Raw genomic sequence first — 139,119 nt, forward strand, 5'->3', positions numbered from 1 at the left:
AGGGCTCAGTTGACAGGGCGCTGGCCACATGCACCGAGGGTGACAGGTTCGAACCTGGCCCAGGCCAGCTAAAACAACAATGACAACTGCAACAACAACAACAAAAATAGCTGGGAATTGTGGTGGGTACCTGTAGTCCTAGCTACTTGAGAGGCTGGGCAAGAGAACCGCTTGAGCCCAAGAGTTTAAGGTTGTTGTGAGCTATGACACCACAGCACTCTACCCAGGGTGACAGCTTGAGATTCTGTCTCAAAAAACAATAATAAACAAAAAGAATTAAAAATAATAAAAAATTATTGGGCAGCACCTGTGGCTCAGTGAGTAGGGCGCTGGCCCCCCTATACCAAGGGTGGCGGGTTCAAACCCAGTCCTGGCCGAACTGCAACAAAAAATATAGCCAGGCATTGTGGCGGGCACCTGTAGTCTCAGCTACTTGGGAGGCTGAGGCAAGAGAATCACCCAAACCCAGGAGCAGGAGGTTGCTGTGAGCTGTGTGATGCCATGGTACTCTACCGAGGGTGATAAAGTGAGACTCTGTCTCTACAAAATAAAAAAAAAATAATAAAAATAAATAAAAAATTATCTATGTGTGGTGGTACACACCTGTAGTCCCACTTACTTGGGAGGCTGAGGCAGGAGGATCACTTGAGCCCAGGAATTTGAGGTTGCAGTGAGCTATGATGATGCCACTAAACTCTGGCCTGGGTGACAGAGTAAGACTCTGTCTCCATGGGCGGCACCTGTGGCTCCCTGAGTAGGGTGCCAGCCCCATTACTGATGGTGGTGGGTTCAAACCCGGCCCCGGCCAAACTGCAACAAAAAAATAGCTGGGTGTGTGTGTGGGGGGTGCCTGTAGTCCCAGCTGCTCAGGAGGCTGAGGCAAGAGAATCATCTATGCCCAAGAGCTGGAGGTTGTTGTGAGCTGTAATGCCTCGGCACTTTACAGAAGGTGACAAAGTGAGACTCTGTCTCTAAAAAAAAAAAAAGACTCTGTCTCCAAATTGTTACCATACCTGTATCCCCACTGTCTGGCACAGTGCCTGGTATGCGGGAAATGCTTATCAAATGTATATGTTTGATTAATGAACTCTTTTATTTATTCAATATATGTACAGAGGATTTTATTCTAGGCCAGGCCCACTGCTGGGTACAGGAGTGACCAAGACGACCCAACCCTACCCTCATGGGAATCATGGGTTTTTGGGGGAGGCAGACTTATTTTCAGATAGTGATGACCTTGAGTGGACAGAGACCAAGGAACCATCAGGGAGGGCTTCCTGGAGGGGATGACAGATCTCAACACTGAAGGCTGAATAATAAATGAACCAGGTAGGCTTGGCGCCTGTGGCTCAAGCGGCTAAGGCGCCAGCCATATACACCTGTGCTGGGGGTCTCAAATCCAGCCCGGGCCTGCCAAACAACAATGATGACTGCAACCAGGCATTGTGGTGGGTGCCTGTAGTCCCAGCTACTTGGGAGGTGGAGGCAGGAGAATCGCTTGAGCCCAGGAGTTGGAGGTTGCTGTGTGCTGTGGTGCCACGGCACTCTACCAGGGCAACAGCTTGAGTCTCAAAAGCAAAGAACCAGGTAAAGTGTGGGGAGTGTTCCAGGTGGAAATTTTGATAGTTATCTGCTCCCTCCCTACTCTTATTCCTCCCCAAATTGTGACAAGGTGTCCTCTGGGCTCTAGCAGCCTCCTGGACCTTGTCCCATTTTTGACTGCTCTGGAGTGTCACTGTTGGAGATCATAGGCGTGAGCCACAGTGCTGGTTTCTTCTTCTTCTTTTTTTGGCCGGGGCTGGTTTTGAACCTGTCACCTCTGGTATATGGGGCTGGTGCCCTACTCCTTTGAGCCACAGGTGCTGCCCCTAGCCTGCATCTTATACAGTCACGTTCTGCTATGCTCCAGCTATTTGAACTATTAGTACTACCCCTTCCCTGTGACATTGCATGCCTCTGAGACTTGCCTGTGCTGTCTCCTCTGCCCTCTCCCACACACCCACCCTCTCTGAACTTGTCCACCTGCGGAGCTCCACTTCAGGCAGCACTCAACAGCAATCCTATCACTCCAGCCTCACCCCCTAGGTTCCAGAGGTAAGTTTTCTGCTACTTTTGGGTCAAAACCGCCTTTCTCTCCTCCATCTTTAACTTTTTCCTCTTGTCCAAATTCTGGGGAGGTCGCCCAGCGCTGTTGAAGCATCCCTTTCACTGGGGCTCTCGGTGCTTTTTCGCCCCCTTGTGACCAGACTCGGATTTGCATGGAAAATGTGCCCAGAAAGTTACACTGGAAAAGTGCCGTTGATTCTCCACGTGCCCCTTCAGGGTCACTCTCAGCCTTCCCCACCCCCGCTTCTGGATCCTGGGAGATTGCCCTGTGTGGGCTCCATCCACAGGGTCAGCGGAGATAGCTCAGGGAATAATTTATTTCCTGGGCCCCTCCCTGCATCCTGCCGTCTGCCAGAGGCAGCGGTCCCTTATTCAGAACTAGGGCTCCTCTCCCAACTCAATGTGTCACTGGAAAGTGGTAACAAGTTTCCCCCCTGTGTCTTCTGCCCCAGGGGTGGTACTGCTGGGCTAATCCCTGGTGCTGACCCATACTTTGAGGGTTCCTCTACACTGCCCGCTCCTCTACAAACTATCCCTTCATAAATGCTTCCAGTTACACACTTTCAGTGTTTCTGCCAGGACCCTAACAGAATCGCAGCATAAACTTAGGTAGGGAGAGAAGGGAATCCTAACTAATGGTACCAATGGGCACTCGGAATTTCTCATTAGGAGGAATTTGGGATGACCAAGAGGTTGATAGGAGAGGTGTAGGCATCTTGTCTTGAAGCTGTTGGATTTATACTGGTTATTTAGGGGAGAGGCTAAAGCCTCATGACCCCCCCCCCATTCTTGGAACTGTCCTTGACAGCTTGAGAGACTAGAAAGCAAAAAGTCCTTTATTTCTGTATGTGTAGTATGGGTCCTTGGTTAACCTCACTTTCTTTCTCTCAAGATTCCGTAGAGGAAGGTGGTAATATGACCCAGAAAGGTGAAGTCATCAGTCCAAGGCCCCACAGCAAATGATCATAATAATAGCTATCTAGCGCCTAATATAGCATAACAGCGCCTATGGCTCAAGCGGCTAAGATGCCAGCCACACACACCTAAGCTGGCAGGTTCAAATCCAGCCCAGGCCTGCCAAACAACAATGATGGCTACAGCCAAAAAATAGCCAGGCATTGTGGTGGGCACCTGTAGTCCCAGCTATCTGGGAGGCAGAGGCAGGAGAATTGCTTGAGCCCAGGAGTTGGAGGTTGCTGTGAGCTGTGATGCCATGGCGACAGCTTGAGGCCCTGTCTAAAAATAATAATAATAATAATATCTATGTTATCTTGTTTATTTTAAACTTTATTTATATGAAATTCTAGAACAGAAATAATCATGGGTGAAAAAATAAAGAGCAGAGTTGCTTCTGGGGGTAAAGCGGGGTGTATTGAAAAGGGGCACAGCATAGTATCCTGTGGTGATAGGAATGGCCTATGTTTTCATTTAGGTGTTTATTTACATATGTATCCATTTGTCACCATTCATTGTACTGTTCCTTAAGACCTGGCATCTTATTTTATTTTATCTATTTATTTTTAGATCTGGGCATTTTAATTTTAACTAATAATAAGCAAAAAAGAATTTGTGAACACAATAGCTGTCATTTTTTTTTGTAGAGACAGAATCTCACTGTACCGCCCTCGGGTAGAGTGCCATGGCGTCACACGGCTCACAGCAACCTCTAACTCTCGGGTTTACGTGATTCTCTTGCCTCAGCCTCCCGAGCAGCTGGGACTACAGGCGCCCGCCACAACGCCCGGCTATTTTCTTTGTTGCAGTTTGGCCAGGGCTGGGTTTGAACCCGCCACCCTTGGCATATGGGGCCGGCACCCTACTCACTGAGCCACAGGCACCGCCCAATACCTGTCATTTTTGAGTGCTATATGCTAGATTAATAATGAACTCTCACATCCAATTTATGAAGGATGATTATTATAATAATAGTTAAAAATTAAGCCAACATTAAAAAAAAAACCTAACGTTTTTTGGATTACTTACTATTCATTTATTCTCTCCCTGAAAACTATGTGTATTTCACACGTAGCATGTGCCACGCTGTCTTCCAGGCAACAGACACACAGCTGTGGACAAACCAGACATACAAAAAAATCATGCTCCTCCTAGTGGAAAGGCAGATAATTAGGAAAAAAGTGAAACAGAATGTTAGATGATGACAAGTTCTATGGGGCAAAGTGAAGCAGGGAGAAGAATGGGGAGTGTCGGTGGCATGTTCTACAGATTTGCTTGTATGGAGTCCAGTGAAATGGATCTTGAGTGTCTGCTTTGACCCAATGAGGAAACTGAGGCACCGAGTGAGTCCCTACCCTAAGGTCTGATCAAGAGGCAGGCTGAAACTACAAGCACCTTTCAGGGTGGCCCTGACCTTAGAGGTAGGGATATAACAGACCCATCCCCCACTCCAAGCATACAGTAGGTTGATGACCAGAAAGTTAGTGACTTAGGCTTGGGATCTCTAAGGGAGGAAATGGTTCAGCCCAGGGCGGGTCAGTGGGGGAGCTCCCTTAACCCCTAGAACTGAGGCTTGATAAAGTTGGAAGTGTGTGGTTACAGGGAGGGTAAGCATATGGGTTAATGAGGGGACCTTGCAGCTGGGGACTTCGAAGGATTTAGGGGTGTTCCAGCAGCTGGTGAGCTTTATCCAGGGCTGGAAGTCTTTAGAGGAAGCCTTAGAGGGGTTAAGGGGGAGCGGCAGAGGAGGGGTTAATGGGGGCGGGCCTGGCCAGGGCGGAGCGTTGGTTGGTCGCTCTGGCCGGGGGCGGGAGGAGTCGCCTCCGTCCTGCCCCGCAGGGGCGCCCGCTGGGTCCCCACACCGCCGCCGTCGAGCAGAGACTGGGTCGCGAGAGAGGCGCCGCCGCCCGCCCCGTCCAGCCGCCGTGTGCAGGTAGGCGCCGGTCCCGCCCCGCTCGTCCCCCTCGTCCCGCTCGCCGCTCGCTCTGCCACTCTCGGTCCGTGCCTGCGCATCGTGGGGCTGCTCCTCTCGGCCCCCTCAGGGGGTGTTGGTCCCTTCGTCGGCTACCTCAGTCTCCTATGTCGCCCCGGTGCCCACTTCCTCTCCCTGTGCCGGCTCTCCTTGTGTCTCTCTCTGGGTCTGTCTCCTTTCCTCTGCCTGGTGTCTGCGATGTCTCCGTATTGGGGGTCCCTCTGCCTCTGGACATGTCTCTCCTATGTCTCGGGATGCCCTTGTGTCTATTTCCTTCTCTCTAGGAAGGTCTCAGCCTGGTCTGTCTCTGCCTCTCTGTTTCCAAGTCCCTTCTCTCCCTGTGTGCCTCTCCCCAGTCTCCTGTGGGACCTCCAGTCTCTATGGATTTCTCTGTCTCTGTCTTGGTCTCTCCTGATCTCTGGGCATCTCTTTGCCCTTTCCCTTTCTGTCTCTCTGTCTCTGTCATTTTTCTATTGCTGTCTCTGCCTCTGCGTACCTTATGCCCTATTTTGGCACCTTCAGCCCCATAGTATCTCCTTCCCAATCCCCAGGCACCTCCCGTAACTTTCCTCTGGGGTGGGAAACTGTTTGGGAGTGGGGTAAGGGGCAGTAGAATTGTGACCTGGGAAAGCTATTCTAAGTGACACTATGACCCCTGTGCTCCCTTCACAGAATCACCCTACTGCTCCTGAGGTTGAGCCCACCCCACCCTCAATTTCAGGAATTCCTGGCTAGGGGGGTGAACTTCCTCCCCCACTTCCTCCCTTCCAGGATTTGGCTGGGTCACCATTAACTCTTATGTACTTAGTCCTCACTCCCCTCTTCCTTGAACTGGACACTTCCACCTCCCCTCAACCTGAGTGAGGGACAGCTCTCTGTGAAGCATGGTTGCAGGGAGTGTGTGTACACTAAGGCCAGATGTGCATTGGGGAATTTGTTTGGGGACACAGGTGGAGAGGATGGGGCTACACACCCCAAAACCCTCCCAGGGCCCACCACCAGCCCCACTTCTCCTGAACCCACAAAAAGTTCCCCCAGCTCTGTCTCTATGGATGACTCGACTTCAATTTGGGGTGAAAATAGGGAGAGTCTCCTTTGGGGGTGGAGGAGGATCCCACCAAGAGAGAGTGAGAGAATGATGGATTCTTGGAACTCTGAGAATCACATAATCAAGAACTCTCAGATGGAAGGACCCAGATGTAAGAATGATGAGAAGAGCAAACTGGGTATTTGAGATCCTTCAGATCAAAGGTTCTTGGAATATTCAAATCCTTCAATCCAAAAAGATTCGTGCTGAAATCTTGGCATTTTCCCGTGTTCAGTCCTCAGAGCTCCAAAGTGCTTGCAGAGTCATCTAGGCCAAGCTCCCTTGCCCCATTTTACAGATGGGGAAACTGAGGCCCAAGTCCCAGCAGTGAGTCAGCTCTAGGCTGTGGGGGTTGGGACTCCAGATCAACTGAAGCCCAAATCCAGAGAGCTGGCTTCTTTTGCTACCACTAAGTCGGATTAATTTGGGGAAGGAGGTCTGAGGTCTTCACATTGAGGAGGGAGAGGTGCCAGGATGATTATGAATGGCTGGAATCCAGAAGGGAGGGTTTAGAAGCAGAGAAGAGAAAATATTTCTAAAACCCTGGTGGTGGGGAGAGGGGGGGCAAGCATTGGTTTGGGTGGAAGGGGTGGAGTTTCAGAGAAGGAGGGAAGAGAGGAAGAGAGGTGGGGGGAGCCATGGATTAACTCCCGCCTGTGTCTCTAGACCCTCCCCATGAAGCCCACTGTTCCCTCAGGACAGGGCCTATAATTTGGTTTGTGTCTAGACAAATAATAACTCAGCTGGTGCGAGCAGGCAGAGATGAGGCAGGGCCCACTGGGCGCAGGGTAGGGGGGCAGCCTGGGCTCTGGCTCCCCCCCCCACAGTGAGAATTTAGGAGGCAGGTAGTGGTGGTGACTAACACCATTTCCCCATCCCTCATACCCACCCTGTCCCCATGAATCCATAGTATCTTAGAATTTTACACAATCTTAGAACACAGGCTGCTGGAATGTTAAAAAACAGAATAGATAGGGAGAAAAAAAAAGGAAGTGGGGCTCACTGTATTTAAACTATGTTCCCATTTCTGTGAAAAAGAAAAGGGAAATACGTATTCGTGTTTGCTGGGGAAAGATAAAAATCACCGCAAGTTTAATAATAGATTATGAAAGTCATACAATGTTAAAAAAAATCATAGAGCGTTCTAACAATAGAACTTTCAAATCTTGGAATGTGAGGCTCCTAGAATATTGGAACCTTAGAAGGGTAAACGCTAACAGAGCCACAATGATAATAATAATAGAACGGGAGAAGAGTAAAGCTCTAGAATGTTATAATAGAACATTAAACTGTGAACTGAACCAACAGAACTTGCGGATTTGAGAACCCTAGGAATCTAGAACGTCAGAGAGGAAGACTCTGGGGACTCTAGTGTCCCTTCTGGGCAGTGTGGGCGTGGGGGTCAGAGATCCCTTGGTAGAAATGGAGAAACTGAGACCCAGTGAGGCGGTCAGGGTGGCCTGACTGCCCCCTGGTTTCCTCCCAGCTGCCAGGGCACCAGGTGGGGAGCGAGGCATGGTGATCACATTTCGTCCCTAATGAGCAGACCGGAGCTGGCCAGTCCCTTGGGGCTGACAGGGGAGGGGGAAAGCTGAAGCCCACAGAGGAACAGGGAGGCAGCCTGGTGGCTTAGGGACAAGACTGGTGAGTGAATCAAGAGGTGGCAAGGGGCTGTGGGGGCTGTATCACCTCTCCCTCTTGTCCTCTCAACCCTCCAAGTCCTTCGGCCTTGCTGGATTTGGTGGGTGGCTGGTGAGGCCCAGGGACTTATCTGACCAGAGCAGCTGAGGCCCGAAGTGGGGGCTGGGTCTGATTAATCTTTCCTGTCCCCTACTGTCCCTCCACCCTTGGTCTTATTTCTCTTCCCTGACCTATCCTGACCCTCTGGAAAGGGCCAGCAGGGACCCAAGAGGGGGGCCTAAGAGGGTGGACAGAGAGCTTACAAGTGGGTTGTGAGATTTGGGAGTTTAGTCCCGTAACCCAGCACAAGTAAGGATGACAACTTTGCTTCCAACCAGAGAGGGTCTTGATGTAGATAGGGTGGAGAGCTGAGCAAGAGAACTAGGTGATGGAAGGTCACTTCCTTTTTTTGTGTTGAAAAGTATCTTCTAGCAGATTCTCAAGGAGATCTGAGACCCCTTCTTCCCCCAGAGGTACATGAAAAAAATTACAGAGTGCAGGAAGAGAGGAGAAAAAACATTCAGGCAGGGGGAGCTATTCAGCTAAGGGTGACAGAAGGGTCTGCCCAGTCTTGACACATCATGTAGCTTAGACAACTGCTTCGCTGCTCTGGGCCTCAGTTTTCCCATCTGTACCTGGAAGAGGTCAGGAATTGCCTCCTGCCCCCAACTGTCACACACAGGCCCATTGCATTGTGATATTCCAAGAGACTAAGGTTCTCTGCTGACTTTTGGGGGTTTGATGGCCAGCAGATTTTAGGTAGGGGAGAAGAGGTGTGGTCTGAGAACCCCTCTCCCAGGACCAGCATCCCCAAGACAGAGGAGGGTTGAGTAGGAGGGAGGGGTGAGCGCCTGGCTGGTTCCCCTGCAGGAAATTAGCAATGAGAAGTGTATTTCCTCTGGCTGCAGGAAATGTCTCCTGCCTCTGTACCAGCTCCTGCCTCAGCCAAGCCCTAGGGGTCAACAGAAGGGACTCCCAGCATTCTCAGTAGGTGCCTCCCCCCATTAAGAACAGATTCATTTTGGGCGGCACCTGTGGCTCAGTGGGTAGGGCGCTGATCCCCTATACCGAGGGTGGTGGGCTCAAACCCGGCCCCAGCCGAATTGCAACAAAAAATATAGCCAGGCATTGTGGTGGGCGCCTGTGGTCCCAGTTACTCGGGAGGCTGAGGCAAGAGAGTCGCTTAGGTCCAGGAGCTGGAGGTTGCTGTGAGCTGTGTGATGCAACGGCACTCTATGGAGGGCGACAAAGTGAGACTCTGTCTCTAAAAAAAAAGAACTGGTTCATTTCTTGTCTCAGCCCTTGAAATAATAATTATTCGGGCGGCACCTGTGGCTCAGTCGGTAAGGCGCCGGCCCCATATACCGAGGGTGGTGGGTTCAAACCCGGCCCCGGCTGAACTGCAACCAAAAAAAATAGCCGAGCATTGTGGCGGGCGCCTGTAGTCCCAGCTACTTGGGAGGCTGAGGCAAGAGAATCGCTTAAGCCCAGGAGTTGGAGGTTGCTGTGAGCTGTGTGATGCCATGGCACTCTACCGAGGGCCATAAAGTGAGACTCTGTCTCTACAAAAAAAAAAAAAAAAAACCCAAAAAACAAACAAACAAAAAAAGTATTCAAAAATACTGCAATTTTAGGGATGATATCACATTCTACCAAAGATTTTCATATCTTTGATGTGATTAGTATAAAGGTTATGTTCCCCTGTATAGAAGGAGAAACTGAGGCTCCTGAAGGAGAAATAGTTCCCTTAGTGTCACAGGAAGAAGGGGGTAGAAATACTGAGGGGCAGAGAGAGAAGAAGAAAGAGAAAGGAGGACAGGGGAGAGGCATTTCAGTGACTCTGGGTGGGACATTGCAATTTGGAGGGATCAAATCTCACTGTTTTAGCCAAGAGTAAACCCCTACTCTTTGCATCTCCACAGCCTAGAAGCCTCTGTCCAGGAGCCTCAGGCCTGAGCTCTGCCTCTGAGGCCCCCAGAGGGGGTAGGACTTACTGAGCAGGACTCAGCCCTGACCTTTCAGAGTCAATTATAAAGCACAGATTCTATGCTTTTCATCTCTGCCCTGCCCGCCTCGTCCCCTGGGTCCTTCTCACCCTGTCTGAGCCTGAGCTGGAGGTGGTGCTGCCTCATGCAGAGAGGCTTCTGCAAAGCTTCTGGACTGACTTCTGTGTGCAGTCATTTATCGAGCACCTACTGTATTCTGGACCTGTCAGGGTGCTGAGCCTACAGCAGAGAGAAGATACACAGAGTCCTTGCCATCCTAGAAAAAAATCCATTCTAGACAGAGAGACAGACAGATAAGATTCAAGGTGATTCGAGGAGAGGGTCCTGGAAGGGAGTTGGGCAGGACTTTGGGTGGAGAATGACTCCCTGAGGAAGTGAGAGAGGTGAGTGGGCTGGTCTTAAAATGTGAAGGAAGAATGTTCCAGGGAGGAAGGGGGGAGGTGGGCGGAGGGAGGGTGATTGGTGGGATTACACCTGCGGTGCATCTTACAAGGGTATATGAGAACCTTAGTAAATGTGGAATGTAAATGTCTTAACACAATAACTAAGAAAATGCCAGGAAGGCTATGTTAACCAGTGTGATGAAAATATGTCAAATGGTCTATAAAACCAGTGTATGGTGCCCCATGATCGCATTAATGTACACAGCTATCATTTAATAAAAAAAAAAAAAGAAGAATGTTCCAGACAGAAGGAATAAGTGCAAAGATTTTGAGGCTGGAAAGGTCATTTGTTGAGCTTGCTGGGGCACAGAGGACACGTGGGCAGGGTCCACGTGCTGCCCTGGATGGTCAGGCAGAACCTTTTCACCTGGACAAGGAGTTTGGTTTTTACTGCAGGTCCATTTGGAAGCCACTGGAGCATTTCAAGCAGAGAAGCAACAAGAGCTGATTTCCATGTTAGAAAGATCTTTCTGGCTGCCATGCGGGAAGTGAGTTGGAGGAAGCCAGAGTGGCAGCCAGGAAAAGCAGTGTCTATGCTACTACAAAGGTCAAAACAAGCCGTGATGGTGGTGCAGAGGGGACAGTGGCAGGGGGTTTAGAGACACACACAGATACAAGATTCAGTTTTCTCATCTGTTCAATAGACTCAAATAGTAGTTTTCTTTTTCTTTCTTTCTTTTTTTTTTTTTTTTTTTTTTGTAGGGACAGAGTCTCACTTTATCACCCTAGGTAGAGTGTGGTGGTGTCACACAGCTCACAGCAACCTCCAACTCCTGGGCTTAGGTGATTCTTTTGCCTCAGCCTCTCAAGTAGCTGGGACTACAGGCACCTGCCACAGTGACCGGCTATTTTTCTGTTGCAGTTTGGCCGGGGCCAGGCTTGAACCCGCCACCCTCGGTATATGGGGCCAGCGCCCTCAACTGAGCCGCAGGCGCCACTTTTCTTTTTCTTTCTTTCTTTTTTTTTTTTTTGATATAGCGTCTCACTTTGTCACTGCCCCCGTTAGAGTGCTATGGCATCATAACTCACAGTAACCTCAGACTTCTGGGCTCAAGAGATTCTCTTGCCTCAGCCTCCCAAGTACCTAGGACTACAGACACCTGCCACAACGCCCGGCTATTTTTAGAGGCAGAGTCTCATTCTTGCTCAGGCCTGTCTCAAACCTGTGAACTCAGGTGATCTGCCCACCTTGGCCTTCCAGAGTGCTGGGATTACAGGCATGAGCCACTGTGCCCAGAACTTTTTTGTTTTGTTTTCTTTATTTCTTTATTTTTATTTTTTATTTTATTTTATTATTTTATTATTTTTTTTTTTTGAGACAGAGCCTCAAGCTGTCGCCCTGGGTTGAGTACCGTGGCATCACAGCTCACAGCAACCTCCAACTCCTGGGCTCAGGCGATTCTCCTGCCTCTGCCTCCCAAGTAGCTGGGACCACAGGCACCTGCCACAACGCCCGGTTATTTTTTGGTTGCAGTCGTCATTGTTGTTTGGCGGGCCCTGGCTGGATTCGAACCCACCAGCTCAGGTGTATGTGGCTGGCGCCTTAGCTGCTTGAGCCACAGGCGTCGAGCCTATTTTTAATTTTTTTTTTGAGACAGAGTCTCACTTTGTCATCCTGGGTAGAGAGTCATGGCATCATAGCTCACAGCAACCTCAAGCTAGTGGGCTTGAGCAGTCCTCTTGCCTCAGCTTCCTGCGTACCTGAGACTATAGTCATACACCACGATCACTGGCTAATTTTTTCTATTTTTAGCAGAGATGAGGTCTCACTCTTGCTTAGGCTGATCTCAAGGTCCTGAGCTCAAGCAATCCACCTGCCTCAGACTCCCAGAGTGGTAGGATTACAGGTGTGAGCCACACCACCCAGCAATAACTAGTGGTTTTCAAAGTTCATCTTAGGGATTCCCACTTCATTTCACCCAGAGCACAGGGCAGCTTATCTTTTTCACTTAGATTGGGTTTCCAATTAAGTGAAATAACCCAGCAATAACTAGTGGTTTTCAAAGTTCATCTTAGGGATTCCCACTTCATTTCACTCAGAGCACAGAGCATCTTATCTTTTTCACTTAGATTGGGTTTCCAATTAAGATTCTGTATTTTTTTTTTTGAGACAGAGTTTCACTTATTAACCCTCGGTAGAGTGCTGTGCTGTCATAGCTCATAGCAACCTCCAAATCCTTGGGCTTAGGCGATTCTCTTGCCTCAGCCTCCCGAGTAGCTGGGATTACAGGTGCCCGCCACAACACCTGGCTGCTTTTTTTGTTGTTGCAGTTTGTCCAGGGCTGGGTTTGAACCCACCACCCTCGGTATATGGGGCCAGCGCGTTATTCACTGAGCCACAGGTGCTGTCCAAGATTCTGTTTTTTTAAAAAAGGTTTTACATCCAAAAAAAACTAAACATGTGCTGACACCTTGCTGTAATGGCTCCCAAAGGTACCTGTGAGTCAGGACTTCACTCTCCTCTCTGGGGCTTCTTTATCCTATGCTTATGGATATTTTGAGAGGGGCAACAGGCCCAAGGCTCTCACTCAGGAAAATTGGAGGGGAAAGGGAAGAGGGAGTAAAGGGAGGGTCCCCCCAGGGGAGGAGACTGCTGGCTCTGACCCTAGGGCTTCCCCTTGCTCCCCAGCTTTGAACTTGACCGAATCCAGCATCTCCTCCTCTCTCCCCTTTCTCTCTGCAGCTATGGCTCCCAGTCCCAGCTGTCAGCCCATGGCCCTTTTCTAACTGGTTATTCTCGAGCGAGAATTGAGCCCAAGCTGGAGAAAAAGGCTAAGGGTGAAGATTTTCCCTCTTCAGTTATCAGGACCTTGGACAGGTCTCAGAAATGCTCTGTGCCTCAGTTTGCCAAATAAGGACAATACCTTCTTCACAGGGTTATTGAAACTTTCAGTGAAACAATACACATAAACGTGCTTAGAATTGGGTCTGCTATGTGGTAGGGCTCAATAAACTTTAGCTGTCATCACCATTGTCAAGAATGGGATGTCCTGGGTTAGGAGTAGAAGGCTGGCTGGTCCCAGCCCTGGTCCCACCTCTGCCCTGCTGTTCATCCTTAAGGAGGTGTCCCTGCCTCTGTGGGCCCTTCTCCTTCTTTGTGACTTGGTAGGGTTGCATTACTCTGAAATTTCCAGAAGCATATTTATACTTGTGGCAGTTTTACAGTTTCTGGAAGAAAGTTCTAAAATCTGAGCTGGGTCTTTATTTTAACATGTATCAGGAAAAAAATATGCCTGGGACCTCAAATCTGTGTTCCCAGAGATCTGCTACTTAGGATAGGACTCAAGTAGGCATTATTAGGGTGTCCACCCTTGTGGTTCACAGAAACATGGGGTGAGGGATATAGGGAGAGGAGGGCAGGGATGTCCATGACTCCCCTCACTGCTGTCTTCTCTCCCCACAGGCACTGCAGAGTCAGCTGTGAACGGGGGCTGTGAGGTGAGGCCACTTCATCCAGCCCTTCTGACCAGACCAGGACCAAGCCAAGTTGCTCCCCTACCACCTTCAAATTCCCCCTTATGCCCCAAACCCTCCTCTGATCTAGCCCTTACTCACCTCCTTTCTGTTTCCTAAAAACCCTTCCCACGGTCCCCTAACTGAGCCTTTTCTCCATCCACATCTTCTCCCTCACCCACCCAGGACACTTCCTTTTCTGCAATCACCTCATTGGGTACCTTACTTATTTCCTCTTATCATGCTGGTGTCCTAGGAGATGCCAGCACTCTCACCTGCATCCCCAGCTGTAGTTTGTCTTCTCTCAACACTGTCTTGTATATTTACTGTGTCATGTAGAACATTCCCCACTATCACTGTTACTTCAACCCCACCACATTCTCCATGAACGTATCTGTGCCATAACACACCTGGGTCAATTGTGTGTCACTCCCATATTCCCTCATTTATATCCTGATTAGGTCTCTAAACACCCCCTTGACAGAGCTCTTTATTAATCCACCGTTTAAACATCCCTCCTGTTGTCTGTCACTCTATCCCGCCCCTAGCCTTTCCAGCTCAAGCTCTACCCTTCTCTGCTCAGCCTGCCCCTTGATTCACAATCATCTTCCTCTCTTCCCTGTGGACTGCCTCCTACCATGTTCCCTTGAGCCTCTAAGGAAGGGGCTCACGGGGCCCCATGGCCTCCCGCTCCCCGTGGCCCCATAGCCCCCGTGGGCCAGGGGAAGCACCTCGAAAGCCCCAATGCCGAGGATGGGCAACCGCACGTGGGAGGGCTGCCATGTGGACTCGCGTGTGGACCACCTCTTCCCACCGTCCCTCTACATCTTCGTCATCGGCGTGGGGCTGCCTACAAATTGCCTGGCTCTGTGGGCAGCTTACCGCCAGGTGCGTCAGCGCAACGAGCTGGGGGTCTACCTGATGAACCTCAGCATCGCCGACCTGCTGTACATCTGCACGCTGCCGCTGTGGGTCGACTACTTCCTGCACCACGACAACTGGATCCACGGTCCCGGCTCCTGCAAGCTCTTCGGGTTCATCTTCTATACCAACATCTACATCAGTATCGCCTTCCTCTGCTGCATCTCAGTGGACCGTTACCTGGCTGTGGCCCACCCACTGCGCTTTGCCCGCCTGCGCCGTGTCAAGACGGCAGTGGCTGTGAGCTCCGTGGTCTGGGCCACGGAGCTGGGCGCCAACTCTGCACCTCTGTTCCATGACGAGCTCTTCCGGGACCGCTACAACCACACCTTCTGCTTTGAGAAGTTCCCAATGGAAGGCTGGGTGGCCTGGATGAACCTCTACCGGGTCTTTGTGGGGTTCCTCTTCCCATGGGCTCTCATGCTGCTGTCCTACAGAGGCATCCTACGGGCTGTGAGGGGCAGCGTATCCACCGAGCGCCAGGAGAAGGTCAAGATCAAGCGGTTGGCCCTCAGCCTCATCGCCATCGTGCTGGTCTGCTTCGCGCCCTACCACGTGCTCCTGCTCTCACGCAGCGCTGTCTACCTGGGCCGCCCCTGGGACTGTGGCTTTGAGGAGCGCGTGTTCTCGGCCTACCACAGCTCTCTGGCATTCACCAGCCTCAACTGTGTGGCTGACCCCATCCTCTACTGCCTGGTTAACGAGGGCGCCCGCAGCGATGTGGCCAAGGCCCTGCACAACCTGCTCCACTTCCTGGCCAGTGACAAGCCCCAAGAGATGGCCAATGCCTCCCTCACCCTTGAGACCCCCCTCACTTCCAAGAGGAACAGCTCAGCCAAAGCCTTGGCTGCCAGCTGGGCAGCCTCTCCACCCTGCCAGGGGGACCAGGTGCAGCTAAAGATGCTGCAGTCAGCACAGTGAACCCAAATGGTGCAGAGCTCCCAATCCTCCAATCTCATCCTACAGTCCCTCTTTCCTGGTCTGGTGTATACAAATTGTATGTAAATAAGGTTGTTTTAATATTCTTAAGAATACAAGAAAGTAGGAAAAGAGTGAGGTTAGTGTGTTAGGTCAGCCATCATCCTCCACCATGACCCTCCTAACAATTCCTTATAACTGTGCCCAGTCCTCTGGTGCTAGTGACACAGCAGTGACAGCGACAAATGACAGCCCTGGCTCTTCCCTCCTGGGCTCCCAGACCCCATCACAGTCTGATGGTCATAGAAGGTTTCCTGGAGGAAGGGACAAATAAATTAAGTTAAATATGTGGTTTCCAGAAGGTAAAGATAAAAAAACAGAAAAACAAATTTTTCCAATGAAAGTGTAGAAGTCTGTGATTTGAGGGAAAAGTGGAAGGATAAATTCACTGTTATGTTTACCTTTGGAAAGCCCCCTGATCCAGGTCATACCAGGGAGAGAGTATGAGACAGAACAATTTTAAGTTTCTAGATAAACACTGTTCTCCAAGTCAGGACTGAGGATGAAGAGGGAGAATGTTGGAATCCAAGTGAAGGGCAATCAAGGAAGACTGCCTGGAGGAGGAATAAGTAAGGCAGGCTTGGGAAAGAGGCTTAGTACAAGAACAGTATCTATTCATTCACTCAACAGAGATTTATGCCTGGCACTGTGTTGGATTTGGGATGGGAATACAGTAATGACTAAGACATCCCTGGCCTTGCCCTCACAGGGCTAATGATAAACAGTAAATAAAAATAAATATAATGTTTGGAATTGCTAAATGTAAAGGGGAAAAATAAAGCCAGTTGAGGGGACAAAGAGTGACTCAGCCTGATCTAAATAAGGACAGAAGAGGGCTCATTGAGGTGGCTTTCAAGCAAAGATCTGAAGGAGGTGAGATGGTCAGCCCTGTGGCTGTCACAGGAAGAGCAGAGGGAACAGCAGGTTAAAGGCCCTAGGATAAGAGTGTGTCTGATTTTTGAGGGACAATAGGTAAAGCACTGTGGCAAGGGCAGAGGTGGGGAGGATGAGAGGGATGGGAGATGAGAATGGAGAGCGCAGTGTGGGGCCACTGAGAACTTTGCCTTTTTCTGTGATATAAATGGGAGTTTAGCAGAGGACAGATGCAATTTCACTTAAATATTAACAGGACCCTGCTAGCTGCTGAGTGGGGAACAGAATATGGAAGATAAAGGCAGCCAGGAGCCCAGTTAGGTGATGATTACAATAGTCCAGGCAGGAGGTGCTGGTGGCTGGACGGGATGGTGGTGGTGGATTGATCATGTACCAGTGGTCAGTTTTAGGGTATATTTTGTAGGACTACTTTGATTAGAGGAAGCACAGGGACCTATGGGATTATGTAATATAAGCCCCTTGCCCATTCTGGGAAAAGGGTGACCAAGGAGCCTGCGGAAAGAGCCTCTGGGAAGAATCCCAGGACCTAGGCCAAGATGGTCAACAGAGAAGCTGAGAGACTAGTCCAAGGTTAAATGGTTGGTGAGTCAGCGCTGGGCCAATCCTGGGCTCCCTCTTCTCTCCCCATCTCTGCCTCTCTTCCCACGCCCTGGAGTGACCAAGGCTGCCTGCTCTAGCTGATGGTTTCCCCTCCCAACCCTGGCCTCAGGGGTCACCAGGAATGGACATCATTCCTTACCAGGCTGAAGAGCAGGGGAAAGCACCCGCTTTGGACAGGCTTCATTCTTCCAGGAAAGTCTCCTCCTCCCTTCTTCCTCCCTATGTGTAAACAGGCTCCTGAAATGTGCAGATCCTCTTACACACACACACACACACACACACACACACACACTTGCTCCAGAAGTTTCCAGAAAGGTTCCTGGAAAGGCTTCTCCGACAAAGGAAGAGGAGAGAGGAGAGAAATGGGAAAAAAATGCACTTAATGTGGAAAACGATTGGTGGGGGTAGGAAGCAGAGGGGTTGCAGAGATGCAGGAATTCTGAGCTTTGGTATTAGGAGCTGGAGAAGAGAGGGAGCCCTGGGATCTGGGAGGCCTAAGTGCTATAAAGCTGCTGGGACAGAGATGGACAGGCCAGAAACTTTTTGAACATGTCCCCTTGCAAAATCAGATGAAAGCCTGGACAGCACCCTATCCCACCAAATGCTCATTCCCATTCATTCAACACATATTTATTGAGCACCTACTGTGTGTCAAGCATCGTCTAAAAGCTGAGGAAATAGCAGTGGATTATACTGAAAAATGTCATATACAAGTTTGGAAGTTTCCTCAATCCCTCATGCAGGTCTTCAGCCCCACAGTAGGTCTTTGGGCCCCAGGCTAAGATCCTTAGGGATCAGGAGAAAGCCCTGGTCTGCAACTCAAGAAATCCCAATCTCTGAAATTTTAGGCAAATCCCTTTCATCCTCTGGCCTCATTCAGCCTGTCTGTAAAATAAGAGGGTTGGTCCCAAGTGGATTATGAACCTTAAATAGGGCCTGTTCTTTCACACTTTCAATCCAGAAGGGATCCCAGGAAGAGGTTGTTTTTACACAATCTTGACATTCTTAGAAATTTAGAGTATCTGGGTACACACACACATCAGCACCATCATTACAGGTGAAGAAACTTGGGTCCCTTGGTGACAGACATTTGACAAAGGACATTCAGAGAGTCAGAGTGGATGCCAAGGAAAACCCAGGGTCTCCTGACTTGTGTGTGTCTCCTGTGTATGTTTCCTCCTACACACCATTTCTCTGTCCCTCCATCTTCTGTTCTTCCCTTCTCCTAGAATCTCTCAATTACCCACTAGCACTCTCTCATCCAGGAATTTCTCTTAACCTCTTCCTAACATTGTTTATATGATTTTGTTCTCTGCTGGGTAAGGGAAGACAGTCTGGGACATGTCCTTAAACTCCTTCCTGAGCCAGCTCCCTGGGGATCCTACCCGCTAATGGAGGAAGTGGGGCTGCTTGAGAACGGGTATAGTCTTATTACCCAAGACGTTGGACAAGCAATCTTTGCAGGCTGAGGAACCTGTTTGCCAGCGCCCTGCCCCTCTCTGGGCCTCAGTCTCCTCATCTGGGGAAAGGGTTGGATTAGATGCTCCCAGTGGTGAAATGCACCCTTTCGCTGGAGTTAGCAACAACAATGCCGATACCCGTACAGCAAGCAGGGCTGTTTTACTGAGTGCTTACTACGCGACTGCACCATTCTAAGCACTTAACAGAGTTCACTCATTATACTTTACACTCAAGATTCGCGTGCAGGCCTCACAACAATCCAGTAAGGCAAATGTTATTACGATTCTCCTTTTGTAAGGTAGTCATGCTGAAGTCCAGAAAGGTTAAGTCACTCGTCTAATATTACCCAGCGAGTAAATGGCGGAGCTGGATTCCAGCCACGGTCGGAAATAACTACGTAGCCAGTTTCGTCTTATTCCCAGTGAGGGCGCTAACCTGCGAAGGAAGGTGTACCTGGGATTTATTAGACCTAATGAGGACTAAAAGCCTCCTCTGGCTAGGGAAGCCGAGTCGGTACGTGACATCACGAAGGAACAATGACATCAAACAACGCGGGCGTGGGAATCCATCCACACTCTCGCAAGCAGCCGTTTAACGGCACCGCCTCCTGACTGTCTCACTTCCGCGAATATTTGCATATTCGGCAACGGACATAGGGACGCCAGCTTCGACGCGGTGACGTCAGGGAATACCTCTGAAATCCCTCCCCCGAGCGCGCGTCCATCCGTACGCACGCACGGCCACGTGAGGCGGGGGAGGAGTGGCGAGATCAGAGGCGCCCCGCCCAGTTAGCAAGGTTGCGCGTGCCCCGTGCGACCGCCAAAATGGTGGTGGGCGCTTTCCCTATGGCGAAGCTGTTCTACTTGGGCATCAGGCAAGTCAGCAAGCCGCTTGCCAACCGCATTAAGGAGGCCGCCCGCCGAAGCGAGTTCTTCAAGACCTATATCTGCCTTCCGCCGGCTCAGCGTGAGTCTGACCCCAACCTTTCCTTTCTCCAACCCCTCTCAAGTGGTTGCTCAGGGGATGGACGTTTTGTACACGACCAATCACAGCCCGAACCGGCGAAGTCCTGTAGCCAATAAGGGAAGGTTCTTGGGAAAGTGGCATGCGGATAGACCAATGGGACGGAGCGTGGGTTCAGGGGCAGGGCAGGGCGCCTACGAGTGGATTTGGAATACCATCCAATAGAGGAAGAAAGCGCCTGGAGACTGACGTTCCGGCAAGCCAATAGTATAGCGGACGGGAGAAATTTAGGCGGTCTTTCCAGGAAAGTGAAGAACTGAGGGCAGGGCTGAGAGGCCAGGCAGGATCCTTTCCAGGCGGTTTTGTGGCAACTTCGCTTCCAAACTACACTATGCTTCAATTTCCCTCCTACCCTGGGCAGTGGCAGGTGCTTGTATATGTGCTTAAGTTTGCCTCAGTTTTACCCTGGGTAATAGACCTGAGTCAGGGGCATTGCTTGGGGATGAAGACTGGCTTCTGGGGGCGTGGCCTGGGAATCTATCAAAAAGGGAATTTTGACCGGAGTGCACATTTATCTGGATATTCATGAATGTACTCATAAACCGTTCATTCGCTAGATCAAGTGTTCAGGATTTTTGCTGGGCACTAGGAGAGATACATCAACCCAGAGTGGTCAGGGCGATGGGAGCTCTGGAGTTAAGAGGAGGTAGCTGACACAGTTGGCCCCCAGCAGTGGAGCTGCCCGAGCTGAGATCTGAAGGGCATACTGAATGCTCAAGATATCAGCTACTTTTTTTTTTTTTTTTTTTTTTTTTGGCCGGGGCTGGGTTTGAACCCACTACCTCCAGCATATGGGACCAGCGCCCTACTCCTTGAGCCACAGGCGCCGCCCTGATATCAGCTACTTTTAAAAGGTGATGTATGTTTTATACGCTTGTGGGAACATAAAATAAAGGAATTTAGTGTAATTTGCTGGATCAGGGAACCATCCATCCATCCATTACTTCATTTAGCTAGTATTTTGTGAACATCACTCTGTGCCAGGCTTGTGCTGGCAGTGCTGGTGAAACAGCTAACCACAATACCTCACAGTATTCATAGTCCAGGGGGACACACCGTTCCCCCAACAGTGACAACCCACAGTGGACAGAGTTAGGATGGGAGACCACTCTGGAGATTTGATCTGGTTGGGGTTCAAAGAGCATTTCGTGGTAGAGGAGACATCTAAACCGAGGGGCCTCTGGCTTGGTGTCTGCGGCTCAAACGGCTAAGGCGCCAGCCACATATACCTGAGCTGGCAGGTTCGAATCCAGCCCCAGCCCGCCAAACAATGAGGGCTGCAACCGAAAAATAGCCGGGCGTTGTGGCAGGCTCCTGTGGTCCCAGCTACTTGGGAGGCGGAGGCAAGAAAATCGCCTGAGCCCAGGAGTTGAAGGTTGCTGTGAGCTGTGATGCCACTGCACTCTACCCAGGGCTACAGCTCGAGGCTCTGTCTCCAAAAAATAAAATAAAAATAATAAAAAAAAATAAACTGGGGCCTCAAGTATGAGGAGAATCTCATCAGACAACGTGGGGTACCAGGAAGGTATAGAGGCAAAGGGAGGAACATGTACATCTTTTTACTTACCTCCTGTGACTTTCCATGCTTAAAGTTTGCTCTCCAGGGTTTATAATTCTTGGTCCTTTACTGTTTGATGGGGCCCAGGGTTGCAGATCTTAGACTGGAAAAATAGTAGATTTCAGTTACCAATGTGCTTTTGTGTGTGTGTTTGTGTGTTTGTGTGTGTGTGTGTGTGTGTGTGTGTGTGTGTGTGTGTGTAGACAGAGTCTCACTTTATGGACCTCAATAGAGTGCCGTGGCGTCAACAAAGCTCACAGCAACCTCCAGCTCCTGAGCTTAGGCAATTCTCTTGCCTCAGCCTCCTGAGTAGGCGCCCACCACAACACCCAACTATTTTTTTGTTGCAGTTTGGCTGGGGCCGGGTTTCAACCCGCCACCCTTGGTATATGGAGCCAGCTCCCTACCCACTAAGTCACAGGTGCCTCCCAGTTTATGGAAGGGAAAACTGCAGGCTTGAGGGCAGAAGTGAATTGCCCAGGTCACATACGGGGTTTGTGCCAGAGGCAGGACTTAGACTCTGGACTCCTAAACATAGTCTGTTTCCTGCCACTGCTGTTCTTCCAAACAAAGTGACATGTCTTAGCATTGTGCTTTAGAAAATAGCTTCTGGAGTCTGACTTACAGGGCTTTGAATCTTGGCCCCACCCCTTCCCAGGCTGATGATTTGGGGCAGGTCAAAATTTAACCCCTTTGAGCCTCAATTGCCTCTTCTGTACAATGGGTATTATATGTGTATAATAACAGCATGAATTGGGCTCTTACTCTGTGCCAGGCCATGTGTTCAGTACTTCCCATCCCTATGACATTAAATCCTCACAAATTATTGTGACATTGATACTGTCATTCCCATTTTGTGTTTAGACTATATATGAATTTAGACTGTAAATAATACTTATTTCGTTAAGATTAAATGGATATAAAATGATAAGTCAGTGCTTGGCAGTAAGCCATGGCTTTTGTGTAGACATTATGGATTCAAGAGAGGAAAAAGCAAAAACATTTTGCCCTCAGTTCTCATGGGGAAGCCAGATAAATAAATAGTTAAAATATAAAGTGTGTTAGATAACAGTAATTGCTCTGAAAAAATCAGGGATGCAGAGTAGGGAGTATTTGGAAGATGATTGTAAGTTAGTTAGTTTATTTATGTATTATTTATTTACTTATTTTGAGACAGAGACTCAAGCTGTTGCCCTGGGTAGAGTGCTGTAGTGTTACAGCTCATAGGAACCTCAAACTCTTGGGCTTAAGCGATTCTCTTGCCTCAGCCTCCCAAGTAGCTGGGGCTACAGGCACCTGCCACAAAGCCCAGCCATTTATTTATTTATTTACTTTTTGAGACAGTCTCACTTTATCACCCTCGGTACAGTGCCATGGCATCACAGCTCACAGCAACCACTTTTGCCTTAGCCTTCCAAGTAGCTGGGACTACAGGCGCCCGCCACAACGCCCAGCTATTTTTTGGTTGCAGTTTGGCCAGGGTTGGGTTTGAACCCGCCACCCTCGGCATATGGGGCGGGCACCCTACCCGCTGAGCCACAGGCGCCGCCCCCAAAGTAGCCACTTTGGAGCAGATTAGAGTGAGTGTGGGAAGGGACTGCACAGGGGGTAATACAGAGGGGTCACTGATGGCACAATCAGCCACAGAGTAGACACTCTTAGGTTTGGATCTTGGCACCACCACTTATTAGCTGTGTGACTTTGGGCAAGCAGCTTGACCTGAGTCTCCATTTCCATACCTAACCAAATGAGGGTAAAGGTAAAACTCATTTCCCAGGATTCTTATGAGGATACAGCAGGACAGTGGGTATCAGGGACATGTACCCGGTTGTTAGTATGTAGTACTGGCTGGGATTATACATACTCTCTTCTTATCATAGGTGGACATTACTGCCCAGTGGCTAAAAACTTTGCTTCTGGGTAAAGGCTTCCTGCACTCAGATACCTATTTTGCCATTTACTTGGTGTGTGTCCAGATCATTCTGCCTTTCTGTACTGCCTAACACTCACCTCACAGGTCTGAGGCACAGATACTTCTAGCACAGGGTCTGGCACATTCAAAGTTCAGTAAGTAGTGTGATCAGAAGCCCAGCCTCTGGAACTGGGTTGCCTGGGTATCTGTCCTAGCTCTGCTGCTTTCTGTGTGACGTGGGCAAGTTATTTAACCTCTTTGGGTCTCAGTTCTGTGATCTGTAGATTGGGTTATTACATGGACTCTGTGAGTCAATATCCATAAAAGAACAGATCCTGGGGCGGCGCCTGGGGCTCAAAGGAGTAGGGCGCAGGCCCCATATGCCAGAGGTGGCAGGTTCAAACCCAGCCCCGGCCAAAAACTGCAAAAAAAAAAAAAAAAAAATACAGAGCCTGGCCCTTAAGTGCAGTGTAAATGTTTGTATATAAAAATGTCAAGCACGGGCAGTGCCTGTGGCTCAGTGAGTAGGGCGCCGGCCCCATATACCTAGGGTGGCAGGTTCAAACCCAGCTCCGGCCAAACTGAGACAAAAAAACAGCCGGGCCTGTAGTCCCAGCTGCTCGGGAGGCTGAGGCAGGAGAATTGCGTAAGTCCAAGAGCTGGAGGTTGCTGTGAGTCCTGTGACGTCATGGCACTCTACGGAGGGCGGTAAAGTGAGACTCTGTCTCTACAAAAAAAAAAAAATGTCAAGCAGGCTGGGTGAGGTGGCTTAGACTTGTAATCCCAGCACTCTGGGAGGCCAAGGCGGGCAGATCACCTGAGCTCACAAGTTTAAGACCAGCCTGAGCAAGAGCAAGACCCCATCCCTAAAAATAACTGGGTGTTAGGTGACACCTGTGGCTCAAAGGAGTGGGGCACTGGCCCCATATACTGGAGGTGCTGGGTTCAAACCCAGCCCCGGCCAAAAAAACTGGGAAAACAAAACAAAACAAAACTGGGTGTTGTGGCCGGTGCCTGTAGTCCCAGCTACTCAGGAGACTGAGGCAAGAGAATTGCTTGAGCCCAAGAGTTTGAGGTTGTTGTGAGTTATGACACCTCAGCACTCTACTGGGACATCAAAGAGAATTCAAGCAATTCTCTTGCCTCAGCCTCCCGAATAGCTGGGACTATAGGCGCCCACCACAATCCCTGGTTATTTTTTGTTGTAGTTGTCATTGTTGTTTTAGCAGGCCTGGGCTGGGTTTGAACCTGCTAGCCTTGGTGTATGTGGCCGGCGCTGTAACCACTGAGTTACAGGCGCCGAGTTATTATCATCATCTTAATGCTAAGTCTTCTGGTGCTGTCCTTATTGTACACTTTTGGATTGCCTGTTGCAGCCGTAGCCAGTACTTCAAACCTCTCCACGGCCTGGGTCCATCATCCTCAGTCAGTCTTCATAGGCTTACCACAGGCAGAAGGGTCTTAGTTTTGGACTGAGTCATTCCTCACTAGCAATGGTGGCAGTGATTCTGTTGGTGTGATCAGGAGCTGGGATGGGAGCTATATCCCTAAGTCAAGAAAAGTGAGAAAGGTGGGGAGCAGGGCTCATGCCTGTAATCCTAGCACTCTGGGAGGCGGAGGCAAGTGGATTGTTTGAGCTTACAGGTTCCAGACCAACCTGAGCAAGAGTGAGACCCCAGCTCTAAAAATAGCTGGGTGTTGTGGAGGCTGGCTGTAGTCCCAGGTACTCAGGAGGCTGAGGCAAGAGAATTGCTTGAGCCCAAGAGTTTGAGGTTGCTGTGAGTTATGACGCTATGGCACTCTACTGAGGGCCACAAAGTGAGACTCTGTCTCAAAAAAAAAAAAAAAAGAAAAGCGAGAAAGTCAAACAGGGCAACATGGCTGAATTGAGTGCCTTCTACTACATAACATCTAATGCTTCATAAAATATTTAAAGCATCCTTTGAAATGAATGGTTATAGATTGCAAGGAAGAACCCTCCCAGAGCAAGGAGAAAGCAGGAGCAAAAAGCGAAGTAGAGAACTGAGCATTAAAGCTGCCCCATACTCAGGAGACATTTACAGATTCACCTGGCCTGGGGCTGGGGACTGTGCTGTGGGAAACTAAACTGGGTAGAAGTCCATCTTGTATAAAGCCAGGTCTCGGGCAAGATACCAGAGAACTAGAAAAAACCCACCCTGTGAAGGAGGGTTGATAAATCTTTCTCTGAGAATCTGCAGCTGCTGACAGTCCCTCATGTGGGTTTGGGTCCCAAATTAGACTTTTTGAAAGATTCTGGAAGTAAGAGGCTGGGAATGAACCCCTGGGGGTGTTTAGTTGTACCCCTGTGTGGCTAGCAAGGACAGGCATAAAACCTCCCTGGGGGAGTGCTCTCTGCCAAGGCCTTGGAGGGTTCCAGTACTTAGGGGCTCCCAGTAAAATTGTACTATACAAAGAAGCTGGCACCATGAACGAGAGTCAGCAGAAACAAAACATGGCAGGTTAAGACCGACAAATGTTGATTATAATAATTATCAGATGTGTTTTTGGCCAAAAACCACAAAAAATAAAATAAATAAATAAAAAGATAGCTAGGTGTTTTGGCGGGTGCCTGTAGTCTCAGCTATTGGGGAGGCTGAAGCAACAGAATGTCTTGAGCCCAAGAGTTTGAAGTTGCTGTGAGCTATGACGCCAAGGTGCTCAACCCCAGGGCGACTGAGTGAGACTCTGTCTCAAAAAAAAAAAAAAAATACATATATCCAGAGTGCATTTTCACGTGCACCAGTGTTTAAAAAAATCACTTTAGGGGTGGCGCCTGTGGCTCAGCAGGTAGGGCGCCTGACCCATATGCTGAGGGTGGCGGTTTCAAACCCAGCCCCGGCCAAACTGCAACAAAAAAATAGCCAAGCGTTGTGGCAGGCACCTGTAGTCCCAGCTACTTGGGAGGCTAAGTCAAGAGAATTGCCTAAGCCCAAGGATTTGGAGGTTTCTGTGAGCTGTGTGACGCCACGGCACTCTACCGAGGGCGATAAGGTAAGACTCTGTCTCTACAAAAAAAAAAAAAAAATCACTTTAGGCTCGGCACCTGTGGCTCAAGCGGCTAAGGCACCAGCCACATATACCTGAGTTGGTGGGTTCGAATCCAGCTTGGGCCTGCCAAACAATGATGGCTGCAACCAAAAAATAGCCAGGTGTTGTGGCAGGCGCCTGTAGTCCCAGCTACTTGGGAGGCAGAGGCAGGAGAATCACTTGAGCCCAGGAGGTGGAGGTTGTTGCGACCTGTGATGCCACAGCAGTCTACCCAGGATGACAGCTTGAGGCTCTGTCTCAAAAAAAATCACTTCACTGGAGTCTGTTTATAACCAGTGCCTTATCAGTTCTGTTATATGACAGCTAAGCTGCTGCTGCTGACCTCCAAGCTTTTTTATTATGTTCTTTTTTTATGTTTTTATTTTATTTTATTTTTAAGCAAACGTTTCTCTTGCCTGAGCCTCCCAAGTAGCTGGGACTACAGGTGCCTGCCACAACACCCAGCTATTTTTGTTGTTGTTGCAGTTGTCATTGTTGTTTTAGCTGGCCTGGGCTGGGTTTGAAACTGCCACCCTTGGTGCATGTAGCTGGCACCATAACCATTGTGCTATGATGGGTGCCAAGCCAAAAAGAAAACATTTTTGAGCATTCTCCCTTAGTGTGTGTCTATGTATATACATATATAAAATGATATAGTGGTTATATATCATGCTAACATATAATACTATGGGTGTATCATATGCATTTAAAAACATAAAAATTAAAATAAAAACAAAAATTAGAGAGATCCAATTAACATCTTTTTATTTTTGAAGTAAATTTTTAATTTTCTTTATTCACGTGCCTCCCGGGTATCTTCACTTTCACTAAAAATATTTTCTTGTATAGACATTCTTTTTTTTTGTAGAGACTGAGTCTCACTTTATCGCCCTTGGTAGTGTGCCGTGGTGTCACACAGCTCACAGCAACCTCCAACTCCTGGAGCTCAGGCGAGTCTCTTGCCTCAGCCTCCCAAATAGCTGGGACTACAGTCGTTCGCTACAACGCCCCACTATCTTTTTGTTGGAGTAAGGCTGGGGCCGGGTTTGAACCCGCCGTTCTCGGTATATGGGGCTGGCGCCCTACTCACTGAGCCACAGGCACTGCCCTATACAGACATTCTTTTTTTTTTTTTTTGTAGAGACAGAGTCTCACTTTATAGCCCTCGGTAGAGTGCCATGGCCTCACACAGCTCACAGCAACCTCCAACTCCTGGGCTTAAGCGATTCTCTTGCCTCAGTCTCCCGAGTAGCTGGGACTACAGGCGCCCGCCACAACGCCCGGCTATTTTTTGGTTGCAGTTTGGCTGGGGCTGGGTTTGAACCCGCCCCCCTCGGTATATGGGGCCGGTGCCTTACTGACTGAGCCACAGGCGCCGCCTTATACAGACATTCTTAAACAAACTTGGAAAGTGTTGGTGTAAATCTCTGTTGAGAGTCTAGTGTTCACATTCTTCCCCACCAAATTCCCAGGCTGAATCTCCGTGGGCCCAGCTTGGGTCACATCCCGATCTCTGCACCAGGGATGTAAGGTGCTCTAACTGGCTGGCTGACTGGTGGGACTAACTCTTCCAGAATCCCTTGGCGGTAACCATACCTAAAATATGAAGAGCTATGGAAGAAATGTGTTCTTGCCTGGGTGCTCATAGTCCCACCCTTCATTATGCAAAGGTAATTGTTGCAAATTTGCTCACTGTTAAATCTTCGGTCTCTGATTTCTGTGGAGTCTTTGGAAGAAACCCCTATTAAGAGAACTGGTTGATTTGCAACCTGAGAATATCCCAGGGAACCTGCTTGCCCAGCCGGCAAGCAGTATGCTGCATGGACAGGAGAGGGCGCCTGTGCCAGCCTTTTATTTTTTATTTATTTATTTATTTATTTATTTGTAGAGACAGAGTTTCACTTTATTGCCCTCGGTAGAGTGCCATGGCATCACACAGCTCACAGCAACCTCCAACTCCTGGGCTTAGGTGATTCTCCTGCCTCAGCCTCCCGAGTAGCTGGGACTATAGGCGCCCGCCACAATGCCCGGCTATTTTTTTGTTGTTGTTGCAGTTTGGCCGGGGCTGGGTTTGAACCCGCCATCCTCGGCATATGGGGCCGGCGCCGCCCGTGCCAGCCTTTTAGTGACTGGGTCCAGCTCCCTGGCGGTGGCACTTGCCTGCTGAAAGAGCTCCATAGGCCGTTTATAGTTGCCCTGGTATATTTCTGGATCAGTTTGTGCTCATCTGAAATTAATTGAAAACACAGCCAGTAAAATCTTAAACCTTAAATCGAAACGGTGTTTATTGTCAGCTTTGCAGTAAGCCCTGAGGAAGGAAGCTTTGCAGTTGGTGTGATGTGTCAGTGGTGTAATTAAGAACCTAAGGACTTTTTGGGTCTTTGCTATCTTTGTGTTTAGGTAGTTCTCCTCAAGACCTCCAAAAGGTTCGGCGGCACCTGTGGCTCAGTGAGTAGGGCGCCGGCCCCATATACCCTGGGTGGTGGGTTCGAACCCAGGCCAAACTGCAACAAAAAACTAGCCAGGCGTTGTGGCAAGAGAATCGCTTAAGCCCAAGAGCTGGAGGTTGCTATGAGCTGTGACACCATGGCACTCTACCAAGGGCGACAAAATAAGATTCTGTCTCTTAAAAAAAAAAAAAAAAAAAAAAAACCTCCAAAAGACTGCTGGAGCTCTAAGCACTGTGTCTTTATACTTCCAAAAGGAGGAGGTTTGTGTGTGTGGCCAGGTGCAGTGGCTCACGATTGTAATCCCAGCACTTGGGAGGCCGAGGCAGGTGTATTGCCTGAGCTCACAAGTTTGAGACCCCATTTAAAAAATAGCCAGGCATGGTGGTGGGTGCCTGTACTCCCAGCTACTTGGGAGGCTGAGGCAAGAGGATGGCTTGAACCCAAGAGTTTGAGGTTGCTGTGAGCTAAGACAGCGGGCACTCTACTCAGGGTAACCAAAAAAAAAAAAAACACAAAGGGGCGGCACCTGTAGCTCAGTGGGTAGGGCGCCAGCCACATACACCAAGGCTGGCAGGTTCAAACCCGGCCCGGGCTTGCTAAAACAACAGTGACAACTGCAACAAAAAATAGCCGGGCATTGTAGCGGGCACCTGTAGTCTCAGCTACTTGGGAGGCTGAGGCAAGAGAATCGCTCAAGCCCAAGAGTTTGAGGTTGCTGTGAGCTGTGATGCCACCGCACTCTACCACGGGCAACATAGTGAGACGGTGTCTCAAAAAAAACCCTCCAAAACAAAAAACTAACACCTCCAGGGACTGGCAAACAGGGCAGGGACTGACTTTAAGCTTTGTTTATCTTGAATAGCATTTTATTAACTGATAATACCAGCCTTTCATTTAATGTGCTTTCTACTATCTCAACACATGATCTTTTCATTTATTAAACAGAATTTTTTTTTTGTAGAGACGGAGTCTCACTTTATGGCCCTCGGTAGAGTGCCATGGCATCACACAGCTTCACAGCAACCTCCATGGCCTCACACAGCTCACAGCAACCTCCAACTCCTGGGCTTAAGCGATTCTCTTGCCTCAGCCTCCCGAGTAGCTGGGACTACAGGCGCCCGCCACAACGCCCAGCTATTTTTTGGTTGCAGATCAGCCGGGGCCGGGTTTGAAGCCGCCACCCTCAGTATATGGGGCTGGCGCCTTACCGACTGAGCCACAGGCGCGGCCCTAAACAGAATTTTTTTTTTTTTTGTTAGAGCAGTGTCTCTCCATGTTTTTCAGGCTAGTCTCATCCTCCCAGCCTCAGGTGATCCTCTCACCTCAGCCTCCCAAAGTGCTATGATTATGGGTGTGAGCCCTCAACAGATGATCTTTTTTTTTTTTTTTTGTAGAGACAGAGTTTCACTTTATTGCCCTGGGTAGAGTGCCGTGGCATCACACAGCTCACAGCAACCTCCAACTCTTGGGCTTAGGTGATTCTCCTGCCTCAGCCTCCCGAGCAGCTGGGACTACAGGCGCCCGCCACAACGCCCGGCTATTTTTTGTTGCAGTTTGCCCGGGGCTGGGTCAGAACCCGCTCCCCTCGGTATATGGGGCCAGCGCCCTGCTCACTGAGTCACAGGCGCCGCCCCTCAACAGATGATCTTAACCACCTCATTAGGGAGTTTATGACTGTCCTGGTTTTATGAGTGAGTAAATACCTCAGAGAGAGAAGCAAGTTCCCTGAGGCAACAGAGGATAAGAAATCAAATCCCACTGGCTCTCAAACTCTTTTTCTTATGTTTAAATACTACAATTTGATTTTTTTTTTTTTTTTAAGACAAGAGCCTCAAACTGTTGCCCTGGATAGAGTGCTGTGGCATCATAGCTCACAGCAATCTCCAACTCCTGGGCTCAAGAGATTCTCCTGCCTCCGCCTCCTCAGCAGCTGGGACTACAGGCACCCACCACAATGCCTGGCTATTTTTTGGTTGTAGCTGTCATTGTTTGGCGGGACCGGGCTGGATTCGAAAACGCCAGCTCCTATGTACGTGGCTGGTGCCTTAGCCACTTGAGCCACAGGTGCCAAGCCTATTTGATTTTTTTTTTTTTTTTTGTAGAGACAGAGTCTCACTTTACCACCCTCAGTAGAGGGCCATGATATCACAGGACTCACAGCAACCTCTAGCTCTTGGGCTTGCGCGATTCTCTTGCCTCAGCCTCCCGAGTAGCTGGGACTACAGATGCCCGCCACAACACCCAGCTAGTTTTTGGTTGCAGTTTGGCTGGGTCTGGGTTTGAACCCGCCACCCTCAGTATATGGGGCTGGCGCCCTACTCACTGAGCCGCAGGCACCGCCCTGATTTTTTTTTTTTAATACTCTTTACTGAGATCAATATCTAAATGATACAATGTACAGTTCTTTTTTTTTTTTTTTAAGAGTCAGAGTCTCACTTTGTCGCCCTTGGTAGAGTGATATGGCATCACAGCTCACAGCAACTTGGACTTAGGCGATTCTCTTGCCTCAGCCTTCCGAGTAGCTGGGACAGGCGCCGCCACAACGCCTGGGTATTTTTTGTTGCAGTTTGGCTGGGGCTGGGTTTGAACCCACCACCCTTGGTATATGGGGCCAGCACCCTACTCACTGAGCCACAGGCACCACCCACAATGTACAGTTCTAAAGTATACAGTTCAGGGCGGCACCTGTGGCTCAAAGGGGTAGGGCACCGGCCCTATATGCCAGAGGTGGTGGGTTCAAACCCAGCCCCGGCCAAAAAAAACCTGCAAAAATAAATAAATAAATAAAGTGTACAGTTCAACAAGGATTTGAGCCTGCCACCTCCAGGATATGGGGCCAGCACCCTACTCCTTTGAGCCACAGGCACCGCCCTCAATGAGGATTATTAAATGCATGTACTCGTGAACAAGTGTCCAAGGTATAAAACATTATCATCACGGGGGGGAGGAAAAGGAGAAAGAGGGACGGAGGGAGGGGGGTGGGGCCTTGGTGTGTGTCACACTCTATGGGGGCAAGACATGATTGCAAAAGGGACTTTACCTAACAATTGCAATCAGTGTAACCTGGCTTATTGTACCCTCAATGAATCCCCAACAATAAAAAAAAAAAAAAAAACATTATCATCACTCCAGAAAGTTCCCTCCTCCCCTACTCTGTCCAGCCCCTACCTTACCTGGCTTTTCTCACTATTGATTAATTCTGCCTGTTGTTAAATTTCACATAAATTGACTCACACAGTCTGACTTTTACGTCTAGCTTTTGTTCACATGGTGTTTTTGAGATATTTGTTGTTGCATATGTCAGTAGTCACTTCCTAATGATGGACATTTGGGTTGTTTGCAGATTTGGGGTTATTACAAGTAAAGCTACTGTGAAAGTTTGTCTATAGGCCTTTATATAGACATTTTCATTTTTCTTGGGAGATCTAAGAGTGAAAGTGGGCTTGGCCACCCGTAGGTCAGTAATCAAATACATCAGGGCTGGCGGGTTTGAACCCAGCCCTGCCCTGCTATATAACAATGACAACTACAACAATAACAACTACAAAATAGCGGGATGTTGTGGTGGGCACCTGTAGTCCCAGCTACTTGGGAAGCTGAGGCAAGAGAATCACTTAAATCTAAGACTTTGAAGTTGCTGTGAGCTGTGATGCTACAGCACTCTACCGAGGGCGACATAGCGAGACTCTGTCTCAAAATAAAACAAAAACAGTGAAACCAACTATGCATTTCCACCTAACAGGATAGCTATTGCCTCCCTATTTTTTCCAGGAATGGTAGCAAACAATATGTGCTTTCTAGTCCTTACTTATTTCACTTGATAGTGTCACCCTAGAGAGAATTATCTAGCGGCTTATTAAAAAAAAAAAAATCTTCCTGCTGGTCGCCGTGGCTCACGCCTGTAATCCCAGCACTTGGAGGCTCAGGTGGGTGGATTGCCTGAGCTCACGAGTTGGAGATCAACCTAATCAAGAGCGAGACCCCGTGTCTAAAAAAATAGCCTGATGCTGTGGCAGGCACCTGTAGTCCCAGATTCCTGGGAGGCTGAGGCAAGAGAGTTGCTTGAACCCAAGAGTTTGAGGTTCCTGTGATCTAAGATGCCATGGCACTCTACCAAGGGTGACCAAGTGAGACTCTGTCTCAAAAAAAACTTCCTTATTCTTTATTTTAGCTGACAGAAATACCAGAATTTTTGAAATTGTGGATAATCTTGTAAGGCTTTCCTTGTTCTTTATTCTTGTAAACTATGCTGCAGGGTTGATGGGCTTAGCAAGGCCTTTTACACGTGTGTGAATCTGGCATAAATTCCCTGAAGCAGAATCGCTGACTCGATAGTGTGCCAGTGTGCCGTTGGCCCATCCAGTGTGTGCAAAGATCCATTTCCGCAAGTCTAGCCACCTGGGGCCATTTCTTTTTTTGTCTTTTTACTTTAATCTAATTTTAGACCCACAGCAAAGTTACAATAATAGTACAGAGAGTTCCCACATACCTTTCTCCCAGCTTCCCTAATGATGACTCTTATCTAGCCACAATACAAAGAGCAGACCTAGGAAATTAACATTGCTGCTAAACTGAAGACCTCACTCACCTTTCACCAGCTTCTCCACCAGTGTTCTATTCTTTCTTTCCAGGATCTTTTCCAATGTTTACGTTGCATTTAGTTGCCATGTCTCTTCACCCTCTTTTTTTTTTTTTTTTTTGTAGAGCCAGAGTCTCACTTATGGCCCTGGGTAGAGTGCCGTGGTATCACACTGCTCACAGCAACCTCCAACTCCTGGGCTTAAGTGATTATCTTGCCTCAGTCTCCCGAGTAGCTGGGACTACAGGCGCCCGCCACAACGCCCGGCTATTTTTTTGGTTGCAATTCAGCCGGGGCCGGGTTTGAACCCGCCACCCTCAGTATATGGGGCCAGCGCCTTACTGACTGAGCCACAGGCGCCGCCCTCTTCACTCTCTTTTAATCGACAACAACTTCTCCCTCTTTTGTTTTGTTCTTTTATTACCGTGCCCCTTTTGAAGAGTACTAGTCAGTTATTTTGTAAAATGTCCTTTAGTTTGACTTTGTCTGATGTTTGCTTATGCTTAGAAAGGGGTTGTTTTGTGTGTGTGTGTGTGTGTGTGTGTGTTTGAGCGCGTGTGTGTGAGTGTGCTTGAGCACGTGTGTGTGAGCATGTATGTGTGTGAGTGATCGAATGTGTGTGTGTGAGCAAACATGTATGTGTAGCGTGTGCGCGTTTTCTTCTCTTGAACTGACAAGCCATCTTGCGTGGTCTTGGGCCACTGCTTTTCCCCTTTGTGAGTCATTACATAGTGCTGCTTTTTGTGTGTGTGTGTGTTTATTTGCTAATTTTTATTCTAGTTTTTCATTAAATAAATTTGACTTTCTTTTCTGTAATTCAGGTTTTTCCTCGCCCTTTTTTGTACCATTTTAAAGTTAAAGCATCCTTTGACATGCATAATTGTTTATGGTAAAGTTCATACTGTGTTCCGTACATATTTTCTGTCCCACATTAATCAGTTCATTAGAATTATTTTAAATTCAGTTATTTGGTGAAGTTCCAGAAGAGAAAGGTGACATCAGAAAAATTATCAAAAGCTTATTTAAAGCAACTCTAAGATGGTCTCCCTCTTTCTCTTTTTCTCCCTTTCTGTTTTACAGTTGAGTCATATCTTCAAACAATCTTTGAAAAGTTAAGAAATAAATTGATTTTTAAATATTGAAAAAAAAAAAAAAAGAAAGAGGTTATACATTTTTGGCCATAGGAATGATGTGTCCTTCTCAGTGCACCTTGGTCATAATGCCAATATGTCCTGTTACTGGTGATGTTGGCCTTGATCACTTGGTTAAGGTGGTGTCTGTTGGGTTTGTCCACTTTAAAGTTATTGTTCTTCTGGCACGGCGCCTGTGGCTCAAGCGGCTAAGGCACCAGCACATACACCTGAGCTGGCGGGTTCGAATCCAGCCCTGGCCCGCCAAACAACAATGACAGCTGCCACCAAAAAATAGCTGGGCATTGTGGTGGGCGCCTGTAGTCCCAGCTACTTGGGAGGCGGAGGCAGGAGAATTGCTTGAGCCCAGGAGTTGCTGTGAGCTGTGATGCTACGGCACTCTACCCAGGGCAACAGCTTGAGGCTCTGTCTCAAAAAAAAAAAAAAAAAAGATATTGTTGTTCCTGGTAACTGTCACTGCCTCCTTAATGCAGGAACACCTAGCATGGTGTCTAGTGAGTGGCAAGGGGAGAGAGCACAGCTTCTGCTGACATTCCTGGGTGAGCATCCCAATGTACATTTGCAAGTGTCTCAGTGTAGGCAGAGCATGAGAATCTGGGCCAGCAGCTAAGTCTGGGTGTGCAAATGGGAGTGAACACAAGGCAAGGGAGCACATATCCAGGGCACAGGATTTAAATCTTAGGGAGTGTGTGTGTGGTATATAGGATGGATGAAAGCCACTGAGCCTAGGGACAGAGAAACCAGTGGAGGCAGTCTCTGCATGAAGAAGGCATTGACAGTTACAGGCCCAGCTCTGGGCCCACCACCAGGGCTGCTTGTCATCAGGAGTGAGGAGGTGGCTCAAGGTAGCTGTATTTGCCCAGGCAGCAGGTGGCAGAGCCCCAGGCAGACCCCATTTGGGCTTAAGGATAAGACTTCAATGTGGAAGAGATCTCCATAGCCTGGACCCCAGGAGCTCCACAACCCAGGGCAGGGCCTAAGCAACAATCAGCTGTAGCAATGACTGACTGTAGCACCTGACAGTGACTGCCAAGGCCCTGGGCACTCCTCTGAGGCTCCAGCAGAGTCCCCCAAATGGTCCTGCTGTCCCACCACTTTAAAGACATTGAAAAGTTGCATACTCTATAGTGCATTTTCAAGTTGACAACTAAACCTTCTCTTCATAAGGTTAAATAATTTGTAAAGGTTATAATTTCTGGTGCGTTAGGAATAGTGACATTTTCAAACTGCTGGGGCATCCTTCCTTGGACCACATTTGTTGCAATCCACATATTCTAGTAATTTGGTGCATACCAATGTCCAGTTTAAAAATAAAAATAAAAAGACCAGCTCTTCTTTTATAGTCGGAAGTTTCACATCATTCCTTTTTGGACTTTTGTATTTACAGTCCTCAGATATATATATGTGTGTGTATATATATATATATATTTGGTTACAGATATAGATCTATATATATCTTATATCTATATATATATCTATATCTGTAACCAAAGTATGTACAGAAATTTACATTTGGCTCAGCGCCTGTAGCACAGTGGTTATGGTGACAGCCACATGCACCAAGGCTGGCGGGTTTGAGCCCAGCCCAGGCCAGCTAAACAACAATGACAACTGCACAACTGGGCGTTGTGGCAGGCACCTGTAGTTCCAGCTACTTGGGAGGCTGAGGCAAGAGAATCGCTTAAGCCCAAGAGTTTGAGGTTGCTGTGAGCTGTGACCCCACGGCACTCTACCAAGGGTGACACAGTGAGACTCTGTCTCAAAAAAAAGGAAAGAAATTTACATTTAAGTTTCTAGTGACCATAAGGTTCTAAATGCTAAAATGTTTTCTCTGGATTGAGTTAATTTTGAAATACTTAATGTACAATTAATTTTAAACCCTCATATTAATATACATTTTCTTTTTTTTATACATTTTCATGAATAATTATTAAACATTAGGAGTAAAATGATACGTTGGAAATTAATTTCCAAAGGAGCTAGACAGGGCTACCCCTCTCTAATTTCATGTTCCCTCAGATGAATGTTAATTACTGTGGGAGAGAGTCAGGGTTCAGTGTCAATTCTACATTGGTTTTAAAGATTCAAATGATGAGGATTTTCGGGCGGTGCCTGTGGCTCACTGGGTTAAGGTGCCAGCCCCGTATACCGAGGGTGGTGGGTTCAAACCCAGCCCCGGCCAATCTGCAACAAAAAAAAGGTGGGTGTTGTGGCAGGCGCCTGTAGTCCCAGCTACTCAGGAGGCTGAGGCAAGAGAATTGCCTAAGCCCAAGGATTTGGAGGTTGCTGTGAGCTGTGACCACCACGGTACTCTACCAAGGGTTAATAAATAGGACTCTGTATCAAAAAAAAAAAAAAAAAATACTTAAAAAAAAATGTTGAGGATTTTCCTTCGCAAAGAAGCAGCTAGGCAAGAAAGAAGTTTTTGTTCCAGCAGCACGACTCAACCCTTGAGCTCCTTCTAAGGTATGTGCCAAAATCTCACCATGAAGAGCTCTCAGTTCTTGCACCTTCAAGTTTAGTGAAAATCTAGGATTGGGGCCACCAGACTTGGATAAAGGGTGGGTTACCCTGCATTCACAGGCAATTAGCATTGACTCTAGCACATGAAGCTGCCCTTTATTTGAAGCCAGGAGATTCCTCCCCCTCCTCACAAGCCTGGACTCTGCATTTTGGGGAAAGAGGGTTGGTCTTTCAACTGGAAAGCAGGTACGGTGACAGGGGAGGATAGCCTGGCTGGCAGGCAGTGACCACAGGGGGAAAGAGGGAGCTAATAAGCATCTGCTAGTTGAACTTTTACATCTCCCATGAACTTTGGGCCATCATTGCACCCTGGGAGCTCCTAATGACCCTCTAGGGGCATGCCCCGGTCTGATGAACTCCCCTCCAGGACAGTGTTTTTCATCCCCAACTGCCTGCCAAAATCTTCCAGTGCCTTTAAAAGATGCCTTCAGGCCGCGGTGCCTGTGCTCAGTGGGTAGGGTGCTGGCCCCATATACCAAGGATGACAGGTTCAAGCCCGGCCAAGCAGCAACAAAAAAATAGCCCGGTGTTGTGGCGGGCGCCTGTAGTCCCAGCTACTTGGGAGGCTGAGGCAAGAGAATCACCTAAGCCCAGGACTTGGAGGTTGCTGTGAGCTGTGATGCTATGGCACTCTACTGAGGGCGACAAAATGAGACTCTGTCTCTACACCCCCACCCCCCAAAAAAATGCCTTCAGGTCACCCAGGCCAGTGACTTTGCATTCCCTGGGTGAGTGCAGGCACATATTTTATTTTAATTAATTTATTATTATTTATTTGTTTATTTTTTGAGATAGAATCTTACTCTGTCACTCTTGGTAGAGTACTATAGCATCATAGCTCACAGCAACCTCAAACTCCTGGGCTTAAGTGATCATCTTGCCTTAGCATCCCAAGTAGCTGGGACTACAGGTGCTGGCCACATACCGGCTAGTTTTTCTGTTTTTTTTTTTTTTTGTAGAGACAGAGTCTCACTTTATGGCCCTCGGTAGAGTGCCGTGGCATCACACAGCTCACAGCAACCTCCAACTCCTGGGCTTAAGCGATTCTCTTGCCTCAGCCTCCCGAGTAGCTGGGACTACAGGCGCCCGCCACAACGCCCAGCTATTTTTTGGTTGCAGTTAAGCCGGGGCCGGGTTTGAACCCGCCACCCTCGGTATATGGGGCCAGTGCCTTACCGACTGAGCCACAGGCGCCGCCCTAGTTTTTCTGTTTTTAGTGGCGATGGGATCTCACTACCCGCCTAGGCTTCCCAGAGTGCTAGGATTACAGGCGTGAGCCACCGCGCCCTACCCGCAGATCTTATTAAAAGCGTCAACCCTCTTGCTCCGTGGGGACTTCCAAGCCCGGAGGGGTGGAGTTTGCAAAGGGCTCCCAGAGCACAGCCTGACCCCTGTCTTCCCCCGCAGTGTACCACTGGGTGGAGATGCGGACCAAGATGCGTATCATGGGCTTCCGAGGCACAGTCATCAAACCGCTGAACGAGGAGGCGGCTGCTGAGCTGGGTGCGGAGCTGCTGGGTGAGGCCACCATCTTCGTCGTAGGCGGCGGCTGCCTGGTGCTGGAGTACTGGCGCCACCAGGCGCAGCAGCGCCGCAAGGAGGAGGAACAGCGCGCTGCCTGGGACACGATGCGGGACGAGGTGGGCCACCTGGCCCTGGCACTCGAGGCACTGCAAGCACAGGTGCAGGCAGCACCGCAGCAGGGTGCCCTTGAAGAGCTACGCGCGCAGGTGCAGGAGGTGCGCGCCCAGCTCTGCACCCCAGACCAGCAGCTCACATCCCAGGTTGCATCTGCGACCCAGGCAATGTCTGCATCATTCAAGAAATAGGAAACTGCTGAAGCCTGAACTTGGACGTTGTGGTGTGTGCCGGTGGCCTTCCCCCAGTATCACCCTTCCTGCACTGGCCCAGCAGAAACCACCAGGATCATTCGGTTACCCTCCACTAGTAGATCAGTGGTACCTGCCACTGGGAGGGCTGATGAAGTGTTACAACATGGCTCACTCCACCAGCCCCCACCCTCACCCCCACCTCAAACCAGGAAGACCTGCACGGTCAGAGCCAGCAAGACATCAGAGGTACTCTAAAAGAAGAAAAAATGGAACCTGGACTTGAGCCAAATCTATTTGTATTCTAGCAACTCCTCCCTACCCCCACTCCCTTGCCTTTTTTGTTACCTTTACTTGATTTGTGTTACCTTTTTCTGGAATACTCATCCCTTGCACTGGAACACCCCCTTCCTTTCATCAGTTGATGCAGAGCATTATGGGGAAATTCAGTATCTTTCAAAGACCTTTTCTCCCTCTCATCTTGTAAGGTCAACTCTAGCTGGGCATCACTTCTCTCTTTAGAGGGGAAAATGAAAGATCCTGGCCTGCAGTTGATCCACTGAATCATATCTTCCCCTTCAACGTTTTGTGGTACCTTCCTCTAAGATCCCAAATGGAATATTACAGCAGAAGCCCCTTGTCCTTTAGTCTGTGGCACAACTCACTGGCATGACTGTGCAAAGGCCCCCAGACCCTCTTCCAAAGTAGATTTGATCCTAACTAGGGCTACGCTTACCTGTCTTTCAGCTTCAGCCCCTGTTTGCTTGTCCTCAAAGTCCCTGGGCCTTGCACTGTGTGGTATGTCCTTTCCTACCTGCTGGCCCATGGACTAGATTGTCACATCCATTATCTTACATCCTCTGTCTTCCATTCTAGTTACTTGAGCTGTGTGCTCTTACTTTCTTCCCCTTGGGGCTCATGGTCTGTTCCAAGAGCCTCCTTCATGTACCCTTCATGTAGTGATGGGTACATGCCTCCACAGCCCCAAGTCCCACATCCATCCCACTGGACTGGGCCACCAGTTGGTCCTAACTCATTCCTGGGGCCACCATAACAAATTATCATAAACTTGATGCTTAAAAACAACAGAATGTATTCTCACAGTTCTGGAGCCCTGAAATCTGCAAAGTGTGATCAGGGCTATGCTCCTGTCAGCTTCTGGTGACTCTAGGCCTTCCTTGGCTCTGCCTCCATCTTCAAATGGGCTTCTTCATCTCTTTTGTTTTTTATAGGGACACCTCTCATTGAATTTAGGGCCCATCCTAAATCCAGGATGATCTCACTTCAAGATCCTTAATTGTATCCTCAAAAACACTTTTTCCAAATAAGCTCACCTTCACAGGTTCTGATATCAGTAGACATACCTTTGGAGGACATATCTCCCCAACCCCAAGGGTATGCTGGGCCTCCTGCCAACCCTGTGGGTCATTCAGCATCCACCACTGGCTGGAGAGGAACAGGATTCATCACAGAAATGGGGAGGGGTATGGGCCCCGCCAGTCTGCGTCCTGTGCTTTAAACTAAAGCTGTTTCCTAATTAAAGGAGCCCCAAGGAGAGGGTAGTACCTTGAAGATGTACCTGAGGACATAATGTGGATCTCCAAAATGGGTACAAAGCTTATAAAATGAGGACAGAAGCTGGGATTTGGTGAGGAGGGGGCCAAGAGTCATCCTATGAGCTGGGAAAACTGATGCAAAGGGACTTGCCTGAGTTGCCACAGCCGGGGAGGGGTCTTTGTATTCATTAAACAGGCATATTCATGGAGCCACAGGTGAAGATGGGAGGAGCAGGGGTTTCTCCTCTCACCTTATTTCACAGGGGAAAAAATTGCCTGAACACAGAGCCTACCCCAAAAGAAGACCAAGAATGTGTTCTGAAACAGCATCTCAATTCCTTCTAGAAGAGAGAAGCTGGAGTAGAGGGAGCTGAGAAAGTAGGTCCTAATAAGGGAAAGAAGACAATGGGCAGATACCACTGTATGAAGGAGTGATGAGGGACTGATTGATGGGCCATCACCAGCAGAAATGAGTTTGGAACCTGGTCTCCATGGTTACCCCTTGGGAGGTCCACTGTGGCAGGCCAAGTTCTGTGAGTGCCCCACCCAGCATATCGATAAATGACAAATGGCAGTCATCAGAACAGATAAAGATGATTGAGCTCTGATGTTAAGTGCCAGTGCTGTTCTAACTGCTTTGCATAATCTCCATCATGTTATTTTCTCCATGTATTGGTGAGGAAACTGAGGCACAGAGAGGGAAGGTCACCTGCTTTTGGTCACACAGGCAGAGGTGGGATGTAAAGATGGACCAGAGCCCCTGTCCTTGACCCTGGAAATGCCCTGACCCTGATGGAACACTGCTTACACATCCTGGAGACCTCAGACTAAGCTCTGACATATCCTTATAAGTGGCCAGTCCTTGTCATCAGCTTCACCCACTGTGGTGGGGGTAGGCAGGGGTAGGTCAGGTTGTGGGGAAATGGAAAGAACCCCTCTTAAAGTGCACGAGGCCAGCAGACAATTCATCACTTGGGTTTCCTATTGGCTCAAATTTTGTATACTTTGCGGTTTGAGGAGGGGGGTTAGAATAAATTTGTAAATGAACCTGGTTGTCTTCAAGTTGATGTATTCTTTTTCATATTTAAAAAAATTCCCATTCAGGGCGGCGCCTGTGGCTCAGTCGGTAAGGCACCGGCCCCATATACCGAGGGTGGCGGGTTCAAACCCGGCCCCTGCCAAACCAACAAAAAAATAGCTGGGCATTGTGGCGGGTGCCTGTAGTCCCAGCTACTCGGGAGGCTGAGGCAAGAGAATCGCCTAAGCCCAGAAGTTGGAGGTTGCTGTGAGCTGTGTGAGGCCACGGCACTCTACCGAGGGCCATAAAGTGAGACTCTGTCTCTAAAAAAAAAAAAAATCCCCATTCATGCTCAGCAGGTAGGGCAGAGCCACATACACCAGAGCTGGCTGGTTCGAATCCAGCCCAGGCCTGCCAAACAATGACAACTACAACCAAAAATAGCCAGGCATTGTGGCAGGCGCTTGTAGTCCCAGCTACTTAGGAGGCTGAGGCAAGACAATTGCTTAAGCCCAAGAGTTTGAGGTTGCTGTGAGCTGTGACATCACGGCACTCTACCCAGGGAGACATAGTAAGACTGTCTCCAAAAAAAAAAAAAAAAAAAAAAATCCATGGGCGGCAGCTGTGGCTCAAAGGAGTAGGGCGCTGGCACCATATGCTGGAGGTGGTGGGTTCAAACCCAGCCCTGGCCAAAAACTGCAAAAAAAAAAAAAAGAAAGAAAAATCCTCATTCACCTTAGAAAAAATATCCTTTGTTTATCCTTTCATTCAACAAACTCACTGAGTGGCCAACTGTGTTCCCTGCTCTGTGCTGTCCCATGTTGGGGTCATAACAGTGACAGAAAAAGCCCCAACCCTAACCTCACAGGTGTCACAGTCCACTGAAGGGACAGATGCACATATAGACGTTTCTTTCCTAGCGTTAACTGGAGTTATTTAGGAAGAAGGGACTGGACTCAATCCAGACTCCTCCCTCCTGCTGACTCAGGACTTAGGGTATAAAGAACAGGCTTCATACTAGGTCACAAAACCCTCAGTGTCCTGAGGGCTATGCCTCTCCTATCTCTTGGCAGGACCTGTTGTCTCTTGTGTTGGTTTCCCTGTCGGGAAGGGCTTGCATAGAGAGGGCCAAGATGTCTGAGAGTCACCATGGGAGAAAATATGTTGACATAGGCTGCAGCCTGATAGATGAGCCCACAAGGCAATCCCTGTGCTGGTCACTGTGACCCTGAGTGGCCTGGCTTGGGTTCCCCGATGACAGTGACTTGGGGCTAGAGTTGGCATGGACAGATGAGAAGTGTATCCAAAGGAGGATTGTGGGGGATGTCACCCACCTGCTCATTAGACACATTGGCTGAGCACTGACTGTGCACAGGACCCCATTCTAGTGCCAGAAATTAGCCAGGAACAAGCACTGGTCCCTGATGTCATGCAGCTGACATTCTAATGTGGGAGAGCATCAGTGAAGAAGTAAGAGCTAACCAGTGTCAAGTGATGAGGTGCTGAGAAGGGGCAGCAGAAAGGAGTCCATGATTCATGGGGACAGCTGGTCTGGATCAGGTGGGCAGGCTTGAGGGAGGCGTTGCAAGTATGTATGAGAGCCATGAGGCAGGTGTGAGCCACGTTAGGCGGTCTGTACTGCCTGTCTATGTAAATAAAGAATTATTGGGCTCAGCGCCTGTGGCTCAAGTGGCTAAGGCACCAGCCACATGCACCTGAGCTGACGGGTTTGAATCCAGCCCGGGCCCACCAAACAATAATGATGGCTGCAACCAAAAAATAGCCAGGCATTGTGGCAGGCACCTGTAGTCCCAGCTACTTGGGAGGCGGAGGCAGGAGAATCGCTTGAGCCCAGGAGTTGGAGGTTGCCTGTTGATGCCACAGCATTCTACCCAGGGCGACAGCTTGAGGCTCTGTCTCAAAAAAAAAAAAAAATTATTGGAACGCAACCATGCTCCTTTGTTTATATATTTCCGTGGCTGCTTTTCCACTGAAATTGTAGAGCTGAGTATTTGTAACAGAGATTGTAGGGCCTTCAAAGCTGAAAACAATTAGTCCCACATTAGGCGCACACAGGCCCACTCCCTGGCCTCAATGGGTACAACTCAAGGGTCATACCAGCTTTTGGAGCCCCCAGGAGATTGCCAAGGCCTCCATTGCTGCCTCATCTCACTTTAGCTTCTCCCCCTGCCAAGTCCCCCTTCCTTTATTCCCACAAAATCTGCCCTGGGGCACTTGGGAGGAACTCCTGCGTGCAGAGATGATTCTCTACTGGAATCTACATATAATTTAACATACACGTATTTATGTAGTAATTCATAATTCTATGTATGTAAGACCAAAGTGTATATATAATTCATATATCGTGTGACATAGTATATGATGGAATATACAGTATGTATTTTATGTAATATATAACATAACATTGTATGTTATATGTTTTGTGTATACTGTGTGTGTGTGTATATACATCTCATTGGCATGAAAGTTTCACTAAATACCCTTAATATGTACAGGATAGTCTCTGATATTTCCTATTTTATTGTAATTCATTCCATAAAGAAAACACTACAGGTGGAGTGCAGTGGCACTGTAGGAGGCTAAGGCAGGAGGATTGCTTAAGCTCAGGAGTTCGTGACTTGCCTGAGTGAGAGTGAGACCTCGACTCCTAAAAAAATAGAAAAAACCCAGCCGGACACCTCAGCAAGTGCCTTTAATCCCAGTGGCTTCTGGAGGCTGAGGCAGCAGGATGCCCACAGCCTGAGTCTGAGGTTGCAGCGAGCTATGACTCCATTGCACTCTGCTCAGGGCATAGGGTGGGACTCTGTCTCAACAACAACAACAAAAAGAAATACTGCAGATATATATGTATTCTATATACTTAACATACATTATAAAACCCATTATGTAGGGCGGCGCCTGTGGCTCAGTCGGTAGGGCGCCGGCCCCATATACCGAGGGTGGCCAGGTTCAAACCCGGCCCCGGCCAAACTGCAACAAAAAAATAGCTGGGCGTTGTGGCGGGCGCCTGTAGTCCCAGCTATTTGGGAGGCTGAGGCAAGAGAATCGCTTAAGCCCAGGAGTTGGAGGTTGCTGTGAGCTGTGTGAGGCCACAGCACTCTACCGAGGGCCATAAAGTGAGACTCTGTCTCTACAAAAAAAAAAAAAAAACCCATTATGTATATCATATAACACATGGATTATATATTATGTCATGATATTTTCATCATGCATTATATATCACATGTCTTGTTAGAAGTTTTCCTGAGCAATAATTGCCCTTACCATATGCAATGCGCCATGTTACTTTCTATTCTCTGTATTTATTTATTTATTTTTAGAATGGTATTAATTCTCTTTTATTTTGTTTCATAAAGAAAAGCAGGGTGTGATGGCTCATGCCTGTAATCCTAGCACTCTGGGAGGCCGAGGCTAGTGGATTGACTGAGTTCACAGGTTCCAGACCACCCTGAGTGAGAGCAAGACCCTGTCTCTAAAAGTAGCAGGGCATTGTGGTGGACGCCTGTAGTCCCAGCTACTCAGGAAGCTGAGGCAAGAGAATCGCTTTAGCTCAAGAATTTGAGGTTGCTGTAAGCTATGATATCACATCACTCTACAGAGGTGACAAAGTGAGACTGTCTCAAAAAAAAAAAAATAAAAGCATGTTCATAGCATGAATTACACAAACCTACATGATTTGGGCTGCCTTGGCCCATGGTGAAGACTGATTTTTATTCTGGGTGAGACAGGAGCCACAGGAGGGCTCTGAGCAGGATCTGACTTAGTTTTAACAGGATCTCTCTAACAGCAAGTGGGGAGCAGGCTATGTGTGGTGACATTGGCAGCCAGAAGCAGTGCAAGAGATGACAATATCTAGCACAGAGATACTAGAGTAGGCAGAAGTAGGATTCTAGGCATATTGATATTCAAAGTGGAGCAAACAGAGCTTTACAGAGCGATGGGATGTGGGCAGTGCCATCCCATGTAATTTTAAGGATTTTGGTCTGTGCGTCTAGTAAGGGACATGGCCACATCCTGAGACGGTGAAAGGATATAGGGATAGCTTCTGCCTCTCTCTGTCCCCATGGCACCACAGATTTGGGAACTGGGCAACTTGTGGGCTGATGTTGTTTCTTCTGAATTGTGGACAACAGGAACCTGGATGGTTGTCCTCATTATCCTCATGCCATGTCATTGACACTCTTCATTTCATTGGCTTGATGCCTCTGCTGGGGTCCCATTTGGATGCCCTAGAGGAAGCAGGAAGATTGAGGTGGCAGCCCTGGACCTGGGACCCTGGTGTTCGGGCTCCTTTCACCCCAGGCATGGCCAGGGGTGAACTGTGGGGTTTATTTCTGGGGGGTATCATGGGCTCCAGCACATCTCTTCAATGCCCGCCTTGCTTAGGGCGCACCTCTGTGCCTTAATAGTTACTTTTTCTTTCTTTCTTTCCTCCCTCCCTCCCTTCTTCCCTTCCTTCCCCTCCCTCCCTCCCTTCCTTCCCTCCCTCCCTCCCTTCCTTCCCTCCTTCCTTCCTTCCCTCCCTTCCTTCTCTCTTTCCTTTTCCTTCCCTCTCCTTCCCTTCCCTTCTCTTCCCTCCCCTCCCCTCCCCTCCCCTCCCCTCCCCTCCCCTCCCCTCCCCTCCCCTCCCCTTCCCTCCCCTTCCCTTCCCTTCCCTTCCCTTCCCTTCCCTTCCCTCCCCTCCCCTCCCCTCCCCTTCCCTTCCCCCTGGGTAGAGTGCTGTAGCATCACAGCTCACAGCAATCTCCAGCTCTTGGGCTTAGGCGATTCTCTTGCCTCAGTCCCCTGAGTAGCTGGGACTGCAGGCACCTGCCATAACACCCACCTATTTTTTTGTTGCAGTTTGGCTGGGTCGGGTTTAAACCCACCACCCTCGTATATGGGGCCAGTGCCCTCCTCACTGAGCCACAGTTGCCATCCAGTAGTTACTTTTTCTAAGCTCATTCAAATTCAGCCATTTCAGAGAACCAGAGTCCCCTTCCTGGAAGGAACCCTGTCTCCAATTTGGGAGATTTTTGCAGACCCTGCTCGGCAGTGGTCTGGTCACATGGGGTTTATTTCTGCATCCCTGCTTCATGGACTTGAACGCTATCAACTTCTTTCCTCTTGCAAACATCAGCGATTTGCACGAGCCCTCTCTGTGGCTGGTGTGAGCATTCCTCAAGGAAATAACAGAAGCTGAAAATGGAATACATTAAAAACATTAAGGGTGGTGCCTGTGGCTCAATGAGTAGGGCTCCAGCCCCATATGCTGGAGGTGGTGGGTTCAAACCCAGCCCCGGCCAAAAACTGCAAAAGAAAAAACATTAAAAATGTTCCTGATGGGGGCAGCGCCTGTGGCTCAAGGAGTAGGGCGCAGGTCCCATATGCCTGAGGTGGCGGGTTCAAACCCAGGCCCCGGCCAAAAAACACAACACACACACACAAAAAGTTCCTGATGTTGTGCAACAGGTACAAAGTAGTGCTTAAAGAGGATGAGTCGATGTGGATATCTTTTTTTTTTTTTTTGTAGAGACAAGAGTCTCACTGTACCACCCTTGGGTAGAATGCCATGGCGTCACACAGCTCACAGCAACCTCTAACTCTTGGGCTTACGCGATTCTCTTGCCTCAGCCTCCCGAGCAGCTGGGACTACAGGCGCCTGCCACAACGCCCAGCTATTTTTTTTGTTGTTGTTGTTGCAGTTTGGCCGGGGCTGGGTTTTGAACCCGCCACCCTCGGCATATGGGGCCGGCGCCCTACTCACTGAGCCACAGGCACCGCCCCAGTGTGGATATCTTATGTACAGTGTGAGGGTTGATCATGTTACTTGTATACTGAAAACTTGCCCAGAGTATAGATTTCTTGCCTATAGTATAGTATAGTATAGTATAGTATACATACACACACATACACAAAGTAATTATGTGAGGGATAAATATGAATATAACACATTATAGTTAGTTTTTTCTTTTTATGAAACAAGAGTCTCAAACTGTTGCCCTGGGTAGAGTGCTATGGTGTCACAGCTCACAGCAACCTCAAACTCTTGGGCTTAAGTGATTCTCTTGCCTCAGCCTCCCAAGTAGCTGGGACTGTAGGTGCCCGCCATAACACCAGGCTATTTTTTTTATTGCAGTTTTCATTATTTTTTTTTTTTTTTGTAGAGACAGAGTCTCACCTTATCGCCTCGGTAGAGTGCCGTGGCATCACACAGCTCACAGCAACCTCCAAATCCTTGGGCTTATGGCAATTCTCTTGACTCAGCCTCCCAAGTAGCTGGGACTACAGGTGCCCGCCACAACGCCCGACTATTTTTTTGTTGCAGTTTGGCCGGGGCTGGGTTTGAACCCGCCACCCTACCCGCTGAGCCACAGGTGCCCCCCTGCAGTTTTCATTATTGTTTAGCTGGCCCTGGCCGGGTTCAAACCCCCAACCTCAGTGTATGTGGCCAGCACCTTACCCACTGAGCTACAGGCACTGCCTTCTTTTTTGGGCAAGGCGGGGAGGGGGGGTCTCACTCAAAAAAAAGGCCTTCCCAGGTGTGGTGGTTCACAACTGTAATCCTAGCACTCTGGGAGGTTGAGGCGCATGGTTTGCCTGAGCTCACAGGTTCAAGACCAGCTGAGCAAGAGCGAAACCCCATCTCTAAAAATAGCTGGGTGAGGTTGCTGTGAGCTGTGATGCCATGGCTCTCTACCGAGGTCGACAAGTGAGACTATCTCCAAAAATAAATAAATAAATAAAAATAGAAATCCCCTGTGTTCTACCTATTTGTTGCTCCTGCTTTGCTGACTCAGTGAGTTAATCAGAGTCATGGTGGCCAAATCCAAGCCAGGAGGCCCTTTTGCCCTGTAGTGAGTAGAATGGTGGTCCTCAAAGAGATCAGGTCCTAATCCTTGGAACTTGTGAATGTTCCCTTACCTGAAAACATTTTTACCGATATGATTAAGTGAAAGTCTTTTATTTATTTATTTAGCTTTTTTTTTTTTTTGAGACAAAGTCTCACTTTATTGCCCTTGGTAGAGTGCAGTGGCATCCAGCTCACAGCAACCTCCAGCTCCTGGATTTAGGAGATTCTCTTGCCTCAGCCTCCCGAGTAGCTGGGACTACAGGCACCCACCAGAACGCCCAGCTATTTTTTTGTTGCAGTTTAGCCGGGGCTGTGTTCGAACCCGCCACCCTCAGTATATGGGGCCCGTGTCCTACACACTGAGCCATAGGCACCGCCCTGCTTGTTTGTTTTGAGACAGAGTCTCACTCTGTCACCCTGGGTAGGGTGCTGTGGCGTCATAGCTCACAGCATCCTCAAACTCTTGGGCTCAAGCAATCCTCCTGTCTCAACCTCCCAGGTAGTTAGGACTACCAGCATCGACCACGATGCCAGGCTATTTTTTTTAAATTCTATTTTGGTGGAGATGGGGGTCAGACACTGTAGCTCAAGCTGGTCTTGACCTCCTGAGCCCAAGCAATCCACCTGCCTAGGCCTCCTGGAGTGCTAGGATTACAAGTGTGAGCCACCATACCTGGCCTAAAGTTCTTTTTTTTTTTTTGGCCAGAGCCGGGTTTAAACACCTCCGGCATATGGGGCTGGTGCCCTACTCCTTGAGCCACAGGCACCATCTGTTGGCCTAAAGTTCTTGAGATGAAACAGTTCTGGATTATCTCTCTGGGCCCTAAATGCCATCTCAGTGTGCTTGTAAGACACAGTCAGAAGGAAATACTATTAGGTTAGGCAGTTAGTTAGACATGAGCAGGGTAGATGGTGGATGGTATTTTGGACTGCCTTGAGTCAGGATGGCCTGAGTTGTCACAGGAATGGAAGTAATCGAGACCTGCAGGTGCCAGACCTTACAGGTTGGTTGCCTTGGGACAGAAACTAATCAATATCCCAGGAATTTTCTGATATGGACAGACAGATGTGGTCATACTGACTTGGGTTTGGGAATAGGCTGATTTGCATCCTAAGGAGGGGGCTTCCAAGAAATAACAGATGACATGTCAAGGGTGTCCCTAACGACTAATCAAATATCTGATCTACAGGGCGGCGCCTGTGGCTTAGTCAGTAAGGCGCCGGCCCCATATACCGAGGGTGGCGGGTTCAAACCCGGCCCCAGCTGAACTGCAACCAAAAAATAGCTGGGCGTTGTGGCGGGCGCCTGTAGTCTCAGCTACTCGGGAGGCTGAGGCAAGAGAATCGCTTAAGCCCAGGAGTTGGAGGTTGCTGTGAGCTGTGTGATACCATGGCACTTTATCGAGGGCAATAAAGTGAGACTCTGTCTCACTTTAAAAAAAAAAAAAAAAATCTGATCTACAATAGAGAGTCTCCACAGACTGACCCATCAGAAAGAGGTAGAAAAACCACAAAGTAGCGATATCGTCAAGGCCTCAATAAAGTGTCTTTGGAGAATGCACACATTTGAGGTAACAGTGTCCCTAAATGAACTACCCTCTTGAACATAGTAAAAATCTTATCCACCAGTGCCATGATAGTTTACAAATACCATGGCAACCCTGGGAAATTGCCTTATAAGGATAGAAAAGGGGACAGTTCCCAATTCCAGGAATTATCTACTTTTTCCAAGAAAAATCAGGAATATTCCACCCCCTATTTATCATACAATTAGGGAGTCAGCATAAAAGGAGGAATCATCAAACTCATCATCTCTGTCCATTTACAAGGGCTGACCTGTACCTTCTTTTATTAATCTTTAATAAATTTTGGCACTTTGCTTGCTTGCACTTTCTTTTTCTGCTCATTCATTTTGTCCACTCAGTACCAGTAATCATTCCTCAGTACTGGGAACTAAGAACCTGGGAACATAGGGAGCTGACACCTGGTTCCTCCACACCTACCAGTAACTCACACAGAAAAGGCTATGTGAAGATGGAGGCAGAGATTGGAGTGAGGTAGCCACAAGCCAAGGAATGTCAGCAGCCTCCAGAAGCTGGAAGATGTAAGGAATAGATTCTCTGGTCAGGCCTTTGGAAACAGCATGGCCCTGCTGACACCTTTGTTTCAGCCCATTGATTCTGACATTGGACTTCTGTCTTCCAGAACTGTGAGATAATAAATTTCTGTTGCTTTATACTGTCAAATTTATGGGAGTATGTCACAGCAGCCTGAGGTAACTTACACACTCCTACAGTCTCCCTCTGATGGCTCATCCTGGGTAACCTGAACCCTCAGTTAAAGAAGGAAAAAGCCTACTGTGCTTTAGGAGAGTGGAGGGCCTGCATTTTCCAGATTTATAGCTTTCTGTCATGCTGTTACGATAAAAAACAATTTCACAATTTCATGGTTCTGTGAATGGTTTTGTTTGTTTGTTTGTTTAGAGCTGGAGTCTCCCTCTGTCATCCAGGCTGGAGTACAGTGGAGCAAACATAGCTCACTATAACCTAGAACTCCCGGGCCAGGGGTAGAGAACCTGCAGCCTTAAGGCAACATGTGGCCTTCTAGATACTTAAATGTAGCCTTTGGCTTGAATCCAAATTTTATAGAAGAGATCCTTTTACTTTTATTAATACATCTTTGTCTTTTACAGTTTTTTGTTTTTTTTTTTAGAGACAGAGTCTCACTTTTTCACCTTTGGTAGAATGCCGTGGCATCAGAGATCATATCAAGCTCAAATTCTTAGGCTCAAGTGATTCTCTTGCCTCAGCCTCCCAAGTAGCTAGGACTACCTGTACCCACCACAATGCCCGGCTATTTTTAGAGATAGGGTCTCACTCTTGCTCAGGCTGGTCTTGAACCAGTAAGCTCAGATAATTCCACTCTCCTCAGCCTCCCAGAGTGCTAGGATTACAAGTGTGAGCCACCATACCTGTCCTATAATTTTATTTTTAAAATGAATGTCTGGCTGGACCTGGTGGCTCATGCCTGTAATCCTGACACTCTGGGAGGCTGAGGCAGGTGGATTGCTTGAGTTTAGGAGTTCAAGACCAGTCTGACCAAGAGCTAGACCCCATCTCTACTAAAAATAGGAAATTTAGCCTGGCATGGTGGTGCATGCCTATGGTGCCAGCTAGTGGGGAGGCTGAGGCAAGAGAATTGCTCAAGTCAAAGAATTCAAGATTGTTGTGAGCTATAACACCACAGCACTCTATCCAGGGTGACAGAGTGAGACTCTGCCTCAAAAAATAAAATATAAATGTAAATGTAAAATAAAATAAAAAATGAATGTTTTTAAAATATCAGAGAATAAAATAAGTTTCAACCAAATAATCCTCCCACATTGACCAGCACAATTAGAACCTTAGTAAGCCATAAAGGCTAAATTGACAGGTGCTATACTCAAGATTTAGTTCTAACTTCCCTACCTGAGTGGCATCACTACCGCACAAGGCTGGTTGGTGAGAGTTTATGAGGGTTGAGTATGCCCGTCTGTTATCCACTTTTGACAGCAGCATGTTTCTGTTTGAAGTGGTGTTTGTGAATAGTTGCACAGCTCGATAGTATTTTTTAATTCTGTATGCTTAACAGCCTATCATGTCAAAGAAGACCGAGAGAACACTGAAGAAAGAAAATAAATACTTTAACAAGTATTGGAAATAGCAATATTATCTAGTTTCTGCTAAAGATAAGCTGATTTTTTTCTTTGTGATACGCAATATCAATATTAAAGAAATGCAGTGCTCATCAGCATTATAACATTCATAAGGACTACAAACATTTTAAGTTAGCTTGGCGCCTGTGGCTCAAGTGGCTAAGGCGCCAGCCACATACACCTGAGCTGGTGGGTTCAAATCCAGCCCCAGGCCTGCCAAACAACAATGATGGCTGCGACCAAAAAACAGCCAGGTGTTGTGGCAGGTGCCTGTAGTCCCAGCTACTTGGGAGGCAGAGGCAGGAGGATCGCTTGAGCCCAGGAGTTGGAGGTTGCTGTGAGCTGTAATGCCATGGCACTCTACCCAGGGTGACAACTTGAGGCTCTGTCTCAAAAAAAAAAAAAAAAGTCATGAAGTTGACTGAACTTGCTAAATTTAATGAGTAAATGTACAGACAGTGCACCTTCCATGACAGGAAACCATGAAGGGTTTATTGCACAGATAAAAGAAGTATTAGCAGATCCAGAGGCTCTCATTTCTTTTCATTGTACATTTATCTTGCATCAGGAAAATTATTGTGCTTAAAGTCACTATCTTAAACGACACTTTGCACAAGTTTTAGGTATTGTTAACTATATTCATGCAAACGCAACACAGCATTTTCAGTTTCATGACATGCTAAAATTGAACAATGAGGTATTCAGTATGGATTTGCCTTATCATTCTAAAGTGTGTTGGCTATCAGGACAGGTGTTAACCAAACTCCTTTTTTTTTTATTTTTAATTTCAGCTTCCTTGTTCATTCTTCTTCGTTTGAAGTACTCTTTTTTGCTGTTCATTTTCTTCTTCCTCTGGTGATGTTTTTGATGTTAGTAGAGACGGGTCTTACTCTGGCTCACTGCTGTTCATACTGGTCTTGAACCTCTGAGCTCAGGTAATCCACCCACCTCGGCCTCGAACATCGTTGGGACTACAGGCATGAGTCACCACGCCAGGCCTTTTTTTTTTTTTTTTAAGCAGAGTCTCACTTTGTGGCCCTGGGTTGAGGGCAATGGCATCATAGCTCACAGCAACCTCAAACTCTTGGGCTCAAGTGATTATCTTGCCTCAGCATCCCAAGGGACTAAGACTACAGGTGCCTGCCACAATGCCTGTCTGTTTTTTTGTTGTTGTTTGATTGTTGTTGTAGAGTCAGGGTCTCACTCTTGCTCAGGCTAGTCTTGAACTCCTGAGCTCAGGCAGTCTACCTGCTTCAGCCTTCCAGAGTGCTAGGATTACAGGTATCAGCCACTTTACCCAGCCATTAACCAGGCTTTTATCTCTGCAATAACAAATAGTTAAATTTTATGAAGAACAGAATCAGCAATGTAAATTATTGAAAGAAGATTTCTGTAAGAATGCAGCATTTCAGGTGGCGCCTGTGGCTCAGTGAGTAGGGCGCCGGCCCCATATACTGAGGGTGGCGGGTTCAAACCCAGTCCCGGCCAAACTGCAACAAAAAAATAGCCGGGCGTTGTGGCGGGCACCTGTAGTCCCAGCTACTCGGGAGGCTGAGGCAGGAGAATCACCTAAGCCCAGGAGTTGGAGGTTGCTGTGAGCTGTGTGATGCCATGGCACTCTACCGAGGGCAATAAAGTGAAACTCTGTCTCTACAAAAAAAAAAAAAAAAAGAATGCAGCATTTCTAGGCGCCTGTGGCTCAAGCGGCTAAGGTGCCAGCCATATACACCTAAGCTGGCGGGTTCGAATCCAGCCGTGCCCGCCAAACAGCAATGACAGCTGCAACCAAAAAATAGCTGGGCATTGTGGCGGGCGCCTGTAGTCCCAGCTACTTGGGAAGTGGAAGCAGGAGAATCATTTGAGCCCAGGAGTTGGAAGTTACTGTGAGCTGTGATGCCACAGCATCTACTCTGGGGTGACAGCTTGAGGCTCTGTCTCAAAAAAAAAAAAAAAAGAATGCAGCATTTCTGTGTGGTATCATGTCAAATCATCTTGATTATTTGCAAGGTAAAACTAAGTCTATATATGATATGTGGCCAAAAATTTAAACATTTTTTAAAAAGCTATCACTTCTCCAAAAGGTAATTTCCATGAACATTTTCCCAGTTAGCAAAAGTCATTGGTAAGTAGCATATGTATATGCAAATCATTTGAAGAATACATAGCTGTTATAGACCTGTTAATTTGAAAATACAATGAAAAGATTCACTGAGTTTGAGAATTATGAAATCACACTCAAATTAGCATTTCAGCCTCACCGACTTGATTTCACCAAGGCACCTATAAGAACTTCATATGGAATTGCTTGAGATCTCAGTAGATGACATTTTAAAGTCATTGTTAGATGCTATGAAAGATCCAATTACCTGTGAAATAAATGCAGTACCAATACCCACACCTTCAACAACATGCTGAAAAGTGCTTTCTTGCTTTTCAATCACTTATTACTGCAAATCTATATTCCTCTACCTAACCCAAATCAAGACACCCTTAAGGTCACAAATGACTGACACCCATCAACTGAAACCGCAGGCCTCCATGCTGTAACCAAATATTTGAATGCTTTCCAACAAAAAGCAGATACAACGTGCCACACCTTCTGGGGGCAAGACATGATTGCAAGAAGGACTTTACCTAACAAATGCAATCAGTGTAACCTGGCTTATTGTACCCTCAATGAATCCCCAACAATAAAAAAAAAAAAATAATTAAAAAAAAAAGCAGATGCAACAAAATCATTAAAAGGCTAGTTGACTTTTTTATTTTTTTATTTTATTTTATTTTTTTGTAGAGACAGAGTTTCACTTTATTGCCCTCGGTAGAGTGCCGTGGCGTCAAACAGCTCACGGCAACCTCCAACTCCTGGGCTGAGGCGATTCTCTTGCCTCAGCCTCCCGAGTAGCTGGGACTACAGGCGCCCGCCACAATGCCCAGCTATTTTTTTTTTGTTGCAGTTTGGCTGGGGCTGGGTTTGAACCTGCCACCCTCGGCATATGCGGCCGGCGCCACCCGGCTAGTTGACTTTTAAATTAACAAATAAGGCCGTGCAGTGGCTCATGCCCATAATCCTAGCACTCTGGGAGGCTGAGGTGGGTGGATTGCCTGAGCTCACAGGTTCAAGAGCAGCCTGAGCAAGAGCGAGACCACATCTCTAAGAATAGCTGGGTATTGTGGTGGGTGCCTGTACTCCCAGCTACTTGGGAGGCTGAGGCAAGAGAATTGCTTGAGCCCAAGAGTTTGAGGTTGCTGTGAGCTGTGACTCCACAGCACTCTACAAAGGTGACCAAGTAAGATTCTGTCCCCAAAAAATTAAAAATAAAAAAATAAAATTAACAAATAGTTTTCATTGTTTGAAATTATTAATTATATAGTAGTTAGATTTTTACAAAATAATGTACATTTTTCAGTATATCTCATTGAAGTTTCTTAAATGTGTCCTTATTTGAGTATAGCTAAATTAACCTGGCCTACCAACATGAAAAGATTCCTCACCCCTGTCCTAGGCTTAAGTGATCCTCCTGCCTCAGCCTCCTAAGTCTGTTGTACTAAAGAAGCCAGATACCAAAGAGAACATTCCATATGAGTCCACGCATATGAAGTTCAGGAACAGATGAATCTAATATGATAGATTTCAGAATAGTGGTTACAGCTAGGGAGGGGGGTGTCTGGGGAGAGGCCTAGGACTACATGTATATGCTATCTTGCCCCACTAATTTTTAAATTTTTTGTAGAGGTGGGGGTCTCACTGTGTTGCCCAGGCTGGTCTTGAACTCCTGGCCTCAAGTGGTCCTCCTGCCTGGCCCAGGCAAAGTGCTGGAATTATAGGCATGAACCACCTCTCCCAGGCTGGGCATGGGTATTTTGACAGCATAGGTGTCAATGGTAATCATACTTTACGAGCAGTTTATTTTTTCTAGATTGTCAAAGCTGTGGTTCTGTACTCTAATTTTTTTAGTTAGAAGAAAACAAATGTAAAGTGTGAAAACAGAACTTGTATACAGCTCAATGAATTCTTACAAATGGGTATGTCTGTGTAATCACAGATCAGACACAGCACATTTCTGGGGCTCCAGCAGTCTCCCTCTTGCTTCTTCCCAAGCAGTTTTGGAACCGAACCCTGGCTTCTGTGCCCCTTTCGCACAGAAGCGAAAGGGGCACAGATTCACACCCTTCTCTGGTTCCAGGAGCCCTTAGCCCGGTTTTGGAGCTGGGCACATCACTGATGACTAGTCAGGTCCTCACTTGGTTGTTCACTCAGCACATGCCTTTCACCCCTTGCTCCTTCCCACATCTTCCGGGCCCTTGTAGTCCTGCTGGCTTGAAAGTAATAATGTCTTCCTGAGGCAGGAGTTTTCTTAGAAAAGTAGAAGAGAGGGCGGCGCCTGTGGCTCAGTCGGTAAGGCGCCGGCCCCATATACCGAGGGTGGTGGGTTCAAACCCGGCCCCAGCCAAAATACAACAAAAAAATAGCTGGGCGTTGTTGCGGGCGCCTGTAGTCCCAGCTACTCGGGAGGCTGAGGCAAGAGAATCGCTTAAGCCCAGGAGTTGGAGGTTGCTGTGAGCTGTGTGAGGCCACGGCACTCTACCAAGGGCCATAAAGTGAGACTCTGTCTCTACAAAAAAAAAAAAAAAAGAAAAGTAGAAGAGAGAGGAAGCTAGAAGAGCCTGAGGATTCAAACTTATTCTCCCCATCACCTGCTTTGTGGCCGCAGGCAATTAACTTCTCCCCTCCAAGCCATACTTTTCCCATCTCTAAAATGAAATTTTCTGCCTCATAGTGGTGTTGATCCAAGTAAATGATTGAGGCCAAAATCTCAATCAGTGCAGGTTTATTAAGCCAAGCTTTTGAGGATGCGTCAGGAAAGACATGAACCGCAGACAAGCTGTGAGTGTTTTTCTGAAGGGGAAGTTGGAAACGTCAGCATTTTAAAGGCAACTGAGAGAAGAAAAAGTGTGGCGTGAGTGGAGGGGGTATTGGTGAAGCAAAGGGTTAAAGTGGTTAGTTCTTGTGAGGCCCAGGAAATCTACATTTAACATAAAATAGGGGGAATGTTAGGACAAGAGAGAAGGAAGCATCAGTTATGTAGCTGTCCCTGGGTAGGTGGAACAATGACTCTTGTCAGTTCTGTTACTTATAAAGATAAACTTGTAATTCATTAGCAGTGTGCTACACACAGGTGCAATTTGTATGTCTTTGATGTGGGAGGGTAGTGAGGAAGAAGGATCTGGTGCTGCCAGTCACTGCTTGACGCCTGTGCATTAAGTCCCTGCCTTAGGATCTGTGCTATGATAAAGAATATAGCTTGTCTTTGTTCCAGAGCTTCAAAATCCCTGTGATAGGGGAGCCTTTACTATGCTAATGTGGTAACTTTTGGTCACCAGAAAGACCAAGCCCAAGATTAGAGACTTTGAGCCAGCCTGAACTCCAGATTTAGGGGGACAGGGCATGGTGGTGGCTGGGGATTAATCTCAGTGACATCACTGATGATTTAATCAATCTTGCTGGACACTGAATCTCAGTGTAGCTTTCTGGCTGGCAAACACATTGATGTGCCAGTGGAGTGATGAATTCCAAATGCACAGGGAGAGGGTGTGGATGCCCAGCCAGGCTCATCTGCCCACTGCCTAAGAGAGAGCCAGTATCCACAGATAGCAGGTTTACAGCAGAGAAAGAATTTATTCTGCATAGCTCTTAAGTGGGAAGATGGAAGGAATTTTCAGATTGCCTCCTGAGAATTGGGGGGCGACAGGGTTTTTCAAGACAGTTTGTGGGCAGAGGGTTAGACAATCAGTCTCCTAATTGGTTTCCGGCAGAACCATCAGTTCTTTCATATGGCCGCTGCTGGGTAGGTCAGCCAATCCTGAATGCAGTTGGAATACAGTTGGAGGGGGGCGGTCTGAGACCAGTTGAGTCAGTTTTTTGGTCCTAGTATGTCAGTCCAATGGAATGTAGGACCTGGAGGATATCTTACAAACTACCCCTACGTTTTGAACTGGTGATATTATCTAAGGCAGGCGTCCTCAAACTTTTTAAACTGGGGGCCAATTCACTGACCCTCAGACCGTTGGAGGGCCAGACTATAGTTTAAAAAAAAAACAACTATGAACAAATTCCTGTGCACACTGCACATATCTTATTTTGAAGTAAAAAACAAAACGGGAACAAATACAATTCACACCACTTCATGTGGCCCGTGGGCTGCAGTTTGAGGATGTCTGATCTAAAGGGGAAAAGTTAAGAATCTTTATGTCTACCAGCTGTGCCCTGTAGAGTAGCAATTATAGAGAAGCAAGTGGACAATGGCTGATAGTTATTGCTTTATCTGAGCCTGCTCCTTCTAGGCTTTGGGGCCCTGACCATCGTTCTTTTTTTTTTTTTTTTCTTTTGGTAGAGACAGAGTCTCACTTTGAATGCCATGGCATCACAGCTCACAGCAACCTCCAACTCCTGGCCTTAGGCGATTCTCTTGCCTCAGCCTCCTAAGTAGCTGGGACTACTGGCGCCCGCAACAACGCCTGGCTATTTTTTTTTGTTGCAATTTGGCCAGGGCCAGGTTTGAACCTGCCACCATCGGTATATGGGGCCGGCGCCCTACCCACTGAGCCACAGGCACCTCCCTGACCCTAGTTCTTGCCTTGTACCCCTTCACCAATTGTAAAGGCAGTTTCAGAAACTCAGCATTGCCCCCTAGACCTCACCCTATGTGTGTCTTTTGTATTAAAACTGTAAGTTTAACTATAAGGCATTCAGGACATCCTGTGAGTCTTCCTGGTGAATTATTGAACTGAGAGAGTTGTGGAACCCATAAATTTATAGTCAGTCCATCAGAAGTATAGGTGGCCTGGGATCCCCAGTCTGGGCGGACAATGGGAATAGGGACAATCTTTTTTTTTTTTTTTTTGAGTCTCACTCTATTGCCCAGGGTAGAGTGCTGTGGCACCATAGCTCACAGCAACCTCAAACTCTTGGGCTTAAGCAATCCTCCTGCCTCAGTCTCCATAGTAGCTGGGACTACAGGCACCCACCCCAACTCCCCAGGTTATTATTTTCCTATTTTTAGTATAGACGAGTCTCACTCTTGCTCAGGCTGGTCTCAAGATCCTGAACTCAAGCAATCCATCTGCCTCAGCCTCAGTGTGCTAGGATTACAGGCATGAGCCACCTCACTTGGCTTGGAATGGGGACAATCTTGTAGAAACTGAGCCCTTCCTTTGTGGGGTCTACTCTACCTCTGGGTGCTTAGCATCAGAATTATGTTGTACTACATCCAATGGAGGGTGAAACAGATGTGAGTGCGAAGGGAAACTTGCCTTTTCCTCTGAAAGTTCCTTTAAAGATCAACTCACAATTAAGGCAAGTTAATAAGAAAAAAGGTTTTCTTGGGCAGCGCCTGTGGCTCAGTTGGTAGGGCGCCGGCCCCATATACCGAGGGTGACGGGTTCAAACCCGGCCCTGGCCAAACTGCAACCAAAAAATAGCCGGGCGTTGTGGCGGGTGCCTGTAGTCCCAGCTACTTGGGAGGCTGAGGCAAGAGGATTGCTTAAGCCCCAGGAGTTGGAGGTTGCTGTGAGCTGTGTGAGGCCACGGTACTCTACCTAGGGCCATAAAGTGAGACTCTGTCTCTACAAAAAAAAAAAAAAGAAAAGAAAAAAGGTTTTCTTACCATAAACATGGAAGAATCACAGAGTGATTACTTAATATCCCAGTGAAACTGAGATCTTTTATCCAGGCCTTTGTGGGATGGGGGTGTGAACAGTATGGGTCATTCTGCTTTGGGGCTATAAATGATTGCTAGGGAGGACGAATGGATGGGGAAACAGATTGCCTTGTAAGTTAACTTGAGCGATAGGTGGTATTATGTTTTAACTGATTTGGGCCAAGTCTGGTTGGATTCTTGATCTTCTTTCCCACAATATACTCTATTGAGATAACAGGGAGAGGAAGGGAAGTCAATTGTTATTTTTGATGGGTCAGTTCAGTTTATGAAGATAGAGGGCAAGCATCTTCTGACGGCCTACTAATCTCTAAGAGCCTTTAGTTCAAAATATTCTTTATCCCGTGGAGTCATATATTGGGGTGAAATTTCCTGAGCTTCTTGACAGGATAGTACCTAATGTAATTTCTCTTTGCTACCCAGTTACCTTTTTTTTTTTTTTTTGAGACAGAGTCTCTCTATGTTGCCCTCAGTGGAGTGCCAGGGCATTACAGCTCACAGCAACCCCAAAGTCTTGGGTTTAAGTGATTCTCTTGCCTCAGTCTCCCGAGTAGCTGGGACTACAGGGGCCAGCCAGAATACCTGGCTATTTTTAGAGATGAGGTCTTGCTCTGGCTCAGGCTGGTCTCAAACCTGTGAACTCAGGCAATCCACCTGCCTCAGCCTCCCAAGTGCTGGGATTACAGATGTGAGCCACCAAGCCCGGCCTTCTTTTCTTTTTTTGAGACAGAGTCTCGCTCTGTTACCTGAGCTAGAGTGCTGTGGCATCATAGCTCATGGCAATCTCAAAGTCTTGGGCTCAAGTGACCCTCCTGCCTCACTCAGCCTCCCAAGTAGCTGGGACTATAGGGGTCCGCCACAACACCCAGCAAGTTTTTCTTTTTTTCTTTTTTTTGTAGAGACAGAGTCTCACTTTATGGCCCTCGGTAGAGTGCTGTGGTCTCACACAGCTGACAGCAACCTCCAACTCCTGGGCTTAAGCGATTCTCTTGCCTCAGCCTCCCGAGTAGCTGGGACTACAGGTGCCCGCCACAACGCCCGGCTATTTTTGGTTGCAGTTTGGCCGGGGCCGGGTTTGAACCTGCCACCCTCGGTATATGGGGCCAGCACCCTACGGACGAAGCCACAGGTGCTGCCCCCAGCAAGTTTTTCTATGTTTAGTAGAGACAAGGTCTCACTCTTGCTCAGTCTGGTTTCAAACTCTTGAGCACAAGCAATCCACCTGCCTAGGCTTCCCAGAGTGCTGTGATTATAGGTATGAGCCACCGTGCCTGACCTTTTCTTTAGTCTCTTAATCTAGTACAGTTCCATCTAGCTTTTTAGATTTTGGTTTTTTTCTTTTTTTTGCAGTTTTGGCCAGGGCCGGGTTTGAACACACCACCTCTGGTATATGGGGCCGGCGCCCTACTCCTTTGAACCAGAGGGCTGCCCTGAATTTTTTTTTTTTTTTTTTTTTTTTGAGACAGAGTCTCACTATGTTGCCCTGGGTACAGTGCTGTGGCATCACAGCCACAGCAACCTCAAACTCTCAGGCTTAGTCAATTCTCTTGCCTCAGCCTCCCAAGTAGCTGGGACTACAAGGTGCCTGCCACAACGCCTGGCTATTTTTTGTTATAGTTTTCTTTGTTGTTTAGCAGGCCTGGGCCGGGTTCGAATCTGCCAGCCCTAGTGTATGTGGCTGGCACCCTAACCAGTGAACATGCACATCAAGCCATAGCTTTTTTGATTTTTATGACTTAAGTGAAAACTTCCAGCTCAGGTGCCATATAGAATGCACCATACCCTGGACTTATGATTAGCTTCAGAGCAAATGTTTTCAGCAGAAAATTATGAGTGTGATGTTATGTTTTCTTCAATGCCACCTCCATCAGGGACCTCATGATGTCAGTTTGTCCCATTATAGGTGATGCTGGGTTTGATCCCTTGGTTTAGGTGGTGGCTACCAAGTCTGTCTACTGTAAAGGTGCCTTTTGCCCTTGTAGTCAGTATGTTATTTATTCGTTTAGCTTGGGGAAAAGTTATTGCTGAGCACGTGCTCTGTGCTAGACCCTGTGCTAGGCAATACTGGTCACACAACAGTGGCAAAAAACCCTGGCCCTGTCTTTTTGGGACACTCAATCCATGGGGAAGACATACCCATCCCAAGATAATGACAACTGAACTTGATTGGGACTGGGATTGGGGAGAGTGATAGAACCAGACTGGGTGGCCAGGGAGGGTATCTTGGAGGAGACACCCAAACCTGGACCTGAAAATTCAGAATGAGGGTAGAGAAGAGTGAGTTTTGTAGGCAAAGGGAATGTCACCCTCTACCCTACCCACAAAGGCCCAGAGGCAAGATAAAACACAAGGATCTGAGCACTGAATGAGGTTCAACTGGAAACTTCCAGAGAATGAGTGATGGGGTAGATCTCATCTGGCCTTGGGGCTATTTGAAGGTATCTGGACTTTCTTCTGAGTGCTAGCAAAAGGCCACTGTAAAGTTTTATGCAGGAGAGGGCCTAGGCTTTGGTCCATATTTATTCTTTTGAATATTGAATTACTGAATTATTCCTCAGTACAGAACATGCACTAAGGGGACTGCACAAAAAGAGCATGGTCGGGGCTGGGGCAGGGACCTGGGCTGGGGCAGCTTGGGGAGCTGCCTGTGGGGGGATGGGCCTAAGCAGGTAGGAATGCTCAGGTTCCCACAGGTACTGTGTCTGTGCTTGTATGTGTGTGTAATTAAATTGCATATTTAAAAAAAATAAATTGCATATTTATTTTTATTCTCATTCTATAAGGTTTATAATAATAAGCAGTTCCCAGCACTACGCTACCCTTTCTCTTTCAGTCCTCTTTTCTCTGTTTAAAAGTAGATGCCTGGGCCTCAAAGAAGTAGGGTGCTGGCCCCATATGCCAGAGGTGGTGGGTTCAAAAAAAAAAGTAGATGCTGGGTGGCGCCTGTGGCTCAGTCCGTAAGACACTGGCCCCATATACGGAGGGTGGTGGGTTCAAACCCGGCCCCGGCCGAACTGCAACAAAAAAATAGCCGGGCATTGTGGCGGGCACCTGTAGTCCCAGCTGCTCGGGAGGCTGAGACAAGAGAATCGCTTAAGCCCAGGAGTTGGAGGTTGCTGTGAGCGGCGTGATGCCATGGCACTCTACCGAGGGCCATAAAGTGAGACTCTGTCTCTACAAAAAAAAAAAAAAAAAAAGTAGATGCTTATATTGCCCTGTGCCCTGTCTTGACTTTTTTGCAAAGGTGGTTTCTTTTCTTTTCTTTTTTTTTTTTTTGTGTGGTTTTTGGCTGGGGCTGGGTTTGAACCTGCCACCTCCTGCATATGGGACCGGTGCCCTACTCACTGAGCCACAGGCGCCGCCCCTTTTTTTTTTTTTTTTTGTAGAGACAGAGTCTCACTTTATGGCCCTCGGTAGAGTGCCATGGCATCACACCGCTCACAGCAACCTTCAACTTCTGGGCTTAAACGATTCTCTTGCCTCTGCCTCCCGAATAGCTGGGACTGCAGGTGCCTGCCACAACGCCCAGCTATTTTTTGGTTGCAGTTCGGCCGGGGCTGTGTTTGAACCTACCACCCTCGGTGTATGGGGCCGGCGCCTTACTGACTGAGCCACAGGCGCCGACCAGGAGGTTTCTTTTTTTGAGACAGAATCTCACTTTGTTGCCCTTCATAGAGTGCCATGGCATCATAGCTCCCAGCAACCTCAAACTCTTGGACTCAGACAATTCTCTTGCCTGAGCCTCCCAAATTGCTGGGACTACAGGCACCCACCACAATACCCAGCTTTTTTTTTTTTTTTTGAGACAGAGTCTCACTATGTTGCCCTTGGTAGAGTGGCATGGTGTCACAGCTCACAGCAACCTCAAACTCTTGGGCTTAAGCGATTCTCTTGCCTCAGCCTCCCAAGTAGCTGAGACTACAGGTGCCTGCCACAACGCACGGCTAATTTTTTTTTTTTCTTGTCGTTGTCATTGTTGTTTGGCAGGCCCAGGCTGGGTTCAAACCCACCAGTCCCAGTGTATGTGGCTGGCACCCTAGCTGTTGAGCTATGGGTGCCAAGCCAACCTAGCTATTTTTAAAGATGGGATCTCGGCGGCGCCTGTGGCTCGGCAGGTAGGGCGCCGGTCCCATATGCCGGAGGTGGCGGGTTCAAACCCAGCCCCGGCCAAAAAAAAAAAAAAAAAAAAAAAGATGGGATCTCACTCTGGCTCAGGTTGGTCTCAAACCTGTGAGCTCAGGCAATCCACCAGCCTTGGCTTCCCTGAGTGCTAGGATTACAGGCATGAGCCACTGCGCCCAGCCTTTTTTTTTTTTTTTTAAGACAGAGTTGCCACAGTATCATCGTAGCTGACAGGAGGGTGGTGCCTGTGGCTCAAAGGGGTAGGTCGCCGGCCCCATATGCCAGAGGTGGTGGGTTCAAACCCAGCCCCGGCCAAAAAAAAACAAAAAAACTGCAAATAAATAAATAAATAAATAGCTGACAGCAACCTCAAATTCTTGGGGCTCAAGCAATCTTCTTTTTTTTTTTTTTTGAGACAGAGTCTCACTATGTCGCCCTCAGTAGAGTGCCATAGTGTCACAGCTCATAGCAACCTCAAACCCTTGGGCTTAAGCAGTTCTCTTGCCTCAGACTCCCAAGTAGCTGGGACCATAGGTACCCACCACAATGCCTGGCTATTTTTTGTTGCAGTTGTCGCTGTTTAGCTGGCCCGGGCCAGGTTCAAACCCCCCAGCCTCAGTGTATGTGTCTGGTGCCATAACCACTGTCCTATGGGTGCCAAGCCTTAAGCCATCTTCTTGCCTCAGCCTCCCAAGTAAATGGAACTATAGGAGCCCACCACAACACCTTGCTAATTTTTTTTTTTTTTGTAGAGACAGAGTCTCACTTTACCGCCTTCAGTAGAGTGCCATGATGTCACAGGACTCAAAGCAATCTCTAGCTCTTGGGCTTCAGCGATTCTCCTGCCTCAGCCTCCCGAGCAGCTGGGACTACAGGTGCCCGCCACAATGCCTGGCTATTGTTTGGTTGCAGTTCAGCCGGGGCTGGGTTTGAACCCGCCACCCTCGGTATATGGGGTCAGTGCCCTACTCACTGAGCCACAGGCACCACCCAACACCTTGCTAATTTTTCCATTTTTAGTAGAGACTGGGGTCTAACTCTTACTTAGGCTGGTCTCAAACTCCTGAACTCAAGCAATCCACCCACCTCGGCCTCCCCAGTGCTAGAGTTACAGGTGTGAGCTACCACACCTGGCCCCAAAAGGAGCTTTATGGAGGTATAAGTGACATATAATATGAAGCCCACATATAAAGTATAGAATTTGATGTTTTGACATACGAGGACACTTATGAAACCATCATCACAGTGAAAACAGTGAACACATCTCCACATCCCATCGCTGCCCCCCCCGCCCCCCCGTTCCCTGGAGCCTTTCCCATCAGCCCCTTCCCACTGTGTCCTCCCCCTTCCCACTGCCTCTCCCCTCTGCACCCACTAATCTCCTTTTTCTTATTATAGATCACAAAGCCTGAGCCCGGGGGGAAGCTGGATAACTATCCATGGTTGTTTTCTCTTTCTCTTGGCTTCCTGCAGTGGGCATAGCTTAGGCAATGGAGGGAGTCGATGCTGTGGCTGAAGGTGCCCTGCCAGCTGGAACAATCATGGGACAGGGAAAGAGCTGGCCTTGCCTTGACTGCAGAGCCTCCCCTCCCCAAGTCTCCCACTCCTCTGTGCGGCCATTTTGCAATCTCGGTCTCCCATGCTTTATTTTTTTTATCGATGGGAAAATTCACACAACATAGAATTAGCGCCCTTATGTAGTGAACAGTTCAGTGTCACTTAGTATATTCACTGTGTTTTGCAACCATCCCTGCTATCTAATTCCAGAACATTTTCATCCCCCCAAAATAAAACTTGGCACCTGTTAAATAATCATCAGTCTGTGGCTCATACCTGTAATCCTAGCCCTTTGGGAAGCCAAGGCAGGAGGATCCATTGAGTTCAGGCCCCATCTCTACTAAAAATAGAAAAATATAGCTGAATGTCGTGGTGGGCACCAATAGTTCAGGTACTGGAGAGGCTGAGGCAAAAGGATCACTTGAACCCAGGAGTCTGAGGCTAGGCTGATACCATGGCATTCTAGCCTAGGTGTCAGAGTTAAACTCCGTCTCAAAAAATAAAAAAAAAAAAAGAATAAGAAATAGAGTGTGGTGGCACATGGCACACCTATAGTCCCATTCTGAAGGCTGTGGTGGGCGGGGGAGGGGAGGAGGCACTTAAACCCAGGTGGTTGAGGCTGCAGTGAGCTATGATCCTGTAACTACACTCCAGCTTGGGCAACAGAAGGAGATTTCATCTTTTTCTTTTCAGTTAAGACAAAATGTTTATTGGGGTCTTAGGAATCCAGTTCAGGATACACAGATTAAGCTAGAATTCAAATTGCATTCTGAAGAGCTGAAGAGGCATAGGGATTTTAAAATGATGCTAAAGGTGACCACACAAGTTGTTTTGAAAGAACTATCACCAGCTTGGCGCCTGTAGCTCAAGCGGCTAAGGCTACATACACCAGAGCCGGTGTGTTCAAATCCAGCCTGGGCCCGCCAAATAACAGCGACAACTACAACCACAAAATAGACAGGCATTGTGACAGGCCCCTGTAATCCCAGTTACTTGGGAGGCTGAGGCAAGAGAATCACTTGAGCCCAGGAGTTGGAGGTTGCTGTGCTGTGAGCTGTGATGCCACAGCATTCTACCCAGGGCGACAGGTTGAGGCTCTGTTTCAAAAAAAAAAAAAAAGAACTATCACCGGTGGAGATGGCTGGATTAGAACATGAGCCTGCAATTTATCGGTTGTTGCTGTTCATGACATGCAGTGCTGGGGAAATAGAGCTATTTCCCAGGGGTTGTGGTTATGGCAGTCTAGCCCAGTTCAAAGGTTCAAGGCAAGTTCCTGGGGTTTTGTTGTAAAGTTGGGAAACCTCTTTTTTTTTTTTTTTGAGACAGAGTCTCACTATGTCGCCCTTGGCAGAGTGCCACGGTGTCACAGCTCACAGCAACCTCAAATTCTTGGGCTTAAGCAATTCTCTTGCCTCAGCCTCCCATTCACCTGGCACACCTATAGTCCCTGGTATTCTGAAGGCTGGGTATTTTTTTGTTGCATTTGGGGAGACCTAATCTTAAAAAATAAAGATATAGGCTGGGCGCAGTGGCTCTTGCCTGTAATCCTAGCACTCTGGGAGGCTGAGGCTGGTGGATTGCTTGAGCTCATGGGTTTGAGACCAGCCTAAGCAAAAGCAAGAATCCGTCTCTACTAAAAATAGAGAAACTGAGGCAAGAGGATTGCTTGAGCCTGAGTGACAGCGTGAGACTCTCTCAAAAAAAAAACAGAAAGAAACAGGCCAGGCATGGTGGCTCATGCCTGAAATCCTAGCTCTTTGGGAGGCCAAGGCAAGAGGATTACTGGAGCTCAGGAATTCAAGACCAGTTTGAGGAAGAGTGAGACCCCATCTTTACTAAAATAGAAAACTTAGCTGGCTTTGTGGTAGGGGCCTGTCATCCCAGCTACTCAGGAAGCTGTGCAGGAGGATCACTTAAACCCAGGAGTTTGAGGTTGCTGTGAGCTAGGCTGACACTAGAGCATTCTTAGCCTAGAGCCATAAAGTGACACCGTATCTCAAAAAAAAAAAAAAAGAAAAGAAAGAAAGAGGACAATTAATGATAATTAATGACATGGTAGGGGTAGGGGAAGGGGAGAGCAGGGGGGCGAAAGGAAAGGAGAGAGGGAAGGAGGGAAGGGGGTGGGTCTCTGTGACACACCTTTTGGGGGCAAGGCACAATTGTTAGAGGGACTTTACCTAACAAATGCAATCAGTGTAACCTGGTTTCTTATACCCTCAATGAATCCCCAACAATAAAAAAGAAAGAAAAGAAAAAGAAATAAAGAATAAGAATTTATTGGCAGTGCCTATGGCTCAGTGACTAGGGCACTGGCCCTATATACCACGGGTGGCAGGTTCAAACCAGGCATCAGCCAAAGTGCAACATTCTGGCAGCCACCTGTAGTCCCAGCTACTCGGGAGTCTGAGGCAAGAGAATCGCCTAAGCCCAAGAGCTGGAGGTTGCTGTGAGCTGTGATGCTACAGCACTCTACCCAGGGCAACAAAGTGAGACTCTTGTCTCAAAAAAATTAAGGGCATCGGACCCATATACCGAGTGTGGCAGGTTCAAACCCAGCCCTGGCCAAACTGCAACAAAAAATAGCCAGGCAGGCGGTGCCTGTGGCTCAGTGAGTAGGGCGCCGGCCCCATATGCCGAGGGTGGTGGGTTCAAACCCAGCCCCGGCCAAACTGCAACCAAAAAATAGCCGGGCGTTGTGGCGGGCGCCTGTAGTCCCAGCTACTCCGGAGGCTGAGGCAAGAGAATCGCTTCAGCCCAGGAGTTGGAGGTTGCTGTGAGCCGTGTGACGCCACGGCACTCTACCTGAGGGCGGTACAGTGAGACTCTGTCTCTACAAAAAAAAAAAAAAATAGCCAGGCATTGTGGCAGGCGCCTGTAGTCCCAACTACGCAGGAGGCTGAGGCAAGAGAATCACCTAAGCCCAGGAGTTGGAGGTTGCTGTGAGCTGTGACAGCACAGCACACCGAGGTTGATAAAGTGAGACTCTGTCTCTAAAAAAAAAAAAGAATTTACCAAAGTCACAGAATAGGGCAGCACCCATAGCTCAGTGGGTAGGGCACCAGCCACATACATTGAGACAGGCGGGTTTGAACCTAGCCCAGGCCTGCTAAACAACAATGACAACTGCAACACAAAAATAGCTGGGCATTGTGGTGGGCACCTATACTCCCAGCTACTTGGGAGGCTGAGGCAAGAGAATTGCTTAAGCCCAAGAGTTTGAAGTTGCTGTGAGCTGTGACACCATAGCACTCTACCAAGGGCAACATAGTGAGACTCTGCCTCAAAAATAAATAAATAAATGAAGTCGTGGAATATTAGGTCAGTGTATAGAAATCAATTTATTCACATCCGTACTAGGAACAAACAGAAAATGAAATTTTAAAATGATGCCACCAAAATAGTATCAAAACTAATACACAGGAATAAATCAAACTTACTATTAATATATGCAAGTCTTCTCTGTAAACCATAAGACATCTTGAGATAAATTTTTAAAGCCCTAAATCATCGATTCTCAACCTGTGGATCGTGACCCCTTTGGGGTTTAAACAACCATTTCACAGGGGTCACCTAAATGCATCCTGCATATCAGATATTTACATTGCGATTCATAACAGTAGCAAAATTACAGTTATTAAGTAGTAACAAAAGTAATTTTATGGTTGGGGGTCACCACAACATGAGGAACTGTATTAAAGGGTCGCGGCATTAGAAAGGTTGAGAACAACTGCCCTAAATAAAGAACAATATCACTTTTATGGATTGTGTTGGGATATATACCAACTTATGTCCCAATGGTTGAGGCCCTGCAGTGACAATAATTTTTTAAAAAAATTTTTATTTATGTATTTATTTTTGAGACAGAGTGCTATGGTGTTGCCCTAGGTAGAGTGCTATGGTGTCATAGCTCATTTTGTTGCCCACAGTAGAGTGCTATGGTGCCATAGCTCATAGTAGCCTCAAACTCTTGGGCTCAAGGGATTCTCTTGCCTCAGGCTCCCAAGTAGCTGGGACTATAGATGCCCACCATATTGCCTGGCTTTTTTTTTTTTTTCTTTAAAGACAAGGTCTCGGGCGGCGCCTGTGGCTCAGTTGGTAAGGCGCCGGCCCCATATACTGAGGGTTGAGGGTTCAAACCCGGCCCCGGCTGAACTGCAACCAAAAAATAGCCAGGCGTTGTGGCAGGCGCCTATAGTCCCAGCTACTCGGGAGGCTGAGGCAAGAGAATCGCTTAAGCCCAGGAGTTGGAGGTTGCTGTGAGCTGTATGATGCCATGGCACTCTACCAAGGGCCATAAAGTGAAACTCTGTCTCTACAAAAAAAATAATAATAAACTAAAATAAAAAATAAAACTCTTTACTTTAAAAAAAAAATAAATAGGGCGGTGCCTGTGGCTCAGTCGGTAAGGCGCCGGCCCCATATACCGAGGGTGGCGGGTTCAAACCCAGCCCCGGCCAAACTGCAACCAAAAAATAGCCGGGCCTTGTGGTGGGTGCCTGTAGTCCCAGCTGCTCGGGAGGCTGAGGCAAGAGAATCGCTTAAGCCCAGGAGTTGGAGGTTGCTGTGAGCTGTGTGAGGCTACGGCACCCTACAGAGGGCCATAAAGTGAGACTCTGTCTCTACAAAAAAAATAAATAAATAAATAAATAAAAATTAAAATAAATAAATAAATAAATAAAGACAGGGTCTCACTCTTGCTCAGGCTGGTCTTGAACTCCTGAGCTCAAGCATCCACCTGCCTTGGCTTCCCAGAATGCTAGGATTACTGGCGTCAGCCATCTTGCCAGCCAAAAGGGACAATAGATAAACAGGGGAAAAGACAAGGCTTTAAACATGTCGGTAAGAGCATCCTGTATTGAGTACCTCAGCGAATAGCTAGAAGTAAAGGTTTATATACCAACTTAACAAAGCCAGAGAGATGGGCGGCGCCTGTGGCTCAAGGAGTAGGGCGCCGGTCCCATATGCCGGAGGTGGCGGGTTCAAGCCTAGCCCCGGCCAAAAAACAAAAAAACAAAACAAACAAACAAACAAACAAAAAAACAAAGCCAGAGAGGTTGGGCGGCACCTGTGGCTCAGTAAGTAGGGCGCTGGCCCCATATACCGATGGTGGCAGGTCCAAACCCAGCCCCGGCCAAACTGCAACAACAACAAAAAAATAGCCGGGCGTTGTGGCGGGCGCCTGTAGTCCCAGCTGCTCTGGAGGCTGAGGCAAGAGAATCGCGTAAGCCCAAGAGTTAGAGGTTGCTGTGAGCCGTGTGACGCCACGGCACTCTACCCCAGGGCGGTACAGTGAGACTCTGTCTCTACAAAAAAAAAAAAAAAGGGTGGCGCCTGTGGCTCAAGGAGTAGGGCGCTGGTCCCATATGCTGGAGGTGGTGGGTTCAAACCCAGCCCCGGCCAAAAAAAAAAAGGCAGAGAAGTTATAGCTTCACTGGAAAGTATGCATGGAAGTTATAGCTTCACTGGAAAAGTATGCATGGTTCTACTCGTGTTTTGGGCAGGGGCGTTTTGAGACAAGAGTCTCACTTTGTTACCCTTGGTAGAGTGCTGTGGTGTCATTATCTCACAGCAACCTCGAACTCCTGGGCTTAAGTGATTCTCTTGCCTTAGCCTCCCAAGTAGCTGGGACTATAGGCACCCACTACAATATCCCACTATTTTCAGAGATGAGGTCTTACTCTGGCTCAGGCTGTTCTCGAGTCTGTGAGCTCAGGCGATCCATCTGCCTTGGCCTCCCAAGTGCTGGGATTACAGGCATGAGCCACCTCACCCAGCTGTTTTTTGGTTTGTTTGGGTTTTTTTTCCTTAATGTTAACAAATATAGATAATCTGTCTTCCTGAAATTTGCAGAAAACTCTCTTGGAGGGAGGTTAATGGCATCTGTCTGTTCAGGAGGCTTTACTTTAGTCAGATAAGAGAGGTTTAGGGCAAACAGATTTCATGGATCCAAGGCAATTCCAGTAATAACGTCAAAAGGTATGTGTGTTGTGTGTGCATGTGCAGATTTACAAAATGATACTAAAATTCACATGAATTGAGTCTGACTTATCTCCAGGCCACAGTCAGAGGAAATAATCTGCCTGTTGTTTAATGGTGGCTGTGATGCCTTCCTCCAGGGAGAAGCATGAAGCCTGCCTAGGACTGAGGCACTTGTTGAACCCCACTGTGAAACCATTCCCAGGATTTTCACCTTGACTCTGCCCATTCAGGACAGCCAGGAGGACTGCTCCCACCAGAGACTGGAGAAATTCACATACCTCATCAGCACTTTGCACTCAACCAGCAGAAACTTGATCTGTCCTGCCCTGGAGTGTGGACTTCTGAGTGACTTGAACTCTCTACTGGTCTCCTGGGTTGGGGCCCTTGCTGATGTTTAAATACCTGCTCTAGGGGTGTAGGGTTAATGGAAAGGATACATGTCTGCAAAACAAAATGTCTCCTGATCATTTAAAAATGAACTAGAGGCTCAGCGCCTTGTAACTCAAGTGGCTAGGGCTCCAGCCACATACACCAGAACTGGTGGGTTCAAATCCAGCCCAGGGCCTCCAAACAACAATGACAACTACAAGCAGAAAATAGCCAGATGTTGTGGCAAGTGCCTGTAGTCCCAGCTACTTGGAAGGCCGAGGCAAGAGAATCCCTTAAGCCCAAGAGTTGGAGGTTGCTGTGAGCTGTGATGCCACAGCACTCTACCCAGAGCAACAGTTTCAGACTGTGTCTCAAAAAATTTTTTAATTAATTAATTAATTAAAATTAATTAAAAAATTAATTAGACACTCTATATGAAAGACTATGAAAGGGGAAAAAAAGAAGTTATGAAAGGAAAACTTAGGGGCAGCTCCTGTGGCTCAAGGAGTAGGGTGCCGTCCCCATATACCGGAGGTGGTGGGTTCAAACCTGGCCCCAGCCAAAAACTGCAACCAAAAAAAAAAAAAAAGAAAGGAAAAGTTAGGCCAAGTGTGGTGCCTCACACCTGTAATCCTAGCACTGTGGAAGGCCAAGGTGGGTGGATTGTCTGAGCTCACAGGTTCAAGAGCAAGCAGCCTGAGCAAGAGCAAGACCCTCTCTCTAAAAGTAGCCAGGTGTTGTTGTGGGTGCCTATAGTCCCAGCTACTTGGGAGGCTGAGGTAAGAGAGTTGCTTGAGCCCCAGAGTTTGAGGTTGCTGTGAGCTGTGACACTACAACACTCCACTGAGGGCGATAAGTGAGACTGTCTCAAAAAAACAAAACAAAAAAAAAAAAAAGAAAGGAAAAGTCAATGAAAGGTTTTAGCATACATAATAAAAAAGAGTGATAGAAAAATAGGAAAGGGGCAACACCTGTGGCTCAAAGGAGTAGGGCGCCCACCCCATATGCCGGAGGTGGTGGATTCAAACCCAGCCCCGGCCAAAAAATTAAAAAAAAAAAAAAAACAGAACAGGAAAGAAAAGTCAAGACCAAGAGACTCTAGGGATCAGTGGATGGAGGTGTTCCAGACTGGGAACTATTCCAGAGAAAATGGAGAGGAGGAAATAGATAAGACATACAAAATCAAGAGGTCCCCTAGATCACTCTCAGTTTGGATAATTTGCTAGAAGTACTCACAAACCTCATTGAAATCAGTATACTCACAGGTGTAGTTCATTAAATTGACAGGAAACATTAAAATCAGCCCAGGGAAGAGGTATGTGAGACAGAGTCCAGTAGAGTTCCAAGTGCCAACTTCCAGTTGTCCTCTCCCAGTGGAACTGTGAACAGCACTAACTTCTTCCAGCTATGATGAGGGCCATGGAGTGGCCCGGAATATCCCCCATCAGGGAAGCTCACCTAAGCCTTGGTACCCAGGGTTTTGAATGGGGAACCAGTCATGCAAACAAGGCTGACCGCCTGTGAGTCTCACCAGAGGGTGGTTGAGCTGATACCATGTGGCCCAAAGTCTCCACCATAAATCACATTATTAGCATAAACTATCTGATATGGCTCAGAGCCCTGGTAAACAAAGACAGTCTAGTCAGGCAAAGTATTCCAAGGACTTAAAGATTACCTCCCAGGAGCAGAGGGCAAAGGCCAGACTTCTGTTTAGGTGAGGTTAATCCTTTACTACACAGACAAGAAAAAGTCCCAGAACTAAAGAGAGAAATAGGATTCAGATAAAGAGTGTAAAGAGGAAGGCAAAAAACTCATCCACAGACCCATCCTGCTACAATATCTGTGCCACAGGGATGACAAAAAGCCCTTCTGCCATTATAGGTAATGGAACCAGGCCACCCAAATGGCTCAACAATATGATTTTGAATCAGTCATTCTGGGCTAGAAACTGTCATTTAATCTAGTATGAAGACAGAAAAAGATTTCAAATATGCAAATGTTCTACAGTGGGCAGGTCTATGCAAAACTACCCCAGAAGTCCAAGAAAGCTGAGAGGCAGAAGAAGGAGGCTGATATATCTAGTTTCTCACAAAGAAATACTTAACAGGGACTTTTAAACAGAAGCCATGTCCCAGGAGGCCACCAGACAAGATGAAGTGGTTGATCCCTTCCAACAACCTGGAAGAAGGTTTATATATAATACCATAGAGAAGGAATGTGTTCCTTCACAATTCAAGTAGGCTCTTCAGGGAAAGGCAAGAAATCTCTGTGAATCTGCTCAAGGGAAGGATTTATGGTAACAGTAGATAAAAAAGTAATTTTAGACGGCTTCCTAGAGCAGGGATCAATCAGACATCAACATGACAGGGCGACGCTAGTTGCTCAGTGGGTAGGGTGCTGGCCACGTACACTGAGGCTGTTGGGTTCAAACCTGGCCCAGGCCAGCTAAGACAACAGTGACAACAGCAACAACAAAAAAATAGCTGGGCATTGTGGCGGGTGCCTGTAGTCCCAGCTACTTGGGAGGCTGAGGCTAGAGAATTACTTAAGCCCAGGAGTTTGATGTTGCTATGAGCTGTGACACCATGGCACTTTGCCCAGGGCAACAGCTTGAGACTGTGTCTCACACAAAAAAAAAAGAAAGAAAGAAATCAACAGATGAACATCCCAGATAGAATTGCTTTAGCCTCAACACTCAAGGATTCAAAACACTTAACTACAAAAAAAAAGAAAAAAAAAAAACCCACTTACCTACCAAGCACTCTTTCTGCAAAGGGTACTTAGGGATATACTTCAGCAAAACTAGAATGGAATATGACTAAGAGGAAAATATAGGTCCCTCAAAAGAGAAGTGTGAAGGAGGGCAGCATGAATACATTGCTAGAGGACAGTCCTGCACCAACCCAGAGAATAGCTAGCATGTCCACAAGTGATTATTTAATAAACAGAATAGGAGTAAACTGCTGGATAATTTTGGCCAACGGTGAGTTTTTGTGGGTCACATGGGCTGTTTGAAGCTCTAAGAAAAACTAAGAGCTTCATACAGTGAAGTCAAGCTCGAAATATGAGAAAACAAAAATGTGGTATGACGTAAAAGTGTTTAGAACAGCCATTTAATGTTAATGCTTCACATAGCACTGGTTTAGTGAATTAAAAATAAATCTCCCTGGGTGGTGCCTATGGCTCAAAGGAGTAGGGCACTCGCCCCATATGCTGGAGGTGGCGGGTTCAAACTCAGCCCTGGCCAAAAACTGCAAAAGATAAAAAATAAAATAAAAATAAATAAATCTTCCTTATGGCTCTACAGTGATTTGTATTTATATAACCTTAGTTTCATATACGTTCTATATCTTCACATTTAGACTCAGCCTATGCACAAAGCAATGAAGACTTAGAACTTTAGAAAGAAACCTTGACAATGTAATAATAATAATAATAATAATAATATGGTAGACAGGACACGGGCAGTGAAGTGGATGAAAAGACTAGAGGATAGGGCAGGTCAGTTAATATGGTGGGTCTGGCACAAATAATGCCTTATGTGTCTTAACAATCTGCAGGAAGAAAATTCTACAGAAGATACTATCGAAAGATCATATGCTTATATGAATCAAAATGGTAGGGCTTTTTTGTCTTTTCATGTTTCTCCACCAATCTTTTTTTTTTTTTTTTTGTAGAGACAGAGTCTCACTGTACCACCCTCAGGTAGAGTGCCATGACGTCACACGGCTCATAGCAACCTCTAACTCTTGGGCTTACACGATTCTCTTGCCTCAGCCTCCCAAGCAGCTGGGACTACAGGCGCCTGCCACAACACCCGGCTATTTTTTTGTTGCAGTTTGGCCGGGGCTGGGTTTGAACCCGCCACCCTCAGCATATGGGGCCGGCGCCCTACTCACTAAGCCACAGGCACTGCCCCCTTTTTTTTTTTTTTTTTTGGCCGGGGCTGGGTTTGAACCTGCCACCTCCGGCATATGGGACCGGCGCCCTACTCCTTGAGCCACAGGCGCTGCCGTTTTTTTTTTTTTTTTGAGACAGAGTCTCAACCTGATGCCATGGGTTGAGTACTGTGGCATCATAGCTCGGAGCAACCTGAAACTCTTGGGTGCAAGCGATCCTTTTGCCTCAGATTTTTCTATTTTTAGTAGAGACAGGGTCTTGCTCTTGTTCAGGCTGGTCTCGAACTCGTGAGTTCAAGAAATCCACCTGCCTTCAGCCTCTCAGAGTGCTAGGATTACAGGCGTGAGCCACCGCACCGAGCCTAGTATAATTATATAAATAAATATGAAACAGAGATTGTGGCTCACGCCTGTAATCCTAGCATTCTGGGAGACCGAGGCAAATGGATTTCTTGAGCTTACGGGTTTGAGACCAGCCTGAGCAAGAGCAAGACCCTGTCTCTACTAAAAATAGAAAATCTGAGGCAAGAGGATCACTTGCACCCGAGAGTTTTAGGTTGCCGTGTGCCATGAGGCCATGGCACTCTACCAAGGACAAGAGCTTGAGAGTCTGTCTCAAAAAACAAAAACAAACAAATATATATATATATATATGAAATAATACTTTTAAAAAGGCATTACTTCTGTCAGACCCTATATATGGGTGCAGGTGTCAGGAAATTCAGGTAATAGACATTATTTAGAATTAAAAGATTACCAATAAACATTAAAACACATTTTTTAATGGTTTTAATAAAATAAAAACCAGGTGGAAGGGTATAGAATATATGATAAAATCCAGGCTGGGTGCAGTAGGGGTCACACTTGTAATCCCAGTGCTTTGGGAGGCCTCAGCAGGAAGATCTCTTGAGCCCAAGAGTTGAAGGTTATCAGTAGGCTGTTCTTCTGACACTGAACTCCAGCCTGGGCAAAAAAGCAAGGTAGGACTCCATTTCTTTTTTCTTTCAATTTTTTTTTTTTTTTTTAATGTAACTCAGCAATTGCTCAAGGACCCTGATTCTTGGCTGGGTGCCTATAATCCTTGCACTCTGGGAGGCCAAGGCAAGTGGATTGCTTGAGCTCAGGAATTTGAGACCAGCCTGAGAAAGAGGGAGACCCAGCCTCTACTAAAAAAACAGAAAACCTAGCTGGGTATCGTGGTGGGTGTCTGTAGCCCCAGTTACTTGGGAGGTTGAGGCAGGAGGATCACTTAAGCCCAGGAGTTTGAGGTTGCTATGAGCAACCTCACAGCAATGTGGCCACGGCACTCTACCTAGAACAACAGAGTGAGGTTCTGGCTCAAAAAAAAAAAAAAAAAAAAGAGAAAGAGAGAGAAAAGAAAAAGAAAAGAAAAGAGAAAGATAAAAGAAAGAAAAGAGAAAAATGTTTTCAGACAGTCATTTCTTAAGGAGCTGGAGGAGGCTTGCTTTCCCCAATGGCTCATGTGTCCATGGATGAATATTATTTTTGCTGGAGTTAAAGAGTTTAGCATCAGCTCTATGATGTTGAACCTGTAACAGTGCAAAGGCTGGCTGGCGGTTCATGTTCACCTGAGTAAGTTATTAGGTGAGGGAGCTGCTGCTAGGGCATTCTGGGCGTGAGGTCCAGCACGCTTTTTTTAAGGCGCCAGTTCCCCAGCATGGCGGCGATTCTAGGTAGGCGATTCTAGTTACCTAGTCACCGTTACTACAACTGGGACATGAAGGCATGGAGGGATGGTGCTTGAAGGGGTCTCCCCTGCAAAAGATCTCTGACCCCTGCCTTTCCCCACAGTGTACCACTGGGTGGAGATGCGGGCCAAGATGCGCATCATGGGCTTCAATGCCGAGGCTGTCAAGCCACTGAATGAGGAGGCGGCCGCGGAGCTAGGCGCTGAGCTACTGGGAGAAGCCATCATCTTTACCACAGCCTGCAGCTGCCTGATGCTGGAGTACTGGCGCCACCAGAAGCAACATAAACGCAAGGAAAGGGAGCGGCGCGTCGCCCTCAGTGAGCTGCGGGACGAACTGGAGGACCTGGTGCTGGCACTTGAGGAGCTGCAGGAGCAGGTGCGCGTGGCGGCGCTGCAGCAGAGTGCCCTAGGGGAGCTGCGTGGGGAGATGCAGGAGGTGCGTGCGCAGATGCAGGAGGTGCGTGCCCAGCTCTGCACCCCGGGCCCTATGCCCGCGCCCCAGGATGCGCCCGAGCCGGAGGAGTAGGAGGCAGCGGGGCTGGTCTTGGACCTGACTGTTGTCTGGTCAGCGAAGTCGCTCACATGGCCTACTCCCCTCACTGTCCCATCCTGAACCGCCCGGCTGACACGACAAGGTCCTTTTGGGAATAGAAGGGACCATGGGCTGGAGCTGATCCAACCAGGCATTTGGTCACCTTCTTACTAACCTGCCCGCCCAGTGGTACCTTCCACTGGGACTACTTTGCACTGGTGGAAGGTTCCAGCAGGGAATCTCTCCCTCCTTCTAGTCTCCACTGACCCATTAGCTTAGCATTTAGGAAAGAAGGCGGTGTCTTACTGGACCCCACCTACTCACCACTAGGTGGACTGGCAGGCATTCCTCCAGAAAAAACAAAATTGGGTTCTGCACATGATTTTTTGCCAACCTCTCATTCTGTCACTTACCCCACTCAACTAAGGAAGTGGACTTTTCCCCTGGGCTGGTCATCCACTGCATCCAACACCCCCTACCTCTTCTTCACCGGTACAAACCATCGGAAAGAAAAGGCAGAAAGTGCCACTGAACTTCCCAACGCTGCCATCTCCCATCTACCTCACTCTAGGGTAAAGGGGGCTGGATGGATCTTGCACTGAATTAGCTCCAATGAGTCATCCCATGCTCCTGCATTTAATCCCCCTTTAGTGCCTTCAGTTGGGGTCCTTCCTTCTCTTAAGTGGAGCATTCCAACAGAAGCACCTGCTCTCTTTCTTTGGTCCATGGCACAATCCACTGGCCTGGCTGTCCTGGGTCCTCTCAGACTTGCGGTCCCTGGTCTCTCCCGACAGGACATGGCCTTTTGGGGAGGAAAGATTGGTCTTGACTAGGCCTAGTTCATTCTGGCTTCCCCTGTCAGTCCCTGTTTACCTGTCCCAAGTCCTAGACATACGACTGTTCTTTCTCACTTTCCCCATCAGCAGCTTCTCATAGACACCTACTTGTCCCTTGTCATAAGTCACTGTCACATCCCACCTTCCATCCACATCAGCTCCTCAGAGTACATAGGATCTCACTTCCTGCCTTTGGATTGGTCCCCAAGCCCCTTCAGCCCTCCTCCCTGCAAGGGCCTCCTACTGTGGGACTACCTGCCCCTCAGCCCTGAGGCTCCAACCTAACAGAGTATTTCACCAGGCTGTATTATATACCCAGCCCACCCAACTACCAAGGGATGTGACTTCTGAGTGCTATTTTTTTCTTAAGACTGTAACTGTTTTATAATAAAAGGAGCTCTGGGTTAAAGAAATCATCTTTAAAATGTTTCCAAGATCCTAGCACTCTGGGAGGCCAAGGCAGGTAGATTGCCTGACCTCACAGGTTAGAGACCAGTCTGAGTCAGAGTAAGATCTCATTTGTAAAAAAGAGCCAGATGTTGTGGCGGGCACCTGTAGTCCCTGCTGAGAGGCTGAGGCAAGAGAATCCTTTGAACCCAAGAGTTTGAGGTTGCTGTGAGCTTACCCAAAAAAAAAAAAAAAGAAAAAGTTTCTGAGAACCCATCTGCAGAAGAGGTGAAGTGTCCTCAAAATTAGGAAAGAGTCTGGGAGAGTTCAGGTAGGCAGCAGTTATCCCGTAGCTCTTTTCTAAATGGAGAAACTGAGGCCCAGAGTAAGCAAATGGGCTTGCCCCAGGCCACAGTCAATGAGGGGGTACCCCTGGCCTCCTTCAGGGTGGTGAAGAGCAGGGTAAGAAGGGGTGAGGAAGCATGGTGGTGAAGGGTATGGGGAGGGACACTGACTGGAGGGGCCTTAAGGAACTGGAAGGAGTATTGGGTGTGTGGGTGGGAAGGGGGAAGACAAGAGGAATCTGAACCATGGGGGAGAGGGGTCTCAGCAGTCTTCCTGGAACCAAGACAGCAAGGATAGGGTACACCTCCATTCTCATAAGAATGGCCCTTCAAATCACTCACTCGAGAGATCTTATCATTTATAAAAACCGGCAGATTTATTCTTTAGGGGCCCATTTTCAAGAAGCTAAAGGTGAAGGTGAGAGAGGAGAAGTATGCTCCCCTTTTCCTCTCTCCCTCATCATTTTCCTCCAGGGGTTAAAAATGGCTTGGACCCCCAAACTTACCCAAATAAAAAAAACCCAAAAAACTGAGGTTTCAAAAACTTACAGCATCTCAATCTCTCATAGAAAAGGGGAAGGAGCTAGAGGGAAGGTAAGTCCCTGGGGTGGGAGGTATCCCCAGCCTGGTGGGACATCCCCTGTTTAAACAGCTGCCCCAAATGGGGCAAGCCTAGGGCTATAGCATTTAAAAATTCCCACATCCCATTTTATCAAAACCAAAGAGAAAAAAAAAACTTTCCCTTCCCCCCCAAACCTAAATATATATATATTTTTTTCTTTAAAAAACAAAAATTTGAAGGCATTAAGCGTTAAAGTGAATCAAGAACAAGGGAATGTGAAATTCCCTCCTTCCTTTCCCCTCACTGTGGGGTTAACTGGTACATCCCCAGCAGAGGAACCGGCCCCAAGGGGATGGCAGAGGGGAAGGGCCAAAGAGAGCAAAGGGTTGGGGCTTCCCCAGCCAATCAGCAGCCAGTATGGGTGTGGGCAGGGTGCCACGGAAGCCACACACCCCCCTTGGAATTTTCCAAGTGGGTTAGGAAATGGGGGAGATGCATTCCTTGTAATCTTCAGCCAATTCCAAGTCAAATAGAGGCAGGGAAAGCAAGGTGACAGGTGGGGTGTGCAGAAAGGAGAAATGGGTCTTCCAGATTCCTGTGGTCAAGGAGAACCCCGCTTTCTCAGCTCCTGGACAAAGGCTGGAAGGAAAGAAAGGGCAGAGGTTAGCCAGAGTCTCTTCCCCCTTCCTTTCCAAGGGAGGGATAGGATTCCTCCAAAAGAAATGTTTAAGAACAAAACCCAGGCTGGGCACAGTGGCTCATGCCTGTAATCCTAGCATTCTGGGAGGATAAAGGAGGGTGGATTGCCTGAAGTCAAGAATTCAAGATCAAACTAACCAAGGGCAAGACCCCATCTCTACTAAATATAGAAAAACTAGCTGAGCATTGTGGTGGGTGCCTGTAGTCCCAGCTACTTGGGAGGCTGAGGCAAGAGAATCTCTTGAGTCCAGGAGTTAGAGGTTGCTGTGAGCTATGATGCCACCACGGCACTCTAGCCAAGGCGACAGAATAAGACTCTGTCTCAAAAGATAGGTGAATAAATACATAAACAAAAATAACAACAAAAAAGAATAAAAACCAAACCACCTTACCTTCAATTATTTCCTCTTTCACTTTCTGTAATTCCTTCCTCACCTCTTCCAGAAGCTCCTGAAAACAGTAAGTATAGCCAATCAAGTACCTGGACTTATAGAAACAAATCCCCCTTTTCTCATTGACTGAAAGGCCTCCAGCAGGTTTGAGATCCACCCCTATCCCCACACCACCACATGTTGTCAAGGTCACAGAGTGACTAGAGGGGAGAATTCTGGATCCTTGGAGCTGTAAGAAAAGTACTGGAAAATGTCCAGTACTAGGGCTGGCAAACACATTCTGGTTTCCTGCCAACTCCACTTGGTGATAGATGGCTGGTGTTGGTGTGCTGAATGGATTCAAGGTACTCATGGGGGAATGAGTGCTCTGGTTGATTAGTAAGGTCTGTCACAGGCACTGGGAAAGGTGTGTCTGGTCCAATCTCTCCATTTCTCAGACTAGAAAATGGAGGTTTTGGGTGGCGCCTGTGGCTCAGTGAGTAGGGCGCCAGCCCCATATACCGAGGGTGGCAGGATGGAACCGGGCCCTGGACAAACTTCAACAAAAAATAGCCGAGCATTGTGGCAGGTGCCTATAGTCCCAGCTACTCAGGAGGGTGAGGCAAGAGAATCGCCTGAGCCCAGGAGTTGGAGGTTGCTGTGTGCAGTGATGCCACAGCACTCTACTGAGGGCAATAAAGTGAGACTCTGTCTCTAAAAAAAAAAGAAAATGGAGGTTTCCAAGACCTCTTCTTGGATCATTCTGCATGCCAGTTGCAGGATTTGGACCCAGATCTCCTCTTTCCTGTGCCCCCTTTCTAGCTCCCAGCCTTCTCCCCAAGCTACCTGTTTCACCCTCTCCATTTCCGACTCATCACTCGAGCTAGGCGTACAGGGGTGGGCCTCGGAAGTGATCCCCGAAGACGACTTCATCCTGGGAGGGTTGGTGTGGTTTGGAATAGACATGAGGTTAGATAGAAGACCTGCCTCCTTGGCCTCCCATTTCAGGGGTCACAGCATTCCTTCCAATAAATTGGGCAAGTCCAACTATTTATGGGGGAGGGAAGAAAGGAGGAGGTATCGATGGCCCACCTTGGCAAGGTTGTGCTATTCTTCTCCCAGGGTCTCCGCACAGATTCTGCCGGACAATAACAAATCAGAAAGATAAGGGCAAAAGACTGCCCCTATTCAATTTTTCTCCCCTAGCTCATCAGCCCACAGGCAAAGCCCCATCTCAGGAGACTACAATCCCCAGCACTATTTGCGCAGACTCTCCCATGAGGAACTTTATATATCTGAGAACAGGGCATCCTGGGATTTATAGTTCTTGTGGCTGGACTAGGTGCTCACTCACCACTGTGGGCGGGGACTCTGGCCTCTGGCTCCTCCTGCTGGTGGGAAATAAAATTGCCATGAGCTAGCCCCAGCCACACCTCTGCTGGGTTCTTCCAGGTTCAAACCCAGTCTGGCCCTGTCACACCCATCTCCCCAATATCCCTACTTTCCTGGTGTATAGGTCAAGAAGAGCTCCTAACTTACATTGGCAGATTCATCCTTGGGGGGTTTCTCTGCAACCTGTGTGGCTTTCCTTCTGCAGGAGGGAAAGGCAAAAATATGCTTCAGTCTTCCCTTAGCCACCCAGCAATCCCCCTTCCCAGAGTTCTAGAAATGTGGACTCTAGGGTGTAGAGTTCTGAAGTTTAGGAAGGCCAAGAAAACTCTATTTTAGAAGTTCAATCAGATTATTAAGAAAACTTTGAAAAACAGAAAAAAAAGTTTGAGATTGCTGCTCCAGAATTACAATGGGGGAGCGGGGGTTCCATGGTTCTTACATTTGGGAATCATAACATTCTAGTTTAGAACCCTGCGATTCTAGGAATCTGAATTTTCAGAATTTTCAGGCAGTGTCTCCCAAGTTGCCAGAATTCTGGATTTTACAACCTCAGCCATCTTAGAAGATAACAATCCCCAGCATTATATCCGAAGTCTGGCTATCAAAGGGAAAACTTTCCCCCTCCAAACCCAAACAAAACAGGAATCAGAGTCTCCTTCCACCTGGCCCTATTGAACTGGACTCTCCAGGTGATGAGGACACAGGAGCCCCCCTCCAAAAACTGGGTGCTCTGGTTCACCTGCGGGCCAGCATGGCGTTCATCTCTTCCATGAGCCCCCCGCCTGTGCTTCGGCTGCTCTCAGCTTTGGGAGGCAAAGGCCCCCCAGAGGGCTCTTCCTGCTGGAGAAATTAAAAAGGCGAAGGCTTTAGGGGCAGACCTCATGGCCTCTCAGTCCTCTGACACCTCCAGGCAACCCTGGCTTTATCCCATTATTCCATCAGGGCACCAGTCACCCACACCCTGCCATTCACAGCTCCTCACCTTGCTGACTTTCCTGAGTTTGGCTCCAGCAATGGCTGCAGCCAGGCCTGGGGCCCCGGCTCCCCCACCACTGGGGCCCTGTGCTGCCGGGAGAGGGGGTGCAGGGGGTGGACCTCCCCCTGCTCCATGCCCTGCAGCTGAGACCCCAGATGGGGGCAGACCTGGAGGTGGGGGGGGACCTGGAGGAGGGGGAGGTCCTGGAGGTGGGGGTGGACCCCCAGCTGGGGGAGCAGGTGGGCCTCCTGAAACAGACAAAGAAAACAGAGGTTGCTGAGAGAGGGAAGCTTCCTTCTTCATTTTCCAGATGGCCCACCCCTCCCCCAAGGGAGACCCATCCCTTCTTCCAGGCAGTTCCTGGCCATTCCCGCAAATCACCTGCATTGGAGACCCTGCGCTCCAAGTGCTCCAGCTGGCTAGGCTGCTGCCTGTAGGAGGTGGAGGGAGGGGGGTAGGTGATGGAGCTGCCATCGGTCAGGGCCCCGAGGATGGCCAGTGAAGGACCCTGCAACTCCTAGCTACCTCTCTCAGAAGTCTCCAGTGAGGCCAGCTCCTAATCCTTCCTCAGGGGCCTGAGAAAAGGGATGGCAGGGAGCAGGGGTGGGGAGAGACCAAGACTCCAGCATTTTAGTTATTAAACTATCAAGAACACCTGAATTCCAAAATGTCCAAGATTTTTTTTTAGAAGGCCTGGGCTTGATTCAAACCCACCAGTCCCAGAGCATGTGGCCAGCGCCCTAAACACTGAGCTCTGGTTGCCTAGCCATGCCCAAGATTTTTTTCAACAACCAGATTCAGAGAATCTGGGAGACTAGGATTCCAGGCCATTAGGTTCTGTAACTCTTGTGTCAAGAGTTTCTTGACCTCTAGGAGGTGGGGGGTTTCTGAAAGCTATGAACTTCTAATCTCTTGGGAGATGGATCATTCTGGAAGCTGAATGTTGGAAGGGTTCTGAACTGGAGGAGTCAGGGGTTCTGGAACATCTAGAACTCTGGTAATGGTTAAGGTTCCCCACCCAGGGCCCGGGCCCCACCTTTTCTGTTGTTCCACCTCCTCTGGGGAGGGGCCGTTCTGGACCGACCAGGTGGGAGGTGCTTGGGTTGGAGGAGGACCACCTCCTGGAAGGTGAGAGCAAAAAGGATGAGTCAGCTCAGGAACCCTTCTCTGCCCCTTGGTACTTAGCTCAGCAATCCCAGGCCTCCCAAGAATTCTGCCCAGAGGTACTCACTTCCTTATTCCTGAGACCCTGACACTCTAGGCCTAGGTGAAGACTACACCAAGCTTCCTTTGCCATGAGGTGAGTGCTGTTATCACAGGTGGGGAAGCTAAGGCCCAAGGGACAGTCACCGGCCCCAAAGTCCTACAATGTGGAATTTTCAGGAACACTCTAAATTCAGGCTGATTCTAATGTCCAGTGTCCTAACCACCATTACAGCCACTTGCACCCCCATCCAAGAACCTGAAAAGGTTACAAGCCCCTTGCTCACCTAACCCATTGCATCTCGCCCCCTGGGACCCAAAGACCTACTATATTTTCCTGTGCAACCCCAGATGAGCAAGCCCCTTCCCCACTAGCACTGAAATTGTCCCAGAAGGAAAAGCCTCTGCCCTAATGTTCAGCTCTACAGCAGTCACATAAAGCCTCACCACTCAAAGTCTTCTTTGTGGAACCTTAGTGGCACCAGGACACTTGTTGGAAATGCAGTCTTGCCCCACCCAGCCCACCTGCACCAGTCTCCACCCCAGTCAGAACCTGGGACGATCTGTCTATACATTAAGGTTTAAGAAATACCAACTGTAGACTTTTTCAGTGGGTACCTAGGGAAAGGACACATTGGAGCCTTCTAGGGACTACAAATATTGATATTTTGATCTAGGAGGTAGTCCCACAGAAATGTACATGTATAAAATTCTCAGGAATTATGCCTTTATACATGGATGCACAAGACACAGGAGCCCCCCTCCAAAAAAAACCTCATGAGCGTTTTCCACCATAGTACCCTGTTTCCCTGAAAATAAGACATCCTCCGAAAATAAGACCCACTTACAGGAAAGATAAGGCGTCCCCTGAAAATAAGACCCAGCATATCTTTGGGAGCACACCTTAAAATAAGACACTGTCTTATTTTCGGGAAACAGGGTAATCAATGAATTAGCTCCATTTTACACATGAGTAGACTGAGATCCAGAGTAGTAAAGTGGCAGCCCGCCCCATGCCCAGCACTGTTTCTAACCTTCCAACGCCTCTAGGGCACTGGCCATGCCCGCAGCAAACTGTGCGGCATCCTCCTTGCTGCTGAAGTTGAGGCCCCAGACCTGGCGGGCGTCACGCCACTGATGAAAGTTGGGGGTGGCTTGATTATACTTGACACCCCGGACAATGGCACAGTTGATGACCACCTGGCAGAAGGGGAACAGGGTGAGGGGTGGCAGGCACAGGGTAGGGTCTCAGGCCACACAGAGGGAGAAACGGAGGGAGGCAGCACCTGCTGGTCCGGCTGCATCTTCCGTCCCACAACCCGGAAGGAATTGGCTGTGGGGTTGTGGTAGATCTGGACGCGACTGAAGGCCTGGGGACCTGAGCCGGCAGGCAGCCATCGCTTGTTGCCATCATCATAAAGCATCACAGTGGCCCGGCTGGAACAGACAACTGTCTCACTGTGGGAGGGGAGAGACAAAGGGAGTAGGGCTGGTCACCTCATCTGGGTCTCCCTAGGAGATACAAAGGGACAAAGACAGAGTGTGGGAGCAGGAAAGAGACAACACACAGATATTTGGACAGGGAGCAGGAGGAAGACCCTGATAGACAAGGTAGGAGAGAAACACAGATCAGGAAAGAGAGGCTAATACACAAACAGGAGATGTGAGACAAACAGATGGGGAGAAAGAAACAGGAAGAGGAAGAGACAGACGTGGAGAGAGAGGTGAGAAAGGGAGAGTCAGATCAACAAAGAGGAAAGAGACAGAGTGGTGAGGGAAGAGATGGCCAGGCAGGGGAGGTGGGGAAGAAACAGACATAGAAAGAGGGAGAGACAGGCAGGTGGACACCGAGGCCAGCAAGGGGGAAGAAGACGCAGGTAAGTATGGAGTAAGGCAAGAGGCAGGAGCCCCAAGCTGTACTAGAGAACAGCCCCTGCCTGGCCTTAATTTCCCTATCTCTACCAGGGTGTTTGGACACCCACCCCAACACTGCTCCTGGCTCTGGTCGGAGGAGGAAGCGGAGGGGAAGGCTGTGAAGCGTGTAGCAAGCTAGGGACTGATTCTGAACCCTCGGCTCTTTCTCCAGAGGAAGCCCCTGCTTCCCACCCATCCACCTACCTAACCCCTAGGGCACTAACAGCCTTTCAGACTGTGTTGGGCCCAAGGCGGGTGGGACTAGGTGTAAAGACCCAGAGAGGGGCGGCATCTGTGGCTCAGTGAGCAGGGCGCCGGCCCCATATACCGAGGGTGGCGGGTTCAAACCCAGCCCCGGCCAAACTGCAACAAAAAAATAGCCAGGCATTGTGGCGGGCGCCTGTAGTCCCAGCTACTCGGGGGGGCTGAGGCAGGAGAATCGCCTAAGCCCAGGAGTTGGAGGTTGCTGTGAGCTGTGTGACGCCACGGCACTCTACCGAGGGCAATAAAGTGAAACTCTGTCTCTACAAAAAAAAAAAAAAAAGACCCAGAGAGACCTAGCACCACCTACCTGGGGCAACAGTCCAGTGTGCGAAACACTTATTCCCAGACAGGGAAAACCCAGGACTAGGACCAAGGAGCTCAGAGTCTGGGGGTGCCCCAAAGCAGAACTTGAATAGCCGTTAGTGCCTGGGGACTTCCTGGAGGAACACTGTCTGACTCAGCCTCAGCCTTGGGGGAGGCGTGGGTAAACTGGGTCACAGTTCAGGATCTGACATCCACGGACCTGGGTTCAAATCCTCATTGAGCCACCTATTCCATGTAACTCAGGCAAGTGACCCTCCCACTTAAGAACTTATTTTTGTTGCTTGCAAACTGTGAAAATGACAGTCCCCACCTCCCTAGGCAATGGGGAGGAGTAAATGAGTCTGGGCACTTACCGCAGTTGGTACAGCACCCTGCACATACTGAGCGCTCAGTAACTGTCAGCATCTATCTCAGGGCACCCTGGACAGCTTCAACCCTTAGGACTCCCCCCACCAACCCTGCTGGGAGGTTCGATTCCCCCTCCCCCAGTGAGGAAACTGGGTCTCAGACAGGAACTCAGATGGGAAATGACTTGCCCAAGGTCACAGTGGAGGGGAAGCGTCGTTGTCTCCGCCCTGCCCCACCCCCACTGGGCTTTTTCCTGAAAAGAGGAAGTGTGGTCAGAGGTTTCCGGGGACATAAATTATAACCACCACCACCCCAAAGGCTGCCTCTACCAGGACTAGGGGGTTGGGTATAATGCTGATGCCGTGAAAGTCAGGATAGGGGAAGCCCCTCAGCAGACTCAGCTCCAGGTCTGGGATGAGCCTAGCACTCCCAAGTTTACATCACTGTGGCATCTCCCTCTTACCAGGCACTCGAGTCCTTTCCCCAGAGTCATTCATTTTCTCCCTGCAGTCCTTCAAGATGGGCATTATTTAATCTCATTTTACAGATGAAGAACTATAAACAGTGGCCCAGAGAGGTTGAGTGATTTGCCCAGTCACACAGCTCAAGAGGGGTAAAGTCGAGGATTTGAATCCAGGCCACCTGGCTCTCTAGTCAGTCTGAACCACCAGGCATGGCCCAAATGCCAGATGCCCATTTCAGACATGTGAAGCCCCAGGGGCTGTTTCTGGCTCTTGCTGCCCCTGGCAAGGCAGGGTTAAGGCCTCACCCACACCTGCCACCCACACCCAAGGCAGACTCTGGCCAGGTGCCCAGGGCTGTTGCTGCCCCACCATGGCTGCACTTTGCTCTCCCAGGCAGCCCTGCCCTGCTGAGGTTCTGGCCTGCCTGAGAGCTGGGCACCTGCAGGTGACCCTAGTCTAGTCCTGCCCTTCTCTAAGATGCAGTGTTCCCATTATAGGAGAAGGATCCTGCTAAAACACAAGGTCTCTTTTCAGAAACTCCTGGCTCCAGCAGAATAAAAACCAAGTTCTCCTCATGGCCTGCCTGATTATGTGCACACTCTGATGTCATTTCTTCCCTCTCCCAAGTTATAGTTCCCAGGTCCCCCTCACCCCCCTAGTTCCCCTGCTGCTCCTTCAATATGCCAGATACATTTCTGCCTCAGGCCTGAGAACTGTTCCTTAGGCCTAGACACTCACCTCCTTCAGGTTTCTGCTTACATGCCACTTCTTCCAAGAAGCCCGCCCTGACTACCTTATCTGGAAAAGCTTCTCTCCCTCTCCTCCCCTGCTGCACATGTCACAGCAGTGAACCTTGCCTGATACAATACTTAAGTACTGTCTGTCTCTACTACCAAAATGTCAGGTCCGCAAAGGCAGGGATTTGTGTCTGTCCTATTCACTGCTGTGTCCCCAGAACCTAAATGGTATCCAGCACTTAGTAGGTACTCAATAGTTGTCAAACATCTGTAATAAAGGCAAACTGTTACCAACAGCAGCTAACATTTATTGGTCAGCCTGAATCCCAGACACTATTCCAGGTGCTGGGTTCCAATAGACTCTGACGCTTATCCTTAGACACTTCAGGAACTACAGGCACAGAGAAGTGAAGACAATTTTTCCAGGTCACACAGTGAATAACCAGAGAGTCTCATATTTGAACCCAAGTGCTTAACCTAATTTAATGATTAAGAAATGTCTAGGGCGGCGCCTGTGGCTCAGTGAGTAGGGCGCCGGCCCCATATGCCGAGGGTGGAGGGTTCAAACCTCAGCCCCGGCCAAACTGCAACAACAAAAAAATAGCCGGGCGTTGTGGCGGGCGCCTGTAGTCCCAGCTGCTTGGGAGGCTGAGGCAAGAGAATCACGTAAGCCCAAGAGTTAGAGGTTGCTGTGAGCCGTGTGATGCCACGGCACTCTACCCGAGGGTGGTACAGTGAGACCCTGTCTCTACAAAAAAAAAAAAAAAAAAAGAAATGTCTAAGTTGGGGCAACACCTATGGCTCAGTCTGTATGGCGCTGGCCCTGTATACCGAGGGTGGCGGGTTCAAACCTGGCCCCAGCCAAACTGCAACAAAAAAAATAGCCGGGCGTTGTGGCGGGCGCCTGTAGTCACAGTTACTCAGAAGGCTGAGGCAAGAGAATCGCCTAAGCCCAGGAGTTGGAGGTTGCTGTGAGCTGTGTGACGCCACAGCACTCTACCCAGGGTGACAGAGTAAGACTCTGTCTCTGTAAAAAAAAAGAAATGGCCAAGTTGAAAATTTTTAAAGGTGAGTTACAAAGTAGTACGGATCAGAGGGTTTTTTTTTTTTTTTTTTCAAAAGGTGGGGAGGATATAAATATATCTTCACAAAGAGTGGTGATATATGCAGAAGCTACTCTCAAGAGACTAACTGTAACTGCCTCCAAGGAGGGGAACTTGGGCTGGGAAGGGAGGAAATAGACATTTTAAACCATTTACCTTTTTTTTTTTTTTTTCAGTGAGACAGAGTCTTGCTCTGCTGCCTTGGCTAGTGTGCGGTAGCACCATCACAGCTCAGAGCAACCTCAAATCCTGGCCTCAAGTGAACCTCCTGCCTCAGCCTCTCTGAGTAGCTGAGACTACAAGTGCATGGCACTATACCTAGCTGATTTTTTAATTTCTTGTAGAGATGCAGTCTCTCTACATTGCTCAGGCTGGTCTTGACCTCTTAGCCTCCAGAGATTTGCCTCAGTCTCCCACAGTGCCAGGATTATAGGCATGAGCTACTGTGCCCAGGTTTGTTTATCTTTTTAAACTGTTTCATTATTTTTCTTTTTTGTTTTTTCCCCTTAGCTCTCCCTTACATGTCAACTTTTCCTTTTTATCATGGGCTGGAATTACCTGTAAAAACCAAATTTGTTACTGAAGTTCAAAAAGCTATAAACTAGGCAAAAGCTGGAATTAAAAATCCCACAGCCAGGGAGTCTATGAGGGTGAAATAGAAACTGGGTCCACCTGAGTCCAGTGGTCCCCTGGCAGGGAGTAGGGGTGTGAGGGGGTTTCGAACCCTCTGTTTGACATAAAAGAGCTTTAATCCCCAGCCAACGATCTACCCACCTCTGCAAGCCCCCACGCTTTGGAAAACTTAGCATGTGGTAGATGAAAGAGGGTTCAAGTCACCTCCTTGCTGTGTGGCTTTACCTCTCTAAGCCTCAGTTTCCAACCCTGGAAACCATAACTCACTGGGTTTGTTGTCAGGATTAAAAGAGATAATGGAGGGCGGCACCTGTGGCTCAGTGAGTAGGGCGCCGGCCCCATATGCCGAGGGTGGCGGGTTCAAGCCCAGCCCCAGCCAAACTGCAACAAAAAATAGCTGGGCGTTGTGGCGGGCGCCTGTAGTCCCAGCTGCTCGGGAGGCTGAGGCAAGAGAATCGCTTAAGCCCAGGAGTTAGAGGTTGCTGCGAGCCGTGTGACGCCACGGCACTCTACCCAAGGGTGGTACAGTGAGACTCTGTCTCTACAAAAAAAAAAAAAAAAAAAAAAAGAGATAATGGATGAAAAATCCCTTGTGTGTGTAGGATCCTGTGTGCAGGATCTATAACTTGGCACACATTCCAGACACAAGAACTGACAATCAAAACAGGAGAGAGCTTCCTGTCACTGGAGGTAATCAATCAAACACAATGACACCAGTTTATATAAATCTTTCAGACTAGACTTGCCCTTCCTTCCTTTTACTGTCTCCTTAAGACTTACTCCATAGCTTGCTTATACCACAAAACTTGTGATATACATATACAACCCTCCCAAAGTACAAACCTTCTTTGAAGCAGCCCTACGTAGGGAACCAGATCTAGGGTCTGTGGGCTTACTCTAGTGACAGACCCTTTTCCCTGGTGGGCCTCAGTTTCTCTTAACAGGAAAGTAAAATTTCCTATTTGGGGTTCTTTTTGCTTATGTGAATTATCATAAGTGATTTTACAGTGAAAAGCAAATTACTTGTAATTTTTTTTTGGCCAAGGCTGGGTTTGAACCCACCACCTCCAGCATATGGGGCCGGCGCCTTACTCCTTTGAGCCATAGGCTCCACCATAATTTTTTTTTAATTCTGGTTTTATATTCCTTTTTCTTTAATAGCATAATAGTTTGGACACAGGCCAAGTCCAAATTCAAGCCCTTCCAAAATGTTCAACTTCAATAGGCAGTTTGCTTAATTTCTCTGTGCCTCAGTTTTCCCATCTGTAGCCAAGAGATTATAATAGTAGCATTGTTAAGGTTTTGCAAGGATTAAATTCAATCAGACGCCTAATACAGTGCCTGGCACAAAGTAGAGGCTTGACCAAATAGTCTCTTACTGTTTTTTTTTTGTTTGTTTGTTTTTGTAGAGACAGAGTCTCACTTTACTGCCCAGTAGAGTGCCATGATGTTACATGGCTCACAGCAGCCTCCAGCCCTTGGGCTTAGGCGATTCTCTTGCCTCAGCCTCCCCAGTAGCTGGGACTACAGGCGCCCACCACAACGCCCAGCTATTTTTTTGTTGCAGTTTGGCAGGGGCCAGGTTCGAACCCGCTACTCTCGGCATATGGGGCCGGGGCCCTACCCACTGAGCCACAGGCGCCACCTGTCTCTTACTGTTTTTAAAAAATAAAATATGAATGGGGCGGCGCCTGTGGCTCAGTCGGTAGGGTGCCGACCCCACATACCAAGGGTGACAGGTTCAAACCCGGCCCCGGCCAAACTGCAACCAAAAAATAGCCGGGCGTTTTGGCGGGCGCCTGTAGTCCCAGCTACTCGGGAGGCTGAGGCAAGAGAATCGCTTAAGCCCAGGAGTTGGAGGTTGCTGTGAGCTGTGTGAGGCCACGGCACTCTACTGAGGGCCATAAAGTGAGACCCTGTCTCTACAAAAAAAAAAAATAAATAAAAAAAAAAAAATAAAATATGAATGATAATAACTACTACTGGAAGAGGAAAGAAATGGAGCCAAATTCTTCCTGTTTCCCTTCTGCCCTGAGGTTCTTAGACCTCTACCCTACTTCCCCGCTTTCCCAGAATCCCAGCTTGGAGTCCGGGATAGCAGACACTCAACAAATATTTGTCAAACTGGGAGAAAAAGAACTATATCTTGTAATTTTCCATCTTAATCTACTCTTCCAATTGCCCCCAGGGCTGTTCCCAGCCAAACCAGCCAGAAATTAGAGGATCCCAGCCTCCTCCCTTCCTCCAGCATTGCCTAAGAAATTCTGAGGGACATTGCCCAGGCCTTTCTTTCTTTGAGCCTCAGTTTCCTCAGCTTGGAATAAGGACATAGGCTGTTTTGAATTCTAGCTGCCCTTGGAGAAGCGATACAGCCTAGTAAGTTGGTTGTGACCCCAGTCCGGGAGACCCCTCAGAAGGTGGGAGTAACCCTCTTGAGGGACAGGCATCGGCTCAACTTCTGCCCACCCCGCTGGAGGCTGGAGATTTACCCAGGCCACAGCAAGAAGGGAGCCCCATGGGAGGGCCTAGGGCCTCCAGGGTTGGTGGTGGTGGGGAAAGCAGGAGGCTGGCCTAGACACTTCTCCTGCCCTTTTACGGTCTCACAGTGAGTGAGGCAGCACTAACTCGGACATCCGCCATCTGCCTTCCACGGTGCTGGGGACCGGAAACGCGGGGGGTGGAGGGGCTGGGCTGGGGGTAGCAGGAGAGAAGAGTCCCTGAGCAAGAGGGTCAAAGAAGAGAGCTTTCCTTTCACAAACTGCCCCCTCTTAGGGTACACACTGAAGGGCTGCTGCTATAATGGGAAAAGGACAGGGAAAAAGTCTTGATGGTGCATCTTTGGGTATCTCCAAGCTCCAAATTTTCCAACAATTGCTTTCACACATAGGAAGTAACAAACATGGGGTTTTCTAATGGTCATAAAAAGGAATACCACCCGATGTCAGAAGGCAAGGGTGTAGGGAATGTGGAGGAAGTGGGAGGACGAGGGCATCAAGGGGTTAATCCCCAGTCGTCCCCATGGGCCTCCCCCTCAGGCTAGGGGCTGGGGCAGGAAGTCCCAGAGAGAGTGGAGGAAAGGAGATAGTATTGTCAGGCTCTAGCCCCAAGAGAGATACTATAGGGGCCAAGGGAGTGGAGGATGGAGGGGGCTTAGTCGGATCCCCCAGCCCGCAATGGCCCCGCCCCCAGTGAGCCCAGGAGTTCGGGAGAGGCCCCGACAAGGTACATAATTCCTGGGTCCCTTGGGTCCCTCCACCCCCAGGATTAAATTCCTGGGATGATAGCTGGAACTATCTGGGAAGCCTGGGTCCCTGGGGAAGAAGACTATGACCTTGAAGCTTTCCTGCGCCCCCTCCTCCAACCCCAGGGCACTCGAAGCCGGAGGGGGGTGGGGGGGTGAGGGGGGCGGTGAGCAAAGGGGGAGGGGCACTGGTGGGACAGCAGACGACCCATTGTGCTCCATACCCCCCCCAACACACACACACCAGCTGTCTCGACAGGTGAGTCAGGAAGACAAAGGCCCCCCTTTCCCCAGTTGCCGCACCCCCTCCTTCCCCTAAGCTGCACAGGTGGGGAAGAGAGGCCGCCCTTCTGGCCCTGGGCCTGGGAGCCGCCCTCAGTGCGGAGCGCTTGCTTGCTCCTAGGCACGGAATGTTTTAAGTTCCAACCAGACCCTGTAGGCTGAGTCTGGGTCCGTGGGTCGGTTCACACTAACTCTTTTCACAGGACGATCTAAGTGCCCCCCAAAGTTGAAGGGGCTAAGAAGTATCCCCGAAGTTAAGGAGCGAGGTCCCACATAAACGGGGATCCTGCAAACAGGGTCTGCGTCTCAGTCTCCCCTAGATCCTAGGCTCTCCCAAATCGGCCCCCCCACAATCCTTTCTGGACCTCAAGTTGAAGTTTACCGGGAGTCTGAGCCCCACCTAAATCCTGGCATCCCTGTAGGTAGTAGCTGCCGAGTTGGAAGTCCTCAGAAAAAGTCTTTAAAATTCGGGAGTCTTCGGAGCGCCCCAAATCTGAGAGTTCCCAGGAGAACCTTACCGCACCATCCCGAGTCTTGGGAGTCATGGGGAGTGGTCAATATATGGAGGCCATCCAAGAAGATTCAAGCCACATCCCAGTGCCCAGTCCCTAAATTCCAGGCGGGAGTGAGCTGGGGGGGGGAGGGGGACAAAGGCGGGGCTGGGAGCTCGCGCCGGGCGGGGAAGGGTCAGGAAGCAGTTCGGGGGGCTCACCTCATGGCTGCTCGGCGGGCGGGCGGCGCGCCCACGGGGTGGGTGCTCCCGGGGCGCCCCTTGTTCGAAGTTCAGGGGTTCGGGGCTGGCTCCAGGTTCTGTTCAGTCTCCCCCAGGGTCCCGCCCCATAGAGTCCGGCTTCCTGGAGGAGAACGTAAATGCGGCCGGGACAGATCCTCAGGAGCCTCCTCCCTCTGATGGTTTGATGGGGGGAAATCCCTGCAGCAGAAAGAGGGTGCGGCGTCCCCAACCCGGCGCGCCCCCTCGGCCGGCGGCGGCTACAATGTTACTCTTACTACTGTACTTCTCTTCGCTATATTTCGTTCCAAAATTCCACTCCCCGCACCCACAATGCCCCGCGCCTTAAAGGGGCCGCAAACACCTCCAGGCGGGGGATGGAGGATGCTTAAAAGGGCAACTCAGCGCCCTCGACTTCCGCAATTTCCCTCGTTCCCTAACGTTACTACATAAGGGCGCACCCTAGGTGTCACCCGCAAATTGGGGCCCAAGCTTGGTGGAGGAGAAAGGGTCCTCCATTGATTCCTAGTTCTCTCCTACTATGGAAATTCTTAGGAAAATTTCTCAGTGGTCAGATCTTTCCCTTCTACCCTCCCTAACAACTTCTCCATTTCTTAACATTCTGTTCAATTATGGGGGGAGGACCCTCTGTTTAAGCAAGTGGTCTCAAATTTTCTCTCTTAAATCCTACTTCGGAACCCCCAACGTCTCTCTTAATTTATGTTAAGGTATGGCTCCTTCCCGCCCCCTCCCCCCCCGCACAGGAGGACCCACCCCTCTCGCTGCCCCCCGCCCGCCCCGGGAAGGTGAGGAGGAAGTGGGCCCAGGAGGTGCGGTTGGCCGCTGACTCACAGCCGCAGGGTCGGGGGTGGGGTGCGGGTGGGGATAGGCGGGGTGTGCAGGGGAGGAGGGTCCGGTGCTGTGGATGGGACACTAGGTTCCTGGGTGAATAAAGCCCTTGACCCCCTGCCCTAGTATGCCCTGCTATGACTCAGTTTCACTGGCAGAGGACGGCGGGATCACGCCAGCAATCCGAAGGACCGAGCGGTTGGGAGACCCTCCCAGGTGCCGGCTCCCAGGAACCCCCTCCCCCACAAGCAGCTCTGTGCTGTGTCCAGGAGCCCTCCACCGCTTCCGCAGCGGGTCTGGCAGGCCCCGCCCAAGTGACGTCACTCGTGCAGTAGCGCCCCTTCCTTACAGCGCCACCTGGCCTGGGAGAGTGATGTGGCTTAGCCCTAGGAAATCTTCCGTTCCACGTTTACAAATAGGTAAACTGAGGCCTGAAGGAAAGGACTAAATCTGGCCTATCGTCCTCTTGCCTGAGCTCCCAGTACCGCAGGGGCGAAGATATAAATGTAAAACGAGCAATTCTCATGGCCCAGCTGACTAGGAGAGAGAACCACTTTTCCAGCCTTTGTCCAGGCCCAGTCTTCTGCCTGGGTGCTGGAATGCTTCATCTTTCTAGACCAAGTTCTGACATTAATTCTCTGAGAACTGATTAACCCTCTCTCCATCTCCACCCCTCTCTGGGAGACCTTGAACCCTGATCCACCAAGGTTATAGTTGTTTCTCTTTGTGTCTCTTCTGGCTGTGAGTTCTTTGGGGCAGGTGTAGACTAAATTGATTTCTGGACTTTGTTTAACCCAACCAGGTCCAGAATGCAGCTCAACAAACATTTAGCCAACTGAATGACCTTGGGCAAGTCCTTTCTTCTCTCTGGTTCTCAGCTTTCCCATCTGTGAAAGGGATAGGAGGGGTGACACTTCCACCTGCACGACCATAAGAATCATCAAACCGGGCGGCGCCTGTGGCTCAGTCGGTAGGGCGCCGGCCCCATATACCGAGGGTGGTGGGTTCAAACCCAGCCCCGGCTGAACTGCAACCAAAAAATAGCTGGGCGTTGTGACGGGCGCCTGTAGTCCCAGCTACTCAGGAGGCTGAGGCAAGAGAATCGCTTAAGCCCAGGAGTTGGAGGTTGCTGTGAGCTGTGTGAGGCCACCGCACTCTACCGAGGGCCATAAAGTGAGACTCTGTCTCTACAAAAAAAAAAAGAATCAGCAAACCTGGGTGGTGCCTGTGGCTCAAAGGAGTAGGGCGCCAGCCCCATATACTAGAGGTGGCAGGTTCAAACACGGCCTAGGCCAAAAACTGCAAAAAAAAAAAAAAAAAAAAAAAATTAGCAAATCTTTCCCATAAAGGTGAAAATAGTAAATATTTTAGGTATATTAGACACAGGGTCTGGCTTCCATCTATTGTTTTTTTTACAACCCTTTAATGTACAAACTGACCAGGTGCAGTGGCTCACACTGTGATCCTAGGACACTGGGAGGTTGAGGTGGGAGGATCATTTGAGGGCAGGAGTTCAAGACCAGCCTGAGAAAGAGCAAAACCCCATCTCTACTAAAAATAGAAAAATTAGCCGGGTGTTGTGGTGGGCACCTGTAGTCCCAGCTAGTTGGGAGGTTGAAGTAGGATTGCTTGAACCCAGGAGTTTGAGGTTGCCATGAGCTAGACACTCTAGCCTGTGCAACAGAGTGAGACTGTCTCCAAAACAAAAGTACAAAGCATTCTTGTCTCTAGTATCATACAAAACACCCAACACCAGCAAAAACCCTATATTAGAGAACTCTTGTATATGTGCACAAAGAGCCTGAGCAAGGATCTATTTTTTTTTTTTTTTGTAGAGACAGAGTCTCACTTTATGGTCCTCGGTAGAGTGCTGTGGCCTCACACAGCTCACAGCAACCTCCAACTCCTGGGCTCAAGCGATTCTCTTGCCTCAGCCTCCAGAGCAGCTGGGACTACAGGCGCCCGCCACAATGCCCGGCTATTTTTTGGTTGCAGTTTGGCCGGGGCTGGGTTTGAACCCACCACCCTCGGTATATGGGGCCGGCGCTCCACCGACTGAGCCACAGGCGCCGCCCTGAGCAAGGATCTTTATAGTAGCAATGTTGTGAGAGCAAGAAATTAGAAATAACTTAAATGTGCATAGACAGGAGGAAGCATGAAACCCTTGCACTCCCTTGGCAGAAGTGCTGGGAGACCTGGGAATGGTGGCTCATGCCTGTAATCCTGGCACTCTGGGAGACCGAGGTGGGTGGACTGCTTGAACTCAGGAGTTCGAGAGCAGCCTGAGCAAGAGGGACACCCTGTTTCCACCAAAAATAGAAAAACTAACCAGGCATGTGGCTGGCAATTGTAGTCTCAACTACTCGGGAGGCTGAGGCAAGAGGATTGCTTGAGCCCAGAGTGTGAGGTTGCTATGAGCTATGCCATCGCACTTTACCCAGGGTGACAGAGTGAGACTTAGTCTCAAACTAAAGGGGCTGGGAGTTGGGCAACCTCTCTATGTGCTCTAGTGGGTCCATAGCCAGATATGGTTAGGCCTAGTACCTACACCCCTTAGTTTGGCATTGTTAGAGTTGGTGCTGTGCCACTGAGTTGGACTCAGTGAAGTACATGAAGCTGTGGGGCTTCTGCTGGAAACTCTAGGGCAGGCATCCTCAAACTTTTTAAACAGGGGGCCAATTCACTGTCCCTCAGACGGTTGGAAGGCTGGACTATAGTTTAAAAAAAAAAACTATGAACAAATTCCTATGCACACTGCACATATCTTATTTTGAAGTAAAAAAACAAAACAGGAACAAATACAATCACACCACCTCTTGTGGCCCGGGGGCCGCAGTTTGAGGACCCCTGCTCCGGGCCCCCTCCCACTGGCCTGCACCTGCAGAGAGGCATCTACAGTGAGATCTTATTCCTGACAATGGCTGCTCTGGGCAAGGACCATGTGGACAGTAGCTTTTGATAAGAGGTACAAGTCTGCTTTTAACAAGCTGGCCAGCAGCATGGCCAAGGAAGAGCAGAAGCAGCAGTGAGCACAGATGCCCATCTCCAAGGCTATGCTGAGAATGTTTTACAGCAGCTCCAGAATGGTAGAGACCCTTAAGCTTTCCTTTCCATCCTAGGGTGGGGAGGTGAGAGGGAGAAAGGATTTTATTTTATTTTATTTTATTTTTTATTTTTTTGAGACAGAGCCTCAAGCTGTCGCCCTGGGTAGAGTGCCATAGCATCACAGCTCACAGCAACCTTCAACTCCTGGGCTCAAGCGAGTCTCCTGCCTCCACCTCCCAAGTAGCTGGGACTACAGACACCTGCCACAACACCCGTCTATTTTTTGGTTGCAGCTGTCATTGTTGTTTGGCGGCCAGGGGCTGGATTCTAACCCGCCAGCTCAGGTGTATGTGGCTGGCACCTTAGCTGCTTGAGCCACAGGCGCCGAGCCAAGAGAAAGGATTTTAGGCTCCAACTGGGGGCAGCAGAAAGAGGGACCCATTATTACCAAAAGTCATGATTCTCCTATCTCCACCCTGCCCAATTTATTTATGCTGATGTTAGGAGAGGCCTAGGAGTTGGTACTGCTCTGTTCCTCCCTTGTCCTATACCAGGAATTCCCCTCCAGGGTACCCATAGACCTACATTGACCTGGTCATTTTAGAAGTTTTTATTTTAAGGCCGAGGTGGGTGGATTGCTTGAACTCAGGAGTTCGCGACCAGCCTGAGCAAGAGAGAGACTCCATCTCTAAAGAATAGCCAAGCAGGGGTGGCGCCTGTGGCTCAGTGAGTAGGGTGCCAGCCCCATATACCGAGGGTGGCGGTTTCAAACCCAGCCCCAGCTGAACTGCAACCAAAAAACAGCCAGGTGTTGTGGCAGGCGCCAGTAGTCCCAGCTGCTCAGGGGGCTGAGTCAGGAGAATCGTGGAAGCCCAAGAGCTAGAGGTTGCTGTGAGTCCTGTGACATCATGACACTCTACCGAAGGCGGTAAAGTGAGACTGTCTCTACAAAAAAAAATAGCCAAGCAGGCTCGCGCCTGTAGCACAGTGGATGGCACCAGCCACATACACTGAAGTTGGTGGGTTCGAACCCTGCCTGGGCCGGCAGACCAGCAATGACAACTGCAACAGAAAATAGCTGGGCATTGTGGCAGGTGCCTATGGTCCCAGCTACTTGGGAGGCTGAGGCAAGAGAATTGCTTGAGTCCAAGAGTTTGAAGTTGCTGTGAGCTATGATGCTATCGCACTCTTATCAAGGACGACAAAGTGAAACTAAAAAAAAAAAAAGTTTTTATTTTAAGAAACAACTGGGCCAGGTGTGGTGGCTCACGCCTGTAGTCCCAGCGCTGTGGGAGGCCGAGGCAGGTGGATTGTCTGAGCTCAGAGATTCAAGACCAGTATGAGCAGCAGTGAGCCAGAGTAAGACTCCATCTCTACTAACAACATCAAAAACAGCAGCCAACACCGCCAGAGGAAGAAGAAAATCAACAAAAAAGGAGTACTTCAAACAAAGAAGAATGAACAAGCAAACTGAAATTAAAAAAAAACAAAAAAAAAAACAAAGAAACAACTGGAGGGCGGCACCTGTGGCTCAAAGGGGTAGAGCGCTGGCCCCATATGCCAGAGGTGGCGGGTTCAAACCCAGCCCTGGCCAAAACTGTAAAAAAAAAAAAGAAAGAAAAGAAAAGAAACAACTGGAAAGATGCTTACTACTGAGTCTTTGCCTTAAATGGAAGGAGGGATGTCATTCTCTACCCGTGATGGTCCTTCTTCCCTGGCATTCCTGAAGGAGCCCAAAGCTCTCCCATGTCTTTCTATCTTTCTTTCTTTTTTTTTTTTAGAAACAGAGTCTCACTTTATGGCCCTCGGGTAGAGTGCCGTGGCATCACACAGCTCACAGCAACCTCCAACTCCTGGGCTTAAGCGATTCTCTTGCCTCAGCCTCCCGAGCAGCTGGGACTACAGGCGCCCGCCACAACGCTCGGCTATTTTTCTGTTGTAGTTCGACCAGGGCCGGGTTTGAACCCGCCACCCTCGGCATATGGGGCCGGTGCCCTACCAACTGAGCCACAGGTGCCGCCCTCTTTCTATCTTTCTATCTCTGTCTATATTTTATTTATCGTGGAGCCACAGCCCCCTTGCTTAGGAGGTTCTTATGAAGAATGAGAAAAAGAGAAGGGAAATGGTCCAGTGGTTTGTAGCTCCTTGAAAGTCAGGCAGCAGAAGCTAGAGGAGTCCCAAAGACCCCTTAGGAAGAACTGGTACCCCCTCTAGTTCTAATCCTTGTCCATCCCACCTTGGGGAATGCCTCACCCTCCCAGATCCTTATTGCTCTGGGAGCAATAAGGATTATTCCCTGCAAATTTTTGTTGGATATAAATATAGTAAAAGCTGATTCTGTCTTTTTCAAAAAAAGAAAAGTGCTGGGCAGTAGCTAAAAAGAATAAGGTATGCAAATGACAGCAAAGAGTCTTCAACATATTACTGAATGAAAAATACCCAAGTTGCTTAATGATACACTGTTATGAAAAAGAAATAAATGAAATATGTAAGGTACCATATACATGTGGGCCCATGCAGAGTAAAAGGTCTAGAAAAAGCAACTCAAATTAATTGCAGGAGCTACCTCTGGGATGGGAAGTGGGATTGTAGGGAATCTGGTGGTCACAGAGATCCCAAGGGTCATGTTGAAAATGGCAAATCAGGCCAAGCATGGTGACTTATGCCTGTAATCCCAGCACTCTGGGAGGCTGAAGCAGATGATTGCTTGAGCTCAGGAATTCAAGACCCTGTCTCTACTAAAAATAGGAAAACTAGCTGAGTGCTGTGATGGGCACCTATAGTCCTAGCTACTAAGGAGGCTTAGGCAAGAGGATCACTTGAGCCCAAGAGTTTGAGGTTGCTGTGAGCTGTGACACCATGACACCCCACCCAGGGTGACTTAGTGAGACTCTGTCTCAATAAAAAAAAATAAAAGAAAAAAATGGCAAATCCAATCCTGCTTCTGGGCCTTGCACTGACTGTTCCCTACAACTTAATATGTTCTTTTCTGGAGTATTTGCATAGCTGACTTCTTTTCTGTTAAGTCTCTGCTCAATTGTCCCCTTCTCAGAGACCTTCCCTGATCTCCCTTTAAAGCAGCACCCCAAGATAGAAAAGGAAGTGGCCAAAGGGCAGAGGATAGAGAACGATTTTTCTTTTTTTTTTTGTAGAGACAGAGTTTCACTTTATTGCCCTCGGTAGAGTGCCGTGGCGTCACACAGCTCACAGCAACCTCCAACTCCTGGGCTTAGAAGATTCTCCTGCCTCAGCCTCCCGAGTAGCTGGGACTACAGGCGCCCGCCACAATGCCCGGCTATTTTTTTGTTGCAGTTTGGCCGGGGCTGGGCCTGAACCCGCCACCCTCGGTACATGGGGCCGGCGCCCTGCTGACTGAGCCACAGGCGCCGCCAGAGAACGATTTTTCATTGTATACTATCCTGTACTCTTTGCATTTCAAACCAAGTGAATTCATTACCCACTCAAAAGCTAAATGAATACATTAAAAATTAAAAATGTGAAATTAATAAACCCAAAGTAGCTCCCCTAGACATTTACTTATATCCTGTGTTTTATTTTCCTTGAGATACTTGTCCATGTGTGAGACTGTGGGAGGCAGAAGGTTGGGGCCCATAGGGAACCCCAACATGAGATGATTTTCTTTTCTTTTTTTTTTTTTGAGACAGAATCTTACCATGTGCCCTCAGTAAAATGCCATAGCATCACAGCTCACAGCAATCTCAAACTCATGGGCTTAAGCAATTCTCTTGCCTCATCCTCCCAAGTAGCTGGGATTATAGGCGCCCACCACAATGCCTGGCTATTTTTGTTGTTGCAGTTGACATTGTTTTTTTTTTTTTTTTTGTAGAGACAGAGTCTCACTGTACCACCCTCAGGTAGAGTGCCGTGGTGTCACACGGCCCACAGCAACTTCTAACTCTTGGGCCCAAGCTATTCTCTTGCCTCAGCCTCCCGAGCAGCTGGGACCACAGGCGCCTGCCACAACGCCCGGCTATTTTTTTGTTGCAGTTTGGCTGGGGCTGGGTTTGAACCCGCCACCCTCGGCACATGGGGCCGGTGCCCTACTCACTGAGCCACAGGCGCCGCCCGACATTGTTGTTTTAGCTGGCCCAGGCTGGGTTTGAACCCACCAGCCTCGATATATGTGGCTGGTGCCCTATCCACTGAGCTACAGGTGCCACCCAGATGACTTTATTTTCTGATTTCCTTGTTTGCTACTATCTCTCCCAACTGAGGAGGTCTGCTCCATAGGGCAAGGATCTTTATGGACTGGCCTGGTTCATGGCTGTGCCTGGGCCTTGGCATACAGGAAATGTTCAATATATATAGGCAAATAATGTTTGTTTTTTAAATGACTATGTATTTGGAATCACTTATGTAATTAAAATTTAATAAAAACTTTCCCCTATGTCCCTTCAACAACAGATGAAAAATAGGAAGGAAAAAGGTTATTGAACTGGGGTGATCACTCAGGATCTGTTCAGCTCTAAATATTTCAAAAATCTTTGGCTGTTTTTTTGTTTGTTTGTTTGTTTTTTCTGGTATAGATGGTGGTGGAATTTCCCTTCTCATAAGACTTTTCTGTGAGGAAGAAGTAGGAAAAGGGGAAATAAGCATTCTGGGGTTCTTCCATCAGCTTGTCTTCCTTCCTCTGGTCTATGTAGCTGGGGAAGGGGGCACTTTTACTCCTGGGTTTTGTTGAGGCCCCAGTTGACTGTTCGGTTCCCAAAGGTCAACAGCCGTCAGACTTCCAAGTCCAAGACAGAGCCCGAATGGGTGCCAGTGAGCTTCCCAGCCTCATCTTGCCCTTTCTGTAACATAAAATGTGGAAAAAAGTGAATAAGAATCCCTTCTTGTCTCTCAGCACCTACTCCCCTGCCTCTGGAAGCAGCACTCCTAACTTTCCTTTGGAGGGACCAACACAGCCCATCTAAGTCCATCACGCTTTGGGTGGAGTAGACCCCAACCCCAAAGATAGGCTTGGGCACATGACCCTAGGCTGGCCAATCAGAGAGACACAGTAATTTGTCAGGCACGTTACCCTGCATGGCCAATGAGAACCAGTCCTGGGACCACCACAGCAACTGCTGGGAAATTGGTGAGTTATCTCCCTCCCTTGAGGGATGTCAGGCTGGTGGGATGTCCACCTGGACTCAATTCTCTACTATTTCATGAGAGGCCCTGCAAGGAAATGAGAGACCCTGCAAGGGAATGACACCAACTCAGAGGAAGTAAAACTAAGAGATGGTTCCTGATGACATCCTTTGACAACTGGATGCAGCCATGACTTAAGGCCCTGAACTCTTCAATCACATGACCCAGTAAATTCCATTTTGCTTTCTCAGGTTGAATTGGGTCTTTGTCACTCACAACTCAAAGAATGCTGAAAAATACCTCCTTATGCTGCTAAGAAATTATCAACAATGCCCCCTCATCCACATGATAATAACCAGGCTTCCTTCTCTGCTATGCAAAGGACTTGGGGCTCTGCGCCCAGCTTCCTCCTTCACATTTCCTCCCTGGCCCCCACCCAATACCTTGGTCCACTGCCACCTCTTCAGTCATTTCCAAAATCTCCTTGGCTATCTGGGCCCAATTACAGCCTCTCTGGTCTAAGACCTACACCATACTCAGAGATGTCCTGATGTGTATCTGCTGTGCATTCAGTCCTTGGAATTGGTTATTAACATTCCTTGAATTTTTCTGCCTAGATGGAGGCATGTGCTTGGGATATGAGGTTTTGTAGAACATTATAGGGGCGACCTTTCTTGGGAGGGAAACACAGTTTCTTCTCTGCATCCTCCCATCACATCTAGCACAATGCTTCAGGACCAGAGCGAGAAGATATTAATGAATCAGGCAAGACCCTTGTTTTTACTGGCTTTAATTTCCCCACCACTAAGAGAGGCGGAGGGGGGAGGGGCTGGATTACATGCTCCCAAGAGAAACATTTGAGGACACAGGGTCCTTACCTCCCAGCACTCTCTTGAGGACTGGCAGAACTGAGAATAAGCTTCAGCGATGATGGTGGCCCTGGAGAGCAAAGGAAGGTCCTCAGAAAGGGACCCTTCTCCTACCACCCCACCCTTCATTACACCCCACTCCAGCCCACCCTAACTCACTTGCAGTACAGCCCTCCCCCAGGAGGTAAATCTGCGATGTCTTCTGAGGCCAGAGTCCTAAAAACACTGTTTAGGCTGGGGGGCTCCTGAGCAGAGGCACACAGCTCTGAGAAAAAGGCAAGAATTACGGGAAGAGTGCCTTGTCAACCACCCCTCCCACTCAGGGTGCCCTGCTCACCAGCAACTCTGTCACCTAGGGTTGTGTCCAGCGCCAGCTCCCTCCTGATGGCCTCCTCACAAGGTCTGGGAGCCCCTGGGAAGCAGACCAGGATGCAGGTCATGTTGTCCAGGCTGCCCTGAAGAGGGTGGAGAAAAGGGAGCCAGTGGGATATAGTTGAAGGCAGAGATTCTCCAACAATCCCGGTATTCAAGTCCCCCCTTCCTCATTCTGGTTATTCTCCTTTCTTTTAGGTCCCACCTATCAGCCAATTCTCTCTAACTTGGTTCAATTCCTTAGGTCACGCTCGCCACCCCTAAACTCTTCCTATTAAAAGATAACCAGGCTCCTACTCTGAAGTTCCGCCCACTCTACTGTCTACCTGCTCTTCCATCTTTCAGCACTAATCTTACTTCTGGCCCTGCTTTCCACCGGCCTACAACCGGCGCATTCCAAAAGACCACGCCCCTTCTCTTAAGCTCCTCCCACCAACCTGCTGCTCTTCCCCAGAGCCTCAAGGAAGCCGCCCGGCTCCGCTGTCGCAGTATTTTGGCTCTGTCCTTTCCAGCAGACCACGCCCTTCAGTTGAGCAGGAGGCAGGCGGGAGGGCAGCTTTATTCTAGTTTTTACTCCGCTAGCTTTACTGTATCCTCTCCATCAAAGCTCCTCTTCCCCTAAACCCTGATTTCTTGCCCGGGTAGTGCACCAAGCTTCCATAATACCATGCCCCACCCCCAGGACCTTGCACAGACACGTGTCCAACAGCTGCGCGCAAAGAAGCTCTGGGGCCAGGCCTAAACGGAGACGCGAAGCTACCAGCCCGGCCAGATCAACACCAGATATAGCGTCCCACACGCCGTCAGAGGCCAGGACCATGAACTCGTCCTCAGCTTGGCGTGCCAGTGCGGTCACTTCAGGCTCCGCGGAAACGAGCTGCAGCTCTGGGGGCCTCCCCGGAGCCTCCTTGTAAGCAAAGTCGCCTAGTGCTCGCGACACGGCCAGAGAGCCCTCGATGCGCCGGCGGCAGATGGTGCCGCCCGCGTCGTGGATGCGCTCCCGTTCCCGGGGACGGAAAGGTCGGTGGTCCTCGGTGCAGAAGGCCACAGCGCCGGCGCGGCTCAGCACCCCGCGAGAGTCACCGCAGTGCGCCAGGTATAGAAAGAGCGGAGAGACGAGCAATGCCACAGCCGTGGAGCCGCCCTGTTCGCCGCGGGGCCAGAGCGAGCGCAGGCGCTCATCTGCGCTCAAGAAGGCTCTGCGCAGCGCCCAGCGTACACCCTCGGGCTCGACAGGTGTCGGGCCCAGCGCCTCGATCACGTGGCCTGGCAGATGGCGCGCACCAAAGCGAGCAGCTCGCGCCCCGCCGTGGCCGTCGAGTACAGCAAAGAAAGCCCAGCCCGGGGGCAGCTCGGGTAACGCGAGCCAAGCGCAGTGCGCGTCCTCCATGCGTGCGCGCCAGCCCTGAGCTGCGCTTGCCCCGAAGCGCAGGCCCCAAGACGCCGCGGCACCCCCGTGTGGCTTCTGGGCGCAGCGCGGCGCAGTCAGGAGAGACTGAGACAGGTCGAGGGCCCGGCGCCCCGCCTCCCCCTCCTCATCTTCCTCCTCTTCCCCCTCCTTTTCCTTGCGAGTAGGTCGGAGGAGACGCTCCAGCCAGCGAGCAAGGGCAGCCATCGCTCAACCCTGGATCAGAAAGGCTATACCCGCCCCCCCCCCAATTAATCCCCTCCGCTGTGAGATTTTAAACTATCTAAATCTCCTTCCTGTCCCTTGACCTCAACTTAAGTCGGATCACTAGAATGATTTGTACCTCTGGTGTTCTGTCCCGCAACTTCGAACTGGAATTTTGTCACACACTATTATACATCATCATTTCCAATTTACGGAAGAGGAAACCGAGTTACAGAAGACAGAAACGGTGTTACTGGGAAATTAACTTTAGATTTTGTGTTCTCAATACTACATGAATGGTTTTAGGTACCAACCCTGCTCAGTCCAAGTTCTACCCAACTCAGCCTCCAGCCTCAAAACCTTTAAATACTGTACTTTTTTTAGTTCGACCGACCCCTTCCCTCTGTCTCTCACCCCTTAGGTTGCTTTCTCTTTCAAGTTGTCCCTATCCCTTCATGCACACAGCCTCAGTCAGGCCCTTCCACTTTTCTCAGTCCAGGCTTCACACTTCTACCTGCGACTCGTCCAGTTATTTGAATAACTATAAATTGCTTTAGTCCCACGGAGTCTGAGTTCCTCCCCCTTCCTGAAAAGTTTGAACCGTTTCTTCCCGCCCCCTTTCGCACTGCCGCTGCGAAACTGGGCTCGGAATTAACCTAAGAGACTTGATTTTATTCCCTTTTCAATGACACCCCTAGCTACAGCCCAACACATTCTGAGATCCAGGCCCCCATCTTCTTGCCAACTCTCCTTCACCATTTTCTCCCTGGCCCCTCCCCTTACTCTACCCCCCTCCCTTCTTTCCCTTAAGGCAGCTCCTCATTCAGTGTAGACTTCTCTTTCTGGCCCACTCACCTACCCTCTTTGCTTCCCCCCTCTAGTAAAAAAGCCACGCCCTTCCCACGCGAGCTCCTCGGCGTTTCCCCGCCCCCTCGCCCTCCCTCAGGTCCCACCCCGCCTGTCTTCTGGCCCCGCCCCGGCCCCGCGCTGCAGTGCCGTCCCACCGCTGCCCCGCCCGCCCCGGACGAGCCAAGCTGAGCAGAGGGCGGCGGCGGCAGCGGCGGCGGCTGCTGGGGCGGTCGCGGAGGAGGAGGCGGCGAGGATGGCGGCGGCGGCGTGGGCGCGGCGGCGATGAGCTCCAGCGGCCCCAGGCCCAGGGCGGCGCGGCCGGAGTGGGCGGGGGTCCCGATGCAGGCCCGAGGGGGGCCATGGGGCAGGTCCTGCCGGTCTTCGCCCACTGCAGTGAGTAGAGGGAGGCTCGGGCCTGGTGTGGAGCCCAGAGGCCCGGGTGGGGTCCTCCCGGTATCCCTTCCGCGCCCAGCAGCGGGAGAGCTGGGATGGAGGGAGGAGGCGAAGGAGACAAAGGGAGCTCTCCCCTCCCCCCGCTCTGTGGCCAGCGATGGGGGCAGCCTGACCCGGAGGACCCGGGTGAAGCAGGGCGGAGGTAGGGGGCACTGAGATATCTGGCGAGGAGCGCGCTGGGCGCTGGGATGTACCACCCGGCCCCGCCCGGGAATGAGGGCTAGCGCTAGGAGCTGTCCCCAGGCTCTGGTGCTGGCCGCAGCTGGTTGGGTGAGGGTTGAACGGAGGGGTAGAGCCAGGATGGAGAAGAGGGGTCGGACTCCCCATCACTTGTCTTCGAATCCTACTCCTGTTTTGTGCCCAAGAGGCACTCCGACTTCGCCCAAATTATCCAATCCCCTGGCCCTCCCGGAAAACAGCCATCCTTGGGTTGGGGCAAGGACTTAAGAGTCCTTAGCAGACTTTACTGCTGATTAGTGGTAACCCTGTGGAAGACACACTCCGCTCCAGGCCTGAGGAAACGAGGTAGGGGCGGGGGCGTCAGATTTTGGTTTCCAAACAGTATTGAGCATCTTCTTGTGTGCAAAGCCCCTGGTTAGCTCTGGAGGGCTGGATTCCCAGTTGAAAACTCTTGGCCTCATCCTCGTGATCTCTGAACTCCAGACTGTAACAGTCCATGTCAACTATTCTCTGTCCCACACTCTGGGGTCTGACAAGTGGGGATTTCCACGATCTTAGATTTAGCTACTTGAATGTCTTCAGTATCCATATGCCAAAATTCTAAGAATTTGTGATTTCAGTGTGTTAAGAGTATCATTCTCACATTCTCAGATCTTGTCCTTACTTTGGATTACAAGCAGAGGACCTGCTGATCCACCCCCCTCTTACCTCTCTGTGCTCATCTCCCACCCCTCTCCCAATCAGTTGCTCTGCTCTAGTCACACCTTCACACCTCTCTGTTCTTTAGATATGCCAAGCATAATGCCTGTACACTGCCTTTCCCCTCTGCAAGTAGACATCTGGAAGACTTCTTCCCTAGATATCTGCATGGCTCCCTCACTTCATTGAGGTCTCTGTTCAAACAGTTTATCAGAGAAACCTTCCTGACCATGCTGTCTGAAACAGCACCCCTTTATTTACTTTCTTCTTCTTCTCCTCCTCCTCCTCCTTCTTCTTCTGTCTCACTTTGTATACCTCAGTAGAGTGCTGTGGCATCACAGCTCACAGCAACCTCTAGCTCTTGGGCTTAGCAATTCCCTTGCACCAGCCTCCAGAGTAGCTTGGACCACAGGCGCCCGCCACAGCACCTGGCTAATTTTTTGTTGCAGTTTGGTTGGGGCCGGGTTTGAACCCACCACCCTCGGTATATAGGGCCAGGGTCCTACCCACTGAGCCACAGGCACCGCCCAGCACCTCTTTACTTTCAAGAGTACCTTGCATTATTTTACTCCACACATTCATCCGAATCCAACATCATATATTCACTTGTTTATTGTCTGTCTCTTCTGTAGAGTGTTAGCTCTACGACAGCCAGGATTTTGTATATTTTATTCACAGCTGTATCTCTCAGGCCTAGAACGGTGCCTGGAATATAATAGGTGTTCGATAAATGGCTATTGAAAGAATGAATTGAAACTTTCTAAGATGACTAATTTAAGGATTCTACGATTAAGATTCCTGCTTTTGCACTTCTAAGACTCAGCTTCTGATGGCAGTGATATCACAGTCTGTATGCAGAATGTTCTAAAAGTGCCATGATTCAAATCTCCAGTAGAACCTCTGTAAGTTGACCATCCAAGGAATTGTAACAAACAGAGGTCAACATACAGAGGCGATCAACATAAGGAACTAGGCCTACTTTACTGATACATGTGGTGCATGTCTAGTTTATAAAAATTAGGTCAACTTAAGGAGGTGGTCAATATAGGGAGGTGGTCAACTATGGAGGTCCCATGTATTCTGAGATTCCTTAATTCGTACCAGGACTGGCACACTTCTGTGATTCGGACAGTCTAAGCTTTTAAGAGTCTTGGATTCTTTCTCTCATGCAGAAGAAGCTCCATCTACAGCCTCCTCTACTCCTGATTCCACAGAAGGTAAGTGAGTGAGGAGGAAGTGAGGGTGTCACTGCTAGGTAGGTCAGGGTTCTTCTCAGAGAAGCTTATATGGCTCTCCACCCACTGCAGGAGGGAACGACGACTCAGATTTTCGGGACCTGCACACAGCCCGGGAATTCTCGGAGGACGAGGAGGAGGAGACTACTTCGCAGGACTGGGGTACCCCCCGGGAGCTGACCTTCTCCTACATAGCTTTCGATGGTATAGTGGGCTCCGGGGGACGCAGGGATTCAGCAGCCCGACGCCCCCGGCCTCAAGGCCGCTCAGTCTCAGAACCACGAGATCCTCACCCTCAGCCTGGCCTAGGAGACAGCTTGGAGAGCATCCCCAGCCTGAGCCAATCCCCAGAGCCCGGACGCCGCGGTGACCCTGATACCGCTCCTCCGGCTGAGCGCCCCCTGGAGGACCTGAGGCTCCGGCTGGACCAGCTGGGTTGGGCGGCCCGGGGAGCGGGATCTGGGGAGGATTCTGCCACCAGTAGCTCCACCCCGCTGGAAGACGAGGAACCCAACGGATCGGAGGCTGGAGAAGTTGGGGAAGGTGAGATGTCCCAAGTGCTGGGACCAAAGCCAAGAGGGGTGGGTGGTCTCCAGGGCACTTCCAAGGAGAAAGCTCATGGCTTCTCTCTACTGCGCCAGCTCTGGACCGACATCTCCCACTTGCTCAGTCCTCACCACCAGAGGTCTTGACTACCCAGTTCAGTCCGGACTCTGGGAGCCCCCAGGCTGCTACTCCGTCCCCACCTGGATCTCGAGATTCGAACTCTGGTCCTGATGAGCGCTCGCTGGAAGTGGAAGAACAGCTGTGGGAGCCTCTGGAGCCGGAGTCAATCAGGGGACAGTGCCTGGATAGAACGGACCAATCAGCATTCGCTTTGGGGCCACACCTTCTAGGTAAGCAACCTAGTTCCACCGGACTATAGCTAGGTAAAGGGTGTGAGGATTGGAATTTGAAGGGACCAACCTCGCAAAGGAACAGAGGGTAGTGGAGAAGGGAAGAGGTATTGTTATTGTCTAAACATAAACTCCGGCCTTTTAAAATATTTCCTGTTATACGAGATTACAATTGGCTTTTTCTATGTGGTTTCTCCGCCCACTTTAGAGTTAGTCCTTCTTCAAGCATTTGGATTGGCCAATTGCTAATAAAATAATCCTCCGCCTTTGGAGTGCTCCCTCTAGGGGTTGATTTTGTATAGACGAAATCCGTGAAAAACTAAGGTTTTCTCCTATATGTGGCCGTGAGACATTTGCAAGTAAACTGCATGCTCTTTTCCTTGAATATATCTATCGGCCAGTTGTAAAGAGACCAGCCTTACTTTAAAATATGCTCCGCCCCTAGGAATGGCCAAGGGTTGGTCATAGACATTGCTGCTTTGGGGCTGTTTACTAGAATTCCAATTTTGGAAATGTCCCCACCTCTATGGATAGCCATTGGCTGAGTACAAAGGGGACCCGCCCCCCTATTCCCTTCCTGTGGGTTCCACTGAAGTGGTCAAAATCCCCGAGAAGCAGCAGTGTCCGTAACCTGTCACTCGGAGCCGAGATGGGGAGTAAAGGTAGGCTTGCGGGGCCGGGTGGACTCGGGCTGGGGGCCGGCGGAAAGGGTCCAAATTCGCCCTATCTCCCTGAAATCTGGAACATATGCCCTGTTGGTCTGATTCCCCAGTGCTGCAGGCTGGGTCTAGGGGATTACAGGGGCGTCTAGGGAGGGCGGGGAGGGAGCGTGGGGTCCCCTCTTCTCCGAGCCAAGGCTTTGGGGGCCAGGAACAGGGAGGCCCCCTCCCCCAGCTTTGAGCCCAGGCGGCGCTGTCACTCAGAGGCTGGATGGGCCAGCACAGCTGCTGGGTGAGGCCCCCTCCCGCCAGCGTGCCTAAACTTAGCCCCCGCCTCAGGCGACCCGGCCCCTCCCCCACTCACTGGCGCGGGCCTCTTTGCGCCTGTTGCAGGGGGCCCCCTGCCTTACTCAGAGGTAAATGGGACATGAGCGTACTGAAACGAGGGAGGCCAGCCTCAGAGCGGGGTGGGTGGGATGGTTATGTTTGATTGCGGGGAGAGTGGGAAAACGGAGAAGAAATAGTAAAGTATTCTATTCTATTCTAAGGTCAGGACTCACACGGGCGCGGATTTTAAATGTTTAGATGGATGCGATGAAACGCTGGGGTCCAGAGGTTACTGGTCGAGGTTCAGATTGGGCTTGGGAGATGAGTTTAGGGTCTCAAAAGGGACAGAAATTTGAATTAGGGCTTACAAAGGAATATGGTGTATTAATACATTTAGGATATAGAAAAATGTGTTGGTTAGGGTATTAAGGAGATATAACTTTATACCTATTGGGTTGGCAAAAGTTTAAAAACAATAATAATAGTAAGCAATCTGACAAAGTTTATGACTTTTAAAAAATACATAACCAGTCCACCCAGCAGTTCTAACCCTGGAAAATAGAAGCTGCAGGAAGTAAGAATATCTGTAAAAGGGTGTCGCTTGCAGCACTCTTAGGAGAGGAGTTAGGCAACAAAGTGAAGATGCCATGGCTAAATAAAATGAATGATGGCACAGCCACACTGCACACTAACATATATTCTTAAAAAGAATGAATTAAGAGCTATTCATAGAAGGAATTTTAGGAGGAAAACTGGAGTGAGAGACACATGATACAGAAAAGTGTTCTACTTTCAAGTCCATGTGTAAATCATATGGAGAGGAGGAAGATCAAGAGGTTTGCTAGATGGTTAACTTTCATTTTCCAGGAGAAGAAGGGAGACAAGCACAGAAAACAAGAGGCCACTAAAAATTGGAAATAGGGTTAGGATCCAACAGGTGTGTCAAGAAGTCATGGACATGGCTCAGCGCCTGTGGCTCAAGCCGCTAAAGCGCCAGCCACATACACCTGTGCTGGAGGGTTCAAATCCAGCCTGGGCCCACCAAACAACAACGATGGCTGCAACCAAAAAATAGCCGGGCATTGTGGCAGGTGCCTGTAGACCCAGCTACTTGGGAGGTGGAGGCAGGAGACTCACTTGAGCCCAGGAGTTGGAGGTTGCTATGAGTTGTGATGCCACAGCACTCTACTCAGGGCAACAGCTTGAGGCTCTGTCTCAAAAAAAAATTTAAACAATAAATAAATAAATAAAAAAGAAGTCATGGACAGAAAATAGGAGGTGAAAAGATCAGTGAGGTCAGGTACAAGCCCCAGCCTGATGCCCCCCACCCCTCCACAGTGGCGGACCTGCTGTACTGGAAGGACACGAGGACGTCGGGAGTGGTCTTCACAGGCCTCATGGTCTCCCTCCTCTGCCTCCTGCACTTTAGCATCGTGTCTGTGACCGCCCACGTGGCTCTGTTGCTGCTCTGCGGCACCATCTCTCTCAGGGTTTACCGCAAAGTGCTGCAGGCCGTGCACCGGGGGGATGGAGCCAACCCTTTCCAGTGAGAACCCCTGGCCCCTGACCCTAAGCCCTGTCAGATCCCATTGCTGACCGATGACCTCAAATCAGACATTAACTCTTACCCTGGCCCCGAACCATCCTCATCTTTTTTTCATGCTGATCCTCTACCCTACCCTCAACCCTAATCTCTGATCCTAATTTTGTACATTTAATCCTTGATCTCTTCTCCTCACCTTGACCTTGAGCCCAACTCTCTACACCTGGTTCCTCTGATGTATCCCTCAGTCCTAATTCTGTTCTTCTACCAAACCTGCATTTCTTGCCCTCTTGTAGCCACCTCTCCAACACACACACACACCAAACACCATTCAGAGTTCATCACCACTAAGTCACCCCACGCCCGTTTTTACCCTCAGGGCTTACCTGGATGTGGACCTAACCCTGACTGGAGAGCAGACAGAACATTTATCCCAGCAGATTGCCTCCCACTTGGTCTCTACAGCTACCCAGCTGCGGCATTTCTTCCTGGTAGAAGACCTCGTAGATTCCCTCAAGGTGCCCTGAAGTACTCACCCCCTCCTGGGTTCCCAACATTCACCTCTGTGCCCCTAGAAGGGTGGGAGGGCCATTGCTGGGTAAATTCACAGCTTGGGAGTGCCCTGTGGGCACTGCTCACCCTCTCCCTCACCCCCAGCTGGCCCTTCTCTTCTACATCTTGACCTTCGTGGGTGCCATCTTCAATGGTTTGACTCTTCTCATTCTGGGTGAGCTGAGAAGGCTGTGGGGACAAGGTGGGGAGCAGGGCTGTTGGGGTGTGGTGGAGGACAGAGCTTCCGATGGAGTTATTTATCTCCTGGGAGCATCCTGACGTCCATCTCTGTGCCCGCAGGAGTGATCGGTTTATTCACCGTCCCCCTGCTATACCGGCAGCACCAGGTGAGCCTTCAGTTGCCCACACCCCAGCAGACAGAGTGATCTGACTGCCTCTCTTCCTGCACCTGGGTCCCATTGATGAAGTCCCAGTTAGACACTGGTATTCTGGCTGTTATGCCCCCTCAATAGAGCTAGATTCTAACTATTAATATGTTTCAAGAGCTAGAGGCAGGCATTTTGACTGACGTCCCCTGACAGAGCCAGAACTCTTCTGACATACCCCAACTCACAAGAGGTGGACTAACTAGTGCTCCTACCTGATGATGAATGCCATCTAAGTGGCATTTCCTAGCCAGAGAGAGACAGCCTTACCAATGTCTTCTTTCTCTGACCCACCTTAAAGTTGAACAACCTTCATTCCAGCCAGAAAATAGACAGAGATTAATGCCTTCTCTCTCTGATACTGCCAGAGACTGACAAACACACATTCCATTTGAAGACAGACAGACTGATGCCATCTCCACACATAATCTTGGTCTGACACCCATCTCAGCCAAAAACAGGCATACTGACTGAAGCCCTGACCCCTGAAACAGTGAGGGACATCACATGTCAGTCAAATTCTGGTGGGATGGCTGTTGTCCACAACGAAGCCCCTGCTTGACATAAGCCGGACTGACTGACATTCATCTCAACCAGAGACAGGCAGATAGACAATGGACCAACACTCCCTTCCCCAGGACAGCTCATGCTGACAAAGTCCCAGACTCACAAAGTCAACTCATGCTGTAAAAAAACTAGTATTTAAGTCAATCCACACAGGGACCCCACACAGAGGGAGGGTGACCCCCCATACAGAGGGAGGGCCCCAACGACTGACCCTATGATTAGCATCTCTGACTTCTAATGTATTTTATTAGGCTTAGAGTTGAGGGTGGAGTGATGAGCCACACCCCACAACTCCTGATTTGGGGGTGAGGGGAAACAGCAGGCTTTGTTCACCCCTTCTTTGTTTCCCCAGGCCCAGATCGACCAGTATGTGGGGTTGGTGAACAATCAGTTGAGCCACATCAAAGCTAAGTAAGGGCATGGAATGGAGATGGGTAGGAGGGGGCAGGTGGGAGCTTGGGATCCTTTTCCTTCTTCACTGCCTGACCCCAGATTTCCTGGGGTTGCTGGACTGTTACTTCAACACCTTGAAAGAACCCCTTCTCAGAGAAGGGTGGGAGATAATTCCAAAATGGGCCATTAGGTGGAGGGCAGGGGCAGGCTTCGGGCAGTCAGCTAGTGCCCGCCCCCCATCCAGCTCTCCCCTTAGATACCTACCTCGTCTCTTCATGACCCCACTTGTTTCTCCCTCAGGATCCGAGCTAAAATCCCAGGGACCGGAGCTCTTGCCTCTGCAGCAGCCACAGTCTCTGGATCTAAAGCCAAAGCCGAATGAGAAGGGTGTCTCTGCCTTCGGGACACCTGCCCCCACCCCCAGCAGCTCTATGTCCACCTCCATCTCCCATCCCTCCCCAATCTATCTCCTTCTAGGCGGAGCCATTTCCTGGTGGGTGTCAGAACACTCACGCTAGGGAAATTGTGCAAGTTGCCTGAGCGGGCAGGACTACGTTTCCCAAGAGGCTCTGTTCCAGGAATCCAGGAAAGGCGAGGCACCTCGGCCGCGGTGCCTACTGGGACTTGTAGTTGACTAGACCCGGCATCGCCCTGAACTTCTGTAATCCCGCCGCTGGAGGCGCCCTGAAGTGTTGGTGTCTCCTGGACACCACTAGCCCCGACGCTGGGGCTTTGCATGGGGCCCAAGGGAGGCCTGAGCTTGGATTTACACTGTAATAAAAACTCCTATGGAAAACCCAAGGCCTCCTGTATTTCCAGATCCCTCCAGTTTAACTTCCTGCACTGAAAAGCACTTAAGCGATACTCCAGGAGAACCTTCCCTGTCTCTGGGGAGGAAGTCTCTGCCACCTTCTATTTAGGTTATGAAATGATTGAAGGGAAGATGGTGAGAGAGCACCCATTCCAGGGCTAGCCAAGCCTTGATAGTCACTTTCTATGCCTGTGCTCAAACCCCACACTCCGCCTCTGTGCAACCACCTCACCTGAGCCCAGACCCATGTGTCATGTGGCCTCTGGATGCCCTCCACCCCCAGACGTATGAAAACTTCTTCCTCATCCTACCTAATTTCCAACTCAGAGATGTCTCACTGCCTACATTGTCACCAGGCCAGATACCCAGATCTGGCCGGGACTCCTACTCTCTCACCTCCCACATTGAATCAGTCACGAAGCCATGTTTATTCTACCTTATAAATGTCTCTCATCCTCCCACTTCTCTCCATCTCAACTACTTTGGGGCCAAGTACAGGGCCCAATGGCCTCTCTGTGCCTCAGCTTCCAAAATCATAAGCTGGGTCATAAGCTGAAGTCTAAAAGTCCACAGACCTGGGTTTGAATCCCAGCTCTGAATCCCAGCTCTACTACCTCTTTGCTGCGTGACCTTGAGCAAGTGACTTCACCTCTCAAAGCCTCAGTTTCCTCAAGTGAAAAATTGTTACCATAACTATACCTACATATAAAGCCCTTAGCACAGACACAGGACCTGCACATAATACATCATGGTTATGACATTATTTCCCAAATTTCAGTCCTTCCCTCATGACTTTCCACTATTTACTGAACATTTTTCTTTGAATGGGTTTATTATTTAAAAATATAACTATGTTTTGGCGGCGCCTGTGGCTCAAAGGAGTAGGGCACTGGCCCCATATGCCGGAGGTGGCAGGTTCAAACCCAGCCCCGGCCAACAACAACAACAAAATATATATATATATAACTATGTTTTTCAAAAAGAACTGTTACTTCACCACCTTGAAAGAAGCTGGTACTGCTTGCTAGATATAGAAGATACTAAAAATAAATATCAACAAAAATATTAACATTTGAAATATTTGTTCATGAATCGCCTAAAATCATCTCACTTGCCCCTAGTGACACTTGTCACATTTTAGGAGATAGATAATAACATTCCAAGGAGTAGTTACAGCCTCAAAATTTCCATACTGGTAGCAGTAACTATCTAACTAAAACAAAGAGGGCTTAGGGAGCCTATATCAAATCTGGATTTGCCAAACAGGAATAATATTTTAAAATTTCAAATTAAAGGGCAGCACCTGTGGCTCATTGAGTAGGGCGCCGGCCCCATATACCAAGGGTGGTGGGTTCAAACCCAGCCCCGGCCAAACTGCAACAAAAAAAAATAGCTGGGCGTTGTAGCAGACACCTGTAGTCCCAGTTACTCGGGAGACTGAGGCAGGAGAATCGCCTGGGCTCAGGAGTTAGAGGTTGCTATGAGCTGTAATGCCATGGCACTCTACCGAGGTGATAAAGTGAGACTCTGTCTCTAAAAAAAAAAAAAAAAAATTCAAATTAAAAATTGGCAATGGTTGGACGCCCGTAACTCAGTGGTTAGGGTGCCAGCTACATACACTGGGGCTGGCGAGTACGAACACAGCCTGGGTCTGATAAAAACAACAATGACAACTTCAACAAAAAAGTAGCTGGGGCTTGGAGTCTGTGGCTCAAGGGGCTAAGGCATCAGCCACATACACCTGAGCTGGTGGCTTCAAATCCAGTCCGCCTGCCAAACAGCAATGACGGCTGCAACCAAACAATAGCCAGGAGTTGTGGCAGGTGCCTGTGGTCCCAGCTACTTGGGAGGGAGAGGCAGGAGAATCTCTTGAGCCCAGCAGTTGGAGGTTACTGTGAGCTGTGATGCCACAGTATTCTACCCAAGGCGACAGCTTGAGGCTCTGTCTCAAAAAAAAAAAAAAATGTAGCTGGGCATTGTGGCAGGCACCTGGAATCCCAGCTACTTGGGAGGCTGAGGCAAGAGAATCATTTAAAGACCAAAAGTTTGAGGTCGCTGTGAGCTGTGATGCCATAGCACTCTACTGAGGGTGACATAGTGAGACTCTGTCTCAAAAAATAATAATAAAATAAAATAAATTAACAAAAATAAAAATTGGCAACATTGGGTGGCCCCGTGACTCAAAGGAGTAAGGCACCAGCCGCATATGCTGGGGATGGTGGGTTCAAACCCAGCCCTGGCCAAAAACATCAAAAAAAAGAAAAATTTGGCAACATTTTCCAAAGATGATTTTGTTCACAGTTTATGCAAGTCAGTATATCCATTTGTCTATTTCAAAGAGTGGTGGAAGACGAACTCGTAAGATTATGGGTCCGGGAATGGCTGAAGTCTCCAAGCCCATCCTTGGCATCCTCGCGGGAGGCAAAAAACAGATCAAAGATTGAAACAGCCTTTACTGAGCGTCTCACTTTGTTGCCCTCGGTAGAGTGCGTTGCATCACACAGCTCACAGCAACCTCTGACTCCTGGGCTTAACCGATTCTCTTGCCTCAGCCTCCCGAGCAGCTGGGACCACAGGCACCCGCTACAACGCCTGGCCAGGTTTGAACCTGCCACCCTCGGTACAGGGGGCCAGCACCCCACCCACTGAGCCACAGGTGTCGTCCCCCAGTGCCAGACTTTTACATCATTATAATTCCTTCAGTGAGATAATTTGTAATGGTCATGTTACACGGATGGAGAAACTGAGGCTCTGAGAAGGATAATGATAATATTGTTTATCCCACAAACAAATACTGAACATCTGCTATAGGCTCAAGTACATTTTAGGTATACAATAATGCACAAAAACAAAGTTTATAGTTTTATGCAGTCATACTGTATTGTAAGGACACAGACAATAAACAAATAGAATACTACAGGGGGTGATCAGGGAAATGGAGAAAAGTCCAGCAGGGTAAAAGGATAGAGTGACAGGGATTGGTGTTTCAAACTGGATGGCTTTGCTGAGTGGTGATATTTGAGCAAAGGACAGAGTGAAAGGAGACAGTGAATCATGTGAACAAGGAGAGGAAAGGAGATCCAAGCTGGGGGATCAGCAGATGCAAAGGCCCTGGGGGAACTAACATGCCTGATGTGTGTAGCAAGATGCCTATATGCCTGAAGCCAAGAATATGAGGGTAAAAAAGTATGAGATAGGGTCAGATAAGTGAAAGAGGCTAGAGTATAAGGAGTTATAAAGACGGAAGTCATGAGAGAGTTTGATGTGAGGGAATGATATTGTTGTCAAAGGATTACTGACTTAGAGTATGAAAGGATCACCTTTTTTGTAATACAAACTATGATATCATAGGTTTGAGTCTCCCAGGTGAATGAACCATATGAACTGGAGAATGCCACTATCTAATTATGATCCTCAGTTTCACAAACCATAAAACGCAAGTGCAGATATTGATTATATCTATTGTGTAACTAAATTCAATGTCCTATATGCTGAAATGATGTCTGTTATCCCAAGTACCTAGGACAGTGCTTGGGACTCAGACGCTCTACAGAGCCCTGTAGGTCTACAGTTCCACAAACGAACAGCAGGTGTCGCAACAGCCCTATAGCTGCCAGCTCAGAGGCTCTGAGGCCAGGCTTAATCAGACTTTAACAGGAACCCACTCACTCCTCCGCAGGAGAAGAATTCAGAATTTTCCGCGACGGCACTTCTGAAGGCCAAGTTATGAGTCTCTCCTCTTAAAAAACTGACTTTTCACTTTGGAAAAAAGAGGCTCCGGGACTCTTTAACAGCTAGTGGGGTCCCCCCCGCGCTGCTTCCCAGAATGCGTGGCGCTATGTAAATGAGACGGTTTGGGGAGTGAAAATGATTCATTGCTATTCAAGACAGAGCAACATTTTGTAAGGACATTCGTCACGAAGAAGGTATGAGAAGAATTTACACCTGTCGAAATTAACCATCTTACACCTTACCAAGATACACGACCATAACTGTAAAAGGTAAGTGTTTATAAACTTTATATAGCTTCGCAGAAAACTCAGCTTCTTGCCCGGATGATCCTCAGTGGTCTGGGGTGCAGGCTTCAAACCTGTAGCTGTCTAGCGACAGAGTGGTTCAATTCCACCTTTCGGGCGACTTCGCTTTTTTCCTCATTCAAACCACACCTGAGTGTTCTGGTTTTCTGCGGGGCACTCCTTCAGCCACCACTTGGAGAGGTCGCTGCGGATGTGTACATCGCGTTTTTTTGTTTTTTGTTTTTTTTTTCTCGTTCGTTTATAAGAAGAAAGAATCAAAAAGTCCCCACGTCGCAATTTATAGCCTATGCCACAGAGGTTTCTGCCTGTAGTTACTTTTTCCCTACCCATCCCACTCCCACCTCTGGGAAAGAAAAAGTCGTCTACAGTTCTAGGATATTTACAGTTTGGAAATTATCCTGGATTTTTTCCCTTCATTTGCTTAGTCATTCAGTCATTTGCTCACTCATTTGTTTAATCACGCATGCACTTATTAATCAACTCCTTGCTCATTTGTTCATTGTGTCATTCACTCATTCAACAAGTCTTCGCTTTCCCAGCCTGGCCCTGGATAGTGCTGGGGCACAGTGGTGATGATAACCCTGGCCCAGACCTCATGGTACACTCAGTACAGTGGGGCAAACAAACATTAAACCATCATGTAATTACACATTTGATTAACAACTATGAAGGTGATAACTGCTGGGAAGGAAAGGTACAGACCATAGGCCATCTAATAAGGAGATCTGACCTGCTGGGGTGTGAGGGAAACATTAGAGCCCTTGAAGGATGAGAGAGGGTTATCCAGCAGAAGGGGAGAATATTCTGGGATATTTGGAGATCAGGGTGGTCCCATAATGGCAATGAGGATATTAATAATTGCACCCTCACTCTGAGCCTAGCACTGGCATGCACGAGCTCACTGACTCCTCATAACAGCTCCATTCAGCAGATGAGGAAACTGACACTTAGGGAGATGTCTCTTGTCCAAGGTCACCAGCTTTGGTAGGCTCTCTGACCACTCAGCACATGAATTACTGTCTTTCCTAAGCTAGCTTCTCACACAACCTGCTGTTCTGCCTCCTAAATATCTCTTGCATCCATCCCTTCCTCTCTATCCCATGGCCCTGACCCTATTCCAGGTTCTTCAAACCCTGTGGTTCCTACCCCAACCTTCTCCCTGCTCTTCTGCCCCACTCTTGGTCCTTTCCCTCCCAGCCACCCCTAAGTTTGGTGGCTAGAGGACTGTTCCTAAAGCACAAACTTACCTCTGTCCCTCTTGTGCTCAAAACCTACCATGGCTCCCAGTGCCATCTCAAGAAGAGATCTAAACTCCTGGGAGTTTCATCTCCTGAAGAATCTGATACCTGCTAACCTCTCTCTCCACACCTATTGCTCAATCACCCAGGAGCTCAGGGGCTCCCTCACTGTATCACAACCTCTTTGCACTTCCTATTTTATTTTCTTTCTTTCTTTTTTCTTGAGATAGAGTCTCACTATGCCACCCCAGAGTGCTCTGGTGTCACAGCTCACAGCAACCTTAAACTCATGGGCTCAAGCGAGTCTCTTGCCTCAGCCTCCCAAGTAGCTGGGACTACAGGCACCCACCACAACGTCCAGCTATTTTTTGTTACAGTTGTCATTGTTGTTTAGCTGGCCTGGGCTGGGTTCGAACCTGCCAGCCTCGGTGTACATGCCTGCACCGTAACCACTGTACTACAGGCGCCAAATGTGCTTTTCCTATTTTCTTTTTTGGTTTTTGGCCGGGGCTGGGTTTGAAACGCCACCTCCGGCATATGGGACCGGCGCCCTACTCCTTGAGCCACAGGCGCCGCCCTATTTCCTATTTTCTTGATCTTAGCCTTCTTTTATTCTCTTCTGTACTCTGTTTATCCTCTAGAAATCTCCCTCTCTTCTTTCCTTCCTTTCTCCCTCCCTCCCTTCCTTCCTTCCTCCTTTCCTTTTTTTCTTTCTTTTTTTGACAGTCTGTAGCCCTGGGTAGAGTGCCCTGGCGTCATAGCTCATAGCAACCTGAAACTCTTGGGCTCAGCTGGGCTCCTGTAGCACAGCAGTTACCGCGCCAGCCACATACACCGAGGCTGGCGGGTTTAAAGCATGCCTGGGCCTGCTAAACAACAATGACAATCACAACAACAACAACAAAAATAGCCGGGCATTGTGGCAGACGCCTGTAGTCCCACTGTAGTCCCAGCTACTTGGTAGGCTGAAGCAAGAGAATCGTTTAAGTCCAAGAGTTTGAGGTTGCTGTGAGCTGTGATGCCACTGCACTCTACCGAGGGTGACATAGTGAGACTCTGTCTCAAAACAACAATAACAACAACTCTTGGGCTCAAGCAATCGCCTTGCCTCAGTAGCTGAGACTACAGGTCCCTACCACAACATCCAGAGATGGGATCTCCTTCTTGCTCAGGCTGGTCTCGAACTCCTGAGCTCAGTCGATCATCCTCCCCTTGGCCTCTCAAAGTGCTAGGATTATAGGCGTGAGCCACCGCGCCTGACCACAGGTCTTTCCTAACTCCCAATTCAAACTGAAAGCGCCTGCTGGGCTCCCACGATCTCATAGGCTCCCCTAATCGTGTCTACTTTGGGTTGTCCTTGACTGGGAACAAGTCTTTGTCCCTCACTGGACTGTGAGTTCTAGGAAGGCAGAGCCTGAGGCTCAGTCCCTGAAGTGTCCCCATCACTGCCTAGCACAAGGATGGACACACAATAGATGCTTAACACATTTTTTTTATTATTATTTCAGATTAACATGAGAGTACAAATGATTAGGTTACAGTCTTTGTGTTTGTTAGGTGAAGTCCCTGTTGTAGTTGTGTCCCACACCCAGGAGGTGTGCCATATACCCTTACCTTGTGTCCATTAGGTGGGAGCACAACAATCCCTCCTCCCCCTCCCCCTTTCTTCCTGCCCTGCCCTTCCCCTCCCTCCAACTTGAATTGAATTGAGTTTTTCTCTTGTGTGGGTGTGTATGAGTTCATCCACTGACTTCTTATCCATATTGAGTACATTGGATGCTTGCTTTTCCATTCTTGTGGTACTTTGCTAAGGAGTATGTTCTCCACCTCTATCCAGATTAATACAAAAGATGTAAAGTCTCCATCTTTTTATGGTTGAATAGTATTCTGTGGTATGCATATACCACAGTTTATTTATTTATTTATTTAGAGTGTCGGGTGGCACCATGGCTCAAGGAGTAGGGTGCTGGTCCCATAGGCGAAGGTGGCAGGTTCAAACCTAGCCCCGGCCAAAAAAAAAAAAAAAAAAAAAATAGAGTGTCATGGTATCACAGCTCACAGCAACTTCCAACTCTTGGGCTTAGGCAATTCTCTTGCCTCAGCCTTCCATGTAGCTGGGACTACAGGTGCCCCCACAATACCCAGCTATTTTTGTTGTTGTTGTTGTTGCAGTTTGGCCGGGGCTGGGTTTGAACCCACCACCCTCAGAATATGGGGCTGGCACCCTACTCACCCAGCCACAGGCGCCGCCCTATACCTCAGTTTATTAATCCATTCATGGGTTGTTTCCACATCTTGGTTATTGTAAATTGAGCTGCAATAAACAATCTAGTGCAAATGTCCTTGTGATAAAATTACTTTTTTTCTTCTGGATAGATGCCTAGTAATGGATTGTGGGATCAAATGGAAGGTCAATTTTGAGTTCTTTGAGGGTTCTCCATAATTCTTTCCAAAGAGGCCATATTAGTTTGCAATCCCACTAACAGCGTAAAAGTGTTCCCTGCTCCACTTGGAGCCTGTAGCTCAAGCAGCTAGAGTGCCAGCCACATACACCAGAGCTGGCAGGTTCGAATCCAGCCCAGGCCTGCCAAACAACAATGACAACTACAACCAAAAAAATGGCCAGGCCTAGTGGCAGGTGCCTGTGGTCCCAGCTACTTGGGAAACTGAGGCAAAAGAATAGCTTAAGCCCAAGAGTATGATGTTGCTGTGAGCTGTGATGCCACAGCACTCTACCCAGGGTGACAGCTTGAGACTTGGTCTCAAAAAAAAAAAAAAGTGTTCCCTTCTCTCCACACTAGCATCTGCAGCTTTGGGACTTTGTAATGTGGGCTGTTCTCCTGGGATTAGATAATATGTCAGGTGGTTTTGATTTTCATTTGCTTAGCACATTTTTGTTTTAATAAATTGATTCCATGATAACTCCCATTGTTTATTTATCTACCAAGGCATCTAGTGACCTCTGAACCATCACCTCAGTTCATAGAGTGCTTGCCATTATGCAAATAGGACAGTTTGGATTTCACAATGGGATGGTTCTATTATATATATACATATATATATGTATTTTTTTTTTGAGACAGAATCTCAAGCTGTCACCTTGGGTAGAGTGCTGTGGTGTCATAGCTCACAGCAACCTCAAACTCAAGTGATTCTCTTGCCTCAGCCTCCCAACTAGCTGGGACTACAGGTGACCACCACAACGTCCAGCCATTTTTGTTATTGTTGCAGTTGTCATTGTTGTTTTAGCTGGCCGCACCAGGTTCACACCCGCCACCCCTGGTGTATATGTTCCTTGCCCTACTCACTGAGCTATGTGCACCGCCCTCTATTATGTCTTTGAACAGACGAAAGAGAGTTTGGTCAGTCTTGGGCTGGCCCCAATATGTTCTTAGCCCCAAAACCGTAGCCACATGAAAAATGCTAAAGGAAACACATCATCACAGCAAAAGGAACCTCGATTCGTGTGTTCATATAACTCTGAGCCTGCTCTCTTCCTTTTTCTTCTTCTTCTTTGTTCTTTTTTTGCAGTTTTTGGCCAGGGCTGGGTTCAAATGCGCCACCTCCCCGGCATATGGGGCCAGCGCCCTACTCCTTTGAGCCACAGGAGCCGCCCTCCTCTTCTTCTTCTTTTTTTTTTTTAACTTTTTTAATTTCAGAGGGTATAAACCATTAGGTTATATAATTTACACATGGCAGGTAAAAATCAGCGTTTTAGCGGTGTCCAGCACCCAGGGACTGTGCCATGTATCCATGCGTTGTACCTACTTGGTGGGAAGCTACTAATTCCCTCTTCCCACTTCTTGAATTTAATTGAGATTTTCTCTCATGTGGGCCTGTGATTGTTAATCTCCTAGTTTCATATTGGTACTGAGTACATGTGATGGTTGTTTTTTCAATCTTGTGATACTTAGGAGAATGTTCTTCAAATCTATCATGTTGTTACAAAGGATGCAAAATTTCCATCTTTTTAAAGGGATGAATAGAATTCCATGGTGTACATATACCACGGTTTATTGTCCACTCATGTGTTGATGGGCACTTGGGTTGTTTCTACATCTTTGTGATTTGTGATTGTGAACTGAGCAAGGGCTGTGGAATATTCTACTGCAAATGTCCCTGTGGTAAAATGTCTTTTTTTGTTTGGGTAAATGCCTAGTAGTGGAATTACATGGTCAAATGGAAGTTCTGCTTTCTTTGAGGAATCTCCATACTTTTTTTTTTCTTGAGACAGAATCTTACTTTGTTGCCCTTGGTAGAGTGCCATGGTGTCACAGCTCACAGCAACCTCAAATTCATAGGCTTAAGTGATTCTCTTGCCTCTGCCTCCCAAGTAGACCTCCATACTTCTTTTCATAGAGGCTGTACTGGTTTGCAGTCTCACCAATGGTACATGAGTGTTCCTCTTTTCCTTTCCTTTCCTTTCCTCTTTTCTCTTCTATTTTCTTCCTCCCTCTCTTCCTTTTTCTTTTTTCCCAACAGTTTATAAGTGTTCCTCTTTCTTTTCTTTTCTTTCTTCCTCCTTTCCTTCCTCCCTCCCTTCCTTTTTCTTTCTTCCCTCCCTCCCTCCCTTTCTTTTCTTCCTTCCTTCCTCTCCCATCTTTACTTTCCTTCCTTCCTTCTGTCCTTCCTTCCTCCTCCCTCCTCTTTCTCTCTCTTTCTTTCATTAGTCGGAGTAGTCTTTAGTCATTTGCTGGCAGGATTCTTCAACTCCTCCTATGCAATGTTTACTTCCTAAGTTTCTGTTCTAAACCATTGTATATAAAAGCCCCATCACCAGGAAATGTTATAAGACCCCACACCTACAGGCTAAGATTCTATCCCCCTGCTTTTTCTATTAAGAGCCACTGCCTTGGGTAGGGCGCCAGCCACATGTGCTGAGGGTGGCAGGTTCAAACCCGCCCCGGCCAAACTGCAACAAAAGGATGGCTGGGTGTTCTCCCGGCTACCTGTGGTCCCAGCTGCTTGGGAGGCTGAGGCGGAAGAATCGCCTAGGCCCAGGAGTTGGAGGTTTCTGGGAGCTGTGACGCCACGGCACTCTACCAAGGGCGATAAAGTAAGACTCTATCTCTAAAAAAAAAAAAGAAATATATATATATATGAAAGAGCCACTGCCTTTGTGTACAGGAAGTCCTCCCAACTGTCTTGCTTTCTTTTATTCTGCTGTAGCTGATTCACTAGTAGGAGATCCTGCATGCCTGTGTATTTAGTCCCTTCGGCAATCTAATTTCACTCCCTGTTGCTGAAGGGAGGCCAGTTAATGTGTGTCAGAATAAAATTGATACTTCAGCCTGCTGGTTGCATTTTTAAGAGCTTTTTATTGGCGAAAGTGCAGAACCAAGGTGTGGGGAAAGCGGCCCAGTGCCAGTCTGCCCCAGCCACCTGGTCAGGTGCAAAATACAAAAAGAACCACAAATACAGCATGGGGTAGAGGGGTTGGGTATTCAATAATTGTGGGTGGCAGGGCCAGGCCCTGCTCATAGTCTCACACTGTCACTCAGAATTCTCAAACACACAGATTGTAAAAATCAATGATCCCTAAGGCTTCCTCACAAAAATAAAATCTCATGTCCCCAGTGAACCCAGTGTCAGAAGACAGCTACAGGTTCAGAGACAGTCAGATAGGAAACAGGTGGGAATGGTCAGATGAAAATAAGACAGAGGGAGGGACATGCTCAGGAGACAGCCTGAGACTGTCAGAAACAATCAGGGACAAGACAATCAAAAAAGGATCAGCCAGTGACAGGCTGGCTCCAAGTTTCCAGAAGCCGTGTTTCCAATTCAATGGCTTGCATTTGGGGTCAACGTGACTGAGGCCAAGGTTGCAGAAGCGCTCACACACTCACACGCTCACACACATCCCATATATAATATATTTATTTATACATAATAGATATAAGTGCCTTTCAGAAACCAGGAAAGGGATAAATAGCTACGGGGGATGGTGGTCTGGGGGTTTTGGCCAGGAGACGAGCGACAGGGCACGTGGAATGTTTTCCATGCAGCAACGGAGGGTGGTGTGGTCCACCCTCTATATTAAAAAATAGAGATTTGTCTTATGATAAAATTCTCACCAGGTGAAGCACAGGGAAGGCGGGGAGGGAAAGCCGAAACCAGGGCTTGGGGCTGGGGGAGTCGGGGGCGGAGTTTGGAAGCCGGCACCAGGAGTTTGCCAGTCCAAAAATATTCAGGGTCGGTGGAGGGGGTGGGGTGTGCGTACCAAAGCCTCAGCCCTGAAATCTTCTCCAGAAAAAATATTGAGCCCCCTTGCTCCCTTTCTAGAGAGGCTTTGGGTGGCCAGATGGGAAGGGAGAAGTTGGCTTCCTAGGCTGGGGACAAGTGATTGGGACTTAAAGGAAAAGGCCAGGGCTCGGGCCTGGGGGTCCTGAGGAGAGAGAGAGAGAGAGGCCACGTGGATGGAGAGCTGTCACCCTCCCCTCAATTCTGTCATCTCCTTGAGTCTAACTCACCATTGAGGGCAGGGAGGAAGCAGATGGATGGGGAGGAGAGACCAAGGAAAAGTTTTGGGAGTGAAGGGCACAATCCCTCTAGAAGGGCGCTGTCCCACCCAATCCCCCCACAATCGGCCAACTCGTTTCACAGTATAAACACCCCAGCAGGACGGCCACCACAGCGCCCCTGCCGCTTGAAGTCAGAAGGGACCAACAAGGAAGGCCAGGAGGGGAGTAGGGGGAAGTGGAATTGGGGGGATCCTTAGGAGGCAAAATTCAAATCAGACCCAGTTTTTCTGGGAGGGAGTGGCTGGACGGTCAGGGAAGGAAGTTCACATTTCAGAATAAATCTGGATGGGGGAGGGAGCTATCATAGGGGACATCGACTTCCCTCTAAGGTGGGGGCTCAATTCTGCCCAGAGGAGGATATAGCCCTGTGGAAATACGTGATAAATAAGCTGAGGTCAGGAGGGCAGGGGGAGCCAGCCCCTAAGGGGTCAGCGTGGGAGATATTGGGAAGGTGGCATTTCCTTGTTGGACCTTTCTGGAGAGGACTCCAGCCCACCCCACACCCACCTAGCACACTGTCCCTCCAGCCTCACACAGGACTGCCCCAAAGTGGGCGTCACCCCCCACCATCATCAAAGGCTGGATTGAGGTGAGAGGGTCAACAGGCAGCTGGCCCGTGCCCATCCCCTTCCCACTCCTTGTCCCCAAAGTCACCAGCTCTCCGGCCTTGCCGGCCCGGAACAAGAGGCAGCACAAAACAAAGGAGTCCTCCTGTCTGAAGGCAGTGGCACAGGGCGTCAGAGTCACACAGAAGAGCCAGGGAGGCCACACACCCACTTTGTCTCTTCCCTTCTCTCTCCTTCCTCCTCCTCTTCCAAATCTCTCTCCCTTGTGTGTTTGTTTGTTTTGTGTTTCTAAAGAGTTCACAGAGCAAGAAGGGAGGGCGAGTTCAGGGGGTCGGAAGGCTGGTCATTGCCGCTGGGGCGTTGGGCGCTGGCGAACGCGGAGACCTCCGGGCAGGTGAGGACAAACGAGGAAGTGTACGAAGGGTTAACAACGGGGAAAGGGTCGCCGAGGACTTGAACTTCACTGTGTGTAAAGAGAGAAGCTGTCAGGTTGGGGGCTGCGTCTTGGCTGGTCTGGAAGGGCAGGGGCGGTGGTGGCGGGGGCGGCAGCAGCCAGCTGAAACCATCTTCCTTAGCGGATGCTGGCCCCGGCAAATCTCTCACCTCCGCCAGCGGGCCCGGCCCGGGCCCCTCTTCGTAGGGGATCTTGCAGCCCGGTTTGTGGGCCACCAGCACAAACTCCAGACGTTCCTTCTCCTTTTGGAGCTCGGCAATCTCCGACTCCAGCTCTGCCTTTTCTTCCTCCAATTGATCTGTCTCCTGTGGCCAGGGAGGCCAGGTCATAGAAGAGAGGGAGGAAGGAGAAAAAGGCCATCAGCAGCGAGAAGAGGTGGTCATGGCTCCCCTAGGCGTGGTGCTAAGGCCCAGGACTGGAAGACAGCTACTGGCTGAGAAGAAAGACCACTGAGATACAGTCTTGCCTTCTTGGAGCCTCAGTTTCTCCATCAGTCCACAGTATAGTTGGGAAGGGGCCAGATGCACATGGACATCTCTGGCGTGCAGAAGGCACTCAGGGGTTTGTTGAATGAACGAAAAATTGTTATATGTTTTTAACATGCCTTTAATGTGTTCCCCTGTTACCCCTCCCTCTCTGCCTCCCAAGGAAGGGACAAAGTAGAGAAGGAAAGTAGAGAAAAGTAGAGAAGTAGAGAATTCCCCTGATTCCTCACAGGGTAACAGGCACAAAGCAGGGAACTCTCAGGCCAAAGAAGGGCATAGAAAGGGAGTTGGCTTTGGTGGACGCCACCAGCTCAAGTTCTGGAGAACTGTAGTAGCTGGGGCAGGAGGTGGGGAATTGACAGAAGATCAGATCATTTCATTTCATAGCCTCTCTAGAATGTTAAAAGTAGATTACTAGTCCTGGGAAATATAATGAGAGATTGGAGAGATGGAGAAACCAAGGCAAAAAAGGTTTATCACTTGCCCAAGACCAATGGGAGGGGGCACTGGTGCCATCCTCTTTTAAAGGCTCCCATTTGTCACCTCAGGATGAAGTGAAGGCCAGGAAAGTGATACATAGGGGTATAAATCAGGGAAGGGAGTAACCAGGAGTGAACATAAGTATGTGGGGTCCTGCATGTGTGCACGTGGCTACCTCATCTGGCCAGCCTGGCCATTTGGGGAACTGATGGTTCTCATCCCAGGATAAGGGCACAAGTGGAGGGCCGGGGACAGAGAATGGAGAGAGACCCCTCTCAGTATACCCTCACCCCATCCCAGGGACCATCCTCACCGCCTGGAGTCGGTCAGTCAGCTCCCTCCGACGATTCCTACACTTAGCTGCTGCCAACTTGTTCCGTTCCCTGCGAACTCTTCTCTTCTCCTCTTCTTCTGGAGTAAGCTGAGTAGGGGAAATAGAGGCCATGAGGTTTGGGGATACAGTGTACTTCCTCCATCCATCCCAACCCTCCATTTCTTCTAGAACTCCCAGGAACCACCAAAGGACTGTGTAGTCCACTGTGGCAAGGATAATGTGGTTTCTGCAGCTTTGAGGCCTTAGTAATCCCCTACCCCATTCATGAGAAAGTTCTTGCTTTTCTTGCTTCTACCCTTCAGGCTGTGTCCCTTACTTACCGTCTCCTCTCGGGGTCTTCTAGGCCTGGCTCGGGTTGGGCGGGCAGGCCCAGGTCCACTGGTGGTTCCGCTGGTGGAAGGCCCGCCACTGCCACTAGCTCCGCCACTGCTGTAGCCACTCATGCCTGGTGTGGAGTAGCTGGTTCCCGGCATGTCGTAGGGGTCAACAACTGGGGGCTGGGAGGCCAGTGGCTGCCCCTGGGACTGGGCCATGGAAGAGATGAGGGTGGGTTGCACGAGCCACTGGAGGTCCTGGCTGGTTGTGATCGCGGTGACCGTGGGCACGAAGGAACCGGGCATTTCCCCGAGACCGGCGCACTCCTACAGGGTGACACATACACACACAGGCGTAGACACACAAACAAAGACACCGACACACACACACCCAACACACATAACACACAGCGACCCCGTGAGTGAGCACAGGGTGAGCAAGTGTGGATGTGTGTGTCACAGGGAAAAAACCACAACACCCACCCTTTCACTACACCGTGACGCAGTGGTTAATGAGAGGATTTCTGCTCAACTGGCTTCTACCTCCTCCTTCTTCCTCGGGGAAAGGTTGCACGGTTCCAGCGGGTGGTGAATCACACCCCGGGTTGGTGACTCTTAGGTGTGGGGGGTGGAAAGGAGGCTGGACACAGCCGAGTGACAGAACCCCCGGGATGGAGCCACAGCCACACACACAGCCACAACACCCCACCCCCACCCCAAAGGCAAGGGGAGGGAGAAGGAGAGGCCTTAGGCCAAGCCTTCCTCTACACTCACACACCCCTCAGTGAGAGAGGCGGGGGTCCCCATTAAAAGGGTGTTGGGGGACGGGCCTAGGAGTTTAGAACAACGTTTCAAGTAACTGTCTCTCCCCAGAGTGAGACTGACAAGTGACAGGTTCGGGTGAACGGACAGGTAAAATCACCACCTGAGCTCTCTCAGATTGTCGCGGCGGGGGAATAGTGCAAGACCTGAGCCCCCAACCCCAAGCAGAGCTCATCTCCCCCCCACCCGCAAATGGAATCCTGGAACTGCTCTGAAGGCTTAACTACTCTCCCGGGGGGCGTGGAGAGGGAAGGGCTGGCTCGCCGGCCAATCAGAGTCCTGAGAACCAAGAGGGGGCGGGGCTCCTAGAGACCACAGGACTTGTTTCCCTCTGGTTAGCGATTCTACTCCTGTCTTGGGACACACCGGAGGGAATTGGAATCCGGAGCAGAGGGAATGGAAATGTGTCCTCGTGTGCTTAGAGAAGAGGATTACAGCCACCGTGGCTCCCCAAGAACTGGCGGCACACAAATAGACACCCCATGGTCCTGAGAGTCGAGAGACCAGATCCCCGCAAAGTCCTCGCGAACCCATTGAGTGGCAAAAAGTCTCTCTTGTCGCGACAGCAATACCCTCGCTTGGCCTCTGCAGGACCATAAAGGAAACCCAAATACCCTGGAACTACGGGTTCCGGAGACTGAGACGGGGAAGGAAACTGAGCCCTACAAATAGGAAGAGAAAGTTGATTGGCCAAAGCCCGCGCTGCGGCGACCAATCGGAACGCCAGGCTGCCCCCTCCCTTAGCAACGTGGCCCCAGCGTTCCAAAATAGATCGCTCCCTGGACGTCAGGGGCGGGGCGGACGAAGGGGGCGCCGCGCCGTGCGTGCCCCGCGTCAGACGGAGGATTCCAGCGCGTCAGCCGTTACGCACGGGTCCCCCGTTACGTCTCGGCGCTGGAGGCGGAGGCAGCGTAGCCTGGGGTTCGAGGCCCGCTTTCACTAAGGGTGGAGGGCTACCGGGCGCGGGATTCGGCGCTCGGAAGGAGGAGGGAAAGAGAGGAGGCTCCAGGAAGCTACCCTGGGATTTCCCCCACCTGCTTAGCTACGCTAGCTTCAGGTTGGAGCTGAGCCGGGGGCAGTCCCAGAGCCGGCAAAAAGTTCTCAGCCCTGTTACCGCATACACGTTGCACACCGAGCGGCCTACCTAGCTGCATTACCTCCCTGCGCTCCACACACACAGCCAATTGCAAACATCTTCCAACTTTCTGCGGTTTGCAAAGTGCACTGTGAGCCTATTCCATCTCAAATCTTGGGTTTTGAAGCGTCTTTCTTTAAGGGGTTGGAGTTACTCTCTCTACCCTTGACTTAGAAAATAAAACCTACAAGATACACCTCTGCTATCTAGAACTTACCTGGGAGGCGGCGGCGGTGGGTGGACTGCCGAAGGAGTCCACTGAAGACAAATACTGAGACTCGGCGGAAGGTGAGGAGCTGCACCGAGAGCCGGAGTCGTAGTCTCCGGGAAAAGCCTGAAACATTTCCCTGGGCACAGGGGGGGCCCTGTGACCACGCTGAGGTCGCCGGGAAGCCAAGGCTATGGCCGGATGGGGAAAGTAAGGTGCAAGTTCGGAGTGAGACGAGTGAATCCTCAAAGTCCGCTGTCCGAGGAAGCTCGAGGAGGGAACAGCGTCCCGCCCCAACAATGGCAAAGTTTCTGTGTAGTCCTTCTGCGGTGCCCAGGCCCCCACAGGACGCCGCTGCGCCTCCTCCTGAAAGTCCGGGCTCCGTAGAACTTGGGGGTGAGAGGGGTCGCTCCCCCAAGAACGGAAAGCGCTGTCCCGTTGTATAGAATCAGCTTCGGGTGCGGTCTTCTCCAGGAGTCCGGCGGGTCCCACGGGGGGAGGGGAGTAATAAAGAAGACGAAAAAGTCTATCCTCCAAAGTAAAATGAAGAAGTATCTAGAAGATTCCTTCCAAAAACTTTCTCTCCGGAAAAATTAAAAGAAGTTTCACAGCCCCCACGAAGAAGAATCACAATAATCAAGTTTCCAAGTCCCGGCTCCGCATATCCCAGCCGCGGCCGTAGCTCTCAATCTTATGAATGAAGCAGAGAGCCGCCAGCCCGTATTTATATGCCCGGGTACCCGCCCCCCGTGCTTACGTCACAGCACTCGCTTCACAAACTTCCCAAAATCTCAGGCCTCGCTAAACCAAGATCCCCGATGTTCGGCAAGAGGTCTCCTCTAACCTCTGTCTGGTCACCTGCGTGACCCTTGCAGCCCTGGGGGTCTCAGGAGCTGCATTCCAGGCCCCTCGGCTGGAGGGGATCCCGGCCCCGCCTCCTCGGAGTTCCTGTGACGCAATTAGCCATATAAGGAGCTCGGCCGGCGCGGCCGAGTGTTTGTTTGGTATCCTAGCAATGACGTCAGAGGGAATCCCTCGCTCTCGCGCGCACCCCACAGAACCAGCCCGCGCCTGCGCAGTGCCACGCCGCCCCGGTGACTGATATTAATAGGCGCTTAACCTAGCCCGGGAAGGCCCCCGCTGACCCGGGCTGGGAAGACCCCAGCTTGCCCTTCTGCCTTACTTCTGGAACCCCAACCCGCAACATTCTTTTGTTGGTGCAGCGCCCCCATTCGAGAGGAAGAGCACATCTCCAAAAGGAGACCCTGATTAGTGTGGTGTAGTCACGTAGGCGGGCAAACTGAGTTCCGAGTGAAGTTGGAGGGACAGTGATGCTCCAGGTGATAGTGAAGGCGGGGGTGTAATCTCAAGGCTTGCCCTAACTTCTGCCTTGACTTGCTAGAAGAGTCTGGAAAATGTTTTCCCTCTCTGAGCTTCGGCTCCAGTTTTCCCTGCTGGGTATAGGATGTGTATCTCGGATTGGGCTGGCCTCCCAGGTCTGGCGCTTGAAAGGAATGCGGGTTTGGAGTATGAAACTTAGAGCAAAACCTCCCTTCTGATGGTGTTGGTCGCCTCTCCTTCCCGCTTTATACGGTAATCTTATCTGGAGACAGATGTATGTGTAGGCGGAGAGATAACAATAATAATTGTATTTACCATTTGTATTTACTTTGTATTTATCATTTAACAAATACTTTGTATTTATCATTTAGGTCCTGTGCTAAACCTTTCAAAACAAGATTTGTAATTCTCTCTCTTTTTTTTTTTTTTTTGACACAGAGTCTCACTTTGTCGCCCTCGGTAGAGTGCCGTGGCGTCACAGCTCAGAGCAACCTCCAACTCTTGGGCTTAGGTGAGCTTCTGCTCGCGGCCTGTTTTATTTCTTAAAAGACAGAGTCTTAAGGTGTTGCTCTGGGAAGAGTGCCATGGGGTCCTATTAGCTCACAGTAATCTCCAATCCTTGGGCTCAAACGATCCTCTTGACTCAGTTTTTCTATTTTTACTACAAATGGAGTTCTAGCTCTTGCTCAGGCTGGTCTTGTACTCCTGAGCTCAAGCAATCCACCCGTCTTGGCCTCCCAGAGTGCTAGGATTACAGGCATGAGACACCACGCTCAGCCTATTTTATTTATTTTTGAGACAGAATCTCTCACTCCATCATCCCTGGTATAAAAGAGAAAAATGATACATATTCTGAGCAGTTACTTGATTTGTCCCAGATCCTATTGCAAGAAATTCAGATCCAGGCCGGATGTGGTGGCTCATGCCTGGAATCCTAGCCCTCTGGGAGGCCGAGGTGGGTGGGTTGCTTGAGCTCAGGAGTTCAAGACCAGGGTAAGCCAAATCGAGACCTCTGTCTCTACTAAAAATAGAAAAACTGAGGCAGGAGGATCGCTTGAGCACGCGTTGGAGGTTGCTGTGAGCTATGATGCCACGGCACTCTCCCCAGGGCGACAGCTTGAGACTCTGACTCAAAAAAGAAAAAATTTCAAATCCAGAATTGTCAAACTCCAGAATTCCTACTTATTCGCTTTCTGATTTGAGACATGCCTGGATGTATGAAAATCAGAAAAAAAAAATGGGATTGTTTAAATGATAAGGGTGATAATAGTAGTTGCCATTTGTGGCGAATTACAAGCTTTATAATCCCACCCCAGCTACTCACAAGGAGTACTGTTTTAACCTAGTCTCAGGTTTACCTGAGGCAGCCCAGTCAGCAAATGAGGTTCAAGAGGCTAACTTGGGTATTTTTGATGCTACAGCCCTCATCTCTTAAGGCCCCATTGGGAAAGGTGCCACCAGTTATTTCACAAACTTCAGAAACCCCAGGACTCCCTCCCAACTTACAGCCTGCACTGGCCACACAGGGAGGTTAACTTTAACATTGTTTAATCTCGGGCGTTGCCTGTTGCTCAGTGGGTAGGGCGCTGGCCGCATAAACCAAGGGTGGCAGGTTCAAACCCAGCCCCAGCCAAATTGCAACAAAAAAATAACCTGTAATCCCAGCTACTCGGGAGGCTGAGGCAAGAGAATCGCTTAAGCCCAGGAGTTGGAGGTTGCTGTGAGCTGTGTGATGCCATGGCATTCCACCGAGGGTGATAAAGTGAGACTCTGTTTCTACAAAAAATAACAACATTGTTTAATCTCATAGGCCCAGCAAGGGAGAGGGCCTGGCTTAGGGTCACTCAGCAAGTCTGATGCAGAGCAGGAGGAGGAAGTGGTTCCTAATCCCCAGGAGAGTCCTGATTCCCAGTCTCAATGATAGGAAGATGTGGAAGGCTAGAAGGAGATGGGACAATAAGGGGAAGTTGAGGTTTCCAGGCAAAATCCTAACCTCAAACCCTCCCTATGCCTCATTCCCGTACGCCCCCTCTGCCTGCCACCAGTAGGGAGGGAGAGACAGGAGGGACTGGAAGATGACACAGACACCACTGAGGCTGTGTGACTCGGCCTCAGAATTCAGACAGGGAGTGACTCTTCATTCTTCTGTCCCATCCAAGCCCCTCATCTCCTCCTCCATGGAATAAAAGAGACACATAAATACTTGTTCTGGCTACCCAAAGACTTTCACACCTGGCATAGCTGCTACATATATCCATATAGACGCTGTCATTTACTCACAGGCGCACAGAGTTAAGGGCCACATGTGGGCACTCAAACATTTACCCACAAGCAGCAACACATGTGGCCACACAGAAACAGGATCACAAGCACACATCTGCATGTAGAAACACACTGCCATATGGTTACCAACACACATGACACATGTCCACACACTCACACAAAGAGACATAAGATTCAGGTGTACAGCCAGGTGGAGAAAGGTACAGACCCCAAAACACACATAGACCCCCAAACCTTTACTACAGGTGCACGTAGGTTCACACACACATAATACCCAGAGATAAAGACAACAGACAGGTGCAGGCTCGGCACCTGTGGCTCAAGCGGCTAAGGCGCCAGCCACATACACCTGAGCTGGCAGGTTCAAATCCAGCCTGGGCCACCAAAAAACAATTATGGCTGCAACCAAAAAATAGCCGGGTGTTGTGGTGGGTGCCCGTAGTCCCAGCTACTTGGGAGGCAGAGGCAGGAGACTTGCTTGAGCTCAGGAGTTGGAGGTTGCTGTGAGCTGTGATGCCATGGCACTCTACCAGGGGACAGCTTGAGGCTCTGTCTCAAAAAATAAAAACAAAAAACAGGTGCATACACACTCAGGCTGACAACTTCACACCCTGCTCAGGCCCCCCCCCAACAATTTCTTTTTTCCTTCCTTCCTTCCCTCCTTCCTACCCTCCTTCCTTCCTTCCATTATTTTCTTGAGATAGAGTTTCACTCTATTGCCCTGGGTAGAGTGCTCACAGCACCCTTAAACTCTTAGGCTCAAGCAATCCTCTTGCCTCAGCCTCCTGAGTAGCTGGGACTATAGGGAGCCCCCACCACTCCTGGGTAGTTGTTTATTTTTTCTTTTTCTTTTTTTTAGAGACAGAGTCACTTTATCACCTTCAGTAGAGTGCTGTGACATCACAGTTCACAGCAACCTCCAGCTCCTGGGCTTAGGCGATTCTCTTGCCTCAGCCTCCCAAGTAGCTGGGACTGCAGGCGCCTGCCACAACACCTAGCTATTTTTTTTGTTGCAGTTTGGCTAGGGCTGGGTTTGAGTATATGAGGCCGGCGCCCTACTCACTGAGCCACAGGTGCTGCCCTTTTCTATTTTTTTCCTAAGTAAAGATGGGGTCTCACTCTTGCTTGGGGTAGGGGACAACTCTTTACACAACAAGAAGTGCTATTTCTTCCCAAGAGCTTATATCACCTTATTTTATTTTTATAGAACTCCTATGAGGTAAGAACAGAAGCCCAGAGAAGTGAAATTACTTTCCCAAAGTCACACAGAAAGTATTGGCAGAGCTGGAATAAGTATGCAGGGTGTTCAGCTTCAGAGCCTGTGCTTTGGGTTATTATTAAATGAGTTGTTATATATATACTTTTTTTTTTTTTTTTGAGACAGTCTAACTCTGTGCCCTGGTTACAGTGCCCTAGGATCATAGCTCACAGCAACCTCAAACTCCTGGGCTTAAGTGATCCTCCTGCCTCTGCCTCACTAGTAGCTATGACTACAGGCACCCACCACACCACCCGGTTGATATTTCTATTTTTAGTAGAGATGGGGTCTTGCTTTTGCTCAGGCTGGCCACAAACTCCTGAGCTCAGGTGATCCACACACCTCAGCCACCCAGAGTGCTAGGATTAGAGGCATGAGCCACTGCACCTGGCACATGTCAATATATTAACATACACATGGTCACACTCACACAGACACTGGGCATTTACCCCCAACCCATGCAGACCCCAAAGGTAGGTGGCCTGGGTTTCCATTTGGCCTTACCACTAAGTAGCTCAATGAACTTAACCAGTGACATCAGGAGCCTCATTTTCCTCATTGAGAATGGAAGGCAGGAATAATTCACAGCTCGTGAGGCTGATGGGAAGATTCTATAAAACTCCTGACAATTGTTTTGTTATTTAATAAAAGTCACCAGCTGGGCAGTGACTCAGCTGAGGCATGAGGCTTTGCTGGTGGCTCACACCTGTAATTCTAGCACTCTGGGAGGCTGAGACAGGTGGATAGCTTGAGCTTACAAGTTTGAGACCAGCCTGAGCAAAAACGAGACCCCTGTCTCTACTAAAATAGAAAAACTGAGGCAAGAGGATCACTTGAGCCCAAGAGCTGGAGGTTGCTATAAGCTATGATGCCACAGCATTCTAACCAGGGCAACAGCTTGAGATTCTGTCTCCAAACAGACAAACAAAAAAAACAAAGTTACCTGAGGCCAGATGAGGTGGCTCACACCTGTAATCCTAGCACTCTGGGAGGCCCAGGCGGGTGGATTTTCTGAGCTCACAGGTTGGAGACCACCTGAGCCAGAGCAAGACCTCGTCTCTAAAAATAGCCAGGTGTTGTGGCAGGCGCCTGTAGTCCTCGCTACATGGGAGGCTGAGGCAAGAGAATTGCTTGAGCCCAAGAGTTTGAGGTTGCTGTGAGCTATGATGCCAGAGCACTCTATCGAGGGCAACAAAGTGAAACTCTGTCTCAAAAAAAAAAAAAAAAGTCACCCTGGCTGGTCATGATAGCTCACACCTGCAATCCCAGCACTCTGGTAGGCCGAGGAAGGCAGATTGCTTGAACTCAGGAGTTCGAGACCAGCCTGAGCAAGAGTGAGACCGCCACCTCTGCTAAAAATAGAAACACTAGCTGGGCGTTGTGAATGGTGCATAGTCCCAGCTACTTAGGAAGCCGAGGCAAAAGGATTGCTTGAGCCCAGGAGATTGAGGTTGCTGAGCACTATGATGACACCAGAGCACTCAACCCCAGTGTGACAGAGTGAGACTGAGCTCAGGTGATCCACACACCTCAGCCACCCAGAGTTCTAGGATTAGAGGCATGAGCCACTAAAAACAAAACAAAAAATTTAAATTTATCACAGGGCCTTCTGTGCCTAAGGAAGAAATTTGTCCTGGAGATAGGCAGACATACACACACACACACACACACACACACACACACACATGCACACAGACTGACTCATACAGGGGACATGCAAACCTATCCACACAACATGACACCCACAAGTCAAGTTCTTCCCTGCTAAGCCCAGTCTCTGGGATGTCCCAGGAGGAAGAGGACTTGAGC

At 49.0% G+C, this 139,119-nt stretch overlaps 6 protein-coding genes and 1 non-coding gene across 17 annotated transcripts; 4 read left to right on the forward strand and 3 right to left on the reverse strand.

Annotated features, from left to right (window-relative positions):
• The first annotated feature begins 4,876 nt into the window (after window positions 1–4,876).
• On the forward strand, window positions 4,877–15,679 carry GPR4 (G protein-coupled receptor 4). Of its 2 annotated transcripts, none has more exons than XM_053607107.1 (2): window positions 4,877–4,993; window positions 13,652–15,679. In XM_053607107.1, exon 2 carries the CDS (start codon window positions 14,446–14,448, stop codon window positions 15,541–15,543), a length of 1,098 nt encoding a protein of 365 aa, XP_053463082.1. In that variant the 5' UTR covers window positions 4,877–4,993; window positions 13,652–14,445; the 3' UTR covers window positions 15,544–15,679. The 2 variants fall into 2 exon arrangements, with proteins under 2 accessions (XP_053463082.1, XP_053463083.1); XM_053607108.1 differs by having other exon boundaries at window positions 4,949–5,057.
• Window positions 15,680–19,325: 3,646 nt separating this feature from the next.
• OPA3 (outer mitochondrial membrane lipid metabolism regulator OPA3) lies at window positions 19,326–79,323 on the forward strand. Of its 2 annotated transcripts, none has more exons than XM_053607112.1 (2): window positions 19,326–19,521; window positions 77,203–79,323. In XM_053607112.1, the coding sequence occupies exons 1-2, from the start codon at window positions 19,380–19,382 to the stop codon at window positions 77,625–77,627; spliced, it is 567 nt and encodes a 188-aa protein (XP_053463087.1). In that variant the 5' UTR covers window positions 19,326–19,379; the 3' UTR covers window positions 77,628–79,323. The 2 variants fall into 2 exon arrangements, with proteins under 2 accessions (XP_053463087.1, XP_053463088.1); XM_053607113.1 differs by lacking the exon at window positions 77,203–79,323 and adding an exon at window positions 38,207–41,231.
• Window positions 79,324–79,556: 233 nt separating this feature from the next.
• VASP (vasodilator stimulated phosphoprotein) lies at window positions 79,557–95,174 on the reverse strand. 5 transcript variants are annotated; one of them, XM_053607106.1, is made up of 13 exons: window positions 94,426–95,174; window positions 85,690–85,861; window positions 85,438–85,603; window positions 84,237–84,321; window positions 83,582–83,631; window positions 83,207–83,448; window positions 82,964–83,064; window positions 82,372–82,423; window positions 82,187–82,223; window positions 81,925–81,970; window positions 81,679–81,766; window positions 80,854–80,911; window positions 79,557–80,401 (listed from the first exon to the last, which is right to left on the reverse strand). In XM_053607106.1, the coding sequence occupies exons 1-13, from the start codon at window positions 94,428–94,430 to the stop codon at window positions 80,364–80,366; spliced, it is 1,140 nt and encodes a 379-aa protein (XP_053463081.1). In that variant the 5' UTR covers window positions 94,431–95,174; the 3' UTR covers window positions 79,557–80,363. The 5 variants fall into 5 exon arrangements, with proteins under 5 accessions (XP_053463081.1, XP_053463079.1, XP_053463077.1 ...); XM_053607104.1 differs by lacking the exon at window positions 94,426–95,174 and adding an exon at window positions 94,114–94,399 and having other exon boundaries at window positions 82,187–82,220; window positions 82,964–83,061; XM_053607102.1 differs by lacking the exon at window positions 94,426–95,174 and adding an exon at window positions 94,114–94,396 and having other exon boundaries at window positions 82,964–83,061.
• Window positions 95,175–102,822: 7,648 nt separating this feature from the next.
• On the reverse strand, window positions 102,823–106,526 carry PPM1N (protein phosphatase, Mg2+/Mn2+ dependent 1N (putative)). Of its 2 annotated transcripts, none has more exons than XM_053607100.1 (5): window positions 105,358–106,516; window positions 104,638–104,755; window positions 104,460–104,565; window positions 104,310–104,370; window positions 102,823–103,148 (listed from the first exon to the last, which is right to left on the reverse strand). In XM_053607100.1, exons 1-5 carry the CDS (start codon window positions 106,285–106,287, stop codon window positions 103,080–103,082), a joined length of 1,284 nt encoding a protein of 427 aa, XP_053463075.1. In that variant the 5' UTR covers window positions 106,288–106,516; the 3' UTR covers window positions 102,823–103,079. The 2 variants fall into 2 exon arrangements, 1 of the variants encoding a protein (XP_053463075.1); XR_008383199.1 differs by having other exon boundaries at window positions 103,070–103,148; window positions 104,460–104,545; window positions 105,358–106,526.
• A 746-nt stretch (window positions 106,527–107,272) lies between these two features.
• On the forward strand, window positions 107,273–115,819 carry RTN2 (reticulon 2). 3 transcript variants are annotated; one of them, XM_053607098.1, is made up of 11 exons: window positions 107,294–107,526; window positions 109,638–109,682; window positions 109,773–109,904; window positions 110,010–110,243; window positions 110,342–110,596; window positions 112,921–113,128; window positions 113,505–113,643; window positions 113,783–113,852; window positions 113,978–114,024; window positions 114,983–115,041; window positions 115,324–115,819. In XM_053607098.1, the coding sequence occupies exons 1-11, from the start codon at window positions 107,493–107,495 to the stop codon at window positions 115,403–115,405; spliced, it is 1,305 nt and encodes a 434-aa protein (XP_053463073.1). In that variant the 5' UTR covers window positions 107,294–107,492; the 3' UTR covers window positions 115,406–115,819. The 3 variants fall into 3 exon arrangements, with proteins under 3 accessions (XP_053463072.1, XP_053463073.1, XP_053463074.1); XM_053607097.1 differs by having other exon boundaries at window positions 107,273–107,526; window positions 109,773–110,243; XM_053607099.1 differs by lacking the exons at window positions 107,294–107,526; window positions 109,638–109,682; window positions 109,773–109,904; window positions 110,010–110,243; window positions 110,342–110,596 and adding an exon at window positions 110,920–111,258.
• Window positions 115,820–119,883: 4,064 nt separating this feature from the next.
• On the forward strand, window positions 119,884–119,970 carry TRNASTOP-UCA (transfer RNA opal suppressor (anticodon UCA)). Its single transcript has one exon. It is a non-coding gene; the product is annotated as a tRNA-Sec (tRNA).
• A 6,447-nt stretch (window positions 119,971–126,417) lies between these two features.
• FOSB (FosB proto-oncogene, AP-1 transcription factor subunit) lies at window positions 126,418–133,097 on the reverse strand. 2 transcript variants are annotated; one of them, XM_053607110.1, is made up of 5 exons: window positions 132,438–133,097; window positions 130,270–130,590; window positions 129,929–130,036; window positions 128,800–128,955; window positions 126,418–128,659 (listed from the first exon to the last, which is right to left on the reverse strand). In XM_053607110.1, exons 1-5 carry the CDS (start codon window positions 132,561–132,563, stop codon window positions 128,657–128,659), a joined length of 714 nt encoding a protein of 237 aa, XP_053463085.1. In that variant the 5' UTR covers window positions 132,564–133,097; the 3' UTR covers window positions 126,418–128,656. The 2 variants fall into 2 exon arrangements, with proteins under 2 accessions (XP_053463085.1, XP_053463084.1); XM_053607109.1 differs by having other exon boundaries at window positions 126,418–128,955.
• Between the last annotated feature and the right edge of the window lie 6,022 nt (window positions 133,098–139,119).

Source organism: Nycticebus coucang, chromosome 10, assembly GCF_027406575.1.
Source record: "Nycticebus coucang isolate mNycCou1 chromosome 10, mNycCou1.pri, whole genome shotgun sequence".
Lineage (NCBI taxonomy): Eukaryota > Metazoa > Chordata > Mammalia > Primates > Lorisidae > Nycticebus > Nycticebus coucang.

Excerpts from the sequence above, each read along its gene's own strand:
- GPR4 (XM_053607107.1), top strand. The coding sequence starts at position 14,446 with ATGCCGAGGATGGGCAACCGCACGTGGGAGGGCTGCCATGTGGACTCG.
- VASP (XM_053607101.1), bottom strand. Across the intron at positions 81,971-82,186 it reads CAGAGTCCCCGCCCACAGTG|AATCTGTGCGGAGACCCTGG; the intron begins GTGAGTGAGCAC and ends ATTGTCCGGCAG. Across the intron at positions 81,767-81,924 it reads AATAGCACAACCTTGCCAAG|GATGAAGTCGTCTTCGGGGA; the intron begins GTGGGCCATCGA and ends CAACCCTCCCAG.
- OPA3 (XM_053607112.1), top strand. The coding sequence starts at position 19,380 with ATGGTGGTGGGCGCTTTCCCTATGGCGAAGCTGTTCTACTTGGGCATC. Across the intron at positions 19,522-77,202 it reads CTGCCTTCCGCCGGCTCAGC|TGTACCACTGGGTGGAGATG; the intron begins GTGAGTCTGACC and ends CTTTCCCCACAG.
- RTN2 (XM_053607097.1), top strand. The coding sequence starts at position 107,493 with ATGGGGCAGGTCCTGCCGGTCTTCGCCCACTGCA. Across the intron at positions 109,683-109,772 it reads TACTCCTGATTCCACAGAAG|GAGGGAACGACGACTCAGAT; the intron begins GTAAGTGAGTGA and ends CACCCACTGCAG. Across the intron at positions 114,025-114,982 it reads TGCTATACCGGCAGCACCAG|GCCCAGATCGACCAGTATGT; the intron begins GTGAGCCTTCAG and ends TTGTTTCCCCAG.
- FOSB (XM_053607109.1), bottom strand. The coding sequence starts at position 132,563 with ATGTTTCAGGCTTTTCCCGGAGACTACGACTCCGGCTCTCGGTGCAGC. Across the intron at positions 130,591-132,437 it reads CCACCGCCGCCGCCTCCCAG|GAGTGCGCCGGTCTCGGGGA; the intron begins GTAAGTTCTAGA and ends GTCACCCTGTAG. Across the intron at positions 128,956-129,928 it reads TGACTGACCGACTCCAGGCG|GAGACAGATCAATTGGAGGA; the intron begins GTGAGGATGGTC and ends CCCTGGCCACAG.
- PPM1N (XM_053607100.1), bottom strand. The coding sequence starts at position 106,287 with ATGGCTGCCCTTGCTCGCTGGCTGGAGCGTCTCCTCCGACCTACTCGC. Across the intron at positions 104,566-104,637 it reads CCTAGGTGACAGAGTTGCTG|AGCTGTGTGCCTCTGCTCAG; the intron begins GTGAGCAGGGCA and ends CCTTTTTCTCAG. Across the intron at positions 104,371-104,459 it reads GGGGGAGGGCTGTACTGCAA|GGCCACCATCATCGCTGAAG; the intron begins GTGAGTTAGGGT and ends TTTGCTCTCCAG.